The sequence below is a fragment of the Echiichthys vipera genome, assembly GCF_963691815.1.
Source record: "Echiichthys vipera genome assembly, chromosome: X".
NCBI lineage: Eukaryota > Metazoa > Chordata > Actinopteri > Perciformes > Trachinidae > Echiichthys > Echiichthys vipera.
This window is the reverse complement of record NC_139825.1, coordinates 23,096,047-23,240,225: the sequence shown is the minus strand read 5'-3', so window position 1 is coordinate 23,240,225 and position 144,179 is coordinate 23,096,047. Positions and strand designations below refer to the sequence as shown.

At 40.1% G+C, this 144,179-nt stretch overlaps 3 protein-coding genes across 4 annotated transcripts in view; all 3 read right to left on the bottom strand.

Annotated features, from left to right (window-relative positions):
* Positions 1-3,525, bottom strand: part of skib (v-ski avian sarcoma viral oncogene homolog b) — a 32,913-nt gene extending 29,388 nt beyond the window's left edge. Inside the window, exon 1 of the mRNA XM_083938939.1 lies at positions 2,311-3,525. Coding sequence (XP_083795065.1) covers positions 2,311-3,204 — 894 coding nt within the window. The 5' untranslated portion in view covers positions 3,205-3,525. The remainder of the gene's footprint in view (positions 1-2,310) is intronic.
* A 1,388-nt stretch (positions 3,526-4,913) lies between these two features.
* On the bottom strand, positions 4,914-20,279 carry tmem51b (transmembrane protein 51b). 2 transcript variants are annotated; one of them, XM_083938632.1, is made up of 3 exons: positions 20,055-20,279; positions 7,480-7,916; positions 4,914-6,340 (listed from the first exon to the last, which is right to left on the bottom strand). In XM_083938632.1, exons 2-3 carry the CDS (start codon positions 7,899-7,901, stop codon positions 5,887-5,889), a joined length of 876 nt encoding a protein of 291 aa, XP_083794758.1. In that variant the 5' UTR covers positions 7,902-7,916; positions 20,055-20,279; the 3' UTR covers positions 4,914-5,886. The 2 variants fall into 2 exon arrangements, with proteins under 2 accessions (XP_083794758.1, XP_083794759.1); XM_083938633.1 differs by having other exon boundaries at positions 20,105-20,279.
* Positions 20,280-28,375: 8,096 nt separating this feature from the next.
* On the bottom strand, positions 28,376-97,529 carry kaznb (kazrin, periplakin interacting protein b). The gene is made up of 8 exons (XM_083938882.1): positions 96,973-97,529; positions 53,578-53,691; positions 38,348-38,539; positions 35,322-35,458; positions 34,540-34,710; positions 32,159-32,339; positions 31,871-32,004; positions 28,376-30,393 (listed from the first exon to the last, which is right to left on the bottom strand). The coding sequence occupies exons 1-8, from the start codon at positions 97,163-97,165 to the stop codon at positions 30,223-30,225; spliced, it is 1,293 nt and encodes a 430-aa protein (XP_083795008.1). The 5' UTR covers positions 97,166-97,529; the 3' UTR covers positions 28,376-30,222.
* Between the last annotated feature and the right edge of the window lie 46,650 nt (positions 97,530-144,179).

Genomic DNA, 144,179 nt, shown 5'->3' with positions numbered 1-144,179 from the left:
GAACTACAGAGCAGTGTCAGGTTTTATTGGAATCAAGCTGCAGATGACAGTTTGTTATCTGTCCACTGTATATCCCTCCATCCTTTATCAGACAACCATCTGGCCACTGGACTGGACACAAGGGCACATGATTGGATGGTGTGAAAAGGATGGGGGAAGGCTGGGTCAGTGTCTTTGGGGAAAGGTCAGGGGTTACGGCCCTTTGACAACACATGTCAAGGCCTGGCTCACACATACACACACACACACACACACACACACACACACACACACACACACACACACACACACACACACACACACACACACACACACACACACACACACACACACACACACACACACACACACACACACACACTCACTCACTCACTCACACACACACACACACACACACACACACACACACACACACACACACACACACACACACACACACACACACACACACACACTTATGAACGCACAGACCTCTTCTGACTGAGAGTCTGCAGCCTCCTCTCAGCAATCTGCCCTCATCTGCACATAAAGCAACGGGCTAAATGACCAAATGCTGGATCCGATGCAGAACAGACACAATGGTTCACTGGGCCTGTGAATGTTCTCATTTGTCCAGGTCATCGTTATCCCCCAAGCAATTTCAGTCAAAAGCAACTGGACTTTGTTGTTTGGTTCACTGGTCTTATTTCTTCCTCTGATTCGGCTTTTGTGAGGAAGCTGGTTATATTTCACCTTCTATGTTCACAGCCTATCAATTAAAAAATAATCATTCTGAATCACAATGAAATCTCTTGAGCAAACTGCATTTCAAAAGTATTCCACAAAAAAAACATGCTACATCAGCATCAATCTGATCAGACGTTTCCTCCAGCAGTGCTGTATCTGCACCAACCACTCTGTACAGTAGATGAGGTGGGAGTCTAGACAGATGACACAGGCAGAGGAGGTAACCTTCAAGGCTCTCTTATTAATAAAACACTCTGACATCAGAGGGAGGCTGGGGCAGGCCGATAACATTGAGTTTTTGTTTCATAGGTAAGCTGAGCCAAGAGCGGTCTGCGAGCCCCCGTCCGGCCTTTCAGCAGCTTGGCCTGTCAGGCTGATGTATGGGGGAGCGCTGGTGTGCTGCTCCCTTAGGACCAGGCCTGTCTGCTAACTGGGACACGACTGACAGTGAACCACAGCAAACGTGCACTGCCCCCTCCGCCATGATGCTCAGCCCTCGAGTATATCACACACACTGAAAGACTGTCAGTGTAGGACTCACAGTTTTGAGAAAATTTACAACTCACACGTGATACATCAAGACATGCTGACTGCAGTTGGGAAGAAATTAGCCACAGGTGCACAGACATGATATTTCTTGACATCTGTGTCCAATTTGTGGTAAAACATATGAATCAGACTTATAACCTTCCCCTTGTTGTAATTTCTGACATGTTTCTATAAGCCGACAACATTTTCCTGAGCATTTTTCAAAGAGAGCACTGAGGTTTCCCTGTGAGACATCTCCTGACTCCTGCTCAGACTGGAGCAGCACCATGGTGATGCATACAGAGTTGTCCACTCATTAGCAGAGTCCCACACAACAGCTGCTCTGTGACGAAGGAACAGCCACCTCATCTCCTGGCCCTTTGTCCACACGCTAAACATCTCTGACCCACGCAAAGGAGCCTGGACGGAAAAACAGACTCATATCTTATCCTATCCTGACCAGCCACTCTCTCGAACACTCATTTCCATATCCCAAACCTCATTAAACTCTTATCCCCATCCCCACCTCATGGCACCATAATGGGCTTCCCTGCCCCCCTCTTCCCTCTCACACTAATAAAATATATCATCGGGACCCCATTTATCATAATGCAGATGCCCTTGGGTAACCCTGAGGGTGGGGGGTTGGACCTGTGAGTTTTGGAGGATGGGAGGGATGCTGAGGGGCCTCAGCTGATGATCAGAGGCTTCACCATCCACACTTTCAGACATATATATGAGATAACCAAGGTTTATAGGTTGAGATGTGTGCAGGAGAAGAGAGGGCACACAGAAAAGATGTGATGTGACATGTGATTTGCAATATTACCTTGTTGGGGTTGCATAAAAAGACTGGCAACACTTGGAAAACACACGAACAATCAATCATAGAAGACAGTGACAGGGCTGATGAGAAGGAAGCCTTCAGAAAATTAATGATAATAAATGCAGACGCTGTAGTAAAGGCCTGGGGCAGTTGAAATGTGCACAGATGATACAAACAAAACACCTCGAAGACAATATGGTCCATAACAAGATGAAACAGATAATACTTACTCTGCATGATTTACTGGACCGCTTGGCCATCAGATCATATTTTCCTTTTAACTCTTTAAGCAGCTGCTCCAGGAGACTCTTCTCCTCTTTTCCGGTGTAGTCCGGGTCTAAGAGCACATAAGCCCGCCAGTTGGCGGAGTCGAATCCCCAGTGGACTGTCCGGTTCTCGAGTCTCTTGTGACTGTGGACCACAAACTTGTGAGGAGGGAACATGAGTCTGCAATCCATGCACTGGATGCAGGCGGCACTCGGGACGGTGTACAGTTCCGGGACAAACAAGCCTTTACACCGACCGAAACATTCATGATAGACTTTGAAGCTCTTCTCGGTTCGCTCCAACTCCAGGGAGCCTAACTCCTTGTTACAGTGAGGAGGGTAAGTACCGCCGTAGATGAGAGCGTTGCAGAGGCGCTCAGCATCCGTCTGAGTGATCAGCCCGCAGGACGGAGCCGAGAAGGGCAGGATACCCACCACTTTGAGGATCTCCAGCTGGTCCGCCGTACACCTGGAGCAATAGATGTGCAGGTCATCGCACACCGAGTTGATCTGCTGGAGGGAGAAATCTCTCATGACGCTGTTGAGGATTTGCGGCAGACACAGCCGCTTCTCGCCGCCGACCACGAAGCAGGAGATGGGCTCCCGCTCCAGGACCGTCTCACACCTCTCCGTGGAGCGGTCGGACGGGATGAAAAGTGGACCGGACATTACCGGAGGTGTCTGAGCCGGCAGTGTGAGCATCATCTCGACGGATTTTCCTTCCTTACCGAAGAAAGAGTCCTGGTGCCACCGAGCGGAGAATGCCGCCGGTCCGCCGAGAGAGCGCATGGAACTCAGATGAAACTGCTTCAGAGTTTGCTGAAGTCCGGGATGGGGCTGAAAGCTCGTGCCCTCCATGATTTCGCCGGTTGAAAAGAGAGTTCAAAACTCAAAACGAAAGCTGAAATTGACGTATCGGATCGGGCGTCCTCAGCATCCGGCTACACGCTCAATAACGCGCATTTCCATGTCACCGGAGAAGCTCCCAGCTCGTCCATTCAGAAAACTGACGGCTGCTGAATTCACAGGGACTGCTCCTGTAAGCAGACGCAATTAAGGTCAACAACTCGTAGACTCAACGCGTATTACCCACCGTACAATCACCGGGTACCGTGTTTCTATGCGCTCCTGCGGTTTTACGCACTCGAAATATGCCTCGTCTGCTCAGTCTGGCGTACTCTGTCTGTCTCCCCACTCACTCAAAGTGTGAGTCTCTCTCTCTCTCTCTCTCTCTCTCTCTCTCTCTCTCTCTCTCTCTCTCTATCTATCTCTCTCTCTCGCCCTCTCTGTTTGTTTGTGTCTGGTTCAGTCATTGAATCCCAGCCAGGAATGTGACTGACTCCCCGGGCTGGCTCTTCCCTCCGCCAGCTGTTCCTCCCTCTGCTACATGGCAGCTGCACATAAAAAAAATCCATCTGAACCGAGGGGAGGGTGGAGTTTAGGAAAACATAGTTGATGTTGGAAAATATAAAAATACATTAAGTATTTCAGATGTTTAAAAGCCGGGCAGGTCAGCATGTTGTGTTTCTTTAGCAACTTTTGTGAACATGTAAATTTAAAACTAGATGATCTAGAATACGCTGTATGTTTGTATATTTGCTTAAGAAGGTGAACTTGAAACAGCATTAATAGTCAAGTATGTACTCCTGCGTTAAGATACTTTACTTGAGTTTTTCCATTTTATGCTACCTTATATTTCAATTCCACTAATTGTCAGAGGAAATGTACTTTTTACTCGACTACATTTATGCATTAGTTGACATTACTTTACGACTTGACATACGAATCAAATGATCAGTTTATAAAATAAGCTCCAACTCATCAGTGAAATGCTTCTTGTACATGGATGCATAAACACTGATAATCTAATCTAATCGAATCTAATGATGTGTAACAGTATATCAAACACAGAGGATTTCATTAGTCCAGGGGATAGATTGATAGATACTAGAAAGAAGTAAAAGCTTGGCATGTAAAATGCAAAAAAACAGTGTGCTATGATCAGAGACAAGAATACACGCAGTTATATAATATATATAATAATATATATTTTCACAATTGCCATATAACTCTTCAGTTATTATTTTTAACAAAACTCTTGATTGTGATGTAAATCATTGTTGACCTACTGATGGAGAGTATATTTCAATGAACGAATGCATTTAAGGTTTAAATGCGACTCTTGAAAATTTAAATATACATTTCATAAAAATATTACACCGATATTAATCCTATAAAATAACATAATAAGAAGTCAACTAAATTTAACTTATTCTAATTGATTCTTACATTGATAACAAATCCTCTCATGCATTAGCAATTATTGCCCTTTTTTACCATCGGAGGGCGCTAAACATTAACCAATGCGCAGGAAGCTAAATATTGAGCTTGTCAAGATGACACAATAGAAAAGAATAAAGCAAACAGTTTGATTTTATTAACTGAAAGTACAAAGACAATATTTATCTCTTTCAAGATAAACATAGTGTCATCACACTTACAGCAAGAAAAGTCACCCAAAAAAGGAGCAATAACTTTTATTTGTGTGTATGAGTGACACCAGTACGTTTTCACTGATCTATGCATCTAAGGGAGATGATGTTTGAATCATTAACCACACACAACTCATTTTCAGCGTATTTTTGCAAGAAAAATATTAAATCTTGACAGGATCCTAAAGCAAATAGAAAAGCATTTATTCACCATTTATTTATTTTTTTCAAACAGCACACAGCAAAGTTTAAACATCTTTCAAGTCTTATGAAGCACTGCATGTTTAATTGTTAATGTCACATCCCATACACACATATCAAATAGTTATCCAGTGGTTTTACTTATACAGTAGATTATAATTGTCCCCAGTGTTTCCAGTATTTTACAGTTCATACTGGACGTCACACAGATGGCATTTTTTAATTTTCAAGAGCCTGTTAAAGACAATGCATTTGAAAACAATTTACATTCACAAACCCACAGCTGGTACATCATACATTTCTGGCCTCAGTGCATTTTTTTTCAGTTACAAATCACAAAATGGTTGTACATTGTAATGTTTATGATACTTAATACCCCTTAAAATCTCCCAGGTGATCAGTTTCCCTTTTCCCCCTTTTTAATCACAACAATGTTAATTTAATAGTTTAAACTTTTCCACAACTAATCAGCATCAACACAGCAACATTATGAATTTCATGCATGGTGAAAGTTCAGGATATTGTCCATTGCAACACACAACTGGCTATCAAATACAACTGAAAGGCTGCCCCATGTTTGACATAAGTTATGGCAGTTTTGACAGCTGATCCTTTCACACAGACTTAATTAGGCTTCATGACAGTATAAATATGCCGATCACAAGTTTCATTGACAAAGACAATGTTCTCACTTCAGGAATGTGTCTGCACGGCCTCCATCACGCTGCTCGCAGCCACATTTAACCTACTTACTGCCAACCTTGAAAATGTGTTCTCAGAAATGTTATCATTAGTCCATTTAACACAGACATATTTTTATCAGGAGCTGACAATAGAGTAAGAGACACTACCCTAATTCAGGCATCTTACTGTCATACTGCGGTGGCGGAGTGATGGGTTCAATGGTGACTGGATTGTGTGTGGGGTTGCGGATTTGCAGGCGGAAGTCCTTCAGGTGCAGTTTTTCTGACTTGATCCTCCTCACCCGGAGGGGCCGCAGTAAACGGCTGGCCCGGCTGCTGCTGCGAGTGGGCAGGCTGGGGTTTGATGTGAGGCCAGGAGGGTCGGCCTGGATCTCAGCAGCTGGTTCAGCCGGAGCTGGTGTGGGATCATTAAGAGGGGTGACCTCGGTGGGGTTGTCGCTGGGCTCTCTTCCCTCATTTTCCACAGCAGCTATGATGTCTTCGTAGGACGGCAACTGGGAGGTGCTATCTTGAAGGTTGCTCTGGCGGATGGGGTAGTCGCCACTGCCAACGACCTCCTCATAGCTTGGCACATTGAATGTCGGTCGGTCTGCGGCTCTGCAAAAGGATGCAAGAGGTGAGACTGAAAATGCAGTCTAAAACAAAAGATGTGACTGCTTAGATTAATATTAATTTAAAACAACAGCAACAAAACATTATGAAATGATCTGGGCTGTCTCATAAAGCAAAATTATTAATTTAGCTTGACTACTGTATTGAGTAAAATCTGCTCAGTTTAGATCAGTTTTAGGGATTTTCTTATCAAAGGTATCAAAAAATATATGATCCATTAGACACTACATTCCATGAGCTAAAGTGTGAACTATCATGTTGGTTTAATCGTCTTATCTTACAAAGTTACGTGTAGAGCATATATGTGATCATAGCATCTTTCAAATGATCCGGATAGCCGAAGTTTTTGTTTGTATGAAAAGGAAACAATCTCAGTAATCATTTAAAGCAATTCTTACCTTTCTGGTATGTCGCACAGCACTTACTAAAATTTTTAGCACAAACAACTTCGCCTCCCTCCAAAGTCCCACCCTCTTCCCCCTGTCTGACCTCTGACGCTCCCTCCTTCCCTAATTCGCAAGCAGTGACAGTGGTTTGCAACTTGAAGGGACGCTGCTAAGGATGACAGGCAAGAAGCTCAGCAAATCATTTTATTCTTTGCTTTAATGCAGGGTTTTTTTGTTCTATTGGCTTTAAGCATTTTCATTCATTCCCATGTCAGTTTCAATGGGAATGCCCAAGGACCTTTCAAATCCTAAACAAAGTGGTTTAGATGACAAAGATCTAGAAAAAAAAGTGTATTGCCAGTGTGGCTCAAAACGGGATAAAAAGACAATTAATGATAACCACAACGCTGAGGCATGCATTAATGGGATATGACACCATTGAAAGGCGACCAAACCAAAATAGACTATTACAATTACAGATTCCTCAGTGTTTGGAAGTTGTTGGAAACATTTGGAATAATGTAAGTACACATGTAGGTCTAGCCCCTTTTAGACGTCTTAAAGTGGAGCGTTTCATGTTATAAGTAACATGTTAAATATTGAAATGCTTCAAGACATCGAAGCAATGAATTTGTGTAACATATGTTTCAAAGTTTTGAAGTTTGAGTGATACTTATATTTGACAACATCCAAGAAAAATCTGATTATAAAACAAAAGGAAAAAAAGCCGGTACTCACGCTTCCTCCTGCTCTCCTGCCACATGGTTCATGAGGTCACCTCCTGTTGGCGCTGGTTGGTTACTTCTTGCTCTGCGTTGATTCCTCTTGCTCCTCACACCGAGGAAAATGGATAAAAGCAACATGGCTGCCCCAACTCCAACCAGCACCATTGCTACTGTTGAAGACCTTGTGCTGTCTTTGTCGTTTTCATCACCATCGCTGTCAGGCCCTGTGGTGGAGTTGCCTGACGAGGTGGGAGCGCCGCCCGAATCCTCTCCGTCCATTGGTATCACGGTCCACACAATCATGACAATACCCAGGGCGATGAGTCCCACTCCCAAGGCACACAGGGCATAGTGGGCGCCTGAGCCGGTGCCATCTGAACTGGAGGATCTGTTGGGGCGGTTGTTGTCGCCACATAGACCACGACTGGAACACATCGCTGCAAGAAAAAACTGCAACACAGAGGAAAAATACAGTGATAACAGATAAGAGACATAAGCCGTAGAGTGTTTCCATTGTAGCATAATTGTGGAAGTTCAGGCAGGCACAGATGTAGTTTTGCAATCACCATAGAGCTGCAACTAACCATCATTTATTTTATTAATTAATCTGCAGATTATTTTCATGATTAATCGATTAGTTGTTTTAAGCTGTTGATATTAGAACATTTTTGTATTGCGATACTTTAGCTATTTACGATATATGATGCAACTGAAAAAAAAACGAGTTATGGAATTTAGCATAGGTTGAACCGGGACAATAAATGAGACTTAATCCTGTCAGTTTTGATTAGACCATACAAAAGCTTTTTATTTCTAACCAGCAAAAGTTTTCATTGTGACCTAAATGATGAGCAGAGTTAGACCATGCAGACTCTCATTGCGTCCTTTGTGATGACAGTATCACAATTGCTCACATCACAATGCAGAGGTTGATACAATATATTGTTCATGCAGAGCTGTTTTGTCTCTAAATTGTAAGAAAATGGCAAAAAAATCCCCATTGCAGTTTCCTAAACCCAAGGTAACATCTTCAAATGTCTTGTCCAATCAGTCCAAAACCAAAATATACGAGGCGTGTTATAAATACTGTGAGTATCAAAATGCTCACTCCCCGGAGAAATGCACACGGCTTGTATTCATAAACTGCATTTAAACGAGCCATCAGGACTTCTGTACAGTTGTGATGTCACTAAGTGCAGCTACAGTGCCGTTACAGTCATTCCCCGGCTGCAATGAAGCTTCCCAGATGCCAAAGAGCACAGATGACGGAGACCTGGAGTGTTCCAGACAGAGGGTGAATACAGGTATATTCAGACAGAAAGTATGTGATAAAAATAATGTGTTTTTTTAACATTAAAACATATAAACATGTTCTAGTGGAAACCTAAAATACAATTATGAACCTGAAAATGAGCTGATACTGTATCTCCTTTAATCAATTATCAAAATAGTTGAGTGATTTTCTGCCATTTGACTAATTGATTAATCTACTTTATTAATCTTGTTTCAGCTCTAGCAACATGGTTCATATACCATCATTTCCATATTACCACAAAACCCTATCTCTAACACAACATGGTCCATATAATGACTTAATCATTATATCTGTGTATGCTATCAAGTCAAGCTCGAAAAAAGAGTTCATCACCAAGAGCTTTTCAATCTGCACAACATGCAACGCCCTTCCTGCGACACCACTGCCTGTAATTTTACCTCCCCAGCCTCTGTCTGTATTATAGCATTTAGTTTGAAGCATGTGAGTGTTGAATGCGTCTTTCAATGTATGTTCACGTTCATTAAAATGTTGTTCATCCCAGGCTCTGTTGTGGAGTGTTTCATTGCTGCAAGAAACAATACATACCTGTCCTGACTGAATGTATTCACCATGATTTTGATTTTCCCTGTAATTGATCTGGCTGCATCTTTGAATAAATGGCTTCATTCCTGGTTTGTACAAAATTGTTGAGACTTCATTTTTTTTAGCAACAGGAGTGAGAGAGCAGGTTGAGAAAAAAACAGGTTCGAATTAAACAAGTGCAGTGGCAGCTCTGCACGTGTCTGAACACGACAAACTTAGAGACGGTATCATTGAGGGGAATGACTCACACTCAAAGAATGGAGCCACACAAAAAATGTCCATGGTAATGATGATGGTATGATAATATATTACTCACCATTCATTATGAAAATATACAGGAAAACCCAACGAAGCAGATATGAACAGAAGCTAAGTTAGTCCCAGACATACAGGGGGTAGACAAAATAGCATGAAGGCTTGTATAAGTTAATGCAATTCAATACAACAACCCTGCATCACGGCTACTTTTGTGAAGCTTGGACTGTTTTTCTGTTTTCTTCTTTCTGATTTTGTAACTGTACATTTACTTCAAGTGTTTTTGTGTCACATGCACTTTATTGGGTACATAAAATGAGGTGGGGAATTCTTGCAAGAAAACAGTTTTCAGTTGTTTTTTCTTTTTGTCACCCTTTAAAAAAGGGTGACAGTGGAATCCCTCGATAGAGGTTGCATACGTCTATGCGCCCTATTCATTCAACCAGCGAGTCATTTTTCCTTCTTAAATTATTCAATTTGAATACATTTTATAGGTCTGAAGAGTAAACTAGCTAAAATATATCCATAAAAAGGGAAAAATTAGAGAATAGTCTAAAAATACAAATTTGTAACTTTGCTGAAATAGGATTCTAGGGGTCCTACTGAACCACCAGGTTAAGAACCACCACTGCTGTAAAGCAATGCAGATGTTCTCCACTGAGGTGAGTTCTGTGACGAGTGTTAGATCAACTAAAGCCAAGGTCAAGTGTTTGGAAGCATGTTCAAATTATAACATCCTGTAGGAATTCATTCATTATTAAAAGGAGACTGTTGTCGTAAAAAACACAGCATCTGGACCACACCTGGTCAGCAAAAATGTTTAGTTTATAAAGCAGTGTTCATAAAATGCTACATTGGTAATAAAGGTGCTGCTGTGCACCAGATAAATCTTCAAAATCATTTAGACCAGCACATGGTTCACACACTCACTTTACCTATAGCGCGGCAGCATTGATCTACTATATTCATACTGTTTAAACTAAATTCTGGCTCAACCACACACACATTTTCCTCAAACTACTTTGGATTCATTTGCACATACAGCAAACATGTATTTAGCCTGCGAGTTGCAGTGTTTGCAGAGTTGTGTGCACTGAGACATCCTCCTGCATCAGTACCACTGTGATACTGAGCTGTTATGTAGAATAGACACGAAACCACAGGCTGCAATTTAAGCTGTTGGGTCTGATGCAAAACATTGCTTTTTCAAAGTCGCTTCAATTAAAATGTTGACATTTAGACAAAAGATAATTTAAAATGTATTTACGTAACAATATTATCAATTAAATGATGTAGAAATAATGATAATTTCAACATGAAGATTTTAATGTAAAAAGAAAGTGATTACATAATTTTGTTTCTGGGTCCAAATCCACGAAGCCAAGACAAAAGACAATACTTAGATATCAAACATTAATATCAACCCTTTTTAAAATCATTTTTTTATACAATAATGAAAGGCAGTAAAAGCTGTTTAAACTACAATTTCTATGAAATTTGCATATCCAGCCTGAATTGCTGTAGTTCCCATTAGAACATATAAACAACAACATAATATCATACACGCAAAAAAAAGTTATTTATTAAGCACCATTTGTACACAGCTCAAAGGGCCTAACTGACAACAGAGGCATTTATCATACATTTTCTATCACTCTTATCATATTTTGGGATTTAAAGATACACTGTTTAGTATTATCTTTGAAAAAAAATGTATAAACTAATTTAGAAGTAATCCCTTGTGTGGTGATGTCTGTATCTGCCGTCCTCTGCCTGAATTTTCTGTTCTCTTATTAGTGTCATCTGTGCGGGACCTTTCTGGGCAAAGAGGCTCCCACCCCACGTGTGTGTTTAACCCCCAGCCAATAACAGTGTGTGTGTAAGGCAAGAAAAAATGTTTAACAAATGAAAGTGTTGGCTCCACCATATTTATCATAAATGTAGCATAATGCTCAAACGTTACATTTGTAATAAACTTGGTGCTGAAAGCGTGCAGAACTCAACATTTCTGTTTGCTTGACTTTATTTTCCTATGCACCTGTCTATGAAGTGTGAATAAGACAACAGCCTCTGAACACCCACACAGGTGTTTTGTCCTGCCTTAACATGTGGAACAAAGCTAACTGGAGATGTTAATCAATCACTGTATATACACACCCACACTGTCCTGAGAAGAAGTCTAAACAGACAGATCAACTAAGAAGCAGATCAACAAAGTCTTTAAACAACTTAACAATGCCAGCTGAAAATAAAAGACACCTAACGAATATTTGACATCAACTTGACTTTCCAACCCAAGGATTTATGGTGATATACAGTATATCACTGTTTGAAGACTGAATCATTTTTAGGCTGTCCATTTCTGTTACACAATGCAAACAAAGTCAAAGGCAGTTCTACAAAAAAAGTGAAAAAGCTTTCAAACAGCAAACTCATTATTGCAGACTTTTCTGAAACTGGACTTTGTTTTCACAAATTTATACTTAAGGGAACATTTTTTGAAGTGCCATGGATGATACATGACTTGACATTTACATATGGCACAGAGAGTTAGCTGGGAATATGAGTATATTTGTACCTCTCATAGCGATTAAAAGTGTATCATGCCATTGTACTGTAGTGTATATTACTTCAGTAAATGTACCATATTGTAAAAAGTGAGATTACCATGTCTTTTCCATTTCTAAGCAGGTTGAGGTGTTAAATACAATAAATAAATCCTGTGAAAGTATGAAAACACTCAATCCAAAGAGTAAATCAGACATTTATGAACCTGTAATTTAGTATAATATGTCCCTTTGCCAAAAGGGTTAGCACAAAAAAACAAGGCTTTCTTAAAGTTTGCAATTATTCCCAGGTCCAAGTACATGATCTTTGTTGGAAAGTATGTATATTATACCTTAGGAAGACTGTAATTCGACAATTTGTTGGTGAAAATGCAAAGTCTACAATCAATAATCAGTCAAATCCACTGCTTCTACCTACTTTAATCATACATTAAAGTGAGTAAATCAGTTAAAACTTATTGCAGCCATCATTTCTAAGCCACCTGCTGCTGTTTTCTCAGGACAGGATTGACACACATGAACAAATGTCAATTTCATATATGATTTCAATTTTAAAGTCATGTCATCAATGCACTTAAATGCAAATTAATAAGTCCAACCCTTCGAAGAAAGCACACCATACAATTAAGTTTCTGTCCTCTCGTTCTGACAAAGAAGTGATGGGATGGGCCAAATTATGCAAATACAGGGGACCAGTAACAAAGTGCAGACATCTATTTAATGACTCTTTGTCGTTGAAAATGATGGCCCAGACACTTTGTCTGTGTTAGAAACGATGACACTTAGCAATTTGGTTTGCACTGCTGTGTGTAAAACTTCTTGAAAGTACTTCAAATCTAGGCAATATCTTGATATTATTACATTTGATTGTTTTTCGATCGGATTATGTTTATTTTTAAATTATGCTATTTAATTATTGATTTCTTCAAACTAAGTGAAAACTACAAATATGCGCTATTTTTTATTCATGTTGTGACATTAATCTGTACAATATGCTGTGATAAATCATATAGTTTCAGTAGAAATAATTCCACAGTATTTTAGATGCTAAATGTAGCAGCTATAGACAGTAGACGGACAGTTTTTTTTCTCCAAATTGTTTTTATTGATTTTTGCAGACCAGAACACAGAAACAGGTAAAACAAATGTACAATACATCTGCTTCAAGGTGAAAAAAAAGAAAAGAAAACCACAGACAGACAAACAGAAATCCCCAACATGAATCCCGCTATCCCTCCCAACAACCCACGTCAGACACGGTCACAATAACAAAGAACAAGTAAACAAATAACATGTAAAGAAAGTAGATAACGTAAGATAAAGTAAAAAAAAAAGTAAAAAAAAAAGGAAAAGACAGAAAAACACTGAAACTAATAGCAAAAATAATTAACTAATTCAAGATGGAGAAAGACAACAAAAAATAGAAAAAATAAAGGGGGGGGGGTGTCTCTGTCCTTCAAGCACTAGGAAGTGTCCTCAGCATCGTCAGGGATAACAGTGAGACTTTTACCAATAAGAGCCAGCAGTGGGTCCCAGGTTTTGTGGAATGCTTCCAAAGATCCCCTCTGTGAAAACCTCAACCTCTCCAAATGGAGACATTGTAAAATTTCACGTATCCAACTATTATGAGTCGGTGGAGAAACACGTTTCAGAATGTTACGTCTGGCGAGCAGGGTGGTAAAGGCCACGACACGCTGTGTAGTAATGATTTAGATGGAGGGAGTCCCAAAATAGCAGTCAGGGGATTTGGTTCCAAATTTGTGTTAAGAGCCTGTCTGAGGGTTTGAAATATATCGGACCGAAATTCAGCAAGCTTTGCGGGCACGTCCAGAACATGTGTGCTGGGCTGGGGACTGCTTACACCGGTTACAAGCATTACTGTGACTAGGGTATATCCTAGCCGATTTAGCGTTGGTGAAATGGGCTCTATGAAGCACCTTCCACTTTAACAGGCCGTGCCTGGCACAAATCGAAGATGAGTGTGACCAGTTTTAAAATGTCCCTCCACTGGTCATCAGTAATGTCTACCCCCCAAATCCTTTTCACATGATATCAGTCGTTTGTGTCATTGAGAGACAGGAATTGGTCCATCTCAGCTTCAGGGGGGTGGTTCGGAAAAAGTTGGAATTGCTTTTGGATAAAATGTCTATTGGCTATTAGGCAGGCTGTATTTGTTCGACATAAATGCAAAGGACGCAAAAACACCTTCGTCATACAGGTCATTAAGCGTTTTGAGGCCTTTATTTGACCATATGCGGAACGCAGGGTCGTTCAGGGAGGGAGAAACGCATAGATATTCAAAACTGGGGCAAGGACCGAAGCCCTTTGCAAGCTGTACTGCTTCCTGAACTGGATCCAAATTTTAATGGCATTGGCGACAACCGGATTAGGTGAGACCTTGTGGGCAGTTATGGGGAGCTGTTTCTCCGCATCTAGCCCCACTACGACCTCAGGAGTGTCCGATCCATGGGAGAATATGATGTTGAGCAGCCTTCTGGTGTTGAAGAATGGATGTCTCCCTAATATGAAGCCTGTCTGGTCTTGTGAAATTATTGATGACATCACACTTTGGAGGTGGATTGTGAGGACCTTAGCAAAGATCTTAAAGTCTACGTTTAAAAGTGAGACATAAGTAGGATCCCTGTCTTTCTTCAGGAGCAATGAAATAGATGCCTCATACAAGGTCGCTGGCAGTCTGCCTTCAGTAAAGGAGTCATTGAACAATCTCACAAGGATGCGAGCTAATAGCATCAAGTACGCCTCAAAGAACTCAACTGTAAAACCATCAGGACCAGGAGATTTCCTGTTCTGCATAGACTTGATCGCTTCATGCAGCTCCAACAGAGGGATGTGTCTACCAAGCTCCCAAGCGATGTTTATATCAATCTGAGTGTGCGTTAAGCAGTCTAAGGGTTGGGAGCCGCTGCAGTAATTGGGTTGCATTCAGAAGTATATAATGCGGTGTAAAAATCAGAAAAAGACTTGTTGATTATCACTGGGTCAGAAGTGTGTCTACCGTCTGGTAGTTGAATTTTAGAGTTTAGTCTGGAAGCACTAGCTGCACGGGCCTGCTGCGCCAGGAGTCTCCCTGCCTTATCTCCCTGCTCAAAAAAGCTTTGTTTGGGTGGTCGTAGCTGTCTCTCCACTACGCGTGTCATTGAGAGGCTATGTTCCGAAATATAGTAGTAGCCGTTTCTTATATAGAGAGGGGGTAAGTTCCATTGAGTCTTACCAGTTCCTCCGCAATTTCCACCAACCTAGCCATGAGGGTATTTTTCTACATCAGCTCAGATTGAATAGAATGCAGGACTTTAACTGTTAACGAGGCGGTCTAAAAATAATATAAAATATATAAATTACGGTCAGTCCGGGGCTGTTATAGTACAGCGACACAGTCAGCACCAACTCACGGTTATCCAGACAACATGACATGGCTTGTCTGCGGTGAAATCAACAGCTCTCGCACAGGTTGTAAAGCTGCAACATCACCTCTCTGTATTTCTGGCGCTGCTCCACCACCTCCAGAGCCTAGTCCTCGTAGATGGTGATGGGAGACCCTCTGTATTGTAACTGGCCTCTCCTGGAGCAGGCTTCGCGTATGATTTTCTCCTTCACCTGGTACCTGTGCAGCCTAATGACTACTGGCCATGGTCTCTGCCCCTGCTTCGGTTTCTCAGCTAGTGTGCGGTGAGCCCTGTCACACTCTGGCGATGATTCCAGGAAGCCTTCCCCAAAAACCTCCATTAGCAGCTCCGTGAAGAAGACTGTGGGCCGCGGACCTTCAACAGATTCTGGTAATCCAATCACTCTGATGTTATTGCGCTGGCTTCGGGACTCCAGGTCGCTGACTTTAGCCAGCAGCTTAGCGTTGCTCTTTGTTAGCGCAGAACAGGAGGACTCAAGCGTTAGCAGACGCTAGTCCTGTAAATTTGAATTAACCTCGAGGGAGCTTATCTTCTGAGCGTGGTCGGACACTGTGGCGTGGACGTTGTCCAGCTTTGCTTTGAGCGTTGAAATGGAGGCTTTGAACTCGGCAGAGAGGGCTTCATGGCGATGTTCCAAGAGGTTAGTAATGACCGCTATGCTAATCTCACCACCTGCCTCCTCTGCGGGGCTAGCCTTCACCAGCTGGTCTTTTACAGTCTGTCTGGTCGAATGTGTCGGCATAATTCAGTTCCACTTCAAAGATATGCATGTGACTATCTATTCTTCCACAACATGTAAAAACGGGTACCAGCTAGTTGACGCGCAATCAAATGTAACCACTACTATTACCGCCCGAGCTCCGTTGAACATCTATCGCCTATCATGACAGTGCAGTGAATAATACCAGACTATAACACATGAAAAACTCCTGCTACACTATCAATCACAGCACTTTAATATAATTGTTCATGTGTACCATTTGCACAAGTTGTTTATAAGTTGCTTTTACCTTTAAGTCTGACATGACCCTGACAGGAAGTTAAATTTGGTTTCTTACCATCTTGTTGTGTTTGATATTAATTAAAGAAGATTTATTCCAAGAGAAACCAGAGTGCATAAGGTTACATAAGGTACATAAGTTATGTTTCACATGTGTCATAGTACAATATAGATAGGAAAACATTATTCTTAATATTGCAATGTTGATTCTTGCCATGCACAGCCCATTCTGTTCAGGTTTTCCGTCCACACGGCCTCAGCTCAAGAAATATCTGTGTCCACACGAAACCAGTGAAACCGGCTAAAAACGCTGTAATACACATGCCAGGTCTGGACGTAGAGCTGTAACTGCCACAGAAATACAACAACAACAGAGTAGAAGAGACGGGGAGACGCTGTGTATAATACAAACACCAGTGAGTTTCTCCCCAAACCGGCGATTTCCCAAATCCTCATCTATCCTATAGAGGAATCTGTCGACTGTTTCTGGTGTTGTTGGAGACTTTTGTGGAGTTTAGGACCCTGATGCATGAATCACTCTGTAGTTAGTGGCCTCAACAAGCAGAGGGTGCTGCCATAAGCCCCTTACCCGTCCCAAAGCACTCACAGGTGGACTTTTCACACCTTCTTAGCAACTTTATTTATAAAACGCTACTAGGCACCAATTTAGCGACTTATTCAGACCAACAGGGAAAAGGGAGAAATATATGGTCGGCCTAAGTCATTCACATGCACGAGGCTCAGAGTATGGATCTGTGTCTCTCTCCTCTCATGCAGCAACACTGTTGTTGTCATGTGAACCCGCAGAGGTTAGAGGCCGGAGGTGGGGCTATATCTGCATCATTTAATAAAGTACACGGCTTCCCCGTCCAGACGACAACGCCACAGGAAAACGCGTCTTCGTGTGGAACCAATATAGTCTAATATTGCTGTCTCTGGGCAAAAAACTACTGTGACTGTGGTGTCTCTAAACTTTTTCTTTGGCCAAATCACACACATTTTGCTTTTTCTATGTGTACGTCTTTTGATAATTGATAGTTATATATTTTTGTTCTATATTCACTGAGGCTTCCCTGAAACTGTTTGGGCGATATCCTTACTGGAGCCAGCACTGACTTTTTTCAATGGATTAAATGGATCAGTTTGACATGACCGATCCACATGGAGTTTCCTTGTCAAAAAAAAAGTGTAAGTGACTTTCATGACGTCATTTCAGGCCACATAGATTGAGTTTATAGAGCTATCCCTGGCCTCTGGTTACCTTGATGATTTAAATGATTAAATGCGTGTGATTTTAACATGGAGCACTGCTATTGAATCAGATTCAGTAGATTTCCATACCGTAGATGGGTAGAGGGTTCAGTGTGAGGTCAGAAAACCTTTTGATCAGTGCAGATTACAGTACACATGATGGCTTGATCACTGATTATATACATGACTGACTACTGTATATAAAGACATCAACACACCACTAATACTGCTCCAAATAACACCTAACCTCTGCAGTAGCATGATAAGAGTACCTACACATTAACCGAAGCACCAACAATGTAATATGTGAACACAGAGTTTATTAAACGAGTGTTTTGAAAGACTTACCTACTGGCCCCGGTACCTGCTCCATTCAAGTTAATTACCAAATACAATCCAAAGGGAAGGAGCCCATTGATGATTTATTCCAGCTAAACCCGTAAACATTGTTGTTTTTTTGCAGACACGGTAATCCCTGCCTGAGCGTCTCGATCGGCCTCTCAATGTCCAGATTCAAAACAATAAGCCTCTGGTTTATCAGAGCACGGTCAACGTACCACAATGGCAGCCTATGAAAAGTTTCTGGTTTGTAAGCTTTCATTTTTGTTGCGCAGCCGGGAAAGATACAAACACGAACCATTCTGTCTCTCTTCACCTGAAGTTGCAGGATAGTCCTCTTTACCTGTGCATCTTCTGGCAACACACAACCCCTGACCCCTGACCCCTGAGCTGGAATAAATCATCAATGAGGGTTCCTTTTGGATTGTATTTAGTAATCGACTTGAATGGAGCAGCTGGTACTGGCACCAGTAGGTAAGTCTCCTTAAAAAACTCTTTTAATAAACTCCGTGTAAAATACTACATTGTTGGTGCTTTGGTTAATGTGTAGGGACTCTATCATGCTACTGCAGAGGTTTTGGTGTTATCATGAGCAGAATTAGTGGTTAAAAAAGACGTTTTAATGCGTTCAACTCGCTGCGCCGAGCTTATCCGTGTGACTCTCCGGAAAATCTACGTTAATAGTTCATACAAAAAAAAATGTCTCGATGGCTTATTTGATGAACCAATTTGCCTAAAAAGACCCTGGGATGATTTAACACCAGAATTTCCCAAGTACAATTTTTTTTTTTTAAAGATTATTTTTATTTGTCAGTTTTCAAGCTATTTTTCAAACCCACCACCGCTGCCTCGAGGACCTTCAGCCTCTTTACATGGGGCGACTGCTCTAACCACTCAGCCACCGGCCGCCCCTAAAGTACAATTTTGAGGTACTTGTGCTTTACTTAAGTATTTCCATTTTAATCTACGTTATACTTCTACTTTCTACTACATTTCAGAGGAAACTTTGTACTTTTTACTGCACTACATTTATTTGGTAACTTAAGTTACTTTACAGGTTCAGATTAGTAATACAAACTATTGGTAAATAAAATTAGCCCCACCTTTACCAGCTGCAACATTACAGTGATATTTACATTTATCTATCAATTATAATCTTATATTCTAATATTCTTAAAATGGCCATTCTGCATAATGAGTACATTCACTTTTTGTACTTTAAGCACATTTTGATGTTAATACTTTTGTAATTTTACTTAAGTAACATTTTGAATGCAGGACTTGTAACAGAGTATCTCTAAAGTGAGGTATTGCTATTTTTACTTAAGTAAAAGCTCTTCCACCACTGGGTATTACCATCATTACAGAGAAAATATGTTGACAGCATGATATAACGCTGTCGTGGTCTGTGATCCAGTTTTCACACCGACCTTCTGTGTAATGGCTTCTTTTGTTCTTTGCATGAACACACACACAAACCACCTTGAGCTGCTCTGCACGTTACAGACTGGACGGTGTTTATGGGTGTGTCCTGATCAACAGCACATTTCAAACAGACATTTAAAAAAAGTCAGTCTCTCCTGTGATAATCACACACATGATTACTGCTTATGGGTAACATGCTAAACCAGTCAAATATTATTGGAGGATCTCCGTCCTTCAGCAAGTGTGCAGCTTTTATTTGTTTGTAAAGTAAGAAGGGACCTCAGAGGGAGGACCTGTCCTCTCACAGCAGCTAGACACTAGAAACTCAACTTATCCAAACACCGCTCTGATTCAGCACCTCATAAAGATACTTTAAAGCCAAATCAACCCGACTATGAGCTCTGGTGAGTGTGATAGTGGTATTGGTTGTGGTCTAAGGTGGTGAAGGTGATCTGGAAGAGGCCTTACCTTTCCGCCGCTCACTGCCCAAATAACTTCCCTCTTCACCGGTGAGTTACCTGAAGCTCGCAGGTGTTTTCAGGAAGACCACAGGGGAAAATAGGAAGAAGACTTGCAGAAACAACCACCGACGCCACCGATCAACCGAGATACGTGTTTTTAAAATAACAAAAGTGATTTTTAAATAAACAACATTTACCGTTACAGACAACAATGTTTTAAAGAGGAACTTTGTTCAAATTCCAGCCGCAGTGAAACCTCCCTCTCCTGGTTGTAAAGCGCGTCTGCGACCCTGTCTTCCGCGTGGTCCTAGCGCCGGTCCTTGTGATGACACATTCGTGGGACACCCTGAAAAAGATGAGGAGTTACATTGAAGAATAGGATATTTAAACTATTGAAAAAATAGTATACATACACTCCAGTGTATTTATTCTGAATCAGGCTGGATGTAAATGACTGGCTTTGCTATAAGATAGTTCATCCTGAAAAGTGTTATCAAAAGGATTTATGGACTTATCATGGACAATAAAGATGACCTTCTGGTTAAAAATTGTACATAGGCCGACACAAAACGAAATATATGAAAGGTAAACCTGGGTTAAATGTGTTTCATAATGAGCAGGAACCATTACAGAGTGTTTATATGTCTGTCTGTGTACAGATTTTGTCACCTTGATGGCATCACAGCCGTTCAAGATATAGTCATAAAACTTTTCAGGTTTGAGGTTGAGATCATAAAGGAGGCCAAGACCCAAAGATGGGTGTGGTCCATGCAAGGGTGTTGAAGTACTGAATGGCCTGCATTGCCCTACCACTTTACACAAGATGGTCTCTAGTTTGTGTGTGTGTGTGTGTGTGTGTGTGTGTGTGTGTGTGTGTGTGTGTGTGTGTGTGTGTGTGTGTGTGTGTGTGTGTGTGTGTGTGTGTGTGTTTAAAATGATCCTCAATGTGGTTGTGCTAGGTAGTTAAAAGGTACGAATCAAGGACAAAATGCAAACAGGAATTTTGATGCATTATTCAATTCCAAAACGTATTGTAACAAACTCATCAAAAAGCTAATTTTGTGCTTGATCACCTGATTGTATCAGGAGATGTAGGGAGAGTAAATATATAGGTGCTTCTCCATATTTTTCACCGTAAGTCTGAGGAAGGGCAGGTGCCCGAAACGTCACTTCTTAGAATACATTTGTCATGGAGCAGCTTCTGGTGTCCTGACTTTATTTCCCTTTCATGTTTTTGAAATATCATAAACCTGCACACTACATACTTTTGTATATCTGCACCCTTCCAACTTTGTTTTTCAACAGCTGCACAGCAAATTTGATCCTTTTAATGCATTTGTCTTTAACAATAACAGGACTATGCTGTTTATGAGTTGACAGTTTCACCTTTAATGTTGCATCAATCAAAAGCTCTGACAGCTTGGTGAAGATAGACAGTAAACGTCATATTACCACTGGTGTTAAAAGCAAATACTATTTGAGTCCTTCACCTCTGTTTCCATACAGGTTTGAACTGGTCTAATCTTCCCGCTGAAACAACTTTGCCCTTGGCGACTGAAGGCGGCGCCCACAAAGTGGCAGACAAACCTGTTTTCTACTATTTGGATTAACCTCAGGCATTCTGCACACACTGTGGCCCTGTGACATTTTCAGATGTGTGTTTTCATGCACAGGAACAAACTTTATACAGCTGTGTGTTATTAAACATGATGTAACTGTACAAAATATCCCATTACATTCTCTCCATTGAGTTTATAATATAAGTAACAACATTGCCTTTTCTTCAGTGCTTATACAGTATAAACATATGGAGCTTATTTATTTGGATGTGTGCAATTTATCACTTTCAAAACCAAACATTCAACTGTATGTTTTATTTACACACTGTAAAATCTACATGGGATGCATTTTGTTTATACAATTCTCTCAAGATTCACATTCAAATGGAAACCAAATATATTAGGTAACACTAATGAGAAGATCAATTTTGACCTTGAAAAGTACAGAATTCCTGTTAAGAGATCGACTGTGTGCTAAAAAGATAATACAGTGTAGACATTTTAAGTTCCCCCACATGTTCAAATTTCATATATTTTCTAAACTATTATCTAAAACAGAAATAACAAGTGTGATGACAACGATGTAGAGCTGCTGACCTGACACAGTTCAGGTCTCCTCAGAAGATTAACAGTGGATATGTTTCTCTACAGTAATGAGCATAAGTAATATATATATATATATATATATATATATATATATATATATATATATATATATATTTCCCTACATCTCAAGTAAAATTATTCATTAACTGACTTGTTTAACAGTTGAAAGAAAAGAGCAGTAACAACAGTGCTGTGAGACCTATTTCACTTAAGGCATTAAAGTAGAACAACACAGTGTTCATTTCCATTTGTACGTTATTCCTTCTATAAATTCATAATATAAAACTAATTTAGTTGGAAAACAAACAACAACATTGACACCATAACATCATCTCCTTCCTCATTATATTTACAAATGATCTTTGTTTCTGTCCAGAGTATGTATTGTTCTTATACTGGTCCAAATAATGATACATTTGAAGGATTAAATCAAGTGGTTCACCCCTTAAGAGACTTCCACTCAAAAGTCCAGCGATGCTGAGTGCAGGTCACTCCCAGTAGTAAACGATAGCACAATAACAATGTAAACATATAGCAACAACGTCAGCAATCTGGATGGATGAGGCTGGTTCAGACGTTGGTGATTTCAACACCCTTGTAGGTGTGCATCGGGCTGCCTTTGGTCCGGGGAACGGCCTGGACTCGGGCCTCCCTGGGCAGGGAGCTGCAGCTGCCATGGAAGCCCAGACTTCGCTCCACAGAGTGGCTGTTTGCACGTAACCTCAGCGGACTCTGGGGAAAAAAGAAACAAAGTGTGGATTTATTTATTTACTATCATTTGCATTTACAGTTTCCTCAACATAAATATTAAGTATTATATATATTTATATTACAATGTACACCTATTTCACAAAACTTACCCTATTTTACATTCAAATTGTGACATATGCTGCAACAACCAACTATTTGACTGAGAAACTGCGTAATGTATATAATGTTTATGACTTGCGGTGTATGTGTGAGCATGTGTATGACAATACATTTAAATTTTATTGTTATTTTATACCTACTAGTACATTTGAGCTCCACTCAGGCAGTGCATTTGAATTTCATTCAGGAAAATATTTTAGTTTCCACCTCAGTATAAATGTACCAGAGTTAACTAATGAGCTCATTTTCATCTGCAGTCTCTGGGCAGGTTATTACGAATTTTAATTAATAGCCTAATGTTATCAATATAAAGCAACACTTTGAAGAAACACTGTGTTGAACTGCAGAACAACAGAATACAACACAAAACAATACATAAAAAATGTATCAGATATATGTAAAAAATAAAAACAATTGAGAGTAGGGCAGTTCAGAGATGAGGTAGTACGATTACTCATGAATGCAAATTGTGTTTGCTTTAAGCCATCCCTTGAATTTATGTTTAAATGACAGGCAGTTAGCACTCTCTATCTTAATTAAAACAAACAGATTTACAAACAATATCAGCTTTCTGAGCTTTCTCTCATTACTTGACACTTTTGAATGATCACTCTTTGTGTCACGTCCTACTTCAACATCTCTTTACACAAAGAAATAAATTGCAGCAATTTTCTCTCAAAACTGAGAGATGATTGTTATTCAGCTTTAGAGCTGTGTAATTCTATCAAGGTTATTAAATTCTCAACTAGTTTTTGCACGTATGTGTCGTGTGTGAGAAAAGTACAGCACCAGATGTATGTATCTATATATAATTTAATTTGTATCTATTCATATACAAATAGACACTTATCCATATAGTTTATTTGACCAGACAAAGTAAAGAAAAACAAGAAATGTAGGGGGAGAGGCGTACACAACAAAGGTATCCGGCCAGAATCAAACCAGGGACGTTGCATTTATGATACGAGAACACCCACAGAAAGATATACTGTATGCATAAATATATGTAAACAAAACAAATGAACTACTGTAGGTCTGGTGGTGTTGGATAAAATCATGTATAGATAAAGTATGCAACATGTGCTGCTAAATATACTGTATGTCCCAGTGGTTTGATTTGAGTGTGAAATTAAATGATACCTTGCCTGATCTTCTCATCGACAGCCTCTCCTCAGCAAAGCGGTTAACAGCCACAGGAGAAGAGGAGCCCATAACCTCACTGCACTGCTCTGCACTGCTGTGAGAACACGGCATTACAAGACATACTCATTTATGTGCACAATGTTTAAGTTTAATCCTTAAATGATCACATTTGTTTTCACAAGATTTACAAGAACATGGTCGTATTTTAAAAACAAAAAAAATAACTGGAGAGATTATGTGTTTCATTGTGATAGAACAAAATCCCTTTTTGCTTTAAGAGTAGGATAGATCAGTATGAAACAAGAGTTGTCCACCTGTGAGGGACAGCGAGGGATTTCATCTCTTCGTACAGGTGCCGATGCAGCATGTGTTTGTGGCTGGGGATCCCCAGGGCTTTGGCCATGGCGTCTGTGTCAAAGGAAGGGTCAAGAGCCATTACAGCTCCATGGATCCCTTTATCCTGAAGATTGTCTGCAAACTCCTGAAGAGAACAACACATATGCAGACTTCAGACTTTATATGCAGTCCTGCTAAATGCCATATTGGTACAAAAATTAGACTTAAAGGGGACCTATTGTGCTCATTTGTGTTTTAGTTTCTAGAGCTATAAGTACGTCAAAAACGGGGATATTGAAAACTCAGGAGTGTTTTCCCTCTGTGTTCTATCACCAGTGGCGCTGCACCACAACAACAAAGCTTTCATTGGTGACTGCATTTTTAAGGACTCCTAGAAACTAGTAGGTGGTGTCTGGTTGCAATCTGCTCCGTAATACCGTCGTTGACCTCCCACCCACCTTAAGGTCTATGTCTCTGATCCACTTCATTACTCTGTGACACGTCCAAACAATGGGGTCCCAGTGTTGGTACTCACATTTTGCTCGCTGGGCCTGCAGGGCCTGCAAAAATGCAACACACAGATAACTGCAGGAACACTTATGAGGCTGATGAAAACACCGCACAGAGAGAGATCTGGGAAGGAAGAGGACGTTCTGAGATAATGCACCACCAAGGGCTCCTGTGTGCCTCAAGCTATGGTGGATAATAATGGACATCACATGCAATTTTGTGAGTGAAGTTAAGTAAAACTTCAAGGATTGAGGAACAACCATCTGCACCTTTTCATCTATTCTCATGTGAATTTTGATCCATAATCTGACCTCTTTATCAAAACTGAGTATCTGCAAGAGCTGGATTGCCAGGAGCAGACTGGTCTGGTGGAACTGATCGCCGATGTTGAGGAATCTCTCCAGGTCCCTGCGACTCAGAGAGTTCAGCACTCGCCCGTCCACTAGATTAGTCTGGAAGGTCTGCGAGTATTGAGGCAACCCCACATCACTCAGCCAAGATGTTGCAACCCAGTGATGGTCCATCTCGGATGCTTTTGATAGTCTAGAAGATGATTAGACACCACCGATCAGCAGAGGTATAGGTTTTCAGCTCCTTTGCTTAAGTAAAAGTAGCAAAACAGCACTGTGAAAATACACCATTACAAGTAAAAGTATTACTTAGTATTACTAGCAACATATATTTACAGTGTCACAGAGAAGTGCTCATTATGCATTAAATGTCTCCTGTGATTGTTATACTATTATTACATTGTTGGAATATTATTACTGATGCATTTTACTGTTGCAGCTGGTTCATTTAAAGTCCCATATTATGCACATTTTCAGGTTCATACTTTAATTTTCAACAAACAAAACCTGTATTCACCCTCTGCCTAACATGCTCTATCTTAGTCTATTTAAACCCCTGTCAACAAAAGCAGGGGAATGACTGTAACGGCACTGTAGCAGCACTTTCTACCTATATTTAGTACAGTTGTGACATCACAACCGTACAGAAGTCCTGACGGTGCGTTTAAAGACACAGTTTATGAAACTGTGTCAGTTCTCTGTGGATTGAGAGTTTTGGTACTATCTCAGTATTCAAGTAGCACCTCAACCTGCTTTTTTAATCAGAAAAGAGATGAGAACCTCTCTGAAAAAGCTGTCAAATAAATGTAGTGAACAAAAAGTACCCTCTGAATTGTATTGGAGAAGTATAAGGTAGCATGAAATCAAAATATGCAAGTTTTAGTACCTCCAATTTGTACTTGAGTGAATGTACTTAGTCCATTTGTCTGTTGTTGATAATATTAAACTTAGTTTGAAAACATTTTTTTAATCAAACAACAGCTTCTTCAATGTTTTGTAAGCTGCTGCTCACCCTTGGTCCCCTTCAGCTCTCCTGTAATCCTCAATGGCCAGTCTCAGTTTCCTGCGATGAATGGGGTTACTAATACCCAGACCCAGCTCCAAATCCTCATCTGTCAGGCTGAGCAGCACCTAAACAATAGACATACAGTTCTTTATCAACAAGAACCGCATCATACCCCACTCTCAAGTACGAAGCAAACAGCCACCTGTATACCAAAGGTGTACCTTGCCACTTTTGACGTTTTCAGAGCAGGTTCGAACGTACATGGGCATTCCCATGACAACCTCCAGCCACGCCTGGACTGCACCTGCCCTCCACAGTGACATGCATGTGTTTCGAGTGAGCTCTGCCTGCTGGAGGCGGTCCAGCTGCTCCTCTCCATCAGACAGGCTCTGCTGCATGAGGCTGTCAGAGTCTGGATTGGTCAGGAGAAGTTATGGTGTGGCATTCAGGAGGGGTTCAGGGTCAGAGGGATATGGAATTCAAAAAAAGTGACTGATCTGGAGAAAGGTTAACATCAAGGTCAGAATGCCTTTGCATAAAAAATACACTTCCATGTCAGTGTGTAACGATACAGTGCAATGAGTTGGATCCTACATTAAAATATCAGAATCTCTTTTGTGTATTAACAGCAGAAATATGTCTTTCTAGATTCTTCTTCTAGTTGTTTTATTAATATTAACCAGAGCCAGAACTATGTCAGCCAACTGGATGAAAAGCAGCACAGGGCCACTAGATGGAGCCAGAATAATTCATTAGAGCTTCACTTGTACTGTATATGAAAACAGCTAAGGTTTATTTTTAAAAAGTAAATAAAACGACATGAGTGAATCCATTAAACCCGAAATTCAGAAGAAATACAACCCATTTCTTTTTGTCTTGTCTGTGAGTTATAAAACTACAGCCACATGTTTAATAAAGTTGTTAAAGTACTATAATTAAAGCAATTATCTGATGATTATGAGAGGACTTAAGACCATTAGGATAATGTATTAGAGACACAGGGATTATTCATAAAACATCATGCTCCTGCCTATTAAAGGGATAGTTTGGATTTTTAAAGTGGGGTTGTATGAGATACTTATCCATAGTCAGTGTTACCTACAGTAGATGGCAGTTGGCACGCCCCAAGTTTGGAAAAGCAGGCAGAAGTACAGGCATGTAAGCTAAGAAATGTACGGCTGTGGACGGGGCAAAATCAGTTTAAGTGCCGGTGTATTTGGAATATTTTTACAGATTCACCTTGCTGTCAGACAGCTTGTTAAGCTTGTTAATGTGGGCAACTGAAGTCATTATTTATGCTCTCTTCAAAGTCACAAACTCCATTAACAAAAACAGTAATTTTACCTCCCAGAACACAAGAGTTGCTGATACACCGCTGCCTTGGTCAGTTCATTTCTGTCTGCTTCTCCAAATTTGCCAAACGCCATCTACTGTAGGTAACATACTGACTATGAATAGGTACCTCATAAAACCAAAGTTTATAAAAGCCAAACTATCCCTTTAACCGCCCACCTTAACAACAGGAAAACACTGATTCATACTGAACCAACTAATCCAGGATGAACTCTGCGTGTTTACCTAATTCGTCTCCGCATGCTGACAAAAACGTGGCATGCAAAGTCCACCATCTCTTGTTCAAATGTGTTTTCCACACAAAAAAATGACACAAACTTGAACTTTCCGAATGGACCTGAGTTATATGAATAATCCCCAGAGTGCAGAAACAGACAGCTGGTAATCACAGATGAGGAGTTACTCACTGGCAGGAGAGAGTTGCCATTAGAAATGGCAGGAGGAGAGGGAGAGACACGTTAGACTGGGACACAAGAACAAGATTACTCATGGAACAGAAAACTGCCACATAGGATGTATTCAGTTACTAGTTTTATTTTTAAAATAAGATTTCATTTCAATTATAATTCATTTTTGAAAATGCTAAAACCTCCTCAACATCTGGCTGCAACAGCTGCAGCAGATAAATATGTGAAGTTACCTCTTCTTTGTCTTTTTTTCTTGTTAAATAAAATACTTGAATAGATTTAATCCTTTATGGAACAGCTCCTTAATTACAAAGCATTTAACATAGAGTTATTAGAGCCACATTTTCAAGAAATGAGGGGGGGTTCTATATAAAGCAAAAAACAAAAAACAAGCAAAAAAATAAAAGGGGCCGTGCATTCATAATGCAAGGAAAGATAACTCGGTCAAGGGAAACACAGGAGCAACACAGGTTTGTGGAGATTATTAATTTGATTGGCAATGAATGAACATCTAATCAAAGCAACATAGAGGGATCATGCAGGTGTTTAATGCACATTCCTTCGTCTCATATTGGCACGTTAGATAGCTCTCAGTAAGAAATGTGTCAGACATAAACAATGTTACGATGCTAATGCTAACAGTGACAGAATGATACACAGATTTTCTAGAGATGAGTGTTTCACCCTTGGCACTTGCACATGGTTTCGACAGTAGGAGAGAAGTGTTCCTGAATATGTGTCACTGTTAATCTTTTGTTTGTGTTTTCTGATCTGTGAACTTACTTCTTTAAGGAAGATTGACTATAAAAACCCTTGTTGGCCAGTTGTTATTTTTAATAATTAATAATATTATTTCTAGCATACAATGGGTGAGAAAGCCTTGATGAAAAAACCCCTGCTGCCCAAATTGTGATATGTTTAAATTCTATGCGCCAGCATTTGTGAAATGAACACGATGGAAATCCTGTACCAACAAGTGCTGCAGGGATGACATATTTTTGTGGGCCAACACGAAAGTTAGCATCACCTTGTTTCCCGCAACAAAAAAACCAATGTGATTTTTCTATTCTATTTGGGATCATTGCAGAATATTAGCTCTGTGGCAAAGTGAAGTTGATGATACTTGCACAGAAGATAATCTCTACATCATTTTAGAAATGTGAATGCATTAGTCAGTATTAAAAAAGCTAATGTTAGGCTGTAAACAACTTTCGATGCCACCACCACTAGTTTAGTCACATGTTAGCAACCACCTTTTTTAAGATACGTAAAAGCTTTAAAATTCACGAGTGGCATATCTACTGATGTATTTTACGCTGTAGAACAAAATGTGAAAATCTCTTTGTGTTTACTACAGACCTTATTTTAGGCATCTAACCAGAAACCTCTAGACAAGGGAACCAGAAGTGCAAAATTCTGACTAATTTCTGCAGCACCTTATTTAAAACACCTGAATTTAAGTAAACTCCAAGAGATCGTTTCTTTGTAAGCCAACCAGGTAATATCTCCCCTTTCATAATAAGCAATGAGCAGAATGTAAGATTGGGAATTATTAGAAACTTGTAAATCAATGATGCAAAGCATAATAAAAACAACTGTAAAGTAACAAAAGCCAAAAGACATTTACAGTAAAAACACTAGTTTCACAATAACGCCTATTAACATATGAACAGCAGTCCTTCAAGTCTCCAGTTATAAAAAAACGTAAAACATTAAGACATTTTGAAGATAATACAGCATAAACATGTCTACACATAATAATAACCCCATGTATTTATTTATATGCATGTAAACATATATACATATGCATACATGTACATCTATAAATATATATCTAATTTACAAACATACAATTTAAGGGTAATATACTGTACATTTATGGGGATAGCAGTCTCTTTTAGGCTTTTCTTTTAAAATGTACCCCCCTCCCCTCCAGACAAACCCCCACACACCACACTCTTTACACACAGTTAAAGCCAGGTGGATATCCACACAAATTTAACACACACACACACACAGGCTCACACACTCAGCATCACCAGTCGGCATCCTCCTCTATGTAATAATCAGGGGTGGCTGTACCATCAAACAGGCCGGGGTCCAGTGACTTGCGCTGCTTGCCTCGAGCGAACACCCGTGACAGGGATCCCAGAGTCATCTTCTCCTTCTTCTTCTTACGCTTCTGGTCCTCCAGATCCTCCATGGACTAAACGGGGCAGAGGAGACAAGAAGCTTGGCTTTGTGCTCTCATACAGCGGAGTTAAAGCAATGGTTCTTTAAATAGGTACATATGCTTATTCGCTTTCTTACGGAGAGTGAGAAGAGAAGTAAGATGTGAAGATTGATACGCTCATCTTTGTTCAAAAAATATAAAGCCATTGTGAACATCTAAGCTTGGCATTAAGGCTGGAAACCGAAGAAAACATCCAGCCTGGCTCTGTGCTTATGTCACAAAATCCAACTACAGCACCTCCAAAGTATAGGCGAGTTTGAATGGGACAAATTGTGAACAATATTGTTACATTACCTTATTGTCATGTAAAAAAGGAATACTAAATAAAAACTCTAATATGAAATATCAATAAATACTATGTGGTAGTCTCGCTTTGCCAGACTATTGCATGTTTTTTAAGCATAACATTGTTGCAACAGAGCAGATAATTGGCCTATTGGTAGTGAGAGCAACAAGTTAGCACATGAATGAGTGAATATTCAAAGATTTGAATATTAAGGTCCATCTTTACTATCTCCACAGCACTGCATCAGTGATGGACAATGGTCTGGCTGAACGAGTTAACATTCTGGTACAGGGGGGAATAATGCTCTGGTTTGTTTGTATTTCGTTGAACCAATCACAGTCTTAGCCCGGATGCAACAAGACTAACTATGCTGCAATTTGTAACCACAAAAACTCTATACCCATTATAATAAAATTAACACAGACATGCAAAAACCACTCCATCCGTCCTAAAAAAGGAGCCAGACACCAAGACTGAAAGGCACAAAACGACTCAGCTGAGTTGTTTGTAGTTGTTGTCTTGTTTCTCTTTATAGTTGATTAATTTCACTTCATACAGAAGTTCTGGTCTGAAGGGCCCTGGGCCTGTACCTGGTACTGTAGGCTCTGACTCTGGTAACATGGCCATCCCTGGCCACCCACGTGCCCCGCCTGATCTTAAACTCATTGATTTACATGTTATATCTTGTTTATTAAAAGAAAAAACAAAAGAAGAAACAAAACATGTTGTTTACAGGGGCTATGTGACAGACTACTTGGAGTCTCGGCTGATTGCCTGGCAACCTCCCGGTGGCAACAAGACTCAGGGAAAGTTACTGATCCAGTAAAGAATTAGTCCAGCAAATAAACCCCTGCAACACCAAAGCATGTTTTTACTCTTCGGTTTTTGTACCTTTTGGCAGAGCCAAGCTAGCAGTTTCCCTGTTTCCAGTCTCTGACTGTAGCTTTTTTCCGAGCAAGACAGCAAATAAGCGTATTTCCCAAAATGTCAAACTATTGCTTTAAAATGACTCACAGTATATTCAAAACAACATCCCCACCAAGACCACCAAGCAGGCAGGCCGACGCTCAGCAGAAAAGAGGGACAGACACAAACAGGAGAAGACAAAGAGGAGGGAGGTGTGGAGATGTGATTACTTGGTCGAGGGAGCCAGGCAGCTCTTACATTGCAGAGGGAGTGGGTCCGGTGGCGAGGTGAGTTGATGTCGCTGGGCGTGGATGAGCGGTCTCCATCGGCTGCCGAGGCGTCAGAGATGACAGAGGGCTGGCGAGAGTGGCAGGGGCTGATCCTGACCACAGCTAGACATGCCATACACACATATATTCACACACGTTGAAAAATACCCAGTTAGTATGAGAAACCTCCAGGGAACCCTCTGTTAGTATGTTTAGTCTGTAAAAGCAACACCAAGCAGCACAGAGACTGAGCGGCAGAGCAGATGAGAGAGCTTACCCTGTCTGTCCATTGTGTGTCCGTGGTAGAGGGTCTGTTGGCTCTGACGGATGGCGGCAGTGAGCGGCAGGTCGGCCTGCATCACCCACTCCTGACTGCCATTCACCACGGGCTCTGTAGGTATGGCCACTGAGTGGCGCTTCGGTACGTCTTTTGTCAAGGTGGCCAGAGACTGCTTCGCCTGTAAAAACACACAAGAAACACTCACTGAGCATAAACTGGAAGTAAAACACTTACATAGATACACAAACTGATTTTTATCTTAGTAACTGATTTTAAATGAATTACTATGTTTTTGATTTGTTTTTCATTTCTTAATCTGTGCAGCTTCATGTCTGTTATGCACTATGTAAAACACTTGAAATGTGCTATATAAATAAACATCTTGTCTAGAATATGTGTACATCTACACCACAATAGTTGTAATTGGATCTTGATAGCTAAAATTAAACAAGCAGTATTCTATGTTTTCTTACTTTCAACCAATCCCATGAAAAGAGCCTAACTAACAATGAATTGATCTTTATAAGTCCCTTCTGTGTAGCCTGAAGCCTGATATTTCTTATTCCTCTGTACTATAAAGCTCCATTGTTTTGCAAAGACTATTAAAAAACACACGGTTGCTCTGGGCGACATGATCCTTCATTATTTGCACTATAGTTTATTTTTAGTTAATCCCACATTACTGTTGCAGTACATACGCAGTAGTTGCCTTGGAACTTTTGAAATTCCACTCCGTTGTGTTTACTCATTCGTCTAGCATCACGACATGAAACAGCAGCTTCTCGGATGAAAAAGTAATCGACCAATTAGTGCACCGGGGAGGTTGTGGTGGTGGTGGTGGGAGGGGGGTGTGTCTGTGTATGTGTGTGTGTGACTAACACAGCTGTCAAGGGGCACATTCAATCGCTATTGTTTCCTGTTTACTTGAAACACTGTTAAATGGGGTGCAACAGGCTTTAAGGTAAGTTTTCTCCCGTTTGATGGGTGTGTCAGAGGTGTCCCCCAATCAGCAGTGACATGTCTGTAAGCTTGTGGTATTAAAAAGGCAATGCGCTTGCGTACAATAACAGGGTACCAAAGCACCAGTTTAGATAAACATTTTGCTACGTTTTGTCAGTGCTGAACACACTCATGGTGTGTCTACATAGACAGCATGTCTTCACCAAACATTAAAATTTGTATCATCCATTATAGCGAAACTACACCAGCTCTTTATCACTAAAACGAGGGAATAAGCAACGAGTGAGCGAGGGGCTCTGGGTGCTCTGTCGACACACCTTTCATCTGCAAACACTGCACATACTGCAATGACACAATCTTGGTTAAAAATCAGCAACATTTCTGGCAAAACCAGTACTGTATATTGGTATGGCTCCACATCAGTGTATACTTTCAATAACATTAAATTCATGCGGACACAGTGGTCAGATTGGTCACGGAAATTAGTTTGAGTGGAGGAAATGTCAGACTCACGATGGATACGGATTGCAACGAGTTAAGAATTCTGTCTGTTATCAGGCAAACTCACTTGAGCACCAAATGTGTGTTAATCTGCTGAAAATCGTCCCCAACAAATACATCATCTACTGAGTAATGTTTGTTAAAAACTAAAAGCTAACTGTTTACACACTATTTACGTCTTTAGCAAAAATGAATTGGCTTGAGGTTGAGAGCAACAGGAGGGTAGGGAAAGGTGTTGAGAAATAGAGTGACACGTTGTTGGTTTTGGTAATTTCATGGATTTTTTGACGACATCAAAAAAACTGAATAACAGCAGCTCTACCCTTTGAAGTTAGCCAACAGGCAATATTTCAACACAGCACATTCAAAACTGTCCATTTCTGTGCCAGGTTTATACATATTTGATGTTTCCCTCAGGGTTTTATTAGTGGAAACCTCTGATAAGGCATTTCTTAGTGGAAGAAGCAACAGTTGTAAAAAATAAGATTTTAAAAAGAGAAAAGAGAAAGTAGAAGGCTTTTTGTGGCTTGGTTGCGTTACAGTGATGCAGCTCTGATGTACCAACAAATCTGATCTGTCATGCAGCTTGATGTTAGGATCTGTGGGTGGTTGTGACTGAGAGAGGGGAGCGAAATTAACCTCCCAGGCACAGACACAGCAACACAGTTGAAAAAAAAGGCTTGGATGTCTTCTTCTGGAAGCCGGGAGAAAGAATTAATGCTTTGAGAGAGGGAAGGGATGAGGATATAAGGCAGAGCAGCTTACTGCTGTGTCTGAACTGATACGAATAGGATTGCAAACCCCAACCTTGTTTGCAAGTGTGCCATAAACACCAGATAATGATGCTATGGTGACACTATTGTGCTTGAGTTATTACTTCCACAAAGTTGTGACTGTTTGTGTGCACGGTGACTCACCATGGTGAGCTCAGCCTCCAGTTCTTTGACTCTGTTCTCCTTCATGTCCATCTGAGAACGCAGGATGTTGGCCTGTTCTGTGGCTTCTTTGGTCTGCCTCCTCAGGTCCCACTTTTCTCTCTCCAGCATGTCCTTCTCCTTTGCCAGAGCTTTCACTGCATCCTCACTCTCCTGGAGAACATGCACACACAAAGACAAGGTTAATCCTCGCCAAGCTCGCTTTGAACGATCAGTGCTCGACATTTGAGCCATGAAGCGTATCAGAGCTACATTCTGTGTTATAACCCATTTCAAAACTGTATCTTTAAAAAGGGTGGATACACGATTTTCGCAGTGGCACACATCACAGACATCAATGTTCAACATGATCAATAACACTTTACATTAATTCCCCCTATTTATGAGTAGTATACAAACATTTAATAAAAGGTTTATGATACAATATAATGTGTTTGTGGACAAGTAAAAAGACATTAAGGTACATCATTTGTCTACAATTAAACCAATGAAGACACATCTTAGATCATTACAACTGTGTTTTACTATATTTAAATGTAATAATCTGTTTGCACGCCAGTCTCCACTTATGGCAACCATCAAACAAGCTATAGTTGTTGGCAAATACATTATAAACACTGCTTACAACTACTTTATAGTCAGTTATAAAGAATTTTTTAAAACACTGATATATGGCTTATAAAGGTGGACTGTATTAACATTTCTAACCGGCCCACATATACACCAATAAAGTGTATATATTTGCAGTAAGTTAATACTGATACCTTTCGGTGTTGGTCGTAGTTGCGTATGAAGTCTCGCAGCTGGTCTTCCCTGCTCTCCAGTGTTGTGTACAGCTGCTGCATCTGACTCGACAAGTCAGACTTCTCTACTTTTAGACGCTTGCGGTCGGCTTTCATAGCTGCAACACAGACAAACACATTTACACAATGAGCAGCATTTTATCAGCCAATTTTACTAACAACAACAAACTAAACACATACTGTATATGTTAGTGAGATTTGCTGCCTCTTAATCAGAAACAACGCTTTGCAATTGCGGCAGGGAGCCACTAGGTGACACTGTGCCTTCTGTTAATGAGAGGCTGCAACTGATGTTTATTTTTTCTCAGAAAGCTTTATGTAATCTTCCTAAAAGATAAGTGTCACGGTAGCACTTATTCAGTCATGCATTTAACGGTTTCAGCTGGCGCGTGGAGACTCTGTTGGCTCATCTCGGAAAAGACCAATTGGATCTGATTTCTTTCAACTTCATTCTCTTGCAGAGGAAACTCAGCAGCCATGATGCAAAAAATAATAACAATGCTCTGTGGAGAGTTTGTGCTTGATGGAGTAGCGAGAGCGGAACCTGTACTTTTCATAGCTGCACCCGTGTCATTCAGGAGGCATTCCTCCTAACAACATTCATGTTTTACACTCAACATTCAAACCTGTTTTGCAGCAGTTACACAACACACTTTACAAGCTTGCAGTTTACCACCTGCATCCCAGAGCAGGCGAGAGAACCAAGCAAAGCAATAGTGTTAAACTAAACTAAAGCAATTACAATTAATGTAATGTTTTTACTCTCCTCTATAAGATGGGAACTGTTGAACTGCATTATGATGTGATTTGTTGTCAAACAAGAAAAGAAAACAATCCAGTACTACACAATCAGCCTTGCATTCCAGTCGACATCAATATACCACATTAATAATTCAGAGTAAAGCTTCTATCACATGATTGATGGTTGTTAATAAAATGAGGTGAACCTGGAGTCTACTTGGCTGCTCATCAAGGGCAACGCCCATTGATGGAACAATGTTGAAACACATTCACAATTACAGTATCTCTTTTCGTTCCTCTTAAAAAAAAGATTGACATGAAGGATCAAGTTTCTCTGTAAACTGTTGTAATTTGTGTGCACACATTTCATACCTTTGGCACATACAAGACAAAGAGATCAAATTGATTTCCCCTCAGTCTCCATTTTTTATAGGCACAACTTTTCTTTTTTCGTTTGTTTAGATGTCATATGGACTAAACCACAACTGTGTACATCCGTGATGATGAAGTATTTAATTTAATAAAGACTATTGTAAAAAGTGAGATTTCCATGACATGCCATTTTAGATAGTAAAGCAGGTTGAGGTGCTATATAAATAGTGTGAAAGTATCAAAACACTCAGTCCACAGAGAAATGCACACAGCCCGTATTCAGAAATTGACTTTTAACAAGTCGTCAGGTCTTCTGTAGGGATGTGATGTCACAACTGTACTATATACAGGTAAAGAAGTGCTGCAATGACGGAGCAGAGACACCAAGGGTGCAGATGCGGAAGCCCCGTACACTGACCGATGAGAGCAGACTGGGCTTTTTCAGGAGGGAGTCTTAAAGAGACAGGCACTAAAGACAAAGCTTTTCAGACTGAGGGGGAATACAGGTTCAGACAGACAGTTGAGACAGGTGAGAAGAATAATGTGTTCTTTGAACATTAAAGCATGTTCAAGAAACCCAAAATACAAACATAAACCTGAAAATGAGCATAATGTGGGACCCATAATCTATACCCAATGTTAAAACTGGAAGCTATATAGGTCTGGAAGAAGAAAAATAAGGTTTATAATGGATTGTAACATATTTGAAAATGAGCTTTGCTTTGCTTTTTTGTTTGTTTTGAGTTGGCTGTTCACATAGACTCAGAACATCATCTGGGGCATGTGTTTGATTTGCAAAATAGAAATATAGTGTTATGTTTGTTCAAATCTGTTGTTCATGAAAATAGTCAGTCCTGTTTGTTGTACATAAATCAATAAACATATGTTGGTCCAGTTAGAACAACATACTTCAATTGCAAACTTTGTTAGCTTTCGAGCAAACTCATTTGAAGGAAGCAGACTCAGTGGACGTATTTTGATCTAACTGTTTGGCATCCTTGACATCAAGGGTAAGAAATGTACATTGTAACATAACTGTGAGAATGTATAGATTTCAATTCATGAAATGGGAAGTCAAATGGGTCAAATCAAGCAATCTAGTTAAGAGTCGTGGTAAATAACCGCAGACAACAGCTCTGACGTAATTCCTTTGCACATGCGGCCGGACCAGCTATCAAAACAAACAAACAAACAGATTACAAAACACACAGATGGAGAATGACTTCATTCCCTGCTCAAGACGGCATAACTCCATCATGTCTTTACATAGCAAATATTTGTTTGCCTCTATATTAATGTTCTGCATGTTGAGTACAGCCCCTTTAAATTTGAACGTGTCTATAACTTTCATACTTGATGGCCGTTTTATAAACAGAATAGCTGGTATGTAGTAGTGGTATGTTGGCAATCACCCCTTAGCTGTGATATAATCACAACATACCACACCCTGTTGTGAGCTATTGCTTAAATGAAACATTTACTGTAAGTTAGCCAGTTACTCTGAGAAAATCTGGGAGATGAAGAAAAAAAGTATTTCATCAGGATTGTAGCATTTATTTCTTTCTTTTAATATTCAGCAAATCATTTCTTTTGTTTAATTATGTTATTATGTTATGTGTTTTGTGGTTTTGTAAATTAATAAGTGTTAACAGAAGCAGGCTCACTGTCCCTATATATAACTACGAAAAGAAATGCACAGTATATTGTGTGTATTCCACACATAGAAATTATTTTTCTTTGGTGAGTTAAAGTGTCACAACATATTCTGGCTTGATGGAAAATTGAAAGGGCGAAACTTTCAACTAAAAGCTCAGTCAGCTGTTGGAAAGAAGGGACTCTGCTGGATTAGGTGTGACTGTGACGGCTCCTGTGACCTTGTAAGGCCTCCTTGGCACGGTCCAACTCCTGCTCCTTGTCACCCAGCTGCACACGGAGCTCGGTGGCTGAGAGAAGATTGGCAGAGCAGCCTCCCTGGGTCTCCTCCAGGTCCTTGCTCAACATGTCCTTCATTTGCCTCAGCAGGTGGACTTCCTCTTGAAGCTGGGCCACCTCCTCACGCAACAACACTGAGGGAGAGAGAGACAGAGTTTTGGAATTTAGAGTATGCAGAAGAGGAGTGAGGTTAGGGTTAGGGTTAGGGTTAGGGGTTAGGGTTAGGGTTAGGGTTAGAGGTTAGGGTTAGGGTTAGGGTTAGTGAGGAGGAAAATTAAGGGAAAAAGACACAAGAAGGAATAAAATAAAGGGAAAAGGAAAAAAGGAAATTAAGAAAACATTATTAAACACATTCAATTAAAGAAAGAGGGTCTGTATCAGTGGTGGAAGTGCATTCACTCAAGTACTTTACTTAAACACAATTTTGAGATACTTATACTTATTATTATTCTACTTACTATTATATCTGTTATTATAATATTATTATTAATATTTCCATTTTGTGCTTTGTACTTCTACTCCACTACGTATCAGAGGCACATATTGTAAATCTCTGCTACATTCATTTGACAGCTTTAACTTTTTACAGATTTAGATTAATACAAAATATAATTAATATTCAACAGCAACTTTTACATTATTATGTATTATTATAGATTACATTACTTGCCTAAAGTAAAACTAGCTCCACTTTTACCAGGTAAAATATAAATAATATATTATATTATAAACAATATACAGTAATATTTATTATTCTTAAACTGGCCTTTCTGCATTAAGAATACTTTTACTTTTGGTACTTTTGATGTTAATACTCAAGTAAAATTCTAAATGCAGGTCTTTTACTGGTAACAGAGTGTTTCTACAGTGTGCTATTACTACTTTGACTTAAGTAAAAGATCTGAATCCTTCTTCCACCACTAGTGATTATGCAGCACATCATAAAATATGCACTCAAGTCAACACATCAAACCCTCCTCAGGACACACAGCTCCCCCTCAGCAGTTGCCACAGGGGTTTTATAGATTCAGATAAATGCTGAGTGACAGACTCAGGCCTGCGAGGGTATCGGGTAAGTGAGAGACAACAGACCGATAAGACTTAAAATATCAGCGACACACGCTCGAGCCGTGCTCCTCAGTGTGATGTTTTCCATCCGCTGTAAAACATCTCTCAACCCCTCAGGGAGAACAGGCAAACAAACAGGAGCAGGAAACTAAGGAGAGGACACAGTGAACTGAGGAGGCAACTAACAGACAGGAGCTGGTGGACACGTTCGCAAAACAACAGGACAGAAAAGATGAAATGGATTAGAAGAGGTCTTTCAAGGGTTAAATTTGAGTGAGAGAGGGGATAGCCACACCAGCAACAGATCAACTATATGTCATAATAATTTATACTGCACACATAAGGGCAGGTTTGTTACAGAAGAATAGATATTTTCCATTAGAATAAGACAATGACAAGCAGAAGAAGCCACAATATTCCGCTCCTGATACATCTGTAATTCAGCAGCTAAACCCTTTAATAAATCTCAAAACCCTACCATCAAAGAATAAAAGTAGAATAGTGGTTCATAAGAAAATTAACTATTTTGATTGAGTAATTCATCATCTTCTCAAATATGCAGATTATGAAGAGAAGCACATTGATTTAAATAATTTCCCCCTCGGATTATTAAAGTATTTCTAAATCTGATTCTGGTTCTGATCAATTGATTTAAAAAATAGTTGACAGATAAATCAATAATGAAAACAATCATGAGTTGTATCCATAAACAAGACTAATAAACTGACAAGAGGCTACAGCCAAGCTTGCATCGCTTGATGCTGTAATCAATCAACCTTTATTTGTACAACATCTTTCATGCAGTTCAAAGTGCTCAGATGACTGACAAGACAACAAAACATAACAAGTTAAGATCATAAAAACAACAGATAGGATAGATAAAGTATTGTAGCAATTCAACAATTTGAGACCGATTTCTGCAAGACGATAAAAATTATGAAAATTGACGCTGTAATGCTCATTTTAACAACAGTTGGATAAAAAATTTAGCCCAGGATTGTTTTGAGAAATAACTGTCCAGAGGACAGAGCCAGAATTCAACTCAAATATAGCCCTTGTTTTAATGGAGAACCCCTATAAACACCCAGTTATTACATGAGAAACATTTAATTAGAAATGAATTAGAAATTTGACTGAATGATGGAGCTAGATAAAACCTCTGGGGACCAACAAAGTCACCCAAATTATAATTTATCCTATAGCTGTCGAGACACTTCACTCTGAACCACAAATGTCAACCTGCTAGTGGAGTTACAGGAAATGTCAACGGATGACCAACATCAGTAGGTTTCATCCTCAGGGGACTATGAATTATCTGCACAAGATTTCACCGCAATTCATCTAAGAGTTATTGAGTTATTTCAGTCTGGATCAAACAGGTGGAACCGATGAGGACAAACATTTCCAATCTCAGAGGCAGGCTGCTAGCGTGGCAGAAAAATGCATGAGTAAAAAAAGTAGTGTGTGCCCTTAATGTTATGCAGATCCCTACAAGACTCCATTTAAATGCATGTTTTTAAGTGTGCATACAACAAAGTATGTATGTATGTGCGCACATGTGTGCAACTGAGAGAGAAAAAGATGCTCCGCAGGCCTGCAGCTTGACGTTGTGGGGCTGCAGCAGCTCCGATAAGAGAGGAAGGGACACTCCATCAGTCTTTGTCGACTCAGGACTATGGAAACACGCCGGGCAGTTCTGTGCTGCATGTGACAAAAAGAGTTTGTTTCCCTGACAGAGCAATCATTTACGGCCTTCTTGCAGCATAAATCCGCTTATTCATCGGTTTACCTACAGGCGCTCCTATATTTGTCGCAGGGAGCCCAGCTGCTGCTTTTGATGCCACTGGACAGAAGCATTTTTTATGTGCTTTATTGTGTTCAGCTTAATCTGCAACTCTAAACAGGCTGTTTAAATTAACAGCTGCTCTTGCTGTGAAGTGAAGGTTGATCTACTCTTGTCTTTGGCAGGCACTGCAGTTGTGTTAGCAGATAATCTGTTACTTACAGTGATTCTCAAATTAACTAATGACCGACAGATTCTACGACTATTTCACCGTCTTAGTTTAATGTATCTGTCATTTGACTTTGAGTCAATTAAAAACTGTTAGAATTGTGTCTTGAGGAGAATTTACAGTGGATTTAGTGTAATGAACACCGTATTTTTCCCAAATCCAATTTACAATAATTTCCAGCATCGTCCCCTCCCTCAATAATATATACTGACCCATGGGTAAACACAACCACAAGGGTTTTTCTTTCAGCTTTCTTATATCAAATCGGGGGTTAAATTGAAACAAAATTAAACTTCCAGAGATCTTCCAATATTCCTCATATTTGTGGCCATTTTACATTAAAGAATCATGTGGACACACAAACGAAGCGGCTTCACTGTACTCTGACTTGAGTTAAAGCTGCACCTATGGTACCGACAGACACAACCCATCTACCTTTAGATAACATACCTACACGTACACTGTCTCATGCAATCTAAAAAGCTATTAAAATTGACAGGAGTCATATAAACTGTACACTGCAATCTGTGTGCTGTTATCCCTTGTGTGGTTTCTGCAGTGAGCTCCGTCTTGCTAGTAGAGTTGCCCACTCCGCTTCTTCTTTGTATTCAGCAGTGGCCCATTCTATTAACTTCTCATCCAAGCCTGATTAGAGCGTCCATCAAAGACAGTCAGGACCAAGCCCTCCCTCTCAGTCACCCACTTTTTTCCCCAACCACACACACAAACACTCACGCACGCACGCACGCACGCACGCACGCACACACACACACACACACACACACACATGCGCGTGCGCACACACACACACACACACACACACACACACACACACACACACACACACACACACACACACACACACACACACACACACACACACACAGAGCTTGGAAGGGGTGTATAGTGGCTGTTGGCTCATGATTAGCTTTGCTTTCTGCTTGGAGAGAGGAAGTGGGGGCTGTGGATTGACAGTTTAAGACCTGAACTAGTCTCCTATGAAGCGTATTGAGGATTAAAGTGGAGCTATTTATATACATGAATAATCAAAAATGCTTAATGTGTGCTGTTTTGGAGTATTGAGTTTGGTTGAGAAGTTCAATCTAAAGTTATTGCTCTTGTTGTAAAAAAAAATCTATTTTAAAATTAGTTTCACACCAACTATTCTCGTGCTCCAGCAACTGTTTGGCTCTCATCATTAAATCCAATCAGGCAACTTTACAGCAAGTTTCATGAGTAGGTTTGTCTGGTCTGAACCAGAGACTTCCTAGATTAAGTTTAGCATTGTGAGCTTGTTTTGACAATAAAGCTTTCAGGGTCATTACCAGCCGTGACACTGATGTTTGTATTGTTTTCACCTCATTTCCACCATGATTGCTTCACAACAGCTCAAGATACAGTCCAAAGGTTCTACAGGAATGTAGTTGAAGTCAAATGAAGACCCAGTTCAAAGATGGGTGTGGTCCGAGAAAGGGCTCCGGAAGTAGAGAGGTAGTAAGCAGAGAACAAACAAAACTAAAACTATCTGTGTGGTTAGATACCTCTAAAGGGAAGTGAGAATTTTTTTTTTTTTTTTAATTTGGGTGACCCTTTAACCTAATTACAACTTCCTCTAAGACATAATGAAAGGCACTGGTTCAATGGACCATAGTCTATTTGAAAGCAAAACCATGAATAATATGGAATGACTGAGATGGGGGTCAAAACGAAGTGACAGCAGCCAACTGTTCTGCCCTGAGGAGTTATCGTGTGCACGGCTGACACTTTTCTACCTCGGCCTCCCTGACAATTCAAATCTGTATAATTTTAGTTAGCACAGTGGTTCCGCTCAGCTATTTCTGTCCAACACAAAGTCAGCGGCGACGTTGCTGTCTTTCTCTCTCCTCTAATCTCTCAGGTACAGTAACTGATAGTTGCATAACAAAGGTCATACACAATTTTACAACTTTACTGCCGAACAGCTCAGTCATAACTGTCTTCTTAAAGCCATGTGTTTAATAGAAGACTCCTGTGAATGACCAAAGCATATTAACACTGTCTTGCTGGACACTGGAGAAGTCAAGAGCATGAAACACATCTTCAACCCATGTGCTTCATCTTGAAATACCTGCTGAACATCCATGCTGAATTTCCCTTTTAAACCAGGAGCTTTAACTCCTTCCTACACTGTTAAATTCTTAGAATGTTTCATATTTCTCGCAGCAGTACTGACCTTGTAAACAACCATATAACATTTACACACACTGCAGCTGCAGTGTGACGGACAGGTAAAGGTTGGACGGGAGGGCTGCTCGGGCTGGTTTAACAGCTTCACCAAGGAACAAAGCTGTTAGAAAGTCACTGTTCAAGAGGGGGGAAGAAGGAGGGGAATTGGAGCTAATCTATGAAAACAGTAATGGCTTTCTACAGAAAGTGCCTTTTTTGCAGATATTTTCTGCAGGGGGTGCAACTAATATAGCAGGACATCAAAGCAATGTCATTTAATGGCACATTTCTCACACAAATTACATGTAGAAAATAATTAAATCAGGTAGGGACACCAATATCAAAGTTTTCTTTAAACAAAATTACATGACAAATGTTCACTGGGGGTTTAAAAAAACAGCAATACAACAAAAGCTTTTCTGCAACTCCCTGATATGAGCAGAGCAGTTTCAAACAACCATGAGGGTCTTTAAAAAGCTCCATGAAAGCCCTTCAGAGGCTCTTCCTTATTAATACATTTTGCAGAGAAAGAACCATTGAAAACATCACAAACGTGTTTCCCAAGACAGCATCCTGCACAGAGGCTTCCTGTGAAATGGGAACATTACGTAAGTTGTGAGTACCTGCAATGCAGGTAATTGTGTTGACTCAAGCTGTCATCCTGCCTGAGGGGAAGCAAGCCACCGCCATGTCTCTGTAACGACTTGTGAGCTAAATGATACGGTGACCACTTGAACAAAGTAGCTCCTACTTATGTTTACCTCAGTGACACAATAGGTCATATCTTCCTAACTTTCATACCTCAGTGACTCATTTAGAAATGTTTAGATGTTTTAATGTTCAAAAAACACATTATTTTTCTCATACTGTCTGTCCGAATATACCTGTATTCACCATCTGTATGAAACTCTCTAAGCGCCTGTCTCTTTAAGACCCCCTCCTGAAAAAGTCCAGTCTGCTCTGATTGGTCAGAGTTTCCGCTCTCAGCGTCTGCACTGTCATTACAGTAGGAAATCCACAGTAGCGGCACTTTCTACCTGTATATACTAGTATAATTGTGCCATCACAACCCTACAGAAGTCCTGACAGCTCGTCTAAAGACACAGTTTCTGAATACAGGCTGTGTGCATTTCTCTGTGGATTGACCGTTTTGACACTTTCACAGTATTTATACAGCACCTGGACCTGCTTTATGATAAAAAAAGACATGGAAATGGAAATCTTACTTTTTAGAATATGTGACCTTCTACGTATGCAAGCTTTATGTGTCGAGTCCTGCACCGTAAAAAACTGAATTAAAGATAAACACAAACAAATATATACCAACAACTGCAAGAACTGCAACATGTTGATGTTTACTCTCTCCATGCACAAATATAATTTCCTTACTGTTAATTAAAATAATCTTGGTCTAATGAATACAGGCATCAGACCAAGAAAATGCACATCTTCTACATGCATGGTTAATCTATTGCATATTGTGTTCTTTTGCAATTCATCAAATACAGACAAATTGAGTGGATGAGGCAGGGATAACAAGCCAACACACTCCAAAGTCACATGTAAACTGTTTGGAGAGGGAACATCAGCAGGAAAACAGAAGCTTTGGCATCATATATGTAATATTATCTCATTGACTACAAGTTATACTCATTATATTAGTCTGTGCAGTGAAGGGTTTTCCCCTGCTGGATTAATAGATTTTTGTTGGTGTGGGCGTGTATGTGTACAGTATGTGTGTGTTTGTGAGTTTGTTTTGGTCCGCTCACAGCTGTCTATTACTGCAGTGTATTATGAGAGGAGCATATATGTCTGCTGAGCTCTGGCCTCCACTAATTACAGTATAAAGATTAGTTGAGATTGCTCTTGGAGAAGACAGCGGTCTGCTTTAGCTCTTGATTAAACCCATCATGCAGGTAGCTCTATAACCTTGACAGGCAGGAAAAAATAGAGCGTGGATGAACCGTAACAAACACTGTAGCTGTGTATTGACGATAAGTGTGCCATTAACTCATTTTATTACTAATCTAGGTTGCATTAGAGTGCTTCCTGATATGACACTGTCTGTCTCAAGAGAATGAAGCTGCACAGGAGAGACTATGTTTATTATAGTACGGAGAGAAAACACAAATCATCTATTTCAAGGTACAGCACGCCCTGATGTCTCAAACCTTATCTTTTGTTCTGAGCCAAGCTAGTGACACGGCTCTAGGGATGGCAGTGTTGATCTGTCCCTCCACCTCTTTGGTCAAGACTTAAATAGGATTTTCATACATTTTTGTACAGACATTCATGGTGCCCAGAGAAGGAAATCTCACAACTTTGATGATCTTCTGACTTTTCCTCTAGCCATAAGGTTCACAGGTGTAGATTTAGTTGAAATGTCTCACCAACATTTAGATGGATTGTCGTGACATTTGATAAAGATTTGGACGGATAAGTAAAAGGTAAAAGGTAAAAAACAATGCCAGTGTTGCTGTCATGGTTGGTAACAACTCTTGTACAACTAGTCCAAACTTTGTTAATCTGATACATTTTCTCACCAGAAACATCATATGATCCTTGAGCACACTGTTTATAGATATCCAGATAAAAAGGCAAGGCAAAATATTTGTTAAGGATTTATGAAAGAAAAGCATCGAATCAGCTCGAAAGAGAGAGAAAAGAACACTGTGACCGAGAAGCTTCATAAATAAACGCATTAATTCTGTCAGTTGCTACCTGCTGAGTCTCAAATCCCGGGGAGGCCGGGTGGGTGTATGGGTGGGTGGCAGAGGTAGGCTGCAGCGATTAGCGTTGTTTAAAAAAGAAAAAAATTGCCAGGACTTGATTTAGCATCTGCATTGTTAATTTGTGCTAGTCACAGGAGGAACCTGGTGCAGTAATGGAACAGAGATTGTATAGACCTGTGTGGGTTGTATGGTTTCAGATTTGACATACTTATGTTGCAAACAGCACTGACAAGCCTCCATCTTATGTAGCTACCATGAGAGAAAAAACCCCAACAAAAAACAGGAGCAAACACCTTATTCCTCATGCATCAACACTGTATTTTCTGCATTCTGAAAAGCCTTTCATGTAAGGGTCAGGTAAATTTCCTACTCAGGGTATTACACTGCCTCTCTATAATACATACAGGCATAAATAATGCATGGTGCTGGCTCTCAAACCTACCTGACCAGAGCATTCACCACTTAATTCAATGTGGTCTGCAGACAAAACATCCCTCTCCACTTCAGTACATCCATAAAATTCTAATATACAATATATGTTGATCATTTGATAATTTTCCCTCTAAAAGATATTTTAAACGCAAATATGTTTGAAGCGTTATGTGTCCTGCATAATGATTACATTATATGTGTGTGATGTGTCTGTAAACTGCATCTGTACAGGTTTGCAAGTGCGGGTATACAGTATTTATGGGGAATAGCTCCCATTAATTAATTGCACATGGGTTTACATTACAACCGAGGCCAGCGCAAGGATGCCAAGTGCAGATCAGCTGTAATTGATTCACACTTTTATTATGGGCAGATTAGGCACGCTGCCAAGGTTGTGCCACTACAAGTGCACTGATAACTTGAACAAGGCTATTTAGATTTCTAATAACTGCTGTTAAGAGCTGCATTTTGAAAAAAACATACCCTCACTGTCACTTGACACCGCCATTATTCCCTGTGCATGGGTTTGGTTTACATGAAATGATTTAGACAGTGATTAACCTGGCTGACACTGTGGCTCTGAATAGGAAACAGTGACAGTCCTTCCACCCATGTCAGCAAAGCCATGATAATAATGTGATTCTGTATAGTGATTGTTGTATTTAAGATAATTGGATATTCTAGTTTTCAGTTTAATCAATCATGATGATCCTTGTCCCTATTAAGCTCCACCCTCTATTTTCCCCTACTTTTCACACTGCAGTTGTCATGTCTGAGCATGTCTGTTTTGACTTAAATATTGCCTCAGTTCCAGTGTTTCCCCACCATAAGCACTAACTAAGCAACAAACAAACCCTCACACACTTTAATCAACTTACTGTAACCTGCGCCCAGGGTCTGAGTGCGGAGAAGTGTGAGTTGTGAGGACTCCTGGTGAATTAATGGATGATGTACTTTATGAAATGACCTGAACAGATACAACCGTCAACTGACAACTTATGAAATTTAGGTGAAAAGATCTGTCCCCCTGTCATATCTGTCTGGTTTTGGGAGAGTTATGTGCCGGACGAAAGTCTCCGCTTAACACTTTGATTAAACAAATGAGATATAAAGTGTTAATTAGGCCCCTTTCCCACTGGACAAAAAAACACTAACATCCAGTAACAACTGGCTTTTGTCTTAGTGGGAAAGATTAAAAACATGCCACTTGGGTGGACATGCTAGCTTTCGCCTTTTCGATGCTACTGTAGGACACACGTGTGTAACTTGTACCTTAATGAGAGCAAACTCATCTGCTGTCAATGGGAAAGATTTTTAGCAGGTTTTCCTGCTATGAAAAACTGCATATACACACTAATTTTGGTGGGAAAAGGGTATAAGTGGGTGTTAGAGATGCTGATAGACATGTTTTGGTAGAGCCAGGTTCCCCCCTGTTTCCAGTCTTTATGCAAAGCTAATCCAACCAGCTACTTGCTGTATATCTTCATATTTACTTCACAGACAAGAGAGTGTATCAATCTTCTCTGCTAACTCTTGGTGAGAACGCACATACCAGTTAGCATATTTCCCTGAATGTTTAACTCTTCCTTTAATGAATTACAATGTGTTTAATTACCTGTTAAGAAAAATAATAAGCACAATAGTACTGTTTGACCAAATCAAGTCACAATCATGCCTTCATGTTAAGTGTAAATAAATGGCTCAAAATGTTGGGAGCCCCCAAACTCTTGTTGGTTTCACCATGGGACCATCCTGAGCCCTTGTGAACTGGAGGAGCATGTGTCTGTAAGCCCATAAAGGGCAAACACTGAAGTTGGGTCATAGTATCCACAAACCACTGGCTGACCAGAGAAATCAGCAAAGGGGCGGGGTCGATTATGTCAACCGACTTGCATAAGCCACCGAGGACCAAAATGCCACAGGCCTTATTATCCTTGTTAAATGTGTAGTGGGGACTCAACATCTGTCAGAAACAGCAGGATCTGGTCTGTTGAGAACTGGAAATCTACATGATTTGATACATGACCTCTCTAATGTCCCGGGGGCAGAATAATTCCACATGCTGCATGAGGCGCTGTAGCTGATGTTGAGGTGTGTGCATGAAACTTTAAAATCCTTCCATATGAGTGTGGATCATTTAAAATACAGCAATAAATACCTGTTCTGAGCTCATTAACATTCAGTCTAGCAGTTGTCGAGATAAATAAAAAAAACTAATGGTCCTTGATTAGCTCAGGGTATCTACAGCTCACACAGAGACTGAAGAGAAAAGGTTCTAAAAAACAAAAAGACACTCTACATGTGCCACATGTTGTCTCTTGTGGTTGGGGTGAAGGACTTGCAGTGCAGTCAGTCACACTAATTATCTTCTGCAGTTTTGAGTGTCGACCTCAGGGTCCAGAGTACATCAGCTGAAGCAGGAGTCACGCAAAACACAGTGGAAGCAAACTCACCTCTATTCATTCACAAACCACAACACATATGACACATATGACACATATGGCTTATATGAAACACACCTACAAAAAAATCTGTTCATGACATCCAAGCAAAAAGATAAAGATAACTCTAAGAGAGGCCCTGATATTCAATAGACATCAAATAGCTATAGCTTCACTTCACATCCTCATTTAACCGCAATCCATCTTCACAAAATGGATAATATGTCTGGTTTCTCCATTAATCCAAACACAACAGCCAATGTAGTTATAACTGTCCCTCTGTGCTATTTTCTCTCATATTATCTACGCTTTAGTATGTCTTCTGAGCTATTATAATCTGTAATACATCACAGTATCTCACCAAATACCACTCCATTCATGTACAATGATGGTAAAAGATTAACAGATTACCATGTTATCCATTTGAACATGTCATATTTAGGTCAGCATTTAGTTCTTATCTTAAGTAAAACAATAAATACCTTTCAGTTATGGAACAGATTTGAATAAATCAGCACTTATTGGAAATAGCAGTGGTAAAGAGTTGATGTACAAAAATAAATCACGTAAAATAACCTTTAGTGTATGTTGTTGTAAGTGTAAATATATATATACCAAAGCGGAAGAATTACTCTAATTATTCACTCCAGCAATAACAATTATTGAAAAAATATGTAGACGTAAAAGTCCAGAATTCAAAATTACAAAGTAGAGTAATACAGTTTACAGCAATTTCCGGAACAAATGCTTAAAGTTTAAAAAGTAAAAATATTCATCCAGGATATTATTTGTTTTATATATTAGGACATATTGTTGTATTGTTATTATTATTATTATTATTATTATTATTATTATTATTATTATTATTATCAATGCAAACATGTACGTTAAACAGCATTTTAATGCTGCAGCTGGTTGATGAGCTAATTTTGTTCACATTGGGGCCAAAACAATTTGTCAATTAATCGATTAGATCATCAGAAACAACCTAATAGGCAGATGTTTTGATACCGAAAATGTGTGTTTTTGTGCAAAATGGCAAAAGTAAGTTTGTCAAATGTGAATAATATTGTTTATGAAAACGATCAGCATGAGCTCTGGGAATTGTATTATATTTCATAAACTGATCATATGTTAAAATTAGAAAAAAGTACAAGATTTCCCTCTGAATTGTAGTATAGAAAAGGTGTAATGTAGCTTAAAATGTTAAATATAAGTACTCTTAAACTGTACTTGATTACAGTACTTGAATAAATGTACTTTCCACTTCAGCGTATGCATCACACATTTTACTCAAGACTCAAATTCCTCTCATACAATCAATGCTGACAGTTACACACACTGAACTTGAGTTGGCACACGCACTGCAAACTCAAGCCACTTTTATGGCCTGCACTATTCCTCTCGCACACACAGAACAACGTCTTTCCTCCCCCTCTATCTCCTCACTCACCGGCCATCCCCTCCTCCTTCTCGGACCTCATGTCCTCCTCGACACAGGCTCCACTCGGCTCCACTGTCAACTGTGGTGTGAATTCTCATAGCAGGTAAAAAAAAAAAAGGAAAACACACACACACACACATACACACACACACAGGCACACACACACACACACACACACACACGCGTATACGTACAGACCAGTGCACACACCATTCAAACCGATACACACACAATGCAGCACTACCACAGCCGGCCGCTCCCAGCCCTGCCTGCTGAGGCTCCACCCAGACAGGTTACCAGGAAGTCTTCCCCCTGAGAGCCACTCAGCTACGTTCCCTGCTCCTTTTCTTTCCTCTTTATGTGCGTCTCTTTCTCTCCCGCTTTCTATGTACCTGTTTAGTGACACGCCCTGTGGCAGCCGGGACAACTTTCACCCCCCCATTCCCCAAAGGAGATGAGGAGGAGGGGGAGGGGAATAAAAGCTGCACCTCAGGCCTCGGGTAATGTACCAGGTGAGCCGGTGGAGCTCTCACTCCACCTGATGGCTGAGAGCTAGCAGAGGACAACGTGTGCAATTACACTCGGTGACTGAACATACAAACAATACAACCCTCTGTATGAGAGCTACGCACTCCCTCTGAGCCCAGAGTGCCTTTGTAGCCTACATGAGTTTATATTAATCACTTCCTGAATGTGACGGTGTTTTTGCCAGAGGAGGTAGGAATGTCAACTCTGAATAAAATGCTGTGAGTGTAAACTTCAATATAAACACCTCAAAATGGATCATGAAAGCGGTGATGTGATATGAAGTTCATGCTTTGAACCAAACTGCCTTAGCTCTACAGACTTAGACTGGATTATTAATAAGAGCTCTCAAATGTTATTCTTAACTCTCTAGGGATTTTTTCATGGACTTCCCTTCCTGTCTGAGTAAGGACATATGAGAAAACGGCTTGTGTCATGAAAGAGTAAATACAGTTAAGGTGGGTCTAGTTTGCCCGATGGAGCTCTTAAGTCTTGAAACTCTAAGGCAGGAACAGGTGGTTTGAGGAGAATAGATAGGGCTGCAACTGAATTAATTTAGCCTGCAGAGCCCAGCTGGATATAAACTTATAATGGAATTTTTAGTTTATGAGCACTTGAGTGCCTTAACTAGCATACTAAAGCACAAGTGTTGGCATAATTTGCTTGACTGTGTGTGCAAGAGAAAGACGAGTTAAACCTTGTGCATTTCCGGATGGTGAGCCTGCCATTTGTCCTGCCTGTCAAGAGGCTGACGTTCAGTGTTTCAGCTCCGTCCACAGATCAGATGGGCTCTAACCAGATACTTGTCACATGAGGCAAGGGATATGTCAATCACATGCTGACACCTCAAGGATTACTGCCAGGCTCATTTCTCTCTGACTGATCAGAGCTGAGACAAAAGATTGAGAGAATAACTCTGTTATAGCATGTACAATTACCGGCTCATTAGAAGGTAACGCATGTATTGCAAATGGATGTTTTTCTCTGCGGGTCGCATTAGTATTCCAGCTATAATCTCGCATGAAGCCAGAACTTCTGCACATGCTAATTATACACGCTTAAATTAAAATGTGAAGCTGTCTGACTCAAGCTGTTTTTAACTTATCTGGAAAACTACATGAAAAAGGACATCTTGACCAACTGCAGCACACCAAGGTCATGCTGTAGCCTGCCTCTCAGCTGCACTGAATCTTATTCACAGCAGTGCTTTTATCTTGACAGTTCTTCACTCTGAAATGTTTCCACTCCTCAGTGTCCTTATTCTGCAGCTTAACTCCCTGTATCACTATGTCATTCATTTGCTTTGCTCATATTAAAGCCAGAAGAAATCCTTAAAGGCTTTCTTTTTTTCTTCTATCCACTGTATTTCTCCCCCTTCTCTCAGCTGTACATGGTTGACCTGTCAGTCTGCATTATCAGTGCTGGGGAGTGTTGATAGAGAGCCGGGATGGAGTGGCATTAAGATATTAGCTAGCCTTGAGAGAGAAGAGGAGGGAGACTGAAACCAGTGATGGGCACTGCAGGAAGAAGGAGAATGAGCTACTGAGGTCACCACTGCCACTACCCATTGTTGATGGAAATTACTTGAGGCTTGTCTAATAGCCAGCGAGCAGGCTCTGCCAGTTTCAAGGGGATGACAAGAATTACAATTATTATGGGAATTACACTGCAGAGTGAGAGAGTGTGAGAATAATCACAGTCATAACTATAAAAAAAAGAAACAGACAACAATACAGATGCGATCAATAGACTTTATGATCAATACCTTTTGTGGTGTGTATTATTACAGGCTGGTCAGTTTGATTACCCCATCCGAGGGACTGAGAGAGACTATTATCCTGAGCCATACAGGCCTCTTTATAAAACATTATATTTGTGAAACCGATGACAGTGATTGGAGGAAATAATTGGCCTTGCTGTGATGCAATAATCGCACATTACAATACAACTCTGGTGCAATAAACTTCAATAAAGCTTTGTTCCAATTAAAGCGATTTGTTTAAAAAAAAAAGTAAAATGTGCTTCTCTGGCAACAACTCAATCCAGTCTCACAGTCACATGCACTGGGTGACAAAACATGCTATTTAGCTGCAATAAATCAAAGCCTGCGGTGAACTCTGAGTCCCTCGTGGCCAGGTACCAAGAGCTGTTATCTGATTGTTCTCACAGTCTTAGCCTGTTCAGGCCTCTGCTCCAGTGTTAACCTCCCAGTAAAGCTGACAGCTTTGTGTCTTTTAACTGCCAGGATAAATCTACGAGCACACTTCCCGCTGTCACCAAGGCAACACCTTGTATTTTCGAGCAACGCCGTACCTTTGTTTAGCGAGCAGTCTGGGGTGCCGAAGTCCATCAGGCTGGATATCTCTGTCGGGTAGCACATGTCCGTCACTGCCTTCTGTCTGTGGTGGTGGTGGTGCACTGATGGATCTGCAGGGGGGAAGAAATGAACATTAAATGTAAATTCACATCATCATGAGTCAAACGTTGATTCTCTCATCATGTTCACACAGTCAGGTTGTTGAAAAATGTCAGGCTCAGGCTAACACTGTGTGGGCTATAGCAGGCCTGTTAAATCAAATTATATATTCTGACATGATGTCAATTGGGCACACTGAACTTTCAGACACGTTGCTAATAAGAATCTTTCCTACAAATCACTGCAGCTGTGATCGGCATTTCAAAGCAAACATTAAGCAAACACTGTATCAGTTTTGATCCATGCTTGTTTCACTATTTTACAGTGCTTGGCTAACTTTGACTCCTTTTCTCGCTCTTTTTAACACATTTTCCTCATCTCTTCTATGTTCAAATGAAATCCATCCATTTATGTGATTCCACTACTCCACTGATACTTTTTTGAGCTCTTGGCTAATGATACTGATCGACGACTTCAGAGAGCTTCAGGAGACTGAGACTCATCATTTCAACATTTTCTGTCCTCTCACTTAGTCTTTTCTAATTTCTTTACAGAGTTCAAAGAGCAAATGGAGTTGGAAACTTCTGATCTATCAGATTTAAAATCAAGCCCCTGTCTCCCTCTGTCCACTGTTTTTCCTCCACCTCTTTTTCTAAAAGGTTTCAACTCAATGTGTAAAAGTAAGAAATGCTATTAAAAATACAATGACCATTGGAGGCAGCAATATCCTAGCTGTGCCGGGGAATGCTTTTGTAGAGTGAATAGCATTACAGCGGAAATGATATCCTCTTGAAGAGGGCTTTAGATGCTGCTATTGATCTGAAATCTTCAAACTGAAAGATATTCTGCTTATCTTACAAATCCTTCTCACACTATAAATGTTGAATTTCATGCCAGATGAAGGCACTGCATGTACACCGGAGATCAAAATGAATGAACAAATTATAAATACTTTATTTACTTTTCTGTATATTGTATATTTTTTATTTACTGTATATTCATTATTCTGAAATACTGTTATTTTTTATTGTTCAGAACATAATGTTTCCCATCAGACCCAAATAAAATGAACGTTAGCAATATCATGTCATGGTTTGTTTTCTGCAGCAGGAGTTGGGCCTCTTGTACAGCTACATGTCAGTGTGAATGCAAATGTTTATGTGAACCTCCTTCAGCAACATGCAATACCTTCACTACAATTGTTTCCCAATCAGCTGCGATTTTCATGCAAGACAATGCCGCCGGTAACACTGTAAAACAGGTTAAGCAGTTCCTTGAAGCTAAGTATATTGAAACGATGAAATGGTCATCCCAGAGTCCTGATCTAAACCCCATAGAGAATCTCTGGAAAATCCTTAGCAGTAATGACTTAGAAACCCACTACAGTTATTGAACTGTGGAAGAGACTGAAGAAGAATGGACCAAGATCAAACCAGAACAGTGTATGAAAATAGTGATGTCCTGTGGGCGCAGATGTGCTGAAGTCATTCAAGCAAGGGCCTCAAGAATAAATCAAGAAATAATACTTTGTTCTCTAATTTTGATCTCCACTGTATATGTGCAAATGAAACATGTTTTCTGGTTTAACCATATGAACAGCAACATCCATCTACCCTCAGGTGCCTTCTGAGCAGTGCCACCTGCACAGCCATTCTCCCTCAACAATGATCTCAGCTTCACTCCTAATCTGCACATTTTGAAAGTTTCAATCTCACGTCCGTATGGTATTTAACTAGATCACTGACCTTCCCCTCCCCTCTCCCCTCCTCCGTCCTCCTGACCTGTCAATAACTGTTTAGGCGTTGTTCAGCTGACCTTTTCCCTGGTCTTTAATATGGAGATTGGACGGAAAATGCAGGCTAATGCTCTACAACTCTAAGGCTGCTTTACTAGGCACCGAAAAATTACGAGAAAGACAGAGAGAGGCAGACAAATTCACAGACAATCTATTCCAGCACTTAGTTGAAGGTGTTGGCGCTTTCTGCACTTACACATAAAGATGTTAATACATAAATCACGGCTGTTACATAAAATACAAACATAGAGCCCTGTTTGGGAAACCATTGTTTAAAAATGTCATCACTCTTAAATGAGCAGCCTGTCAAATGAGGAAAAATTAACAAAAAACACAATTAGCATGATGTATTTGCTTCATATAACAAACAAACTTCACCATAATTCATCGTACTTCAGTCATCTGAATTTTTTACTGGTTTAAATCACTTCCCATTCCCAAAAGGGTTTTGATTAGTCAGGGGTCATTGCATTTCAAGGGGAAAGCACCCTGTCATTGTGTCTGTGTCAGTGCTGTTAAGTATGTGAATGTGCTCTATAGAGATGTATCCTGAGGAGTGGGCAGTATACCTGCCACCTCTTTCTTCCTGGTTGAAACTCTGCTGTGAGAGGTGAAAGGTTATAAAAAATTATGAGTAAATCTGTGCAGGTCTATCTGTAAACTTACTGACCAAAAACAGTAAATGTAAATTCCTTCATTCTTCCTCCAAGAAGAAAACAATATATCTCATTTACAAAACAGATCTATAATACTGTAACAAAAAACATGCATTTTGGGTTGTTGGCCTGTAAAAGTGTTCTTACCACCTTTTGAAAAAAATCTTTATCACGGACGCCAAGAGAAAAACACAGCCCTTACATCATCACAAGGGAAACACCCACTATTTATTAATGAGAATATGCTGAGTGTGTATGAGTGCAAAAACACCCCCAGGTGTGCTAGGAAGTCAGAAAATCTATCCAAACATCGAACAGAGCTATCACTGAGCTGAGAGATGCATGTATGGGACATGATGGGGCGAGGAGACAAACACTCAGTAGGAGTCAGAGTGTGTATTCAAGCTGCAATAGGAGGCAACTATCACTGGTGTGCAGACAACTCATTATTGCCCACCCTCAGCCGGCCTTTAATTACACTGGCATTCAGTCCGTCATGCAGTCAGCAAACACATTCATTCCTGTATCAGTCATCTCATTGGAAAGGAAGGGAACATCACCATGTTACTGTGGAGTTACAACACCCTGTACGTGTGTATGTGTGTGTGTTTGTGTGTATGTGTGTGTGTGTGTGTGTGTGTGTGTGTGTGTGTGTGCGTGCATGCGTGCGTGCGTGCGTACATGCGTGTGTCAGCTTCGAGGGGTGATTGGCTATCCTTGCAGAAGAAAAGGCCTAGTAATGTTTATTGCTTAAATTCCACATATTCTCGACTACTTAAAGGTTTTTGTTAGGGAGGAGAGCTATAGTGTTGATTTGAGTTGTGGTGCACATTAAACGTATCATGTTATGCACATTGATAGGTTAATACTTGTATTTTTGGATTCTAGTAGAAACTACACCGTTTACATGCTTTGATGGTCAAAAAACACATTCTTTTCCTCATACTGTCTATCTAAATATACCTGGATTCACTCTCAGCCTGTTTTAACACCTAACTCTAAGGACGTAAAAGCTCAGTCTGGCAATATGTGCTCTAAGTGTCGCTGCAACATCATTGCATTTGAAGAATTACTGTAGCAGCACGTTCTACCTAATTAGTTGTGACATCACAAGCATACAGTGCATTTCTCTGGGGATAGAGTGTTTTGATACTTTCACAGTATTTATACAGCACCTCAACCTGCTTTATAATAAAAAAACATATGGAAATCTCACTTTTTACGATATCTGACCTTTAAATAAATCATTTCAGAGCCTCTACAACTGATACTGTGGGATAATCATTTGTTAATTGCTTATTTTATGTAATTAGAATAGAAATAGAAACAGGTAAGTAGAAAGCACAAGAACAAAGAACAAAAGTGGAGGTGAAAAACGCCAGTAACACTAAAAACTAAAAAGAGTTGAGATGATTTATGGGGAAATTATCCTAATCCTAAAGTCCTGAAGAATTTAACTATTTTCTGTGGTACATACTCATTATTCCCCATTGGCATGACAATAACCATATGGTTCAAATTTGTATTATTTCCTCTTTTGCATTTAAATTGGCACGACATAATGTGAGAAGACTTTGAAACCCTATCTAAATGGAATTTCACAGCAGTGGTGACAGTGAATCCATAACAAGGCTTTATGGTGTGGCACCATTTGAGTTTCTAACCTTTGGCACAAGATGGTGCCAGAAAACCTCGCCAGGTTACATAAGACAACGGCATGGTTGAGATATTAAGCAATGAATATTTCACAGGGGAAACAGCTCATCCCTGACCCCCAGCCATCACAGGTCACTTCTGGTATTATCAGGCAGAGACACATGGAGCTCATCCAAATCCCAGTACACAGAATGCTGACAAACTCCCACAGCATGGTGCATGTCCACTGCTACTGTTGGTAGTCCTTGATGAGCTAGATGTGAACTCGGATATCAAAATATCGTTTAAAACCAGAAAACGACAATTGGAAGCCTGCATAAAGACAAACTCACACTACTCAAAGTGATCACTGACATGCACCTTATCTCACTTGCACATTAAAATCCACATAGCACATTGTAATATAGTGTTTTATCTGCGATACTGTACTTTTATTTTATTCTATTTTATTGTTGTTCATATTTTGTATTTTATTTTTTATCTTATTTTTAGTACTTGTGATTGCTCTGTACCGCTGCTACGATGACCTAATTTCCCCTCAGGGATAAATAAAGTTATCTATCTATCTATCTATCTATCTATCTATCTATCTATCTATCTATCTATCTATCTATCTATCTATCTATCTATCTATCTATCTATCAATCTATCTATCTATCTATCTATCTATCTATCTATCCATCTATGTTGTAAACGTCTCAAAGAATTATTTAACAACGGCAGTAAAATACTTTAGAGGAAAGTTTACTTAGTATTCAACACGCTCTTTACACCATAAGTAAAGCGACAGATAGATATCTCCTTTGGGACAGACTGAAAGTGAGATTATGTGCTGTATATCCAAGGTCGAGCTGTCACGTCTCTATTATACAACCCAAACATGCAGCCCAAACACTGCAGAAAAATGTCATCTTACTTCGCCCGGAGCTGAAAACTTACTGTCTATTAATCTGTGTTTATAATCATACACGACACAGTGAATCAATACTCCCAGGGCTCACAGAACATTAGGCTTGAAAGGCTGCTCCAAGACTGCTGTGATCCATAGCCTCTGGATGATGTCTGTGTGCTGCCGTTAAGAGCATAACAGCAGCCTGCCCTGAGGAAACGTGCAAAAAAAAAAATCCTGTTCAGGGACACATCTATTACATCAATGAGGAGAAATTGCTTGAGGAAGACGAGTGTCCAGGGTTACTGGTGTTATGGCTGGTGTTGCTCAGCTCAGCAGTCTGGGTTTTGTTGCATTTCTCTCGCTCTAATGATTTCAGTGTCAAAGGACAGAATTAAGGAAGGATTTTAAAAAGCTAAATAGTTTTCTGAAAGGCACTCATAAACCTCAGGAAGTGCTGTTAAATGTTGTTAAACTGTGATTGCAGAATTTTCATTCCAGGACTGACAGATGGGTGATAAGAAAATATATCCTGTGATGATATAAATGTTTCCATTCTATTTATGAGGGGTTGCTGTCCCTTTACTATCCCAGGACGTATGAGGCCATTGTGGCTAATGTTGCGAATCAATGAGTAGAACGGTTTTATGGCATTTGTGTAATTTTTGAATCAATGTCATGAAGTTAAGTGCTTTGTCACACATCCGATTCATTGGATTAGATTAAAACATTCCATCTGGTTATTTGTATTTTAAATAGTAGTAATAGAAATTTTATCCACAAGTGAAGAACATTATTGGAGTGGTGAGGGGGGATGAACAACATTTACATTTATCGATTTGGCAGATGCATTTGTCCAAAGCGACGTACGGATGAGGTGCAATCCATGTTTCATTGTGTAAAAAATGAAAGGGTAATTAGTGTTTTCTCTTGACCTTAACCTTTCTATGAAAAACTGGAATGCTCTCCCTTTAATATCTTAATAGAACTTCTCATGTACATAATAATAAAACCTGATATGACAGAAAGCAGCGAGGTTTGTCTTCAACCTACCAAAGTTCTCCCACACTACACTGGCTCCCGGTGGCAGCTAAACTCCAATTCAATCCACTGGTACTTGCCTACTGTGCTGTGAATGGCTCAGGCCCATCCAATATCCAGGACAAGGTCAAAGCATAAACCCCAGCCCGTCCACTACGCTCTGCTACTGCCAAATGGCTGGCCACTACCTTACTACAAGAGGGGCCAGCTACCGCTCAACAAAATCCAGTCTGCTATCTTGGCTCCACAATGGTGAAACATTGACTGAAAACCAGACTCACCTGTTCAGACTGCATCTTGGCCTGTGAATCCATAAAATACAATTAAAACATTTCTCTATCTGATTTCTAAAGTGCAGCATTTGAAGCCCTCTTGCTTTTGCTTATTTGTTGAATCCTCTGCATCCGCGGCATTACTGCAATTTTTGGGAAGTATCTTCATGGTTGAGTGCACTTATTGTTAGTCGTTTTGGATAAAAGCGTCAGCTAAATGAATGTAATGACATGGAGACAGAAATGCATTTGGAAAAGTGCAATTACCTTTATGAACTGTGGAGCAGGTGAAAGTGTTCTGTATTCATATCACTATTAGTCACTAGATGTAGACTATTGGGATAAAGCCTGCCATTGGCCGCCTGTTTCAGCCGGTATTCTGCTCCTCCTACGATATCTCCACTATCTATTTTGCATGGGCACCAGTGCTTAGTGTGGCCCAAGATGATTGTGATTGGTTTAAAGAAATACAAACAAGCCCACAATGTTAAATTGAGCAGCCAGACCTCTCCAGCGCTGCCATGGTGCTGTGGAGATGGATTTAATAATGCAAAACAATGTTACTAATAGCTATAATCCTCAGAAAAAACTCTCTATAATCCTCAGAAAAAACCTAAACATCAGAAAAATGACAATGACCACCTCTCCCGCTTTACACTTTTCATACAAAACAATTGATTTTGCATAAAATATCGCAATATACAGTATTTGTATAACGTTTTGATGATAGAGGCCTTTATCCTTATTGTCCTAAATGATCAATGTAATTAAATTGCTAATAAAATTACATCAGTAATACATGGGGTACAAAACTATCCTGAAAGGAGAAATTTGTGAGAAGACACAAAGGCATATCATTCTTGTATTCAATATACACAGTATACAAGTACACAGGGGTGTAATGAGTATCCCTTAAATCATTAATCCAGTATTGCATGCCACACTACTCAAAACAATACCGGCAACCCTGTGATTACACTGAGTTATGTTGTTGTGCTGAAACAGCTGAAGGAGAGAGCACAGTAGATTATTTATAACAATACCAGCATGAAAACAAGGTTATGGGATGATGCCTAACCTTGAAGTCACTATGGGATGGTGTAGTTATGCATCATCCCATATGACTGGTATGATGATCAAAGCTGGCTGTTGAGTAATCACAGTGGGGCTGACCTGCCAATCTGGAATAGTGAGGGACTAGCGCTCAATGATAAGCAATCTGTGTACAACTATTTAAAAAAATCACATCATCCTTCATGCTGGCTACCTTATAGATATAGGACAGATGTAGGACAGTGCATCAAGCATTTGTAATTATCATAATTGTGGCTAAACCAGTGAAAAATGTGGAATCCATTATGGCCTAGATAATAGATGTTTCTGTAACCCTGGAGGATATACTAGTTAATCCAACACAGCCTCTCAAAGAGCACAATGAGCTCAGGGTTCAGCTGGACTGACCTCTGGGACTGGACCTGCCCTCTGCCACAGTGCTGGAGAACAAATTCAAAACAGGCAGCTAGGTTTGTTTTAGTCCTCAGACACAGTCCAACAGAAAGAAAATATGTTAAAGCTAATACAAGACGTTTTTAAAATATATCACTTATAGCAGAGATTAAGTTATTCTTCTGCCATCTTTAAAAATTTCACAAATTCTGCAATATCCTCTCAATTACAGTCTTTGCCTGAAATTGCCAGTATAAACATGTACACAAGTGCACAATATACAAAACTCCCTCTCATGCTCACATGCAAGCTTGTGCCTACACACAAAGACTTAATGGCTCATACAGTTGATATTGTGGGTCACAGCAGATGATGCCCTGCCATGACCCATAGGCTTTGCTGGACCGGGAAAGCTAGATGAGGGCGGATTTAAAGTGAAGATTAAGCAGAAAAATCGACCTGGAAGAAATCCAGCACTGTCACAACTAAAAAAATTCCTCAGGCTCCTTGTGCCAAGGCCTTTCCTGCTTTTGGTAAAAGCTGCAATGATGGCAGCAGTGGACCTGGCGTTGGCTCTTTAATATTGTCCGAGTGTGTGGGGACATGTGAGATGTTTTGCTGACCTCTATCTCCTAATGGGTTGGGGAATTGATTAACACTATTTTCACACGTCAGTCCTGCCACACCCGTCCCAGCTGCCTCTGCAGGAAACATGAGGGACCCTCTTCTCTCTGGACAGCAGGACTGGGACAGAGGACGGACCGGGCATCATCTGCTGAGCTCTAAAAGTCAGTTAGAGGGGGAGACTTGGTTGCATATGGTTGAGAAGCTTTTCCTTGTTAAACTGGCCCTTTTTTTCCCACTCTGGTCTTCACAAGCAAGGGGTGAATTAATAGTCTAATTGAAACAGGGTTCCCTGCGCAGCTTTCAGCAACATGTGGCTAAATCAGGTGACTCTTAGCTTAAAGACAGAGTACTTCCAAGGTAAAAGAAAGGACTGGAGTGCACTGATTAATTTGCAGCCTTTAATTGTGCAGAGAGAAGTTTGAAACTGTTTGATGATAAATTAGTACTTTGTTTTTGAGGTAAAAAAGTGTCTGTGAGGAAAGAGGAATAGCAGAAGGAAAGTCCCTTCTTCAGGGGAAACCTTCAAAACTCATCACTCCGAATAATACAACAGTAACGCAGGTGTCAGCGGTTGCCATGACACACAGAAGGGACAGATTCTCTGCTGGCACTGGCACAGTATAATAGCTACTGTAGTATATGAGACATAGTTTGAAGTGCTGACCAAGAGAGAAGCTGACTAAAGGTGTGAATAATAGAACTAAGACTATGTTGACTGAGTTTAGACAAGCCAGCTACTGATGGAAGGATGACGCAGGAACCCGTACTGTCAGGTCTACCAGCAAACATACTGTCTTCAAACAGAATTGAATATTATTTGCAATGTACAACAACTCAATACAGCATTGTTTAACTCAAACCTAGCAGCTATATTTCTGCTGGAGCAAAAATAAGAGTCAAATAAAATGTTGCATGTTTTATTAATTTATTTAAAATATGCTATTGTGGTTTGACATATCTTGCTCTTGTTATAAATAGTGCTCGCCTGCTAGTGTTGCCACTGCTGTCTGTTTCAGTTGCTAATTGCAAGAGACAAGTAGAGAGAACACAAAACCCATGCTGTGCTCTTGGCACCAAGTATAGTATGAAAAAAAGCCACAAGTGCTCTTGTGCATTCTTGGACCAAACAACAAAGTCTAGAGCTATTAGTCCAAATTTGTTCTTCTGCTGTAATAATCCTCAAACTGGCGAGCACACAATGATTCTGGGAGTCTAAGAGACACATTTATAATGATCACATTTACTACTAAAGAATGATCCTGTTGAATAAGTAATTCATCAAGTAAACCCGTTTTAAAATTAATAAATATAATTAACAAAATGATCATATTTGGTATTAAAACTCTGCAGCTTGTATTATTATACCAGCAGGGGTAATGAATACACAAATGTCTGATTCAGATCATTATACTTGATTTTCTCTAAGGGGAATCATGTCTCTGGCTTTTTTTCACTGATTACCCTCAGTTATGAATAAATAAAATGATATAAAAAATCAGGTAAATACATATATAGCACAAGGGAACTAACCTGACTCCACCGGATGGATTGATTCGCATTAATTCGCATTTGCTCTGCATATCCATCTGGGAACTCTCGGTTGGAGATCTTTTGGGAAGAGGTGGAAATACTGGTTGCCGATTGGATAAATCATCTGTCTATCACCACCTATGTTGGTGAAAGACAGGCCAATCAGATCAACCAATCAGATCAACCAAGCGTTTGATGGACTAACAGAGCGGGGAGGCAAAGTAAACAACATGACTAAAGGATGTTTGCCGTTTGTGTAACGTGAATTTACGGATAAAAGGCACAATTTCAGGTGCCCAGTCCATATTCCAACAGATGGATCCAAAAGAAAAAAGTGTTAGCAAGCAGCTTGCTTGATAGCTGCGCTCATCTCATCCGTGGAGCTGCCATATTTTCTACACTGAACAGTCGCTTCTCTTTGCATCGCACCTCAAAAGCAACGCAGATTGGTTCAGCTGCCTGGAAAACCTTCTCCAAATTTTCTCTGCTGAAAGTTACCAGACTGATCTGCGAGTAAAAAACAATGGAGCTCGCGAGATCAGGATGGTCTGGCAAGGCTACAAGGGAACTACAAAAATAAAGAATTGAATGGAAAAACACACACAACCAACAGAAAACGAAGCAATCTCATCTAATCCACTTATCCCCAACAGCCAAGTGCAATCTCATGTGTCACAGATGAAATGCTGCACAACCCCTGCGGTCAACAACGTGTTATCATTATGTTTAGTACCTTGTGTTCCACCAGCAGGTAAAGGCTGGTATTTAGTTTGACAGAGCTCTCACACCATCAGTGCAAATTTGACATTGTGCTGAGCGATGTCACATATTTCCTACGTTGAGAGTGTCTGTGCTCTTTCAGGCAGCTCTGTGAGCCATAGCTGTTGCCAAAAATAGTTGCCAAAGACCTGACCCTAAATAAACTGACATCAAATGAGATTATGGCCATGACGGGAGGTGAAAGTTACGGTGGCTTCAATTTTAATGTAGAGAACAGTGAAAAAGTTTATTTGTGCATCAATAAAATCTGCAGTTACATAACTCTCTGATCTTTTTGTAAAACCTCTCAAACATGACAGAACGTATCAGAGAGGAGGAGAATACCAGGTTAGGAAAAATACTTTGTGATTATTCACATTCAGATGAACATTAGTGTGTAGCATCCTAGTAAGCAACTATTTTCTGCTTCACTCTGCATAAAACCTCTTGCAAATTATTCACTCTTATGTATGTTTAGAGCAAGCACCAACCTCTGGTGCTGAATAAGGAAGCCAGCGTGGAAGAGCCAAAAACTGCAGTTCATCAGGTGGTGACTAGAGGCTGGCTCCAAAAGGAAGTTAATCCTCCCTAAACATGTTTAAAGTCTGGTACGAAAAAAACAGTTTTGACAACTGTTCAAGACAACTGTACGGGTGACATTTTATATGACTCAACCAATTAAATTATATTAAGGCTTAAAGTTCTGCATAATTAAGGGCATGGCTGCTTTGAGTGACAGGTGGGTGACGTCACAGTTTTTCTAGCTAAGCAACCACACTTCATTTGGCCCGCCTCAACTCCATCAACGCTACATCTCTTTGAACCTTTTTCAATTAGCCTGGAGTTAATGGGTATTCACACCAAAAGCGACGGAGGTGATGAAAGTATCAAGCTGCCATTCAAAGTCAATGTAAATGATGTGATGACACACAATGTTGCTCCCGGCAATGCGAGTCAGGCGATAAGAGCAAAAAAGCATTGCTAACACTGATCGCATTGATTGCACTGATGCCGTCCATCGCGTCATCGCGTTACTTAAAATTTTAACTTTTCAAGCGAAATCACATGACCCTGTGCTGCGACAGCCAATCAGCGTTGAGATTGCGGTAAGCGTCATCAAAGTTCTCTGTGATACATACAGGGGATCACCAAAGCCGCCATTGTTGCATTCCTTGGGGGAAATCAGACTGTTCCTATGAATATAATTGATGGATATAACTATGGACTTTGGATGGCAGCGACATGCTTTTAGGCATCTAGTCTGCCAGAAATCCAAAAGAATAAGAAAGCCGAGGGCTCATTTCTGCTCTTTTAGAAACATTTAGACCCCTGGTTAGCACTAGCATAACTTCCAATTTAGCACAACAGCAGAGTAGGCTGAGCCGGGGGTTAGCTTCAATTAGCTAGCCACTTCGATTGCTACCTGCATTTGAAGCGATGGAGCGATGATCAAACTTTGACAATGTGAGCAAGCGAGACAATGTTAGCAAGCGACACAATACTCGCCTTCCGGGTGAGTTAATCGCCTCCATCACTCCCGGTGTGAATGCAAAGTTAGACGACATCAGGCTCTGCCAAGATGAAGTGGGCTGGAGCCACTATGGTTTAGTTTAGAAGTTCAAACCTCTGCTCCACACATCTGAGTGCCATACTTTGGTCCAAGGAAGGTGGCCTGACAACAGTGTCCTGAATGTGAAAGCTGTGCTTCCTAACAGCCTCTAGACATCCAAAGGCCAACCTCACCGCACTCCTTACATGCTTCTTTAGCTGATAAACATAAAGGTAAGTGATGATAACACACTATCCACAATAATCAATGCAAGGACATTACTTTTGATTACAAACTATGTCAGTGTCATGGAGGCTTTGCAGCTCAGTCTAGCATTACATTATATACATTAATTGGATTTGGTTGGAGAAGGAGGTTTTAGAAACACTGAGATTATCGTAGAAATCCTTCACAGCCTGTGCCATCCATCCCACTGGTCACTACTCATATCACTAAATGTTTATAATGGAATAAGCTTCGATAGAGAAGGGACATATGAGTGTGAGAAATACAAATAGCAAAGTCATTCTGTTATCCTTGGAGGAAGAAGTATATCATACAGAATTTCATCCCTCTGTTGAGTTGATGAATTACCCATTGTGGTGGCGAGTTTTACAGTAATGGAGAAAAATTCAGCAAATGAAAAACGACCCAGTAAGCTATTCACGCCATGACTTCTACTCACAGCTCATGTTACAATAGATGCTAAAGTCTTTAAGGTCATTCCCTTCGCCTTGCAATACCTTACAGTTCTATAAGAACCTGAATCAGCTTTTCGCTCAGCAGAATGCTTCGCTCAGAATGACTAATGCCTCAGCGCGGCCGGCCAATCTCGAGACGGGAGTTGACCGCTTACTCCTCTCTTACCGCATCAGAGAGCAGAAAAGAGTTTCTGTGAAGCAGAGCATCCACATTTAAAATCTAATCATCCTCTCCTCTCTGTCACCGCTTCAGCCTGCATGAGACTGTAATTAGTGGGAGGCCAGTGGAATTGCTCTGTGCCTCTCTGATCTACTCTTGTTCGCTGGCCGTTAAGATGCTGCTATATGGCAGACAGAGGTAGGTCAGAGAAAACTGTGTAACACCTGTAAAGTCCAGTCAACTATTCTGCCCGTGATTGTAACGTAACTCTGTCTACCCTGTTTTAGATTTTTTTCATTTTGTTTTTTATACTTGTAAAAAATTAAAAACAAAACAAGAATAACAGTAAAAAATGAACAGCAAACATCTAACAGACTCTCAATACACAGTGAAAATGATCATAAACAAGGGAGATTATTACTGTTTTCTTAGTGTTCATTTCTAGAATTGGTAATACATTATGTAATGTTATGTATAGGAACATAGGGAAGGTCTATTTTCATTTCAGATTAAAAATTCACTATATCAGCGGCAGTATCAGTAATCTGTGAATTTTTCTGTTTCCCATAATCCCATACTGGTCAGGTCCTACTTCATAGTGGTACGGAGATAATGTTTCTGTTGCCTTAAACCTGAACAATCAGCTAGAAGACATTATAACACCTGGAGGGTGTGCAAAGCCTTTTAATCTGTTGTCATCCTATTATTTACTGTATTTCAGCACCATATGAAGGAGTAGGTTTAACTTTGCTAAAAATACCAATATTAGAAGCCCTGTGTCTTTGGCTTTTTCACAGGTTTTTTTTTCTTTTACTGGTCAGAAGATTGATGTTTTAATATCAAGGAAAATCACAATCTTATCCCACCTTTAAAATGTATGTCCCTGAGTCTGAGCTTTTTAAGAAAGACCAGTAGAAGTACTAATAATATAGTAGGTAATTTCAGATTTCTTCCTCACACATTTCTCAGTAAATACTTTGTAGGACATGTTTGTGTAAATTAGTAACCACATCATCAATGATATGAAATGGCATCTACAAGTAAGGGAACACCAGTTTCATGTAAGCTAATATAATTCATCCAATAGCACTGTGGAAACCTCATTAGGGAGAAAGGGCAGCCTCAAAAAATAAACTTTTACCAGTAGCAATCGGAATATAAGGAGGAAAGAAATTTACAGACAGACAGAAAGATATAAGATAAAAATGTCAAGAAAACTGGAGTAATCTAAGGTGAAACTTTTATGTCCACGTTGAAAGTACTCTTGTCTGACGAAACAAAGTCTCAGTGGAAGACAGCACAACTTTCCCGGCAGCTGTCAGGACAACGGTCTGATGCAAGCTGGTGTCTAGAATTTCTGTTCAAAAACCAGAAAAATCCATTCTTTTGGGGGGAAAAACCTGTACACATTTTAATCATCAACATGTATAATATATGGAGAGTATTGTGTTTAAGAGTCAGTGCAGTGTTTTATCAGTACCCGGATGTCTTTCGCAGTAGTGGGCTCGGTTGTGCTCTTCCCATACTCTCTCTGTTTGTTTTCCTGCACTGCTGCTGCAATGATGATTACTGATAGGAAAGAGGGTTAGTAGGCAGCAGTCCAAAAATCTCCTCCACCTGTCCAGGAAGCTGACCTTTTGTGTGATAGTGTATATCACTGGCTTAGTGCTCCGCTGAGTGATTGAGTCATCTCATTAGCTATAGGAGCTGAAACTGCTGAGAGGGACATGGGCACTTTTTCTCTGTATGTCAGTGTGCACACTCTTTATCCGTATCCCTGCATTTTTCCTATGCCACTGCCAACACTGCAATTGTGCAAGTGCAAGAGTCGACCAGCCAATCTCCTCTCTCACTGCCCTCTCTTCCTGCATCCTCCTTCATCAATCAACCTTTTTAAAAACCCCAAATCCCTCAACTCATCTAGTTCTTTCTCTCTTAGGATTTTTTCCCCCTCATGACTATTAAGGTTCCTCTCCTGCTCCTGTACTGTAACTCTTGCAGTGATAGATGCGCACACTCTCTCTCTCTCTCTTTCTCTCCCTCTTCTGTCCATTACTGTTTTTCTTCCTAGGTCCTCAATTCTTCTCTGCCACCTTCCCCACTGTTGGTTCTGCATCACTGAACACCGTTTGTTCGATCTGCTTGGGCCACTTCCCATGAGAGTAACTGCGGTAATAAGAGCAGAGAAGCTCTGAGATGCGTACTGCCGGTGCCCTTCAGGACAGCCCGTAACAGAGAACCATCAAGTCCCTTAAATATAGCCAAACCGTAAGAGTAGAAAGAAAATTTCAGAACTAGATCGTTATGACATCAAATCATACATTGTTATCAAACCAGAAAAAAAAATATGAAACAACAAGTTTCTGTGTGTCCCTGAGGCAGTGCACTCTCCGGGGACAGAGTTGGAGTGACTTGAGATGGTTCCCTCTTCCTACACAGTGTTTTCTGGTTAATTAACAAACAGGCAGTTCTGTGTCTTGAGGCACCATTTTGTTTTGTATTTGCACAATATTTCTGTAGGTGAGCCTCTCAAGACACTCCCCAGCATCTGGCCAACCTCATACAATAACCATTTTCTCACTTTGAAGAGCGAAACAAAGCTTCTATTTCAACTCCAGAGATTGATTAACTATGAAAGTAACTGTGTCAGATTAGTCTGGGGGTATGCTTACTCTTGTGTGGAGCACAAGATTACTTTAAATTACAGATTATTTCAAAGCATTTCATTTGAGCAAAACTCTCTATAATAGCCAACGTCTATTAGTAAAGTTTTTTGTACTTGACTAGAAAAAGTAAAATTTGAAGTCAGAACTGTTCTTTGCTTTTGTTCTGTAAACAATAATGATGTCAGTTAGATTTGGTTCGGTCAGAGCTGGAATATTAAATCATCCATCATGGCCTTTCTTACCCTCGGGTGTGCATTAACTACAGATTATGAAATATCTTTTTTAATACGAAAAAGTGAAATTATTGATTACCTTATGGATATCTGCAATGTTGTGCTTTTACGATTAACCGTGTATTTAGTGAGTTTAACAGTCTGTTGCATAGCCAGGATTTTATAAATACTGAAGGTTATGAGCCAAAGAAAGGGTTCAATTAGATATTCTCGAAATGTTTTCTCAAGGATTACAGGATTTGTTATCTCCACACCATTATGTGGTGAAAACAAATCCTGTAACCCTGTAACACTAAAGGGTCGTATTCAGTTTATGGGGAAAAAAATACAAAGTTTCTCTATAAAAAATTGCTAATTTTTGCTTGATTAAATAACCTAAGCGAGTAACATTTTATAAAAAGTTGTTTCCCGTTAATCTTCTGCCCATCAATTAACCTGTCTGTGCCCACAACTGGAATTTTGGGGTAGTCTTCTCTGAAGACATTTTCAATATCAGTCAAATCATTTTTCTTCTCATACTACATTTAGTCTTTGGGCACTATGGTTTTTCCCATATACTCCATTACATTTGAGGGAAAAAACAGTAATCCCATGTGCCCAAAGATATAGTATGAGCAGTAAATGTCTGTATCTCTACAAGGACCTTCATGTATTTGGTATCTATGAACTCATGACAAGTTGAATATCAAAGATATACTGTAAACATATATGCACATGTCAGATACTTCCCCAAAAGTGTCCTTACCAGATTTCAAGACTTTAGACCAATCACAACAAATGCTGTTCCATTCTTTCTTATACTAAATATAGTCTTCGAGCTCAAGCGTTTATCAGTTTGAGCCCCAGCATGCATAACCCCAAACTAGGGATGATTGAATCTGTCAGATGCTGTTTTACTGAAGCTCATTTCACAGGTCACACTTTGATATAAACGGTATCCTCGAAACAAACAAAACACTCAAGTTGCATCTCTTCAACTGGCAACTTTATAACAAGCAAGTGGGAGAGACCTCGACATTCATTGTTGATCCTTACCATGCCGTCCTGCCAGGGTTGCTAAGTAACAGTTGTGCTGGCAACCTTTGGCTTAAACTTTAATCCTCTCTCTGAAGAAAATGTTAGACCACATCAGAGAAAGTAGAGCCTCTGAATAATACAGCATACAATTGTGAGGATTGTGTGTGAGGTATTAAAAGTCAAAAGTTGTCATGAATAAGTCCAGTTCATGGATCCTACGGTCACCACGCACAACTCTCATTAAACTACACATGCAGTCTCAAGAGAACACATTTTCAAGCATTTAAAAAAACAACATTTTTATATGACAGGAAATACCACTTTTAAATGCTGGCTGGACTATTATTGTATTTTTGCATCATCCTCTGCATCAGTTGTTTTGAAATATTAATTTTTCTTTTCTCTTCTCTCCTTTTTTACAAGAAATAGTTTCATGATGGCCAAAAGATAACTGTTATATGCTGCTGTACCGAACCTTTTGTCCATCCTGCCTGAAATCAAGATCAAAGAAATATATAAACATTTGTGAAAAACAGCTGAGGTGCTATTTCACACATAATGCCATATATTTCATGTGTGTGTGATTATTGTTTAGGCCTTAAAATATTGACTACATTGAGTACTAGAGAAGATGTGTCACGATGCAGATGCTAACCATCTCAGCTAAACAATTTTCTCTGGGGAAACCTGAGCAGTGTAGCTTTAAAAACAGCACAGTTACAGCTAATAATACAGATTCAAACCATACTCAAACCATAAACCATACATGAGAATGCAAATGTCCGAATCAAACAGAGTTTACCCTCCCAGCTCACTTAGTACAACAACCAACTGATCTCTGAGTGACCCCATGTGTGAATACAGCCGCTTACTCTCCAGAGTTTCTCCAGAGACTCAAAAGGCGTGATGATGACATTTCTATGACGCTGTGGCCAACACCGGAAAAACAAACCTCCAACGGTGAAGAAGAACGGTGATTTACACAAAGACGCCAATGAATATGTCTAAGTGGAGAGATGACCAGACCTTCTGTCAGTTAAGGACCGACACCAAAATCAGCAGATGAGTGTAAGGAATGGCAAGAGACTCGGTTGTTTATGACCAAATTACGAACCAGTTCCATTGGTGTATGTAGTGTACTCCTAGATTTAGCTTGTATAGTCTAGCTGCTCTTGTTTCACAATAGAATAACAATATAAAAGGGGAAGAGACATCATACATACATACAGTATAGAGCTACATCTACAGATCATTTGAAGAAGTCATTTAAAAATGATAAAACTAACCCTGCTTAAGCTCCCCAAGGGAGTCTCTCCAATACCTAGTGGAATTAGTACATACTGCTCTGAAATAACAACGTCAGCGGGTGGCTGGCCTTTCTTAAATTAACCACTCTCCATCTTCATACCTGATCCTGGCCCAGAAATGTCAAAGCAGCTGGCTGCTGGTGGATCAGCAGGACTCGAGTTAAACAGGCTAATTTAGTGCTTAGTAATGTCAGGAAATGGCAAAGAAATAATATTATAACATATTTGGCAAGCTCATTATGGAAGGGCAATAGAGCTGATAGAATAAAATATAATTGATGTGGAAGTTTAGCTAAGTGTTAGACTGCGTTATCGAGAACCTGTCCGAACCACCAAAATAAAAAAACCAAGCCTCAGAAGACCACTCGTTTATTTTGTCGGATTGTTGCACACACTAAGCAGCGGCGCATAATGACTCACACTCATCCACTTCCTGTTTCATGATGTGTCTGTGCACCCCCTGACACAAACTTAATTAATCTGAAACGTATCATCCAATCATGTTCATTCGCCCATGTATACACACACACACACACACACACACACACACACACACACACACACACACACACACACACACACACACACACACACACACACACACACACACACACACACACACACACACACACACACGTACACACACACACACAAGGTTAAACGATAACATGTTGTGTTCATATCCGTGCATATCTCATTACACAACCTACAACCTCATAAATCAAAAGTTACAGCTGCAAGACGCTGGGTAACAGCTGGTGCATGCAGAGCATCGCTGCGTTTCTGAACCTTGTATGAAAAGTAATGCATTGCTGCTGTACCTCCATTCATCTCAGGTCCATGCAGTTCCCATGGTATACAACTGGGACGCAGCTTCTCCTCAGCCCTCAACACAAGGTCCATTTCTGTTCCTCCTTTGCATGTTCCCTTTTAGTCTTAGCCTTCCTGCTCTTGCTGCAGCATCGGTTTACTGCTCTGAGAATCCCAGATGCAGGATTGGGACATAGATTACCATGGGGATGAATCCACACCCTGCCTCATTTCCATCCCCCACCTTACCCTACTTATCAACTACGGTAAAGCTTACCCTGTATGTACCACCCTGCGATAGACTTGCCCACCCCCTGCTGGTTTAAACAACCCCAAAGAACCAACCATCAATCCCAGTATGGCAGATGGGACATCCTGTAAAGGCCAAAGACACTGATTCACTGCTGGCTTACAGTCATTCATAAGCCGGGACCTTCACCCTCCAGCTGTGTAATCAGACAGCTGAAGTACACTGCAATAGAAAGCTCATTCGCAATAATGACAGAGAGACATATGTAAGGCTTGAAACAATCTCTGTGTAATCCTTTTATATCAGCAGTATTAAAGGATCCACTTGGAACATACCGTACAGCAGCAACAATGTCTTCCACTTCCTCTAAAACCAAGCGCACATTTGAACATGAAAATGAGACACTCTTGCAGTCACAGTCTTCATTTTAACAGCCACTTAAGTGTTTCACACCACTATCGGAGACGTCAATATGCTGTCTCCCATGAGAGTGCCAGCACTGTACAAGTGCAGAAATCAGATAAATCGAAATAATGTTTGCTGAAAAACTGTAAACACTGAGAGATATTATATGTCTGTGTGTTGTGTGTTCACAGTACAGGCTTATAGGTTATAATTATGATCATGTTCTGATATTTATATCTTTATTATCATTATTATGGACATGTTTTCTGGAAATGCTCTTAGAACTTAATAAATTACAATTCAACAGTTTTCAACTGCATTCTTTAACACAAAGATCTTTTGATCAGACAATTCAACTCCTTTGAATGCCTTCACCTTTGATCAACAACAGACCTCCACTTCACCTGAAACTTCCAACTCAGTTTATCATCTACACTTCTGCAGACTGGCAGTTTTTCAGCACATTGGCTTCAAGCGGTACTTCTGCAAGAACCACAGTACAAGTTGTTTCAGCAAGAGCCGCAAAACGACGTCTCTTTACGCTCAGTGACAAAAGTCTGTTAGCAGCTGCGGTAATTATAACGGGAGCATAGGAGGAATTCATGTGACGTTGTACAGAGCAATATAATCCACGTAGGGAGGAAGTTGAGGTGGATGGATAGGTCAGCAATAGAGCTGCAAAGATAGTTGTCGATTAAATTAATTACCAAGTATTTTGATAATCAATCAGTTTGAGTTCTAAAAGCAAAAAGTCAAAATTCTCTGATTCTGGCTTCTTAAGTGTGAATATTTTCTGGTTGTTATCCTGACAGCAGTAAAGTGAATATCTTAGAGTTGTGGACAAAACGAGATATTTGAGGACATCATCTTGAGCTTTGGGAGACACAGATCAACATTTTTCACCATTTTCTGACATTTTATAGCTCAAACAACTACCGTAGAAAATAATCTAATCATCACTGAGACTTATTCATTTCAGCCCTATTCAACAATCCATCTGACTTTTACACTGGAGATTGTTGTTCATTTCCCGTTGTCACCTGGGCTTAACAAAGTGATAATTCTTATACAATTAAAAAAAGAAATAGATTAAACGTAGGGTCAGCCTAAGCTCAACGATGTAGTCATGTAAACCCATATAATGATCTTTTTCCAAACCTAACCAAGTGTTTTTTTTGTGTCTTACCCAAACCAAAACAATAGTGTTTGAACATTTTAAGACATATTTCTCAGAAGTGATTTGTCGTGGTTCTGGATGGCACAGACAACTGATAATGTCCTGCTTATGGGGGGCGTTAGATCAGAAAACAATCGGAGTTGGTCATTGTAGAGGGGATGGACAAACAATGTATTTTCAAGATTAATGTGGAGGACTTGTTGCTTCTCCTCCACTCAGCACTCGGCACAAATAGACACTTTTTACACTTTGTTTGTATTTCAAGAGTCACTTCAAATCTAACTATTTTTCAGTATTTCAACAAAGCGAATTGTACATTTTCAGCAGCGAGCAAACATACTGTACATGCTCCTCAGAAAATAAAGCCTTTTCTAGTTAAAAGGCAGAACGAGTAGGATTTATCAGATGCACTTTCTTAACAAAACATTCAAAGTTGGTCCCTCTTCCCTGGTTTAACAAGGTTTACGGTACTCGCCAGAGGATGCAAGTTTTGGAACAAGCTTTGTCTGCTTGCCATTTTGTCACACTTTTTTTTTTTGGCTCCACAACATTTTAGTATCTTCCTCTTTTTTGCGTGCTCCCGATCTGGTCGCTACACTTCTATAGGTGTGTCTATGCAGATACAGACACCACCACACACTTCTAGTGTGTCATAAGTGATGATTGAGAGGAATTATATTGTAGGAGTTATATGGGACGTGGGTTCAAATAAGAAAAATAAATTATATCTGAACATACATGGAACTCGGTTAGGCCTGGTTTCTGAATATAAGCATATTTTCGAAAGAAGCTGATAAGAGATCTAAACAATGAGGCTTTGGGTTGTTTTCAGCAACCCACTCAGTCAACCACGTAGCCCAGGTTTCTGTCAGCTACATGAGGAAAGACAGGAGCCGTGTCTGTAGGAGAGAACCAATTAGTTGTCTCCTCTACAGCTTGTCACCTGACTGTCTGCTCATCCACAGCCTGATGGAAGAGCCTCTCCAGCATGCTCATTCAAACCAATTAAGGTCTGGATGTGTGTATTACCTCACACTCATTACCTGTCTCTCACAGTGTTCTGTTGCTCTTCACATTGCAGCTCATTGGTCTAGTGAAAGTCTGAAAGAAAGAGTTTTACCCTTTCATATCTTGTCTGTTCCATGTCACCTCGTTTTTCTAGTTGCCCTTACTTTCTTTCTTTTTCTCTCTCTCAGTTCGGAAATACAGGAAGTAGCAAAACATATTCTCCCATACGCAAACCACAGCACAGCATTTGTGCCTGTGAATGATTCAAAATCAGTTTGGAAACATGCCACAGTTTACGTTAGTAAGCAAGAGGACAAGGAAAATGAAAGTGGAGCATGTTCGGAAACTCACAAGAATTCAAACTATGGAAATACGCTACAGCACCTAATGAAAACAACACAGAGAAATCTATAAATGCACAGGCACTGACAAAATGCTCACTTCAACATTTCCCCTTTCTGTTTGCAAACAGAACAATAAAACAAAGCACTCAGATGTTGGGTTACAAAGGGCTTAACTGTTGTCATAGGCACAGTTTGTGTGTGTGTGTGTGTGTGTGTGTGCGTGCGTGTGTGTGTGCGTGCGTGCGTGCATACGTGTGTGTGTGTGTGTGTTGCTTAAGCTGTCCAAACAGTTTATCCGTGTGAGATGGATGACATATCTGGAACGATTCAAATTCCCACATTCCCTCTTGCAAAACACGCTACAGACCATGTAACCATAAACCTCTGAGAAATGAGCTGTAATTTGGGAGCACATTTTGACTCAGCACTGAGATGGTTCCCCCTATGACGGTAGAGGTGCTGGGAAAGGCAAAGAAAAGGAGAGATTATTCCACTACAACAGCTTAAGGGAACAGGGGAGTGAGACAAAAAGTGAATGATCATTTCCGTTTCATAATCAGCATTACTGCTAATAGGTCTATGAAGTGAAACCAGCCTCAATAATTACTGCACAGTTCTCCTGCTCTAGGTGCCTGTTCATTTATTCATAAAGGCAGCACAGTGTGAGGACAAACCATTTAAACCCCTACTGGGTCCGTGCTAACTTGTTGAAAGGTCAAAACACGACTAATAAGGAAAAGTTGCATTTATTAAGAGATATTAATGGTCACCTGAGCTCAACAGTGAGTACCATGACCTCTAATTGAGTCCAGATGGAGCAGAAAGGGGGTCTATTCAGCAGCAGAGAGCCTGTAGAGGGCCCCATTGGTCCTGTTGCCAGAGATATTGAAATTTACTTTTTATATGGTTTATTTTTTTAATAAAAAATAATAATTTGATTAATTTATCTCGTTCAACTTATTACTGTAACCATCTACTGTAGCCTTTAGGTGCAAGGCAGTGACATATAACTGCCTATTCACAAGGATGAATTTACACTGTTTAGGTGCATTTATGGCAACTGTGTGAATCTGTCACACCTGGTGAACAGTGGTGGAAAGTAACTATTTACAATTAGTAATTGATTTTGCTACTTTAAACTTCTACTCCACATTTTACTTTTTACTTTGTGGTAATTATTTCACACCTCTTGTTACAGTACCATTCACTCTACAATTTGAGATCTTACATACAAAACATATGATCCAGTTATAGATTGAGATGCACTGGCTAGACTCCAACTCGTGGCCCTTTTGCTGCATGGTGTCCCCTCGCTCTCCCCCTTTCCTGTCAATCATAAGCTGTCCTGTCAAGAAAAGGATAAAATCTAAAGAAAAACACCCCCCAAAGTATATAAAGTTATTTGGATCTGCTTCACCTCAGCCTCATACTTAAAACATTATCCAACAATATTTGACACTGACAGAGACCGTGCATGCATGAGTACATATATTTATATTTCTGTGCTTTTACTTCATAGTGTGATATTGTTACTTTAACTTAAAGGTATTCTTCTGTTTTTTTCAACATGGACCCAATTTTGTGTCCAACCAAGTCTGGCTCAAGGAGAAGTCTTGTTCAGAAATGTTGCAAAAGGTGACTTGTTGCAGGAAGACAACAATTGAAATGAGAGTGAGGTTCCATAAAAAGTTTGTTGTGTTGGAGTACAGAAAGTGTAGATTTTCACTATCAACATGGCTGAATGTTTAGCTGATTTCAACAGCATGAAAGCACAAGATTTCAGAACAAGATTTTTCTAAGAGCGCGAAGTGGTGAGACATAATAACAAACCGACTGGATCAAGTGAAAGTAAAGAAAACGTTTAATTTATCTGTCGGGTCCTATCCGTAATGTTGTCAGACACTAACACTGTAATGACAATCTGAGCCTGTCAGTGGCAAAGAACAAGCACTTTTAGTGGACATATGCTGGCGTTAAGGATTACTAGACCAATTTAATGAAAAAAGAAAAAAAAGAAAACTTGGGTAAATATGCTCCATTTCACTTTAGCTTAATTATCTGAATACTTAGAGAAAGTTTGGTTTTCAGTTCACTTACGCAGTCAATTACATATACACTAGAATATCCGCTGTGGCTATACCACTGCTTTACTAGCATGTTTTTTTTTAAATAACTAAGGCACTTCAGAAAAAAAACTTTATTTTGTGAAAAAAGCAGTGAGCAAAATTAGCGAACAGTAACCATTGTGTCATTTCGACAATTTCTTCTTAGGGCTATATGATTGAAAAATGAATAGGAAGTGTAGAGGCCACAGCTTTGAATAACTTCAGCACATCTGCGACCAAAGGACATCACTAGTTTCTCACACTGCTCTGGTTTGAGCTCGGCCCGTTCTTCTTCAGTCTCTTCCACAGTTCAGTAACTGTAGTGGGTTTCTTAGACATTACTTTGTTGCCGAGGATTTTCCAGAGATTCTCTATGGGGTTTATATCTGTACTCTTAGCTTGCCATTTGCTCTGGCTTTAGTTCATGTCACAGCAAAAAGAAAAAATTAGCATATGAGAAAGATGAAAAAATTGTCTCACACTGTCTGGGTACCCTCTGAAGCTAATTGGCCGTCAGCAGCCTGCAGAAGTAGTCTGACCACCCCCGTGGCTCTTTTCTCTCTTTCTAGAACAGTATTCGTGTTTAACACACCTGTAAATTACTCCCACAGCCCTGCCAGCCTCCCCTTTCTGCCAGTCCTCCCCCTCTTCACTAATAACACCATAATGATGCCACTGTTCGTACAGCGCTGAGGCAGTGTGCTTTATGGACTGACCTCAAAATCAATTCAGCAGCACACAGGGTCTATTAAAGGAGCTAAAACTGAAACTCCTCCTCTCCTCTCTTTAATCATAGCCTCTGATATTTATCCCCTTGCCTCTCCTCACCTCCTCTTTTCTAGTTTTTGCTTCAGGACCTCACCATGGACAGTGAATTTCACACGCCCAGCTCTTCTCATTCAAACCAGTTCGGCACAGCAGCTGCCCTTATGCAGCACTGTGGCACACACTAACCTCATATAGAGCCTTTCTCAAACGACAAACAATAGCCATGAGGGAGTGTTATCAGTTGACCCACAGGTAAACTAAACTCAGTAAAACACAGAGGTATGGTTACTATCCCTCCAGAGCAGATAAATGAGTAATATCATGAAACAAACTTCTTCAGTTTTGTTCTTTTAGTGCCTCTGGTGCATATCATGTGGAAAAGAGGAGGTTTTGCTGCAGGGATGGAACAGAGGCATACTTGGAGGTTTGGGAACACATTCCCGGACAGACAGAGTAGCTGAGTCTTTTGCCATGGTTAATTAGGGGAGTCTGTGGGAAACCCCTGAATCTGAAACCCCCCTCCAAAAAAACCACACCATTTCAAGTAATGGTTGAATGGAATTCATTGTTCGGTGGCCAAAACGGAAGATTCCATCACATTCGTCCAGTCGCCTGAGCCGTCATCCGAACTATGAGAGGGTCAATACCAGAGAATGGCTGCGGTACAGTAGTAATACCAGAGAAGGGAAAAGTAAGAGGATAATAGCGGCTAAAGGGGCAATCCACCAATTTCACATGCTGAAGTACTACATAACATGTAAAAACAACAACAACATGCAGCAACAGTTGTACAGTGAAAAAAACCTTGTTGATCACTCAGGTTATCTTTAATGGAAGGCTTGCGTTAAAAACTGGTGACAGGATTTTGAATGACATAGTGCATGGCTGGATGAATAAAGGGCCCTGGCAAGGAGGCAAAAGGAGCAAAATGAGATGCAGGGTGTTTCTAATATTTTGTCCACTTTATTTGTATCAATAAGAGTAGACTAAATATTAGAACACCTCTCAGAATAACCTAAAACAAACTACAGCCTTTAAAATGTCTATTATAGGTGCATTTCCATTAGCAAATGTGGCTGCTCCGAAACTTTCAGGGCACACCCTCTCAAATGGCTGTTCACTCGCCATGTTTACATGACGAAAAAAAGACCCCAGAGTGATTTACGAGATTCCGGAGGTGACGTATCACTCTGAATCAGTTTTAAATGCTGTCAATCAGCTGATCACTGATACAGCGGCGCGCCATTCTTTCTCCAAGTGAGAAATACAGAATAATTGCAGTTTGATTTAAGGTGGCCCGTATGTTATGTACAAGTAACATGAAAGAAAAGACTCGACCTTAAAAATTCCAGTCGCTGTAAAAGTGTGTGCTGATAGACAGGCTTGCACCTTGCTTGCAGTACGGTGTGTGAAAATGGGAGAATGAGGGAAAATGCAGAAAAGGGCCGCAGGTCAGAATCCGCCCTGGATGCTGCAGCACTCATCAAGTGCAAAGATGTGCGTGCACAGATAATTTTCTACGCTGCATTCTACTGCACCACTAAATAAAAGTGTCTGCTCTACCACTACCACACGTCACATCCTACTGAGAGCTACGTCCAATCAGCAGCTGGGCTTCTCTCAGGGGAGAAAAAGGCCCTGCTCTCCCACAGGGTAAAAAAAATGGTCGGTCAAACGGCCGCTCAAGCGACTCACATGCAAATTAGGCCTGTTTCGGCGAGGGAGACCCACCTCATTTTGGGTATTTGACCCTAATGGAATCACACCTTATGTTGAAATAAACCTTCTCAAAGGAAGGATTATTGCAGTGCTGCTTTATTGATTTTATTTTATTGATACAGCACCCCTCAAGACCCAAACATTAGGTTTACAGGTTTTACAGAATCACCTAAAGGCCCCTTATCGTTTCACAGGGCACTGTACATGGTACACAAGCATTAATAGTGTACTGCGTTTCTCTGCCTAAAGGCCTTATACAATCCATCACCAATCACCCAAATATGGTTACATCCAACATAAATCAAGGTATTGAAGTTTGAGCTTTGTATATCCGCTTTTGTTTTTGTGGATATTGCTGAACAAACTGCCAAAGCTATTGAGCGACAAAAGGACAAGCTACAGTGACATTTCTTCTCTTGATATATATCCGAAGCAAAATGTCCTCTTCCCAACTTGCTAGTGAAATGGCAGATATTAAAGAGTCCCTAAACTTTATGTCAAGGGATATCAGTGAAGTGGTAAAGCAACAGAAAGCACTGGCAGGCCTCATGGGGGAGATTTGGGAGATAAAGGCTATCATCAAACAAGGGGACCGAAGGATTGAGCTCCTGGAACAGAGGGTGGATGATTTGGAGCAGTTTTCCAGAGCAGAAGACCTTGTGATCACTGGGCTGGATACCATGCATAAGACCTATGCCCGGGATGCTAGTCCAACGAGTGACCAACAAGGTCACCTGTGGAGCAACAGGTGATTAAATTCATGGAAAGCAAAGATATTCACCTGGAGAGTCAACACATTGCAGCTCGTCACACTCTTCCAAACAAGGATAAAAAGAAAAAGCCTGCAATTATTGTTGGGTTTGTGAACCAAAAGCACAAGGTGGGAATCTTAAAGGAAGCAAAGAAAGTTAAAGGCACCTGGATTTACCTAAAAGAACACTTATATAAATGTATGTGATTTTCATTTTGCTGAGTCTATCTGAGTGCCAAGGCTCTGGGTTTCTTTAGCATTGTCTTTGACATCTTTGATGGCATGGGTGTTTTCCTAATTCAAAACACACTTTTTAACTACAGGCACATGTTTGGGTGATTTTCAACCAGCAACAGTCATAGAAGGTAAAGTAGGTTTTGGGAGGATTCGACCCAGGGAAAGTGTTATTTCTGTTTTTAGGAATTTTGTATCATTTGTATATGGTCCCCTCGTGATGCTTTTCTTTCATTTTGTTAGACATGACACAGTTTAAAATAAAAGAACACAAGTACTTTTTATAAACATTTAAAGGCAAATTTAAGTTGATTGCCCTTTCAGAGACATGTATTAGTAAAGGGAAGGAGGTAGGTTTGAATATTGAAGAATATGATTTATATTTCAACGGTAAAACAACTACAATTGGAGGCGGAGTAGCTCTATGTTGACAATGATTTAAAATGTAAACCAGTTAAATGTATGACAACGGTGATTGATGGTTTGATGGAAAGTCTTTCAGTTAAAATAGAATTAGAAAAAAGCAGAAACATTGTTGTTGCATGTGCGTACAGGAAGCCGGGTTAGTCTGGAAACCACGATAAGTCATTTAAAATACAATAAAACATTGGCGATTTGTGGAGATTTCAAATATTGATCTTTTAAAAAGTAACTCACATTCACAAACATCAGATTTTTTAGACACAATATATGGTAAAGGGCTCTATCCGGTGACCACAAAGACTAGTAGAATAACTACAACTAGTGCAACTCTGACTGATAATATATTTACTAATTGTATGAAAAATTACACAAATTGAGGCTTGGTAATTAATGACATAAGCGCCCATTTGCCTAACTCTGCATTATTTAACCTTCAATTACCAAACAAGTCAACAGTATTTTCTCAACTATATAAAATAAAATTGAATGATGAGACAGTAGGTGCTTTCAGAGATGATCTCAATAATAAAGACTGGAACAATGTTTTCACGAATGACGTGAACACAGCTTATAAGTCATTTCTAAAATGTTTTTTACATCTCTACAATAAACATTGTCCAGAGACTTAATGTAGATTTAGACATAATTACAACAAAAAACCTTGGATTACAAATGGCTTACATAATGCCTGCAAAAAGAAAAACAAACTTTACAAGACCTTTATCAAAACAAAAACATCAATGGCTGAAAAGCGCTGTAAGGACTACAAAAATAAGTTAACAACTATATTGTGACATGCTAAAAAGGTATACCAGAATTCTGCATGAAAATAAACATAACATCAAGGCCACTTGATGAGTAAGGTAATAGGAAAAAGGACATGAAATTCCAAAAAACTTGGTCATTCATAATTGTAAATTAACATGTGATAAAACATTTAAAGGTGACTGTAATGGAGAAAAAAAAAATCTACAATCAATGTATTTAGCCGATACAGAAACATGCTGTTGTTCACAAACTTAAAAACAAGACATCAAAGGACAGTGATGGTATTGACATGAAAAAAATAAAGATGACTATAGATCGTATACCACTACATTATATTTACAATTCATCATTTATAATGGGAATATTTCCAGAGAGTATGAAAATCGCTTAAGTAATTCCTCTCTTTAAAACTGGAGACAAGCATGACTTCAATAATTATAGGCCAGTATCACTGCTTTCTCAATTTTCAATTTGTAGAAAATAACAAACTACTCAATGAGAACCAGTATGGTTTTTGGTCTAAACGGTCAACAAGTTTGGCTATAAAAAAAATTGTAGAAGAAATCACAACAGCAATGGATAAATAGAAATATAGGATAGGAGAGTTTGTTGATTTTAAAAAAGGTGTTCGACACTATAGATCATTCTATTCTATCTAAATTGTATTCCTATGGAATAAGAGGAGCAGTGTTCAATGGGTATCCAGCTATTTACAAAATAGGCAGAAATACGTATAATTTGAAGGTAACAGGTCAGGATATTTGAATATCAAGTGTGTAATTCCTCAAGGTTCAATTGTTGGACCTAAACTTTTTATTTTGTATATAAATGACGTATGTGAGGTGTCAAAGATGTTACAGTTTGTGTTGTTTGCAGATGACACCAACTTTCTCTGTTCTGGAAATGATCTAAAAGAGTTGGCTGAAAATATTGAAAAACAAATGATAAAACTTAAAAGATGGTTTGATTACAACAAATTATCTTTAAATTTAACAAAAATAAAGTTCAGGATATTTGTCAAATATTTGTGGGGTAACACCTATGAAACTAACATAAAGCCATTAATATTATTTCAGAAAAGAGCAGTCTAAATAATAAAAAAAGCTGCATTTCAAGAGCGTACAAATGCATTAATTACTAAGTCAAGATTGTTGAAAATCAAAAACATCATAGAATTGCAGACGTTATTGGTAATGTTTAAAGCTAGAAACAGAATTCTACCAGAGGACAAACAAAAGTCGTTTATTTTTACATCAGAGAATGCAAATCACAGGAGAAACATCACCTTAAACATCAGTGTGCACGAACAACATTAAAACAAATGTGCTTATTTGAAGATTGTATTTAACAAAACGTATTAAATCATATAAATTTGATGAGTAGCTGGATGTACGCTTTGTATAAACTTTTATACATTTTTAGTATTTAATTTGGTGTGCGAGGGTAGGGGAAATCAAGGGAGATCGTCGCATTTGTATTATGTTGAAAAGGAGCAGACAAATTTAAGAATTGTATTCTTCTTATCTGCTCCTTTCCATTCATGTAAATGTTTAAATGTATTGTAACTGTGCATTGATTTCATCATTGTGTGTACAATGTAGAGTGTGCAGTAAAATTATCGGTGCTCCACTCATGGACATTACCATCTTGTACAAAACCAGGGCCCTGAACAAAGCGAGACTTGTCCAGTCTGACCCGAGCCATCCCTTAGCACCTGAATTTAAACGGCTTCCATCAAGACGCAGATCTAATGTGCCCAGATGCAGGACTGACAGATTTAGAAAATCCTGGGTTCCAGTGGCTGTTGGCCTTCTTAACAATTGATAGTACTGTGTTCACTTTAACTACTTATTTTTATCCAGTTTTTATCCAGTGAGGCACTGTTGCACTTTGTTGATTGATGATCATCAAATTTGAGAATGATCCATCAGTTGAGGAAATGACATACGGTGAATCACTGCAGCGTGGAGGCATACAGATTAATTTGTCTTATTGCGATGCATGAAGACTGAAATAATGTTGATACAAATGATGAGTCAGCAGTAGCCTGGGAATATTAACGCAGCTTTCTATATTCTTGGTTTTCCCTATTAGTCATAATGGGAAGCTGATACTGTAAAGCTGAATGCAGAATAGAATAGAAACTGCTGATTGTTTCATCCTTTTTTTCATTGCAATTTGCATAATTCAGGATCAAATGGCTCATGGCAATTTCATTGAGTAGACTATGCAGATCTGTAGAGTCAATTTAGAATTATAGTTCCTTCAGATGAAATAGATTAGCAGGTTTATTTTTGGTGTGTTTGTTTTAACGGAGGATGCAGATGTATCCTAATTTTAAAAAGTGAACAATGAGTGTAATTAATCCACGGCATATTGGAGATTAATGTGCGGTAGGTAATCAGATCCTCTTATGTGGAAAATTGAGGTGGGAAATATACGCTTTTAAAAAAAGAGAGCAATCTCTCTACTCATTGATCTTACTGCCTGCTAGCTCTGAGCAACTTTAGTGATAAAGATGCTTTTTTGAATTGCCTTCTCTATAACAGGAATGCACAAACATGCTTCTAACAATACAAATAATTTTTGAGAAACCCCGCCCTGTCTTCTGCTTGGTGGAGCACATTTGGTTTGAGGTAAAAATTTTGCCAGACACTTATTGCAAACAATAAACAAATTTACTGGAATGCATACACAGAACCTTCTTTACAGAGCCACAGTGCATTTGTGTGTGTATATGCCTGAGCACACAGGGTACAGTAATTGATAAATATTTGTGTAGAACCTCCGCAGCACGGGAAAACAGAGAGAGAAGCATGCTTTCAACACTAATGCCTTCAGGCTGCGGACCAAAATAAATCAGGGATAGAGCCCACTAACATGCTTGATGTCAACATTTCAGGGGGCCTGGGGAGATGATGCTGATGATGATGATGATGATGATGATGATGATGATGATGATGATTATGATTATGACGACGTGTCAACAGAAACATTAAAATGGAATGTTGTGCTATTTTGTAATAACTGATAATAAGTTTTTACCTAAAAAAAAACGTGATAAAATAAATCACCTAACTTTACACGAAACAAAATAAATAAAAACGATAAAGAAGAGTAGAAATAAGTTTGATTCTGATTTCGGTTTTGGTTGATAATGGATTCCCAACAAGTAGTTTTAATCAAGACAGACGGAACCAGGTAAAGTTTAGTCACGTCCTTTCGGCGCTCTTTGTCAGGAGACTGTAATCTCATCTGTAAAATCCACGTTCTTCCTAATGACAAAATTCAAACTCTGAATGGATTGATTTTACAGTAATTGGAAACAACCTGAGCAGCAGTGCCAGCAGAAAGTAAACAGTGAGGCTTGTTGCAGTGAAAGCCATCTGTGGTTGCAGTGTAGCGAAACATGGACGACCAGTTTTAATTATCGACTCATCGAGTTTGGTTTTTGTTGCAATCTGTAACATTTAAAGAGGCCTTTTTACTTGACAGACCACATATTTAATTATTAAAATAGTTGTGAATTCATTTTTCAACTCCATCTGCATCTAACAAAATTTCCCCCATTTTTACAATTCGTATGATATCTCACTAAATATTACGTTCTATTTAACACCATGAAACGAGACAGTTATGCTTAAGCAACAAAAGGGGTATCTTTAGGTTTAGGCAGCAAAAATACCATTACGTGACCTTTTAAGAGCTGGTTTGGCTTTGTGTGTACACCAACACCGCCGAGACACGAACACCTGCACCCCGGATGAAAGTCCTGGAATTTGGGACCCATCCACCACCCAGACCTGCCTCTCTACGCAGAGTTTTGCAGCCTACGTCACCAGATTTGCTTATTTTCTCCAGAAGTAGCTTCTACAGTAATAAGTATGTTTTTTGTTCTAAAGTTGACCAGTTTGACCCCAACAGCACCTTGTATTCGCCTAAAACCCAAGATTACATTTTTAGATTCCTTCTGTTATCCAACCCACAGTCGAAAACTACAAACGATCTTCAGTTAACTGTCATGGAAGACTAAAAAAACAAACATTTAGAGAAACTAGAAACTACACCTTTTGGGGCATTTTTGACTTACAGTGATACAAGAGGAGATAGCATCAGAGTGCAATGCAAATGATTTGCCATTTATGGATTGCGTGGGTGTTTAAAAGTGCACAGTATTGTCCTGATGCTCATGATGTCTTCAACCCATCAATCTTGCGTGAGGCCTGATTCAGAGTAGTGTTCTGCTTATCCTCCGCTCTGCTGGTATGTCACGCTTTGCGTCCTCTGGATACAGGGGGGTGTTCTGCACTTCCTCAAAACTCATTTTCCTCCATGTCTACTCCATTCTGTTCTGGGAATGGATTTAAACTGCAGCCAAGGCAACAATATGTACCAGCAGCAATAAAAAGTCTCCGCTGCTAAAGCAATGAGGCATTTTAATAGGATGAGCTGAGACTGTTGTGAAGGCAACCAGGCTTCCTCTCCCTCGCTGTCTGTGTCCTCCTCTCTTTCTTAGAGTTGCAATTGTTTGAAGTTTGGACTCAACAGGGTTTTGGATGATTTAAGGTGAAAACAAAGGGTTAGATGTGTAGAGTCGAGGCATGGGGGATACAGGGGAGTTGGGCTTTCAAAGTCTGATCATTATCTGTACCTCCTGTTGCGAAGCGAGCACAACGACACCCAGGCAGAGGCTTTGAAACACACACTTGGGAGAATTAAACTAAACACTCAGCTCATTCTTTGTCTCAGTGGGGACATACAGCAGATCTTTTTCACTCATGAGTCCAGTGTGTGTCGTTAATGGAGACATCCATATATAATCCATCACATGTGAGTCTGCAGTGTCAGGCTTCAGTCAGACACCCAGTACTTTCATCAAACCTCAACATAACTCCCTCCCATTTTTACTGTGTCTTGTACTACCTTAAGTCAAGTTCACGCTGTAGTGTTCCCAACTTGCAGTCTTGCAATCGGGAGTCTTGAGGGCGTTATGATTTTGACACTACATGACTCACCGGCGACAGGGGGTCACACACTACGAAAACAACTCTTTCACCAGGAGGAATCCCTGATGTGTATGTCTTGTCTCCAACCTACGTATTGTCTCAAAAACACACATGAGAAGTGACATGGGACATGCAAAATACCATGCAGGAGATGGGGGGTGCTGGCACATGTGTTCACTTTACTATTTATAGCCCGCTTCCTGTAGGTATGTCAACAAGTTTGGAGCATGTTGCAAATGCAGCACACACAGTAAACTCCCTATTGTTACAGTCAACCCCTTCAACAGGTTTCCCCTCAACCTGTGTATTGCTCTCACATTGGCTGTAGCCCCCCGACTCTTCGAGATATATAGCCTGATAGATTTCTGGAAGGCGTCTGCGAGGCACTGGGCACTCGGCTTGCATCTTTGAACACTTCACACCTATTGCTGGAGTGCCGAGCCAGCACTGATTTGCCTCTTATCTGGGACTTTTGTCTGAAAAATCCCAAAACTGTCAGTGAGCGCAAAATCAAGGCTAAAGTCATTTAGTGGGGATGAGGCATAAGCAACACTCAAGGAAATCTTCTTAAGGAAGCTGCTTATTGCAAGTTTCCAAATCCAGAACCTACAGTCTGATCCTCTCCAGATGCACATGTATCACGATGCAGAAGAAACATCCAGTAGGTCCATAAAACACAACCAGGAAGCAATACTTCACCCAATCCACAACATGAATTCTCTGCTCTGACATATGGTGATGATAAATAAAGATTCCCAGTGAAGATATGCAGAGTTATTATTTCCTACAGCCCATTTCCTTTTCTGAAGAAAAAACAATAGAGTGCTTTGCTGTATGCAAAGTTATGATGAGCAGTCCATATGAAGGAAATGTGGAGAAATGGACTCAAAGAGGGAGCAATAAGGGTGAGGAATATCCTCATTAGCCAATCCCTGCGTCTACTCCCCAGCCAATAAAAGCCAGTCTCATAATGTGCTCTTAACCCGAGCCATGACCTAGACACAGGAAATCCATATTAAACGGCGCCTTCATCAAAAAATCATCTGGGAAACAAAAAACTGTTCTGGGCCGGTGGGAAGGAAACAGTTAAATGAGCACTTTGACTTTCATGAATCTAATTAGCATACGAAGACCTATCAGTCTCACTGATAGGAATAATATCCTTTCAGAGGCACAGTGTCACACCGGCAAGCAATTCGATGCTTAGTGTCATGGTTAAAGTACTCCTCAGTACTTCTCCTGGAATTGCCTTTCACTGACTTGCTCTTGTGAAGTTTCATTCAGATAAAGCTCGCCTGGAAATTTTAAGTGCAGAGGAATGTCTGTTGAGGGATGTACCCTGTCTTAGACTTGGCATCTTTCTTAGAGCTCCCATTTCTGGTTCTGCTCCACTGCCTGTCTGCCTGCTTTTTCCAGGCTCATTCTCCCTCAGCTAGCAGTCAGGGGCCGCGTGGTGATGCCCTGCGGCCATCTGCCACCAAAACCGAAGGAATGGCATCACCAGCTGGCGTCCAGGGCAGCACTTATGTCACCTCTGCTAATAGACCTTAGACATACAGGGGTCAGCTGTCAAAATCTGACCCCAGCGAATGCTGCAACATGAAATCAGCAGCACACCACAGTGCCCTCCTGGTGAACCACAAACTTGGAAAGATTTCAGAGATTAGAACAATACTGGCCAGCTTCCTCTGCCCCTGTATGGACATGAAAGTGGCTATGTGCCGCCCAGATGTCCTTGCTGCTCTCTATGCAACCAAATTCAGGAGTGGAAACTCTTTCAAAAGTCAAAGTCCACAGGGCTTCTCCCACTGACAATCTGTACAGCTCTGTCTGTTCATTACCTGAGTTTGCATTCCATTACAAAGCAAAACAAATAGCCAGAGTCATTATTTATTTAAAGCCATTACCAGCCTCTGTAGAACAAAGGCCGCCAATGTGCCAGTAAGTACTTCTAAGCCCTGTTCAGCTATTAAGTGCAGAAAAACTTAACCAAAACACAGTAAAAGAAATATTTTGAAGTCTGAGCAAGACTAGGCTGAATCCTAGAATATGGCTGGACAATGTACTGCAGGGCTATTCAATTGGTGGCCCCCGGTCCAGATCCAGCCCGCAAGGGAATATTTCCTGGCCCGTTGAGTGGAAGCCTGCGTAAAAAAGTAATTAATCATCGCTGTCTTTTCTCGTATCTATCTCAGCGCTACCATCTCAGCGCGTCAAATACCGGTGCGCTGGGAGACTTGCTCCATGTGCTCCCTGTAGGCGAGTTGCCACAACGCTACAACATGCTCCCGCTGCGCTCTTCTTCATGGGTTTCTGAATCCTCTTGGCAACAGCTAGCTAAGCTCCGCTCAGTTGTTGTTCTCAATCGTTTCAGTCTGCTTAAATCTGTGGTTAAATCCCCGTATATATGATCATATTTTTCCCGCCCCTCATTTTGGATCATTTAACGTTTAACTGACCCAATTTCAAATTAATTGAATAGCCCTGCTGTACTGTAAGGTCAATGTGCTTAATTGTGGCCACATTGTTATAGTAAATTGTCAGTGGAGGTGTCTTTTATGAGACTTCCTGGATATTATACCAAATGTTTATCTGTAGTGGGCAAGTATGTGTTTGTTGTGTACTTAAGGAGCATATAAGATGGTAAAGCTCTTGTTTGAGACAAACAATTGAGGCATGCTTTAATGAGTTACTTTGTTAAAAAGACGAGATCTGGGTTGCACTCCATGATAAATACATCATGCATATGCATTATTAACGCTGCCTGTAGCAAACTGAAAACATTTGATTTAAACATGTCAAAGGATTATTTTAGCACCCTATGTTTACCAGAGGGGACAAGTGAGCTTTACAATCTTTCATTAATTTATTAATATAGTTATTCAATATAATGACCCCATGCTCTGTGTTAATCTACATTTAATCTCAGATGGGCTCCAAAAAAGTAATGCAATAATAAATGGAATTAATTACTCATTTGAAAGTGGCACTATAGTTCAATAGTTTACCATCATTTAAAAGAGTAATGAGGAACTGTTAAATCACTGCCACTGTCTTTTGGAAACATCAATGTTGTCTGAATCTTCTCCAAATGTAAGAGCAAATCCTTCCATCCCCCGGCGCCGGTGTTTTCATCTGATTTCGGAACCCCAGGAGTCCTCGCTATGCCATGATTAGTTATTTTATTGGAGGAAGTCTAGTGAGGAAGAGGAAGAGAGAGGGAGAAATGTCAGGGGAGTGAGGGGCTGCCTCTCTCTCGCTATTGTTTGGACACAGTTCCTCTCACGCTGCATTGACCACAGACAGGGGCGTGGCTGTGGGAGGCCAGGCAGGGAATATAAGGAGGGGAGGGAGTGAGGTATTCGGGTGGTGATAGATTCAGAGGGAAGGTTAAAGCGTATTGCATACTTTCTCTGCATGTGGACGACGAACAGGAAAGCGGGTGGTCCCTGGTGAGCTTTACAGTGAGAGAAAGAGAAAGAGCTGGAGTGGGTGGGATTTTTATCCCAGTAGTTTGGCGCTCTGTTCCCAGCCCTGCTCATGTGCACGATGAAGTAATGAGAGACCCGGGGCCTCTGACAAACTCAGGCCAGATGGGGAAAGGATTCTTCCCTACAATTACTCTGCAGCAGAGAGCATTAAAGCCAGTGCAGCTTCTCCTCTACGAAGAAAAGATAATCACTAGGTCTTTTAGGAGAATACTTAATCAACACTGTTTTTCAGCACATAGCACAGTTTGGAGCATCTCTTTAAAGGTTTCAGATGTTACTGTCTTCCACTATGCCTAATAGCACATATTGAGGGGTTTATATATATATACGATATACAGTGTTTCCCCTACTATTATATTAGGTGGGGCGCACCGCCCTCCCAATGGAATCCCCAGACAACCCGAACGCCGCCCCCTGAAGGTCAAGTTATTTTAATTTTATTTTACATGTAGCGCCTGTTGTGAATTCTTCGCATTTAGAAACTTTTACGTGGAAATTGCTTGTTCTAAAGTCGTGCTGTATTTACGGTTCCTAGTAATGCATGCATCTCGTTACTTTTCCTGCCGTCGATTGAGGTGCAGTCGTCCCTAATGATGCAAGTTATGATGTTACTGTTACAAGATTCATGAAGCACAATAACGTGATTATTGTATGATGTTATGTTGTTTTACTTAAGTGTATGCACTTGGTTTAGTCTGTTCATTGTGCTGCTTTAAGACACAGGTTTCAGTAATTAGTCTGATCCCAAACTAGTTGCACTAAGTGATAAGCTGACTGACTAGCTTCTATAGCTGCTTTGTATTCCTGTAAATGTTCAGGTAACGTGGTTCATTGTGATTTTATAACATTATAAGAGGGGGCATTATTACGTTTTGTGTTTAATACTGATGTAGAGACGATTCAGATTTAAGTTACAGTCCTTAATACTGCTTGTATTTATTATTAGTCTGGGAGTAGAAGACTTCAATCAATTAATGATTTACTAACTGGAACCCTGTAGGGACCACCATCACATCTCACAAACCAGTTTCAGGGGCCATACAGTGCTGGATCACAACAGAAGTAATTTAAGGACGGTACAGGACATTACAATCTCTGCCTCGACGATTTGTTTAATTCCTATCTCGCTAAAGTTAGCTGACCTCATGAGGTCACCTTACCTTATCGATCTTTATAGGTTTTTTTTAGTAAATGTGTCAGTGGAGTTTTGGTCGTTGCTTGTTGTTACGGTAAACAGGAGGGGTAAAAAAAAGGAATAGAAAAGGGAGATACTAGGAGATATGTTTTATTAACGTCACACCAGGTTGACAGGTACGTGACTGGTGGTGCACCGAGTTAATCTCTTATAACTTTCATTTATTTTCCCACAACAGCATGAATGAGTAAAAAGGGTTTTGTGTTTTTTTCAGTGGTGAATAAAATTCTATGCACACGTGTTTAACACAAGCAGTTTTCAAAGACAAATGGATTTATTTAGAAAATTAATTAGAAATACAGTAGATATTATTCAGAAGAACTCACTCTCATCCTGTTTACCGTAACAATAAGCAACAAAGCGTGACTGAAACATTTACTCAAACAAAACTATAAAGACTGATCAGGTAGGTGACGTTATGTTTAACATTGTAATGAAAAACTAAACATAGAGGCATTCACAAGGACAGCTACCATTCTCTTCTGTTATTAACCAATATCTGCCGTCACTATGGCAACCGCAGACTCTTTCAGCTGAAAGTCTCCAGTTAACGGGTCACTTGTTAAACCCAAACACCGTCAGGAGAGAAAACGTTTGTTGGAGCAGTGATGTCTTCTCTTTGCAAAGATTCAGGAGTCTGTGCTGACCTTTCCTCTCCTACGTCACCATGGCATGTTCATCTGCGCAATTTCAAAAAAATTTCAGGGGAGAAACCCGAACCAGGGACTTCTGGGCTACAGCCCCGAATGTTTTCAGTAGCTAGTGACACGCCTGGTGATACGTCAGACTTAACAGCCGGATTAACAAAATAAGAACAAATTGTGCATATCGTATCTTCTTGCGTGAGGCCCACTGTCTTGTTAATAGAGAGACGTTTTGTAAAAATTAAGCAGACTGTACGAAAGCAAAAAGCAAAATGAAGTCAATCCTGATAGGTGTAGAGACAGAAAGTTTCAGTTGATTTAATATCTTGTTCCTCACCATTAGGTTTGTTAGAAGGACAGACTCCAAGGCCAACGGGAACAGCAGGCTGAAGTACCATGTTTATAGCCTTATTGGACATCTGTCAGAGATGTTATCTGAGCTCCACAGGGAAACTGTGAAAATCCTGACATTTTGGCACAGTATAATATATTTACAGGAAGTCAGTTCATGCATATTAAAAAGCCTTGTCTGTGTGAGGGCTTTGATCCTGCAAAGGGCAGAGCCAACAAATGTACTAACAAACAGCCTGGCCTTGAGAGGGATACACACCTAAAGAACATTTAATCTCCCTAAGCCACCGGACGCTGACGCTGGCTCATCCCACACCAAGATGCCTAACCCGACAGATCTCTCAGACGAATCATCTTAAACGTAAAATCTTAAAATAAAAAAATATCCTTAAGCTAAATGGTTCACAGGCTCATCCCTCTTTATGCAGGAGATGTCAGGGCTGTGTTAATGTTTGCATCTCGTTACTTTTCCTGCCGTTGATCGTGGTGCAGTCATCACTGATGATGCAAGTTATGATGTTACTGTTACAAGATTTATGAAGCACAATAACGTGATTATTGTATGATGTTATGTTGTTTTACTTAAGTGTATGCACTTGGTTTAGTCTGTTAATTGTGCTGCTTTAAGACACAGGTTTCAGTAATTAGTCTGATCCCAAACTAGTTGCACTAAGTGATAAGCTGACTGACTAGCTCCTATAGCTGCCTTGTATTCCTGTAAATGTTCAGGTAACGGGGTTCATTGTGATTTTATAACATTATAAGAGGGGGCATTATTACGTTTTGTGTTTAATACTGATGTAGAGACGATTCAGATTTAAGTTACAGTCCTTAATACTGCTAAAATGAAAAAATATCCTTAAGCTAAACGGTTCACAAGCTCGACCCTCTTTATGCAGAAGATGTGAGGGCTGTGTTACTTTGACGAAAATAGTCGATGGAGAACTGTTTGGTTTGATCAGTCAACTGACTGGTCCGGCCTCTGGGAACAGGAAGTATGACATCACTGACATTCAGGAATGTGGGAATGTCAGGCTGCCTGTTAAGACTGCTGGAACAAAACAGAGAAGCAAGCCGGTCGGACACAACAAATAACTCAATGCAGCTGAGTTATCCGACCCTGAAGAACAAACATTAAGTTCATTTTTTCAGGTGTGAGCGTGTGTGTTTTTTTTTTTTTGTTGTTGTTGTTTTGTTTTTTTTGGGGGGGGGGGGGCTGTGCTCTAAACGCTCACTAGGAGTGACGTATCTGCCGTACAGTACCTGTTCAGATGCAGAAGTTACTTCAGCTGTCTCACAGGCCAAGAAAAGCTCCTCAACTTTTTGATGTCTCCCTTTTGACAGAAAGCGCAGACATGTGACTGTGACTGCAAGCTGCCTTGCCTGCATATGTTTAGTGTGGAGGATTAAAAGATATATCCACAAGGAAGATGAATCAGCCCTATTCAACACTTGAATATCTTCCTTGAGAACTTATGAGCACTCTTGAACTGGAGGACATGGGATGACACCAGCCGCAACGCCAAATTGCCCCTTCCCTACATTCTCCCCCTTTACTTTCAGCACCCTCGGACCACAACCATCTTTGAATGCGGCCGTCATTTTGATCTCAACTACACACCTGTAAAGTTTCACTGTATCTTGCAAAGTTGCGATGCTATTGCAGCAACAAATTCCAGACGCAGACGCAATCATCTCTGTGGTGGTTGTAGGTGTCTCCATGAACACATTTTGTCATGACACAAACACAGACTCACAAGGTTAAAACAATACCAGCCTGGTAATTACTAAACCCTTCCGGAGTTTACTTTTTTGTTGATGAGGGCACAGGACAAAAAGCAGCAGCGGCAACAATCTCACACACCACATCCTGATTAACTGCTCCAACTATTCATGTGCTTAAAGGGGTACGAAATCAATTTAGTATTCCACTTCCATAAAGTTGGAGGATAGAATAAAAAAAAAGATTGTCCAAAACCTAAGTACTAAACGCATGCAGGGATCCAAACTCCAACTCTAAAGTCACTGTATCCTACATTTCCTATGATGCAACTTTATAGCAAAATGTATCTCTAAGATCACATCATCATGAACTCTGTATAATCTTCTCAGAAGACCTTATACAGATGATCATCATGTGTGAAATCAGGCTTCCCTTTCATTGTATCTTGAGGAAGAATTAATGCATAAATTCCTGAGAACGTGCACAACAGAGAGTCTGAGGGTGGAAACACATGATTCATATGCCAACGCCTGGCTAAAAACAAGTACATCAGCGCCCTAAAAGCAAATTTCATACAGATCAGCCTTTAGGACGAGCAGCAGATATGAGAAATCACCTGCTGCTGAACTACATATGCCCAACTCAGGGAGCCATTTAATGGAGAGTGACAGCGAGCTGCCTGGTAGGGTATGATCTCACGAACCCCCAAGCTCCTAAACGTATCCAAGTCAAATACTGAACAAGGATGCCTCGAGACACCTGCAAAATGATTTTGTTTTTTTTCTCACGCGATTCCAATAAGCTAAACTTTCTGTACATGCTGGCGATGAAAAGATGAATCTGTTATGTTGTCGATATATTTTCTCTATCCTATAGTCTAAGTTTGTCATGGATAATTAGTTGCTCAATTAAGGGATATGATCAGTGCTATTTCCTCTCGGTTCATACATCAAGTTAATAGAGAAACAAAATCACAGGGACTTCCCCGTCACAGGGCTGTTCCATTTATTTCAAAATAACACTTATCAGTAATGATGCAAGATATCAGCTATATAAAAGTAGCTTAACAGAATCAGCCATAAGACAGTTTAATTAGACACATGCTATCATATTAAGCTATAGGGAACATGAAATAACTATAAAGATAATAATTGCAATCAAGCATCATTAGGTATGCAACAATTAAATATAAAACAATACATTTTCCGTAGTCTTTAGGTTATTACTTACAGAAAAAAAGAAGTGCTGTTAGCCAGCATGTCATTTTATGACATTTTGCCAAAAGTTCAACATTCCCATGAAAACCTCAGTTTTAAGCTCATTCCTCACATCCCTTTCCCGGCAAGTGACTGTGCCATGGTGTCGGCAGCCTTCGTCAGAGATGTTGGCATACAGTTCCTGGGCCTAAAGCTCAGTTTGAGACTCCATGTCAGACTCAGGGAGAGAGCAGAGAGGGAGCCAGAGCTGGAGGGAGTGAAGCTCAGCCCAGCTGCTGCTGCCTGGGAAACCAAACCTGGACCGGCTGTGGCCCTGCTCTCTAACCCCAGTCCCTCCCGTCTAATATCAACACTCAGTCTGTCTCTTTTTTTCAACCTGCCTTTCCTATTGTCATTGTGGTGTGGACTTTGGGGGAAAATAAGTCAGCGGAGATCCGGTGGAATGATATTAGTCTCCCCGCTGCACATTCCCCGAATACTTCCCACTGTTGATTTGACACTCACACATGTTCATGTTCTCACTCTCTCTCACACACAGAGGGAGGCAGGGGATTAGAGTGCACACACATTCACATATATGCGCATGCTTTGACACTCACCCCGGTAGTGGTGGCTGTCATCGTGGTGATTGTGCTGGTGGTGGTTCTCCAAGGCAGGGGGGCTGCTGGCACCCAGCTCTGCCAGTCTGCGGCTGGTGGTGGAGAGCTCAGAGCGGAGGTTGGTCACTTCCTGACTGGCGGACTGGATGGCCCCATCAATTCTCTGTGCCAGCTGTTTGTTGTCTTCCATCATTTTAAGAATTTTCCCCTGAGGACCAAATCCACACAGAGCAGCATGATGTCAAGTGGAGCATTAGAGGGGGTGAAGATTCCTCCTCCTCCTCCTCCACCTGTGCTTCTTCTCCTACAGTTTACTTGGCACATATAAAAAGAAAAGCCAAAATGCCGGTCCCTCTTCTGCTCTCCGCTGAGCAGCGCAAAAATGATGTCTACCTGTTACTCTACAAAGAATAAGGTCTGTTTGGCCAAGCACCACACAGTGAGTGTGTGTGTGTGTGTGTGTGTGTGTGTGTGTGTGTGTGTGTGTGTGTGTGTGTGTGTGTGTGTGTGTGTGTGTGTGTGTGTGTGTGTGTGTGTGTGTGTGTGTGTGTGTGTGTGTGTGTGTGTGTGTGTGTGTGTGTGTGTGTGTGTGTGTGTGTGTGTAAGGCAAAGGAGAGAGAGAATGAGCGCGGGAGAAAGAGGAAGGGAAGAGTGAATGTAAAAGAGAGCAGAGAGAGAGACAAAAAGAGTGAAGAGAAAAAGATATTCAGCTCAGCAGGCGGAGAGGAAAGTGAGTGCTCCCGCAGAGGAGAATGTGCTGTGAGCAGCTGCTCTCAGAGAGGACCCAGCACACACTGAAATGACATGCAGCCTTTTAAATGGATTGTACCATGTGCTGGAGGACCAGGGGAGAGGGGGGACACAGATGGACTGAGCTGCTCTCTAGCAACTCTCTGTCTACAGAGCACGTTGTGTATCACACACCCTATGGAGCCTGTAATGAGTTAGCAATCGGGTCTGTAGTAGGGAAAAAGTACAGATTGTTTCTCTTTACCTCTTGCTCTCTCCATGCCCCTGCACTCAGAGCTTGGCAGTAGTATTGAGCCCTTTGACAAGCACTTGTCAAGCCCGCTATATCTTTTCAGTCCTGCTCCCACTCTCCCTTCCTCCCTCTCACTAACACACCCGCTGTCTTTTTGTCTCTCCCACCCCCTCTTTTTCATGCCATTATATATTCATCTCTTTGTCCTGGGAAAGCTCACCCCCACATCAGTGGAAGGGGAGGGGGGCGGGCTCAAGGCGCCCAAGGGGAAAACATTTCAACACTGAGAGCAAACTTTGCGAAGGGACAGAGGCACAGCCCTCTAATGGGCTAAACACAAAGAGAAGAGGCCCGGAGAATTGCAATCCAGAAAATAGCGGAGTTTTACTTTGATCAAAACAGTTGGAAGGGGGCGGCCGGTGGAACAGTGGTTAGAGCAGTCGCCCCATGTAAAGAGGCTGAAGGTCCTCAATGCAGCGGCCGTGGGTGCGACACTGACCTGTTGCCCTTTGCTGTATGTCTCCCCCTCTCTCTCACCCCATTTCCTGTCTGTTCTATGTAATAAAGGCTTGAAAAACTGCCTAAAAAAAACAGTTGGAAGAATTTTATTTAAGCGTATCCTTGGGCCCAGGGGGTCATATTAACACAAACCCAGATGAGCCATCACAACTTTAAATCTGCATCTGCCATTTTATTTCCCAAGTAAGAAAAAACACATCCGGTCTCTTGCATGAAAGTGATGCAGATGAGTAATACATCACTCAGATGCTGTCATCCAAGGCTTGGGCGATAACGGCTCATTGGTATTCACACAATGGCCGGGAGAGACAAACAAAGATTGGACTGCAAGCGTGCAAGACTGACGGCCGAACGAGACACACGGCTTGTTGGTTACACTGCTCGTTTGTTCACTGCTTTATGATGAAGACGCACAGTAATGGTGTTAGAGATCAGATGATGTCTACAACTATGGCTGGGCAATAAATCTTTATGATCATTCATCGTCTTTCAATGGAATCGTATCGTGATGAAATCATATATTGAGATACATAATTACGTCATCTAAATTGATAATAACAGGAACATCTAAGTGATTGTCAGAAAATCTCATATGAAATATTTAAAGTTTATATTTTGAAGTATTTTTAATTTGTCACGTATAACATTCAATCAGAAGTAAACAAAAATAGTCTTTACCATGTGGTTATTTCATATAGACTATTTATTTATTAATTTAGCAGAGAACATGCTTTATTGTGATATATATCGTTATTAAAATATTAAATGACCTATATCACAATAAAAGATTTTGGCCATATCATCCAGCCCTATCTTTGTGACTGTCAGACGGAGGCCCATTAGTTTGGAGAACATTTCAACTGGCCTGTCTCAACTTATCAGCTCCTGTACTCTCTACAGTACATTTTGTATTTGGTTTGTGTGATGCAGTGTTTGCAGTGAGACATATGTTGATTTCTCAATTGGATTTCCAGAATTACAGAACTTTTAGTCTAAACTGTCAGAATGATAATAACAGTATGCCTAGTATGCACTATGTCATTATATTTCCTAAAGTTTCACCGTGATAAAAGTAATGCTGAAACTATGTTTAATATAATTGTAAAATATCTAGAAAATCCATCAACAATTTAAAGAATTTGTTCTCTGGAGCACTGTGATTGCATTTTGATGATGATTGCATTTTATAAAAAAAAGTTCACAGCAAGCTAACGTGATCACAATGACAATGCTAAGATCTTAGATATATTATATATATTACAAACTGAGGCTGATGGGAATGTCATCAAAGCACTTGACAAATAAAAATGTTGACCTGATGATGGTGCTTGCTGATAAGTCAGAAACAATAGTTATTGAGATATTTCCCGATGACAATGGCACAAGGATATATACATTAAACATGACGTTAAAATCACCGAAGACAATACATTCAAGACCCTTTGATCTGGGATTAAGCTCCAAGAATAAGCTCTTAAGTGAGTTGAGGATTGTGCACAAAAGAGTACTTCAGTCTAACTTTATTAAAATGTGTATCCAATTTGCCTTAGTAAGTTTTTCAAGGGATTGACCTATGGACTACAAATTTTCTTTTTCAGGAGCAGTTTTGACTTTAGTGGCGAAACACTTGTATTAATACCTTAAATTACTGTATAAAATGTCATGGCAATCCATCCAATAGTTATTATTCAGATATTTCAGTCTGTTTGTTTCTCCTGTGTTCTCTGTGTGTTCTCTTTGTGCCATATCATATAATCTTTCTGTATTGTCTATCAAGATCTCTGCTGTTCAACTCAAAACCAATGATGCACAAACAGGACAACTATTAGTTTCTAGAGAAGACCTACATCAGAATTGGCACGTTTGACTGCATCACATGACAGCAGATCATTACCGTCGTCTAGACAGTCACATCGCTGGCCCTGATGAGTGTGCTGGGCCCTGATTTGTAGCTGAGGAGCAAAGGACAAATGTAGCACAATCTGTAGGGGAGAAAGGGAGGGAGGATCGTCTCTACTTCTTGCGTTAGACAGAAGGGCCCCGTTATGCATACCCAACTGGTTTTGTTAAACAATGTGACCGCTAAGTCTTCCTTCATATGAAACCCCAACCACAATCTGCTGTGAGCTATGTGAGGGCTTTCATACGCTCAACTGTGGAATGCGAGGAAATGAATGATTTTGGGGTCAAGGGTCAGGACATGTCCCAGATAGACACCAATAAACAGATGAATACTTTGAGGATGCATAATTGTGGCGTGTCCAAAACACACAAAGTCCTCTTCACAACTGGACTGAAAGCACACAGCCGTGACAGAGATCTCAGATTAGTGTAGGGACCTGGTTAACTCCCTTAAATAATCAGTGCTCCCATCAGTGCTTGTTCTTCTGAACTTGGCCGAGTGTTTGTGTTTTTAGTTTGCTCACTTGTTTGATGCCATTAATGGGGAAGTTTAATTAAGTGTGCAGAGTGTGTGCAGTTAAAAAGAGGTATTGATAAACAGTCACCGTAACTGTCTGCCTTGGTTAATTGAATATCGACTAATCCTCTGCACACTGGAATTGTCCATTTTTTCCCAATAGCAAAGTGATATAATGCCCTACTCAACTATTTATACAGGTCTTATCAGGGGCCTGGGGAAAATATCCACTTCACTCTACTAGACTCACTAATGTCCATCAAATGCTATGAGTAAAGAAAGTTGAAGTGTCTGTCAGGGTGTACGAGTATGGGATAATATTATGTGTGAATGGTTAAATGAGCTGGGGAAGGTGTACAATTGCAAACTAGAAGAAAAATATTCTAGGTGTGTTACGTCATCCGAATGGTGTGTTTACTACTCCGTACTTACAGTATATGCACCCTCGAGCTGTGAGGAAATCCGCAACCACGTTTCATAGAATAATTTCCATCTGGATGATGATGTGAGAGCAAGGAGATCCATCAGAGGAACACTTGACTATCAGACCTCTGAAATGTGTTGGTCAACAGCTCTTCCCACATCGCTGCCAGTTGGTGCGTACAGTGCAGGGTTAAAGCTTTCCCACTCACTTTTAAAAGAAAGAGTGAATTGTTGCAATGAATAAATGAGGCCAGTGTTTTCAGATGAACTGAAGGAAACTCCCATGAGTGAGTACGTAATGCTGTTTTTTTTTATATATATATATATATATATATATATATATATATATATAGGGGTGGCCAGTAGTGCCATTGAGAGCCTTGGGATGGCACAACACAACCAAAAGCCATAACTGTATTTCAGGATTTCAAAAATCTGTAGACACAACATTAACTATTTCTATCTTATAAAGTTAATATGGTGGATATGTTATCAAACAATCGCAATAAGATCTTTAGTTGCTCGTACAGTAAATACTTTTAATCAACCTCCTTGTTACGATAAGGGCAGGTCTGGGATTTAAATATTTGGGGTTTATTTGTTTATATGAGAAAGAAATAACAGGGCTCTTTGCTGGTGCTTAACTGGTGCTGATAATTGCAATCATTTCTCCTTTAGGAATGAGGCCCTTTCAACAGACAAGAAGTATCTCTGGATGGCTTTATTAAAGCACAAAATTATGTCTGTGTATATATTTCAAATATATACTTTAGAAAACATGCCTCAGCCTCCATATACAGTAGAGCTGCTCTGAATCTCAGCAGTTCTGAATTTCTCTGTATGTCAAAATTGTTCAGTCTGCTAGGGACTGAAACAAAACAGCAGGTTTCAGGACATTTTATTCTGGAAATAAAAGCTGCCTCTGTACACAGTGCACTGTCTGCGAATTTCAAAGTGTACAAGATTTTAGATTCTTTACTTGTAGGCAGGTTAATTGGCACCACATTTGGCTCTCATTTTTGTTTGTTCGCCAGCAGTGAAGTGTTAGTTTGTGAGAGTAAAAAAAAGACAAAAAAAAGACAAAAGTGCTGCATCAAAAGAATGAGAGAAAGAGTTTGTGTGTGTTCTTAATAAAAAGAAAGTTCCACATTAAAACAAGTGTTTTCTCTGTCACTGCCTTTTGCTTTCTTTTGCCACCATTGGGGACAAACAAGACACAAAATTGGCCTTTGATAGTCAGATCCAAAATGGCATCACTTTCCCATAGCAACAAGGCAGCACTGATACTATTGTGCTAACATGGCGGTTTATTCTTTTGATTAAGAACAAGTGCTGATGTCACGTAAAAAATATCATCAAGCATGCATTACTTGACAGTGAGTGAACAGAAAAAAATATAGAAAACTGAGTTCCTTTACTTCCAGTTGGCTGCCTTGAGTGTTCAAACAGAATGCAGATTTATCAAATGCAAATGTCACAAAAAATCAAAATGGGTATTTATGTGCAAGTGACAGGGAGAGAAAGCCTTTTACCCCGAGTGGTAACACATAGGGACAGAGGGGCATTGATGGAGTAAACAGTGAACGACAGGGAGCGGAAACTCAACTCTTTCTCTTTATGTGTGTGTCTCATTCTTTCTCTGTCGCCTTCTATCTCTTTTCAACTCTCTCAATCCACTAGCTTTCTAGTTAGTTAGGAGTTTATTGTCCATAATGTGAAAATTTGATGATGAGTCTTTGGTTTCACCACACACCATAAATTAAAGCAACTCCCCTAAGCTCTACTGAGCATCTGTTAACCCACTATTTTAGTTTTACTCCTCACAACTTGCTGTTTTGGTTCACTATCACTGCTCCCACAAGGGTCGTTTTGGGGCCAAAACAGGCAGCTGTTTTCTGTGAAAAAGCTCTGATAAACTCACCGTAATACCCAAACATCTGGCGTTTGTCTTCAGTGGGGAAAGGTTACAATCACCATTCATTACCAGGATAAATGAATACGGCTATCGTCGCTAGCTCCGATCGTCAGTGATGATAACATGACACCCGGCAACAAATTCTGGTTTTGACGGTTTTCGGTTTTAGACATTATTCTAAGTTAGTCTGCACCAAGTTTGAAAGAGAGATTGAATAAGTAAAAGATATTTAAAAAAGGAGCATTCATTGTAACATTGTCACTGTCCTCTACGCTGCTTACTTTCGTTTGTTAACCCTATTTCCGATGCATGTGTGCTTTCGAATATGATGCCAGAGAAATATAAACAGAAAGGCATATTTGTCTACTGGCAACGTGAAAGGAGTTTATTGTATATTTTTAGTGTTTTCCCATGTTCAAAAAAACTGCATATATATGCTAATTTGGGTAGAGGGTACAGGCTCACTGCCCTACACCAAACAGCAGACAAACAACATTGGCGACCAGCGGGTGAACACAGTGAAACAGTCTGCAGCTAAAATGACAAACATTTCCTTCAGGAGTTGGTAGAGACCTTAACAGAGTTAAAAAAGAGAGTGAGTATTGGCCAGAAGCATGACTCAAAATGAATGCTAATGTTGTTGTGTGTTGTTACCAACCATTAAGTTGACAATAACAAATTTATAAAGTGATGTTGACTGCAGTATAAAATTTGCTGTGCACATTTTTGGTGGCTCTTACTTGTCGATAACACCCCCCGGAAGGTAAAGCTCAGGCTGTAAAAGATCACTTGTGATCTGAATAGCTTTGGTCTTTGAAAAACAAGATACGTGATTGTAAGTACTCCTTGTCATCCTTTTAAGCCGAGCTTTCAAATGTACCCGTCTACAGTCCAGTCAGCTTCTGACATCATATATGCACTGGGGTTGTTAATTACTGAGTGCTCACTTAGCAGGGTGCCAACAACAGGTTGCTGAACAGTAGAAAGTAGCAGCTCCACTCCCCATCTGCGACTTGAACTCTGGCAGAAGGCTAAACTCTCTTCCCTTTTGCTTACCTATGGGATAAGACCTGGAGAGAGGCACCTATTATCTGTTGTCAAACTCATCACGTCTGTCACCCAAAGTCTTCCCCAGGTTCCACTCCAACACCTTGCAGCCATGTCCTTCTCCCATCTCTGATAGTCTAGTAATAATAAACAGTTTGACAGTCTCTCCACTTCAAGATAACAGTAGACAGGGTTGTGGATGAAACGCTGTGCCAGAGGCCTTGATGAGGATCAAGATAGTGGCTTGTCTGCAGGACTCTGGTGGATTTGATGGGAGGGAGGAGTGTTTAGCTATGATGAACTTCAAAACCTGAGAAATGGGAAAGCATGTGAAGTTATAGAGAAGAAAGCTGCAGAAAATGGCCTTCCTCCGCTCTTCGACATGCCTTCTCTCCACCAAGACCCATTTTGCTTGTTGCTGCATTTCCCCTCGATCTCACTTCTGCTCCCTGTTGGCTGTTTTCTGTCATTGCCTCTTCACCCAGTGGTCCCCATAATGTATTGCCCACATGTAAACATGCAGACATGCAGTCATCTTTAATGACATGCAGATTATGTTGAGATAACAAACGGAGCCTGCACCGTTACAAAAAGGTGCATGTTTTGCACGTTGTGTTACAACGCTCAACTACGTTGCTGCTATCTAATTGAGTTCCTCACCCCCGTCATCGTTCTCTGCTTTCTTCTGCAGGAGGCACAATTACACGGTGATGCTGAGAGAATGAGAGATGTGCCTATAGCTCGCGGGGGAAATGGGAAAGATTGCTGACAGTGTTATGATCATAAACATAATTAAAGTGTCATTTGAATGAATCCAAGTAACATGGAATCATTGGGAGTAGCTAGTGGCAGCAGCTTTATCACAAATCCCAGGGTGGGTGGGTGGGGGGGGATACAGCTACAACTATTGACCAGCTGTTCAATAGAGCAAAGGAGCTGTCTCTGGGTGATGCTACAACAGGATATCTCTTAAGATAAAACATTTTCTACAACACACGGAGAACCTCGTTCATTGCCAAACCGTCCTCCATCCATCTCTCTCTTTCTTTTCACAGAGCAGCAGAGTGATTTTCAGGGGGCAACTGCAGTGGAAATCACCCTGGCAGGGCTCTCCCTGTTGATTTATGATATACATTTGGTTATTTATCAGCTAATCATGGCAGGCTACTAAGAGCAGGTTGGAGTACACCTCCCGAGACAACTGTACATGCCTCGGATGAAGAGATGAAGGGGTAGGGCTGCTGTCTGGCTTATTCTGTGAATAACAAAGCCGCTTGTTTACAAGTCTAAATAATTAATCTCTAACTAATGGAAGAAAGGAAGATCAGTTAAAAGAATAGTTTGACATTTTGGGAAATACACTTATTTGCTTTCTCTCCTGTCTGAGTGTTAAAAATGAAGCTACAGCCAGGAGTACGGTAGATTAGTTTAGTATAAAGACTGGAAACTGGGGGGAATAGATTAGTCGGCTCGGTCCAAAGGCAATAAAATAAAGCTCTTAAATAATATAGTTTGTTCACATTAACCACACAGAAAATGAGAGTGGTATCAGATCAAAGTGTATTTACCTTTTGTGTTAAAAGGTACATATTAAGCTCATTCTCAGGTGCATGCTTGTATTTTGTGTTTCCATTAGAACATTTTTACATGCCTGAACATATACCGGTCCCTCTGTCTGAAATGCTCTGTTTTAGCGCCTTTCTCTTTAAGCCCACCTCCTGAAAAAGCTGCTCTGATACAGATCTTTCTCTGCACAGATAACCAGGGAATGTCTGTTACGACACTTTCTATCTATATATTGTATAGTTTTATGTTTTAAGTTTCTGAATAATAGTAATAATAATAATAAGAAGAATTCCTTTATTAGTCCCTTAACGGGGAAATTCGATTTTTTCACTCTATTATTGTTATTCAGGTTACACACACACACAGGTCCGAAATACACACACATGAACAGACAGGACCTATATACATGCAATTAATGGAGAGATGTTAGAGCGAGGGGGCTGCCAGTGACCAGCGCCCCGAGCAGTTGGGGGGTCGGTGCCTTGCTCAACAACACCTTGGCAGAGCCCAGGAGATGAACTGGCACCTCTCCAGCCACCAGTCCACGCTCCATTCATGGTCCACACAGTGACTCGAACCGGCGACCCTCCGGTTCCCAGCCAAGTCACCTATGGACTATGCTACTGCCGCCCACGGGCCGTGTTCATTTCTCTGTGGATTAAACAGCACCTTGACTTGCTTTATAATTTTTTAAAAAGCCTGGAAATCTCCCTTTTTACATCACGGGACATTTAAGTGACAAACAGCTAGTTAACAGCATACAGTAACAGATGCCATAGAGTCCATACACACTGCTGAAAACATTTTAGCTGTGAAACAAACCAAATTGGGAATTTCTGCACCAAAGAAGACCACTCCCAGGATTAATATAGCACTGCAGGCAAGTAACTGACAGACAGGTTTAGGGGATGGGGTAGGTGGGGGGCTGTACAGTACAGAGGACAGATTAATCCATATCTGACGGAGAACTGTTTAGGTACAGTGTATTGATAAGGAGCTTATCCCCATGTCAGTGTGTGTAAAGGCACATCTGCAGAGCCTATACTGACTGAGAGACTCATCTTGCAATCATGTGTTCTCTAGAGGACAGTTCCAATGAATAGTAACACTAGAGACAATAATCACTCCATCACTGTTTTATCAGTGTCTTCATGGAGCTACTTTGTATGCGCGCCAATATACTATACACTTTTTCCAATTTCTTCTCGTCCAAGTGACATCCTTTGTTTGTTTCTTATCAAAAATGCCTATTGCAAGAAGTACTACGAAGAAACTATCAAAAAGAAATAATATGAATGTCTGACTACTATCTCAGTAATGTCCGTAATTTAAGCACCACATGTTTACACATGACAAATACAATCAAAATATTTTTTAAATTGCTATCAAAATAATTATTTCATTGTTATAGATAAAATAACAGCCCTGTTACACCAAGATAATTCAAATTTGTTCCTAGAAGTCGCTACAAACAGGGATTTACTTCTTTTATTTGCTAAAGCTAAAACTACAAGATATGAAACTTGTTGGAACAAGTTGAAAAATGAGCAACAAAGGAAGCGCAGAGGGAAAGATAAATAAGGCTGAGAAATGGAAGGGCACAGAGTTAGACAGTGTGAGAGAGAGGAAGTTGGAGCCAAACATGTGAAGACGTGAAGCCATTTATTATATTTCAACATTTATCTCTGCGAGAGAGAGCGGGGTTATCAGGAGGACTAAATTGAAAGACATTCAAGCGTGCAGTAGGAGTCAGTAGAAGGAACACTTAAGACCAGACCGGTGCAAACTCTCTCAGCTCAGCATACTGTTCTGCATGAAGAGCCTTTCATGCACGTATTTGCACCACACACACACACACACACACACACACACACACACACACACACCTGTACTCACATACATATGCACATGCAGAGATAGCTCAAACATTAAAATGCAAAAGCAATTAAACACAAGCCACAACAGTGCAGAAGAAGTGCCAACCTGACAGCAGGACTTTGATTATTTTAATTAGAGCAATATGGCTGACTCATCCATGAATATAATTGAAGGAAAAGGAGGTTCGTTTTCCTGCCTGGAAACCTGTTTTAGACTGCGACTACAGTTAGAGGCTACTTTACATATGCTTTAGTGCAAAAGGGCAAAGCACTTATGCAAATCTGTTTGGATAGGCAGACTGTGCTGATGAGATACTTTTGTAATTTATCTTTTATTGAATGGCTCCAACTGGTTCTAATTGTAAATGTATGTGATTTAAATGTGTTTAATAAGCTGGCTCCTGCAGAAGCTGGGAGTTGCATTAATCTGCATGCTAAATTAGTTTGTCTGAATCCAAAACTTGTCTGGCTCAGGGAGTTGAGCTCTTGTAAGGGATTATAACTGGGCATTAATACTAAGATCCATGGAAAGCAAAACAATGAAATGTTTCTTTCTGTTTCTAAAACATTTTCATGTGGGCAAACTAATTACCATAATATTATTTTACGGTCATGCTAAAAAGATGAATATGCTCAAGAGTATGGACCCAAGCAGTTTCCTTGCAGACATGTCCCTGTACGTTTATTGACCTTGGTGTGAAGTGTTTGAGCATCTAAGAAGATTGTGTTTGAGTGTTTTATAGGGGCATGTTTGTTTAAATATGTCTGCCATTCTAATGTCATTTATATTTCAAACAATGTGATGGAACATGCATTAAAGTATGCTACACCTGAAAATGTCACCTATCAAATGTAACAGTTACTGAGTTGTTGTTGTTTCTGCTAAATTGCTTTGCTATAGATGTTCTGTAAGTAATGCCTGGATTATGTTTTTTTTGTTACAGCACAGACTGTTGGGAGGTAGTCAGCATGGATGGTGGGTGTACAAAGTGTCTCCTCATTATGCTGATAACCAGACTACATTCATGCTGGCAGCTCTGTGAGGCTGTCCTGAACAGAGCTGCACTGAGTTAAAGAGCTAAATGTCAGCATGCTAACGCTCATAATGACAACGCTACAATGTTGCACGATGAACCGATTAGTTGGTCATCAGAAAAGAAATCTGCAACTATTGTGATACTAGTCATTTATAGGCAAAAGTTAAATGGAAAAAATAATCACCAGATTAATAGATATTGTTGGTTACAGCCCTAAAACTTACAACGTCACAAGCTAAAAAAATATTGTTTATACATTACACTCCATGACAAATTGATATATATCCACCTCTTATATAAACCTTAAATATCTATACCATAAAATGGGTATTTACAAGTCTACTCACATGCACTAACTTCACTGTTATTATCCAAGATTTTAATGTTTGACACGGTTTCTAAAACTAAAATAAATTAGGCTTATATGTTATCTTTTTCTTCACACCTTCCATATACGCTAAATGACAGTATTTGTGTAAAAACAAAATCCTAAAAACTGAGCAAAACTCGGAGGAGTGGCTTGTCACTAAAATAAGAAAAGCTGGTCCGCCTTAAGCGTCAGTCCACTTTAAGTTAGTTAAGTGAAGTTGACACTAACTTCGGGGCTAACCCTCCGCACTTTAATCAGCAGGTGGTAAACAAGACACAGGAACATAGCTTAGGGACTTGAGTAGTTGTAGCATTTATTCACCGACAAATAGCCTAAACTTTAAAGGAGTTTGTTACTTGTGTAACACATTTTAGTTTAAAAACTCCAAAAATAGGCTACTTTAATCCCATATACTTAGACCTAGCGGGGAGTCAATAAAGGCCCGACAGACTGCCAATCTTGCAATACACTGGTGGAAACCCACAGCATCTCAGTTATAACAGAAAAAGGAGTGTCTGTGTTTGACGGAATTGAAAATCATACCTTGGGGATTTCTAAATACCCAGGCATACCGTGATATCTTGATACCACTCAAGCCTAATAGGGATTTTAGACATTTAGAGCAACAGCTCTCAAAATGTTCCACTGGAGGTCCTTTTTCAGAGCAGCTATACTCTAAATCAAACATGGTGCTATCTTGCATAGTAAACGAGCAGAACTGGTTTCAGCCTGACCAGCTAGAAACCTGCTGAGCCTCATTTAGCAGACACTATGGAAAAGTTGTTGGAAACATGAGAATAAATGTTGTAATAAAAATGTAAATGCCCAGACTGAAAAATGACTCCAATGAATCCAAGAATATCTTCTGATGACCTTCACAGTACACTGAGTAGCATCCTGTGAGCTCAAAATGCATAGATCCTTATGTCATTTGTGACATTTTCATTTATCTTTAAATGATAAAACTAGGTGAATTTAGACCACAAATGTGACTCTGTGGGTGATATACAAAGCATAACAGAAATGTTGAGTCTCACCTTGCCTTCAAACAATAATAATTATAGCTCTTTTCAAAAGCACCTGTCTGGCAGTTTAAGTCAGGGTTGCAATAGGATAAGTATCACATTAAAATATCTTCTGTGGAGTTCATTAAAACACCATCTGCTCAACAAAAAAAAAATCATAAAGTTTCATGACAGAGCAGAATTTTTCTCCAGGGAATTGTAAAAAAAAAAAAATGAAGATCCAGTAATCTGGCAACAGCAATACATTATTATGCATGCAGATCCCTGGAAACTTGTTCTCACTGAAGCAGCCAAACTGCAATAAGTGGAGCATCCAGGCAGAGCAAAGTGCTGCAACCAGCCGGCACACACTAACAAATTCATACATGAAGAACTATAGGAGAGCATTTGAGGATTGAGAGTAGGAGTCGAGGAGAGCAATCGTAATCATGAATACTAACCAGGCTGGCAGGAACAGAGTAGCACATTAAGAACATCATTCATTACACAAGAAGACGTACACAGCACAATCAAACCGACTGCTGCCATTTTTAATAATAGGCTTATAGAAACATACTCAAATTAGATATTTCCATTATGAGCATTTGTGTTTGACATTTCTGATCCCATTTCCTGCATTTACACTGCCATGCTTCCTCTGTAAATCTTTCCGTTGTAATATTTGTGGCCTCTTTATGCATTTAGCTTGTTCCCAGAAGTGATAAGATGAAGCAGAGGAGTGTTAATATGTGAGCAATATGGTAAATTGAGTGGGGACCATGTGGCTTAGGGACGAGTGAAGCATGTTATATATACAGTGTCATGCATCCAGAGCACAAAGTAAACACATTTAAACTAACTAAATGTGAGAGATCAAATGTGAATCCCCACAGATTTAAGCATTGAAGTCTACATTTATACTTTAAGCTGTCACTGTAGGTGCCGTGAGCACTGAAATCATATTGGATTATGTGAAGGATTTACCTGCTGACTGTTGCAGCACTGAATTCATTGTACCTGAAGAAACTTCCACTCACTATCACGTTTACTGTGTGATAAGGAGTAATAACAATTGCTACAACAAGAATATACAGTGGATGCAGCTCATTTGTCCTGCACTGGGAAGGAGAACACAAATCAACATTTTTTGAGTATTTGCTGGGATCAAATGTCATTTTCCTTGTTAGGCAATCTGCCTCACTCTCGTCTCGTTACCAAAAAAATCATACTAAACTAAAATAATTATTATATTTGCACATAAGCCATGCTGTAGCAGGGTATATGCAGGAATCCTGAAGTTGATTTTAATACTTTAACACCTTTTTAAGGTTGTTATCATTCACTGTTCATACATATAGCACTGTTTAGAAATGTTGTATTTTTCTGTTTAATAAGGACACCAAGTACAAATATGTCTTTCTTTGACAGTTTGTGAGTTTATTTTGCCTGTTTATTACCGTAGCCAACTCGCCACTCAAACACATCTCCCAGCTGCCACCACTGGCGTACAAACATCTGGCATGTCAGCAAACGCCTGTTGTTGGGCTGCCAGCGGGCGGTTGGTTGGAAAATTTTAACATATCACCCAACCCTAGTTAATATATGAAGTTCAAGCTGACTACAAGAGCTGGAAGACAGCTAACATTAGTTCCTGAGATATGTCAAAACTGAGTATGTTGTTATGCCAATCGGTTTTTTTTAGTGGTTTATTAGCAAACTGCTTCTTGCAGATTGTGACGTTAATGAGAATGCAGCTATTAGAAGTTAAGATATGAAGTCGAAGTAGACTCTGAGACAGCAGGCTGACAGCGAAGTTTAACATTATTAGTTGTCTCCCAGCCAAGCTCCTATAATGTTAACTCTCAATGCAGTTAAGAAACAAGAACAAGCTAATTAACACTAGCATAACATCAAGCATTTTGAATCAGTGGATGCCTTTTTTTATTTTACGCTACAATAGTATTTCCCATCCTTCTTTTCATTCACAGCCTGTCGCTCCCACTTATGATCCCTTTCTCAATTTCTAAAAGCTTGAGGTGAAGATAACTGAAAGGAAACTCTGGCAGACAGGAAGACACTTAAGGAAATAAAAGACACACCATAGGCCTTTTTCACAGCAGACATTTTGACACGTCACAGAAGGAAAAGCGCAGTAAATAATAAAATGAATGATGGCTGTGTTCCCTTTGGCTGCTTCTATTTCTTGATATTGTGCATGCTGGCTCAGTGTCACTGTCACTGGAACACTTGAATAGAGTGGAGACGATAATGTTATTAGTTATCTGTGATTTTCCCACTGTCAAAATGACTGCTATGAAAAAGGCCTACAGAAGCTGACTCAGGAATATAGACTATGCTGAAAGCGTTTAAGTGTACAGTCCAAAAAATAATAATTAAAAAAATAAAACATTTAGTCTTTTTGTGTTTTAGCAGTTTGACCTAATCACCACCTGGTGGTGTACTCTTCACAGGGCAGCAGAGCACTGACTCACTGTGGCTGGGCCCATGAGACAGATGTAATGATGGGTAAAGGGACTAATCCTGAACACCAGTGCTGAGGTCTGGTGTTCTGTAACACCCTGCACCTCCTGAGCCTGATTTACATGGTGGGATTACGACCAGATAGCCTCTCTGTTTAATTGCATTACTCCAGATTACAAGATTGTGTGGCAGGAGACCACGATCACATGATTACTATCAGAGGGAGAAGGCTTTGTGATCCATGATGTGATTTCATGTATAGTGTCTGGGTACACATGTTGTTTTTACTGTATTTGTGCTGTTTTGTGAAAAAAAAAAAAGAAAAAAAAAAGTTAATGTGGCAAACTGTCTCTTATTCAGTCTTATTCAAATCCTGTATTATCAAAATTTGAATGCACAAGTCAGGTTCCAGCTGAGAATCATGTACAAACTGTGCTGGTCAAAAAAGAGCCTCTTCGCTTAAAATTATTTCTTCTATTTGTTATATTTGTATGTTATTGCTTGATGATACCACTTCAGAGCCCCTTTCCCAAATGTATTTTTCTGATATACTGTAAAATGAATAAAATACAACTCTACATTATATCAAAGGGATAATTAGAGGAAGGGAGATTAAGCTATTCATTTAGAAAATCATGTACTGAGAGCTACACCTTTATAAGCCATTAAATACAGAATTACGACATTAAATCGGATTAATCCCATGACCTTAATTTGAATACAGAGTGGTTTGACATTTTTACATTCTTCCTACATTCATTTTGTTTTTCAAATTTCTGTTTTTAATTTTTCAAAAGAAAAAGAATGTGAATCCACTGAATTCAGAGAGCTGCAAACTATGCTACTTGTATGACGTGCATTAAATTAAGAATGAAAGTTTGAAGCATTTCACAGCAGTAATAGAGAAAGTTTTTTTAAAGAAACTAGTAGAGCTCCAAAACAGTGACATTATCACTGGCCAACTGAAGGTGCAGCGGTCATGCAAAAAAAGTGGTGTTAGTTAAAAAAAAAAAAGGTGTGCAAAGCAGCTCTGGGCCAGATGCCCGCCTGGCCCGACTCCTCAGGGTGATTGCTTCTGGCAGAGAAGAGATAGAAGGCAGAGTCCTTTATATATCCTGCACCACCCCACAAGCTGCGGAGGCAGGGCGCATTTAAATCTCTTCTAAGGTCAACAGCTCAATGGCTTTGATAACAAGTATCCCCTCTTTGATTCCACACTCTTCTCATCTCTGCACAAATTCCGCCTTTGATGAGGAGCTGAGCAAGAAGGTTTTAGAGTAAACAAGACGAAGTGGACAACAGCGAATAACTGGGTTCAGGAGACTGGGCTGACAGTTTTGAGATAAGGAAACAAAACGAAAGGGCACACCATTGTAGCTCCATGTCACATTAATGTCCTTACTCATGTCTGCTGTGTACACAGAAGCGGATATTTTCTCATGAATTATTCAGGTTTCAGTCCTGTGAAGGCGACTCCAGCAGCAGCACCACAAGGAAGCTCACCTTAGGCTGAATGCCAAAGAATCTACAAATAGTTCACTTCTCTTTTCTCAGATTTAGTCAAAAACAGAATAAACTAGAAGGTGGATTCAAGTATCTACTGTGAAAATCTCTCCAGGAACTTTAAGCTTTCTGTGGTCGGGAGAGAATGTCACAGGAGGACGCAAAGCCGCCTCTGCACCGACCCTCTCAGTCGTGCGTAAGCAAGGCAATCCTAGACACTTATCCACATCAGCCAGACACAAACAACACCACGATGACGAAAAGGGCTGCAAAGAGCAAAAACACAGCATCACTCAAGACGAGATTGACGGGAGGAGAGACCTTTTTATATCACCCAAACTCCCTCTGAAATTGAGGTGAACACCTTTGATCAGCAGAGAGATGCGTGTAGTGATCCGGATCAACTTTGGGACAGTGCTCAGGGTTTCCATAGAAACATGTGCAACCCGAACATGCCAGACTTTAACATCCTGAAGTGCATCAACAGATGGTTTCTAGAAAGGCTAAAGGATGACTAAGTCTCACAATCTGGCATGCATCATCCCATCTGATGGAGGCCATATTGTCATGTTAAAAATATCCACAGTGAAAGTTTGAGGCCTCCTTTATTAACAAAAATAGCAAGTGTTTGATTAGGTGATAGATTGCTGTGTGTGTATTAAAATTGTGACTGGAAACAACAAAGAAATGAATTTGTCTGCCTCATGGTATTTGCAAAACAATCTCATCCGTCATGACATATCAGGAAATATAAGTCTGCAGACATTTCATCCCTGCACTCATGTTTGCCTCATCATCAGCTGTGACAGACATGTTTTAAAATCTTCTCTGCAGTCAGCTCCAATACGGTTGTTTTAATGCGACTCATTAATCTTTTTTGTTCCCCCGGCTATGGTTCTTCTGAGTGGGTAGAAATAGGGAAACTGGTGACAGACTAGCAGCTGAAACTGCAGTTGTTGAAAAAAAAAAAAAAGAGCAACCACAGCTCTTTGAAGTCCAGCTCACTTCGGCTCACTCTGTAAAACAAGGGACGTGACATTGAAATAGATGCAAAAGATTAGGGTTGGACCGATTTTCCATACAATAGGGTAAAAAAATTCTGAAAAAGAGGCATGAGATGAAAGCTGTGGTGTAAAAGTGCCCCAAGATACTTACAGAACAAAGACAGCCACACAAAAGAGAGGATCTCATAAATGATAACCTACTGCAGGCACCGAGACTCAGAATGGCTGAACACAAAAAACAAGAAATCATGGATCGATTTCAGGATGGGGCTACATTTCTTTCAGCAATCTCTGCACCACCTTTGTCCTCCGTTTCCCTGACTATAGGACTTTCTCTCCCTCTTTTTTTCTTTCTCTGTCTCTCTGTGTGAAATACTTAATTTGCTCATTGTGTACCATATATGAACAGTTCCATTTTCTCACTAACAACTGCGGAACAACTCAAATCATACTGGATCATTAATCTAGTCTCTATGTATTTAACTCTAGGCTGAGGCTCTTTTAATTGTTCTGATCACCTAATGAATTAAGGTAGATCTGCCAAATCTGTAATTGAAATGATCAAACACAATCAGCTATATGATTTCTGGCTCATATGGTCCATTTTTTAAATTAAATTTCTCCCCAAAGGTTGCTGCGCTTTGTTTGAACCCATTGACTTACTGTAGGGAGAACGCCCCTTTGAGACTGAAGCTGCAGAGTAGAACAAAGCGGGCTGTTGAAACGCACATTACAATGCAGAGTATGAAGTGTGCTGTATAAATTATAAATGCTCATATAAATAAACAAGTTAATTTTTTACTTAAACTGTGGAAATGGAATTTTCCAATAAATGATTATAAAGACATCTACTTTCATTAATGGATTACTGAACGGGGTTACAGGGCACATGCCCAGGGGCCAAGAGTGTCAGGGGCCCCCAATGGGCTTCACCTGCAAAATCTTAATCAAAGAGACACATACTGAATGCAAAAAGACACAAATTAACTACAAAATGGGGCAAAACAACAACAAAAGGGCACAAAAGAAAGACAGTGGTGACTTTTGCATATCTGTGCCCTGGGGCCTGTTGGCTCATAATCCAGAGTGTTTACAGCCAAGCTAGTGAGGCTGTAGTTAGACCGTAGATTTTATAAAAAATGGACGTAGCCTCTGCGTCAGGGTCCATTCTCTCAACACGATCCAATCGTACTCGCCTATGGGTGTCGCCATCTTGTCAGACTTTGACTCAGCCTAATTTCCTCTTACCAAAAAAGGACAGATACGAGATACGTCCTTCTGGCTGATGTATACTTCAGAAGAGAAGTGAGGGTCAGCAGCTAGCTGTCACTCAGGAGGCCACGCCCCTAATTATTCATACACTTTAACCTCCAATAAAATATAAACTAGTTTAATTATGATCTGGAAACAGCCTATTTAACATTAGTGTCAATGAGAAATTGCTCTATTATAAAACCTGTCCCTCATTGGATCAACCAGGAAATCCCTGTGGTTCGTGATAGACACAGTGAGGCTTTGAACTAAATAATAACATCAGCATGCTAAAACTCTCAAAATGACAATATTAACATGCTGATGTGAAGCAGGTTTAATGTAAATTATTACTGTTTACATTATGAATTTTAAACCACAATGGTTTTATATTTGTAAACTTTCCCAGAGCTGAGAAAAGTGTGAAAAAGCCAAGCGAGTAGGGCCAGAGACAGAAACACTAATAAGCATATTCAGTGGGCCACACAATGTAGAAGCAACCCAGGCTTAAGCACTCTGCAAGAGAATTTCATTAAGGGTGCCATTCTGGAATCCAGTATCCAGTTTTATAGTACATCCCTGAGGGGTCACCGAAGTTTGGGAACATCAATTTCTACATCAAATGTTAGAACCATCCATGGTAAATGACCTTCAGGTGGTGTTGAGATGAAAACTCAGGGATCACAAAAGCTATTATTTATCCTCTGAGTACAGTGGATATCAACACCAAATTTAATGTCAAGCCATCCAGTATTTGTTGAAATGTTTTGCCAAAAAAAACAGATTCCTCTTCAAACCCATCAGAGTGTATCAGGTCAGAGCAAAAAAAAAAGATATTTAGAGAATTATGGCCATCATCAGGCCACTATTGAAGTCCCTCTGACTCCTCGACCAAAGTAGCTAATGCAGTGCAACGTTCCACTACATCAATTCACAGCTTCCACCCCCTATGAAATGCATTTGATTAGTCACCCCACCACAGCAACAGGGACATAAATAATTCATCTGTGCAAATGACAAATGAGGCAATCAATTCTGGGACAGCATTCAAAGAGAAACTATTCAAATCCCCTCTAAATTAATTTTCTGCTTTTTAGTTGCCGTGGACTTGAAATTTTAATGCTGAATTCATCAGATGGTGTTCTTAACCCTGACTTCAACAAACCGGACCATTTGATGTCAGAAAATGTTTTCAAAAAAGATGCACAATACAATACGCAAAACATCAAGGTTACTTGACTGAGAGCAAGCATAGGAGAGTTCAGCAGTGAAAGTCTCATCACACCACTGGCAACACTAAATACTCGACATCAGAGCCTGAGCTGCACAGACAAACTTAAAACACACTTAAAAAAAGAGAGGAGAGAAGGAGAGCCGCAGTAATTTCCTATTCTATCTGACAACAGAAAGACTACTCTCCATAAATGCAAAACTCGCAGGAGGAGCCCAGCTTCTCTATGTGGTTTGAGATCACACTTGACTTTGACTTTTAAGATTTGGGGAACAAAGAAATCTAGTGCATAATCGGGCCACAATTATTTTGTCTGTCTGCTGTAGCCTGAGTGATGATGTGGAGCCTGAAAGCTCAATCCTGCTACTCAGATAAGGCGAATAAGGAGACTATAGTGTTGTAGTATTGAAACTCATTCCAGTATGAAATACGGTTATTGAATATGAATCCTTTCAAACCTTTTTGTGTCTAATTTTAGAATTGATTTAAAATGTTACTTTTGATTTTTAAGGCCCTGCATGGTATAGCACCAAGCTACCTAGCAGTACTTCTAAATCATTACTTTAAAAACTACATAGAACTATGTTAAAAAAAAATAATTGAGTAACAATCTGTTTTAAAAATGATTCAAATAAATACCATTATTATATTATTATACCACCTCATTGTACCAGAGGCAATGTGACACACCAGAGCAATCTTGTGCATTTCACATTCAAATCAGTCAATCAAATCAATGTGTATTCATGATCCTTTTAGTTGAAACGGTCCAGTGGAATTTAAGTAAAATTTAGTAAAATTTCAGTAAAATTTCAGTAAAATTTAATATAGACTACGCTGCATAACCAACTGCATTGTCGCTTAAAAACCCTGGTGGAGGTGACTGAGCAATCGAGGTGGTTGTTTTTACTTTGATTTACCCATTTAATTTCTGCACTTTTAAGACTTTAACTACAGCCAAATGTTGTAGAGCTTAAGGAAACATCAATAACTAGCTACATCTGATATGACCTGCTCTAATCCCAACCAGTTATCTCTGTAACACCTAACAATAATGCCTTAACGAGAACCAATGAGGTATGATACAATAAATGGAAAGCAAAGTTTGCAAAGGAGGAAAATGAAACATATTTAAAAAAAAGTATTCAACTCAGACCGGATCCAAAATTAAACAACTATCAGAACCCAGAGACTTTCAGTTGGGGACAGAGAATCCCTCATTTGGGTTTGGCTGTAGCCTCAGAGTAAACAAACATATCGCCATAGCAGCTGTCAGTCACATGTCAGCATCCCCTACTGATCTGTTTCATCCTCTGACAGGTCAGAACAACAAGCTCCCAGCTGACAGAGGCCTCCATTTTGCACTCCTTCGAAGAAAAAAACTTGAAACCACGTAAAGATTGTGGAGGTACCGTCTGACACAAACAAGGCCAACAGGCAGAGAAATCTGTCACGCTGACATGTCTGAGCGCTTCACTTAACATTGAACTATCTTAAAACTTTTTTTCATAGTACAACTTCTTGGGGAGATAATCGGCACTCCATCCAGCGGCTAAGGTTCCCACTAATCCATCACCTCCCAATGCTACATTCCTGACTAACAGAAAAAAAACTGACTGCGGGCTAACAATCTTTCACTCCAGCTTGCATACAACTGAGCTGAGGTGAAAGCTTTGGCCTTTTGCTGAATTACCTTCTCTTTAATCAATGACACCACGTCGAAGAAAATATCTCCAGGAGAATGGCGAGGGGACTCTGTATCCATCATGCACGTCCGCGATGATGCAAATGGATGACCAAAATGCATCACTGTGTCAAGATTCATCTGACATTCATCAAAATGTAGAAAGAATATAAATAAAAGGACAAATGGAAGCAACAGTATGAGGATGAATTATCACCTCATTGAAAGCAGAGGAGGGAGAGTGGAATATTTTATTACAACGTGCTGAAAAACACATTATTTACCTTTGAAGGAATACTGTTGTAACGCGTTACAAGCATGGATGGATTACTGAACAGGCCTGCCTGGTCTAGTGGCCATAAAGTCAGGGGACATGACTCATAAAATGTTGCAGAAATAAAACACAAAATGATTACAAAGAGATGTCAAATGACCACAAATATACAAAAAATGACCAGAAATGACTACAAAGTGATAAAAAAAAGACTATATCGGGAAAAGGGATGCAAAAGGACCAGGAAGAGATGCTAAATGTCGAAAATAGAAAATAGACACGAAATTACCACATAAACACAACAAAATGATGACAAAGACATCCAAAATAAAAAATGCAAAATGACCACAGAGAGAAACAAAACGATGACATAGAAACATAAAATGTCTAAAAATAGATGCAAAACAATCACAGACATACAAAAATAGACGTAAAAAATGACCACAGAGAGAAACAAAATGACCACATAGAAAACCTTCTAAAAGTAAGTGCGAAATGATCACAGCAAGACCCTAAATTACTACAAAATGACTAAAAGTAGACTCTTTGAATTTGGGTGCCTGGTCCCTACGTAGACACAGTGGGGGGCCTCTTACATGTCTTTTGGCAGTAATTAGATCTGTAACTTATTATTTTTTAATATAAAGTAACTAAATTACTGTTACAGAAAGGCTCGTTACTTTGTTATTATCTCCCTCATTCACCAAGCAATGGGATTCAGTCGAGTGTGTGTGTGTGTGTGTGTGTGTGTGTGTGTGTGTGTGTGTGTGTGTGTGTGTGTGTGTGTGTGTGTGTGTGTGTGTGTGTGTGTGTGTGTGTGTGTGTGTGTGTGTGTGTGTGTGTGTGTGTGTGTGTTTCTGTCAGTGTCTGCAGCTCTCTCATTATTCCGGAGCCATCAGTGTCTGGGCTGAGCTCATTACTGTAAGTAATTGCAATAAACCGCTGCGAGTACAGTAAAAAGCTGAAACTTTATCAATACACCTGTTCAACAGGCATAAATCTGAAGAAAGGCGATATTTCAGTATGCTCTTTCTGCAGTCTCTCATTTAACACTGTGTTTTATAGGCTACTTTACACTTATCTGTAAATAAAACATTTGTTAGAAGCTGAAACAAAAGCCTGGTTTACCACATCTCTTAAAATTGGGCAGATTATTAGCTGCTATCAGCCCCTCAGCCCTCTTTCAGCAGTTTCTGCACACGGCTATTTATAAGCATCTCAATGATGTCATCAGTCCTTCAGATCATCGCAGAGCTGTATGTACATCTAGAGGCTCTGGTTGATACTAGCCAACAGTACCTGAACCACCTCTGCAGAGAGAGGGCATGGGACAATAGGAAGGACTGATTCTGACTGATGTCTGTGGTTTTTCACTCTTTATCAATTTAATTTTGATGTCAGGAATATGATTTATTTTCTTCAAATTGTTTCCAGTGAGATATTATTGAGTTTGTAACGTGACTTTGCTGTTGTAAACTTTACGGTTGCTACTCTCATCAAAAACATTAAGTTATAGTTAGCCTAAAATATACATACATTTGAAAGTAATGTAATTTGAATCCTGTTCTGAATTCATTTATTTATTTTAAAGCTGCAGTCGACAACGTTTTTTGATCATATTCACTGAAACTGACACTATGGTCCGATAGAACAGCATAATGGGAGGGAGCTGAGTAGTTTGGTGGTAGTGGGGGAGGGGTGTGAGAGTTGTAAACATTTTAAATTTCAAGTCAACTCGATCTGCCAGGCTTCCCGACTGCAGCTTTAATTATATACTGTATATTTTTCATACGTGAAATTCTGCAGTCTACGTTGTCGTTGGTAGGTTTACATCCAGGGCCATAGCCAATATGTTAGAATGTTAGAAATAACACTCCACCCCACTAGCTTTGTTCTCAAAAGCCTTACAAAAAAGTCAAGATGGAAAATTCAATCTGACTGTTGGCCAAAGGTTGACATAGTGACCGAAAAGTAACTGACAACAACCCTAAACAAGTCACTTCCTATTGAGCCTCACTAGAACACATGGGGGCAGAAGGTTTTGCTTTTGTAAACCTCCTTGGAAAAGAAATTTTATCGTAATCACAGGGTCAAGCGTGTCAGTGACATCTGACCTTGAGAAGGCAGAAGCTGTACCTGAGCATCCACGAGCAGATGTCTCATCAGAGTCATGGATTTTCTCAAGGTGTCCCTCTCTCCTGGCATGAAGGCCTCATCCTCGTGAGCCAGGCTACAAGGTCTGGTCACCATGAACTGCGCGATCTGGTCGTTCAGGCTGTTGAGAGACTGGACCGCTGCAAAAGAAGCAAAGGAGAAAACATGGTAAGACAGAAACACCGCAGCAGATCTTCAATTTTCTCTACTACCATGCTAGCTTCAAAGTGTGATTCCTCTCTCTCTAGTGGGATTTTCTGGATCAGACTTGTGTGATCTGAGACACTTTCTTCATCCACGGCCACAGTTGAGCAGCCTCCATTGTTCTTCTCTTACGAATAATCCCTCTTTTGGACAAGTGGGGATCATTAGGCTAAATCCATTACCAGGACAAAGAGACTCACACTCAACCCATTATATAATCAATTTCATGGAGAGCGTCCCAGTAATAATGTGTATTCTGTTGAGTTTGTTTAGTCAGAGGCTAGAGCAACACAATGTGAAGTTCAGAAATGTCTTTGTTTTGAGCTTGCCCACAGTTTGTTCAGAGGTTTCTCTTTGTCAAAGCTTGTAGTTGTTAATTTGCTGAAGTCTGATGATCTAACTGATGCAAGTCTCAAATCAAGCCAGCAGGGTCAGAGAAGAGCATTTTGTCAAAGCAGCCCAGCAGACATGGAGACACACTGTATATAGTAATTCACATACAAAACATGAACATCACAGCTCATGCTGCAGCTTACAGTTATTGACGATATGTATTATTCATTAGATTGTTTTTTTTCACTGAAAAAAACAAGCAGCGGCCCGCTACAGTAAACATAGAAGACAGACACAGACACAGTTATCTTAAGTTCTACATGAGATCAAAAATTGCAAGTTTGTGATCAATTGATGACAAAGATATTTAAGTTCCCATACTATTCACATTCAACTGGTGGCAATGTATCAATGATTGAGTCAAACTGTGAGATACTTATAAGTGCGAAAAGTTTCCAAAGATACAAAATATAGCAGGTCAAATTTTGGAGAGATGTTGATAAAATGATGCACAAGACATCTAAATATTTCCATTTGATTGAACGGTGCTGTCATGACTAGGTTTGAATATTTTACTCAGTGTCAACGTCACATAACTACAAAGACCTCGAGCAAGCAGATACTGTATATTATATATTCGATACTGCTAGTCAGACAGTGTGGACTATAACTATTTTTCCAACTTTAAAACTCCTGAAGGGGAAGCAAAAGGGGAGAGTTGTTTGCTAGGGGGTTTAATTGTTTATGATGATTTAAAAGAGAGAAAAGCAGCAAATTCTCATATTTAAAGGTCAAAAGTCACTGAATGTTTGGCATGTTTGCGTAATAAATGACAAAGTTATCAAAATCATATCATTAGTCACCATGGGGACAGCATTTTTGAAGGAGGTAAGGATGCTTGCTCCAAGTCAAGCATCACTTTCTATCTCTCTCTCTCTCTCTCTCTCTCTCACACACCCATACACACACCCATACACACACACACACACACACACAAATACACACACACACACACACACACACACACACACACACACACACACACCTAAGAAGCTAAGAGGTCAATTTGGGGCGAGAGTGACAGAGCGACTGAAGCAAAGTGTGACTCACTGACGACAGTCAAGGTCGGCTTTTCAGCAGAATGATCAAAGATTCATGGCCACACCTTCCAGCACTTCTCTTGAGCTGCAGGAGTACGCAGAAAGAAGCATGTTTACGAGCACACAACGGCTCCACAGGCGGCACGGCATTCATCAAATCCAGGTGGGTGGAGGGGGGAAATAAAATGTTTATGACAGAGGTCCACGATTGGATTCTAATTCCACATACAACATTTACAAGGTGTACCTCTCTGCCCCAAAGATGAACAAATGCATAGTGAAATCGCAGGCTGCTGAAAATGACATGCTGTCAAACTCCGAGAACAGACACACCTTCTTCTCCTCTCTACTCCACTTTCAATTTTTATTCAATGTGTTCTGTCGCATGCTGTGATACATGATGGAGAAGGCAGGTGGCTCTCTATAAAAGCAATGTTACTATGACTACCCTAAATATGTCAAAGCAACATATCACAGACAAAATGCCATAGCTCCTGGCCCAATCCGTAAAGAAAGATGTGACAGAAACACCATGTGATGCTCAATTTGTTGAACCATTTGAAATAATTGATTGCTTCTCACTCGTGAAATTACAACAAGTGCTGAAACTCTAGGCTGCTGACATGGCTGATCAACGTTCGACAGCGTTTCAGCCATGAAGGTACATCTGCACATCTCCCACACCACCTGCGTGATTAATATTCTTCTGGTGGGAGCAAACCAGATGAGGCAGCAGCCTACTCTGCTGAGAATATGTAAGTGAAGAAACGTCAAACACTGTTTTCAGATCCCTGATCAGATACAACAGCAAGCGTTAAGTATTCAAAATGGCTGAGTGAAGCTGACCCTTTGTGACCTGGAACATTTTAATAATAGAGAGAAGACTTCAGGAGAGAAATCTTGATGAGAGAAAATCATAGATTATTGAGAAAACTAAACTAAACTATCCTTAGCCCCACATGCATTGTGATTTTTTGTCAATATAAAAAAGTATAAAGTTGACAGCAACCCAAAATAAAAATAAAAGACACAGCCGCCTATAGAAGTTTGTAAATCTTAAGTGGAAACCACTCAAAATATTATCATAGAATCATGTAAGAAATCAAACTATAATACATTATATTTACATTTTATTATCATTCAACTTTTTTCATTAAAAGCTTGTGAGTCACTGAACTTAACTGTATTTATATAGCATAACAACATGCAGCCCAAAATGCTTTTAAATTTAAACAAACAGAAAATAATATACAGTAATATAAGATAATAACAATAATAATAATTATTATTATTATTGAAGTATGGAAATTTATAAATAAGATCCTGTGTGAAAACTTCAAATCACCACTTTGACCTTCTCAGCTTGTCTCTACATAACATATAAATGAAGTTGTGTTACTATAAATAAAGAAACGCTCAGTGTATTCACAGATGAATAGATGGAGATTAATGTGTAATTGTATAAAATGTCTCCATCACCGAGTCCTTAATGTATTTACCACAACATTAACATACCCAAAATCAGGTTTATATTTCTTCACATATGTACATTGACGTAAAATGAACAATCATTTAAATCAGAGGGGTATTGTGAGTTTTTGTGATATACCCTCCCACACACAGGTGGCCCTGTGCTGCTGTAACTATGAGACGTGGACAGCTCATTACAATCTCTGTAGCCGCCCACAGGAGCAAAACAACATCAACAATGAACTCTAATGAGGCATGTTGGGGTTGTGTCAGACTGCACAGTCCTTTTCAAAAGGAGAATAAAGCGTGCATATGAAAAAAGGAAAAGCAGCTCACCCATAAAATGCAATCCCACATCTGGGAAAAAACATCAGTTGAAGTTTCTGGATAAGATCGTTGTTAATTTAAAGACAAGGGAGTTTTTATTTTTTTTGATGCATATGTGGTGGAATACAGTAAAATATATTCAAATGAATTCAGTCAGCTGTCCCACCAGGAAGTGCAATGACATTTTTTTTTAAATGACTTGTGCCACTGCTCGCTTTGGGGACCGCCTGTTACAGCCACACAGTCACAGTAGCCAACCAGCCTCAGCCAAGTCAATTTGAGGAAGCTCTACGAACTTCACAATTGGAGACCAAAAAGCCCGGAGTTGTATGAAAGGATGGGGAATATGAGACACAGAGAAAGAAAGAGAGAGAGAGAGAGAGAGAGAGAGAGAGAGAGAGAGAGAGAGAGAGAGAGAGAGAGAGAGAGAGAGAGAGAGAGAGAGAGAGAGAGAGAGAGAGAGGACAGCTACATTATTACACCAATGCCAGATAAATACAACGCAATCTTGAGGGACAAAAGCCTGTATCGAACCTAAACCAGGGGTATAACACCACACCAAATGTTATTTTTTTGGATTCTGGAAACATGACACTGTAAAGCTAACCGCAAGTTTGTTCAATGCAGGGATTTGGACAGATCAATTATAGCTTAGCAAAGTTTGCCTTGCATAGAAATAACTAAATCCATGACAGCATCAACACAAACCTGTAATTTTGCTGTTTGCCTCATTGTTCTGCATCACTATCTCCAGCAGGGTCCAATTCACCCTGCTGATAGTCTGCGTATTGCAATTCCCCAGAGACATTGTATTCCCCAAACGAAGAGTCTACTGTACATTGCAAGCATGTTACAGCATGTTCCACAAATCGTTTTTTATCTTCAAGGCACACACACAGCAAATACATCACATTTCACTCCAATGTCACGCTTCAACACTTCAAAACGCATTTGATCCTGTCCCTCTGGCTAGTGTCCACTAATTACTGATGCAGCACAGATGGAAGCTTTTGTGTGTGCAGCGCTTTGTATGCCTTTATGGCCAAAGCTGGGAATATGTGAACATGCTGTGCATAATTGTGACACTAGATTTAGAGAGATTGACCTCTGTGGAAAACAGACTATATGGGTTCTGGGTTTCTTTGTGGCGTTGTGGCGTTACCCAGAACTGAAGCTCTGCAAATCAGAGTATACCCAAAACAATCAGGCAGGCAGGAGCTGAGGCAGACTGTCAGCGTCTCTTCTCTGTCCAAGAGCGAGAGGTTCCGTTGAGTTCCCGTTTCATTCTCATTGCCACAGTTCCTGCACGACACAAAAGACGTGTTTTGGCCTGTTTAGATCCTATCAGATCTGTATCGTACCTGATCTGATGAAATTTGCATCCACAAAACTCAATTCAGTAAGTTCCAGAGAGGAATGTCAAACATGCCTATTGTGCTTTACCCTGCATGTAGGCAAGCAGAATCCAGATGTATGTCCAATAAGCTTCTGATTATGATAATATGTCCATCAAGAGTATTATCATCAATGTGGTTAAGTCAGCTGCTAAGTCAATTGGTCACTTGTCTCTAGTATAATTTACAGTTATCCTGAATACAGTTATAGTAATCAGAAAGTCAAAAGTTAAAGTGGAATATCTTATAACAAGACTAAGAGTCGACAGCCATGATAGCAGCTTTGTGAGGCCCTTCTTCATAGTGCATTGTAAACATGCTTACAATGACAATGCTAACATGCGTATGTCCAGCCATTGTAATGGTTAGGCTACTATGTTGACAACCATTTTTCTTTCTTTTTAAGAAGTTTAGCATGCTAACATTACACACAAACACAACACTAAACACAATGTACAGCTAAACTTGATGGGAATGTCATTAGCTTTGCAGGTATTTTCATTATTTGTATATTGCATCAGGCTCAAAGACAGTTCACAGATGGGCAACTGCAGAGGATCACTTACATTTACATCTCACCATTACTAAGATCAAAACTCTAAGTACTTTAGATATATAACAGCAGTAGGTTCTCCTGTGGATAGTAAATCAAATTTAATTTTTAATAATTGATTCAAACTTAAAACCAACCAGTATTTATATATATTTTTTAACTATTTGTAACACAGTTTCAAGGCATGAAGTAATAATAGTATTTGGAAGAATGTGTGGACTTTTTAGGTCTGGGATACAGCAGCTAATCAAATGACCTCCTTTATCTTCAAAGACGTTATATACAGTATATATTTCCTGTCATCTATTCTGTTGATTTTAACAAGTGAAAGCTGTTAAAGGTAAGAAAATAAAGACCTTGAGGGCAGCCTGAAGGAAAACATCTTCACAATGAGGCCTGCAGGGCAACAACCGTTCTCTCCCTGCAAAATCTCAACATCACCGTTTCACCAGGAAAGAGCCAGTCAAACTTAAAAATAGAACAAGAAAGAAGATGGTTAAACCTTCTTGACATTTTTCATACATTCAAAACTGTTTCAAGGAATCAAGGAATTTAATCAACCTTCCTGTTTATTCCGAGCCTACAATGAAAGAGCATGCTTAACTCCAAGACAGACCTACATGTGATGTTAAAATAATTCACGGGAACATCACTGACTATTTAACCACAACAGGACAGGTCTGTAGCCTAAGATTGCTGACAGTGGCTGATTTGCAATTAACAAAAACAGATGACAGATGACTAGTCTCCTCTATAAAAATGTAAAGGTGTATTATTTGACCCTAAGTATAGTGACACCTGAAATTACACCAGTATGTGATTAAAAACTTCATTAATCTGCTATAACTGCCATCATTCTTCTCTGAATAAAACGTCTCACAAGATTTTCTAACCACACTGCAGGGATTTTACTCCTATTCAGCCAAGAGCAGCCATGAGGTTGGACTAAATTTCCCATAATGCAAATCAACCGCATATTTCATTAGACCCTCACTGCCTGGCAAACACGCACAACTCTCAAACCCCTCAACACCAGTTTGTAATGAACTCTCCGAGTCAAAACTGAGATGATAAACCAAACCATGAAAAGATAGCCTCCGTCCAAAAAGTATGTAAGCATGCCTTACAGTTAAGATCAGCACAAACTGCTCAAATGAATTTCAATGTTATGTTATGACGTAATTTGTGATTTGCATATCTGAAAGTATCAGCTAGAGGCTAACAGATCAAACCCTTCTCTCAACCTCGAAGATCAATCAAATCACTCTCAAGTTTATCACATTATCTTGTCTACAATGTACAGTTTAAGTTTCCCTTTGAAACTTTGAAACACAGAGCTGATGTAAAGCCCTTTATGACCAATTGGGATAAAAGAGAGCCGCATCGCCCTCTGTTAACCAACTCTGCATTAGAGCACAGAGCTCCAGTGTGGAGGCAGAAACTGCAGGAGGGATTTCACTTTGCCCACAGCAACATTGCCACCACCTGGTAGCTTTGATACATGCTGCAACTGTATGAAATGAAATACCTCTATTTACCTGTCTCACTAACTTTGGCCTGAACATTGCCAATGTTTCATTCATACAAACCTTTCATCTAAACCTTTCAACAACTCCACAATACACTTGGAACAATGAAAATGCAATCATCTCCACAGAATAACAGGATTTATCACAACAAACAGACATTCTGATCTCTTGAAAACCTGTGTGATGTATAATTAAAATATGGTTCTTAACAGTCCAGAGAAGTCCAGAATTTAAGCGCCCCCGATTTTGCACAACTTTGATCAGTGTGCCACCTAGTGAGATGTACAAGAGATCAGCATAGAGCAATCAAGGTTTCTCTTTCTTACTTCAAGTCAAAGACTTTAGAAAAACAAATCTCAGGAGTAGCGTTGAACCATCGGCTGAACATAAAAGCCTCCGTTGGCCCTTTGATAATCTGCCTGAGGCCTCCTCTTCAACACCTAATGAAACCACTCAGAGAGGATTGTGTCTCTCGCTGAAATTCCTCCACTTAAGGAGCAGCTCTCCTTTATATCTGATGTAATGGTGTGCGCAATGGCCGAAATGACATGTAACTGTCCGATTTTACAAATAGGTCAGGAGTCAGGAGACGGACTGTTTGAATGAATGAACATAAATTGAATCTGGGGGTTAAAAGTGAATGTTAGTGTTCGTGATAAGTCCTTTATAACAGCTTCATTCCATTACAGAGCAGCATCAGGTAAATGCTGCGCAGAAAGGAGATGAAATCCTTTAACAGCCGTATAGATGTGAGAGGAAGAAAATCCTTCTTACATAATCCTTTTTTGTTGTTCGGTGCACTCTAGGACTCAATGGTGTACCAACTTTACTGCAAACTGCCTCATCTACTCCTACATTAGTTAGTAACTTTAAAGTTTCCCAAATTCACTTTGATAAAAGCTGCCGTAAACATGTCGCATTGAGCTGTGGGTAATTTGTGTAGGTGGAGAAATATAGCATTAATGACAGCGACAGTGACAGGGAAAGACAAAAGCTGTTCTTTCAAGACTATTGTTGAAGAGATACATTCTCTTATACAATAATTGTCAGTCTGAACCACCAGCAGTATTTTTTGTAGCTATCTGCTGGTCTGTTGTAGCTGTGCTGCAAATAACTGAGTGTCGCAACGTCTACATTTAGCTGGTTATCCACAGGAATGTGGAATATATAACACAATCTGGACCCAGGAAAGCAAAGGTGCATCACAATAGTTGTTTTCAGCAGCAACCCCAAAGCATGAGAATGATCTTAAGGAGAAACTTTGAAGATGCAACTGACAGACAGCAGAGAAGAAATCTCTCTGAATCAGCTGAGATAAGGAGGGGAAATAAGGATCCTCTCATCTTTTCACAGAGTTGGGGTAAATACTGCTTGTTAGAGCAGACCTGTGCGAGCTCAAACATGACATTCCAAAATCTAGAGGCTGCACGCTGGAGTGCCTTTCGAGAGCCCAGGCTATAAGCGGCACTGGTGACAAGACTGCAGCCAATTAGGACTGTTTGTGAGCGAGTGTCTTTCAGGGTGTATGAAAGTGGGTCAGAGCTGCAATGGATCTTTGTAGCAGAGCACATCGGCAGGTAGCACACAACTCAAACTTCAAATGAGACGGATGGTTATTAAATAGCTGAACTTGAAATTCACTCTAATATGGGGTGACTGCTCTGAATCCATTATCATTATTAGCCACTTTGATGCTCAAAATTCAATTTCAGAGCAGGTTTCTAAGAAAAGATGAGGCAATCTGAGTTCAGGCTACAGGTATTACCACTATCATTCATTAACACATTTTTGTGCAGGTAAACAACTCTGAGAGTTCAAAGGCATCAACTCAACATATTAGCAAGTTAGACATTTCTGTGGGGAGAAAACTGTTGCCGCCATATTTCTTGGCATTTCCCACTTTACGCTCACATCAAACGCTCTAAAACTGTGCTGGAGAGGAGAGAGCTGAGCGCCGTTTAGTGATGCGGAGCGAGCATGTCTCTCCAAGTACACATCTGTGGAGGACAGCTCAGACCAAGATGACATCAGAGTTTTGATGCAAAATTGTCTTGACATAATTGCTGGTTGGATGCATTTGTGAAGGGAGACAGAGCCTTTGCCTTTAATATATAGTCTGTTTTTAAGGTCTCTGATCACAGCTCAACTCACACACGGGAGGGGTGACAAAATAACATGAAAAATCATAAATGAATGAAAAAAGGACTTTAGAGGTCCGTTTTTTGGGGGAGAGTGGGTTCTCCATCTCTTTTTTTTTATTAGAAAGCAGATTGAGGCGCTAAATAAATACTGTGAATGTTTCAAAATTATCAATCCACAAAAAAATGCACACAGCCTGTATTTAGAAGCTGCCTTTAAAAGAGCTGTCAGGACTTCTGTATAGTTGTGATGTCACAATTTTATTTCTTGGATTAACTGATTAGTTGTTTGGACATGTCTGTAAAATGGTTAGAAAAATGTCGCTCAGTGTTTCCCAAAGCCCAAGATGTCATCCTTAAATGTCCACCACTTAAAGATATTCAGTTTACTGTCACAGAGGATAAAAAAACTAAAAAATATTGATACTTAAGAAGATGGAATCAGAGAACTGTAACTTTTTTTTCTTAAAAAATTACTCAAAATGATTGATCGATTATCAGAATAGTTGGCAATTAATTTAACTGTTCACAACTAATTTATTATTTGATTAGTGCAGCTACAGTGCCATTACAGTCATTCCCTGGCTGCAATGATGGTGCAGAGATGCAGAGAGTGTAGACCAATCAGAGCAGACTGGGCTTTTTTGGGAGGGGGGGCTTAAACAGACAGGTGCTAAAATGAAGCATTTCAGACAGAGGTTGAATACAGTACAGTACATCAGACACAGTATGAGACAAGCAATGTGCTTCGTGAATATTAAAGCATGTCATCATGTTCTAGTAGAAAATCAAAATACAAGTATGAACCTGAAAATGAGGATAATAGAGGTCATTATACTTTGCACAAACTAAATTCATAAATGCAGTTTCTTGTTTTATTGTCTTGTTTCATATTGCTGTACGTTGTCCTTGAGGTGGAGCTGAGTCAGCTCAATTGTAGACTGAAATGACAGATTTTAAAGTTTGATGCCAGTGAGCTGACTGGCTCACAGAGGTTGAGAAATGAAGTGAAAAGTTCAGCTGATCTGGAATAGGAAAGGAAAAAACATAATTAATTGTAGGAGTAATGAACTTGTGCTGAGCTTATTTTTTTTGGACTGACGCCCATGCTATTTGGGAACAGATGAACCTTGGCTAGTTGTCTAATGTAGGTTCTAAAAAATCCTCACTTATCAAGATGCTTATTGCCAGGTCTAATAAACATTAACTTTTCATGAAATGTTTGCCTTATTTTTTCCACCCCATAATGTAAAGCCTTGCTCATCTGTTGGTATTTAGGATTATTTTTAGTGTGGCCACCTTTTTAGCATAATAATTAAAAACTAAAGTCAAATTAGCCAGTTCGGAGGCTTTACTATACTTCATATTCCCGGTAATGAGGGAGGCATCTGTTTTTGCACTTAAGTGTATGCTTAAGTTGGTATGTGGAAGATATATTTATTCGGCGAGGATTCAGGTGGCTAAAAGAGCAAAGGTGAAGACTGTGGAGCAGTGCTGCTGTGCCTAACAGGTGCTGCAATGCAGTAAGAAGTTATAATGAGAATGGTCTGTCATTCACACTAGAGATTCTGAATGCTTCCTGCAGGTATGCAGCACACACTGCTGCAGACTTGATAATTCACCAGAGACATCTATAAGAGCACTAAGTGTTTGATATTGGACCTCTGTGAGAAGTTTGCTCCAGTGAGTTTGGTGTCTGTAACAAATCCTCAAAGGAAACTAGCAGCTAATGTAATGATGATGACAAACCAGTGTCTCTATTACCTGCATTAAGACCTATTACCTGGGGGCAAAGCAGGCATTGAGACTGATAACACCGTGTTGGGTTGTTGGTTGGTTCACACACACACACACACACACACACACACACACACACACGGACATAAACTAACTGCTCACATTCTCAATTCACATTGTTGTTTTTTTCCATTCCTACAGAACGATGGAATATCTTTTGTGTGTTTCACAATTAGTCTTTTCTTGTGAAGGGGTTGGGTTGGGTTGATATATTGCCTTTGGGATCTCACAAATTGAATTAAATTCAACTCCTCTCTGACGTGCACACTGTACACATCTTAAGAAACTCTTGGCGTTAAGTATATGCCTCCCTTTGGTATAAATTGGTAGCACGTACAGTCAAGCTTCTCAACTTGCAAGCTCATCTGATTTATAGTGCGTAGGTTCAAACGTAGCTGTGCTCATTAGCTTTTACACTGTCAAGACATCACTGAACTTTATGCACTTTAGCAAAACATGGGCTGCTCTTTCTTAGCTATAATTTAGATGTTTAATTTAAAGAAATAACCTTTAAGAACCACATATAAGCAGTTTATATGTTTCTTTTTTTAATGGAAACAAATGGTGCCATTTAAACTAAAAATGAATGCTTCCATTGTTGTATATATTTTTCTGGTCGGACAGGCAGTCAGTACCAACTGAAAGTCCTGTTCTCTCATTGTAACATTGACGTGCACACAGTGTGCACTGTCACTCCCATCCATGCACATCGTGCCCTGCATGTTAAGGAGATGCACCCGAGAGAATGGGCTATATTTCATCACCACAGGAGCACCCGCACTAACTACTGATGCAAATTTATACAGACTCCAAGCATGGCAGATTCTCCTTAGGATTGCTTTCTGCATCATGGTGCTGTAGTGCCAGTGAAGGATGGAAGTTGGATGTCTGATGGAATAGGATAGTATTTACAGTCATGCAGACCCGCATAACAAAGCTTTGAGGTTTTTCAGCTCAAGTACCTTATGTTAGCTGCAATAAGGTGACAGTTTCGCAGATTCTTTTATGAATGTAAATTTTCTGTAAGTTTTCAATTTGTGTTATCTTGACCAAGCCTCCCTCTCATCCTTTTTTCTCTGTCTCCATCTGCTCCGTGGTGTAATGGAGAAGATGAATCCCTTCCCTGTTTTGGGAAACATATCAGCGTTTGTCTGCAGGGGTCTGAAGACTGTGGGGTTTATGCCGGACAGACAGGGGAAAGAGGCCAGCAGTACTGGGCATGGGAGGCAGATATGCAGAGTCAGCCGACACTCAGGCAGAGGGTTCAATGACAAAGTAAACACGGCACACTAGAAGCTGCTCTCAAGGTGTATAAATTCATTAAAGGTATTTTGAGTTTCCACTAGAGCATGTTTACATGCTGTAATGTTCAAAAAACACATAATTTGTCTCAGAATGTATGTCTGAATATACCTGTATTCACCCTCTGTCTGTAATGCCCTGTTTTAGCGCCTGTCTCTCCCTCTGGAAAAAGCCCAGTCTGCTCTGATTGGTTACGTTTCCAGGTCTTCTGAATCTATCCTCACTGCATCTCAACACCATCATTGCAGTCGGGGAATGAGGTGGTAATGCACTTTTTACCTTATAGTAGTATAGTTGTGACATCACAACCATGCAGCAGTCCTGAGGGCTTGTTTAAAGGCAGTTTCTGAATACAGGCCGTGGGCATTTCTCTGTGGATTGAGCGTTTTGATGCTTTCACAGTATTTATACAGCCCCTCAACCTGCTTTATAATAAAAAAGAAATACATGAAAATCTCCCTTTTTACAGTATGGGACATTTTTGTACATCATTCTTAGGAGCAGCTTGAGTGTGATTTCTTTCCTGCATCTGGTTAAGATATGTATTTTTTTTACACCAATAGGGAAGTTGAATATTCCCTCAAACTTTTTACAATTACAACAATTACACAAACTCCACAGATACACACTTATAAGCATACAGGCACCAAGATCAGGATTAGTCCCCCTCTCCCGCCGTTGTTCATACCTTTAACACTCCCTGCAGCTCAGTAGTGTACACAACAGATCGAGCACTGACAAATTTAGCTGCTTTAAAGTGGAGGAGATGAGTGAGTATTAAATCCATGAGATGTGTTCGCTAAGAGCGCACGGTATTCAGCTTATGTGTTGCCACTTAAAATTGCAATAACCTCACTTTTCTGTGTGTCAGAGAGAGATTGAGAAAGAAAGAGAGGGAGATAAGAGAAAGATGAGGCATAGCATACTACAATCCTGTAAAACAATGCAGCAACGAATGGTATGCCTCAGAAACGGCAAAACACTTGATCTTCAATAAATCCAGGAGACACAATAAAACACTTGGTGGTGTGCTGCAGAAACAAATGACTTTCTGTGGAACAGAGAGGGATGCAGCTGCCATCAGGTCAAAAGTAGTTGTGCCCCCGTGGAATATAAAACATAAATAAATACAGTATGGTGAGATTGTAAGTTTACTCTTCTTCATCTTGGAAGCAGTTGTTTACAAAAAATGAAAGGAGGATAAAGCTCCAGCACAACTACTAAATGGACCTTGTATTAAACGGTGTGAATCACCAGTTTCATCACAATAAGCTATTATATCGATTCTTTTGGTATGATAAGATATTTTCTGATATCACCAAGTCTGCAACGATATTATTTTGATTCAATACACAGTCAGTTCATATCAACTCACAAAAAGCAACTCAAATATGATTTTATTACTGAGCTTTATACTTTAATAAGAAAAATAAATACAAAGTGGACATTTGAAAATAAAGACAACGGCATGTATCTATTTTTTTAACTTCAGCATCAATGATACTGGATCATTGCTGATAGAATCAATAAATACATCCAGATCGATGTATCGTCATGCCACTAGTGCGATTGCCTTCATCTTCGGCTTCTGTTTTGTGAAACCAGAAACAGCCAGTATTCGCTGTCATGGTGCACAGACAGAGATGAATGCCAGCCTACATGTTATTAAGAGTGCACTATTATTTCCAACTATGCATTTGTATAATTAAAGAAAGAAAAATAATAAATTGTCATTTGTTTTTCCTAATGTCTAAAGAATCTTTATTGGATGGCAATGTTGATCCGTCAGTTTGGTCCAGACTGAATTCAACAACTTTGACTGTCATGAAATTTGGTACATACATAATACATATCAAACTAATATCATTCTCATCAGCCTCAGCTTTACTTTGTGTTTAGAGATAATGATCAAATGTTAACATACTAACTGATTCAATTAAAATAGATCAACATTATACCCCATAAACATGGGCTGATGTTAGCATTTTACTCAAGAAAAACTGGATCTAAGTACAGCCCCACAGAGCTGCTAGCATGTCTGTAGAACAATAGCTTCTTGACCTCTCTTGTTTCTTTTTTGTTATCTTTTTTTATGCTGCGTGTATGAGTGCAAAATAATAAAACAGGATCAAGAAGTCTAACACGTGCGCCATGAAATCGCACCATCCCTGATTCTGTCACACCAAGAGACTGGCTTCTACTGACTGAACAGAGAAGTGAAATACTTATAAAAATGCAAAACCTTTAATGTTAACTGTAATGTTAAAGTACAGTGTTGTATTTATTTATTATTTTATACTTTTTTAACAAGTTATATCTACACAAATTCCATTGTTTGAGGTAGTTTTTTTAAAAACTGAATTAAAAAAGAAAATGCTGGTCCTTTTGTCAATTTAATTGTGTTTAGGATTTTCACTATATTCAACAAGCCTTTCATTCTTCAGGTTCTATAAAGAGTAAGTATGATCTTTAAATGTACTTTGGCAGTAGACAATGCATTGAGATGAAAACAAAGAACTGTGGTTTAATTCAAATAATAATTTGAGTCAGCAACTTTCATCTATATCTATACTTTTACTCAAGTAATGGAGTTGTGTACTTTGTCCACCACTGTCAGAAAGGAAGGATGTGATAACAGACTAGTCTGGGGAGTTACCTCCTTCTTCACTATGTTGGATTTTTCGTACAATAAAACCCACGGTCAGAGTCTGTTAGGGGCTCCATCATGCAGCACAAGTTGCATCATTGCACTCTTGCCAAGTACCTGTCTTGTCATGCTGTGATTAACTGCTCAGGAGTTCATGAAGCTCAACGTCTCCTCGATACGGTATCCAAAGTCAGTGAGGAGACTGTCAGTCAAGGAGAAGATGTTGATCTCCTGTCAAAGAGCAGGTCGATTCTGAGAGAAAACACTGAACTGATGCATTCAGTGAACTCCCTATCAGTTCATTGATCATCCTGAGGGAAAGTGTGCTAATGAAGATACATGTGAGCAGCTGCCATGAAGAACTAAAAGAGCTTATGCGGCCAAATGCATGTAATTATAACTTAGGGTAATAAAGAGTAGCACACAGCTATACGTTACACACAGCTCATATGTTTGTTTCACTGACACATAGTTTACCTTTAACCAAAAACAGATATTTAAAGCAGCTTATGCAGAATTACTCACTCTCCCGAGGCTGTCGCTGTGAGTCAGGATATACTCACTGCTGGGGTCCGTCAATCTCAGCTACTGAGGTTCTTAAATTCAATATGGGGATTGGAAGAGGGAGGCAGATCTAAATTAGGCCTGTATCTACTCTGATGGAGTGATTCTTGGTGCTGCTGGGGACACCCAGGGACTCGGATCAATAATGTAAGTAAGCATATAGAAACCACTGTGATGGACATATTGGGCCATTGCATCAGTGGTCACAGATATTATTTGCATGTTTGATATATCTGATTGGGCTTAGTAAGGAAAGTTTATTTTATCTGGCAAAATTTCTGTTAGCTTTTATAGGATAAGATTCAGTACACACCTACACTGTAAATGACTCAATTAAAGAAGCACTTTAAGAGCCCCTCTCTCTCTGAATTATATTACTATTAGGTTTGATGGCCAGCAGCCCGGGAGTCTAATAGGTACGAGAACGTTGGCCACAAGCCAGCACATTGACCTCCATGAGGAGAGACTCGAGGATGGCTCTACATCAGAGGGAGAATGAACATATTTAGAGTTATATGCCTCTGTGGACCTCCTGAACTACACTGCGGACAACCTTACACTGTCCCTATCCTCACATCACTTTGGTTCAGTGGAGCAGAAAGGTGACTGAAACCGCTGCACCGTCAGGGCACGGTCATCTGGGCAAGAAGAAGCAGCACCTGATGCAGGGATATGTACAAACATAAGGCTTTATTTTTTTCTTGTAGCTGTTAACCTCTCGAATTTTTTGTTGGTTTAAATTGTAACTCTGGGCAAAAATATATTTTTTTTGCATGAAAAATACGCCATAAGCCATTGAGACAGTTTTTTTGATCACCTATTAACAGAGAAATCATTGACAGTCGCTAGCAGGCAGACATGGCTAACACTGAGTGCCATCCAAAATGGCTTTTTTTTTTTAACCACTAATGTTGCTCAAAATAGCACCAAACCTCTACAGTAGCATGAGTCCCTACACATAAAACGAGGCACCAACAACGTAGTTAGTTTATTAAAAAAGACTGTTCTGCAATGCTACAAGCCTTAGCAGCCGGCTACATCCGTTTTGAGAGGCAGTCCATACAAGTGGATTACCGAACCACGGGGTCCATTTAGACCAGAGTTACAAGATGCAGGACAAAATGTTGGTAAAACTAAAAGCAAAGCAGTGAATAATGAATGTTGTTCTCAGAAACATTGAAAAAATTATAGTTGTAGCAAAGATGTACAAATGAACAAAGAAAAAAAGAGCTGTTTGGACAAGAGAACACTTTGCTTTAGTTCTGATTACATATGTTGTACATGTAAGTATTAGTCTAAGCACTTATATTGCTCTGCACTGAGGTAGGAGGACGTTTTATCTCTGAACGGCTGCAAATTATGGAACAGATTCATATTTGCAAGATGCTGCTGTGTTTCTCTACTAAACAGCTCTCATCATAACTTCACTTCTTCACTTTGTCACAAAGATTGCTTTGTTTCTGTAAAAGAATGCCAGTCATTTGGAATAAACCCCAATTTCAGATCAGTACATCAAAACACAACAGCAGCCTAACTGGGAGTGTGATTTGCATATCTGTTAGATTTGCTCCTCTCACTTGTGCATCCATTCTGACTACTAGCACAATCATTGTGGGCCACTCAAACAGAATTTGCATGAGATAGATAGTGTATACACATCCTGTCACACATTTGTGATAAAAAAAAAAACAGACGCAGTGGGTTGAATTAACAAATACTGCATTTTTAGAAATTAATTGTGTGTTGACATGTGTTTAGAGGAAAGGGAGAATCTGGGAGGCTGTGCAGCACTTCACTGAAATGTAATATTGTTTATTTTTAAGTTTAACTTCATCAGTAAATAGCATACACCAGTGGTACCAGACCCGGGGGTTGCTAGATAAAACTGAAAAGGTCGCGAGAGGATTAATAAGCACAGTTTTTATCGTGAAAATTGAATAATTTTTGGTGGATGTAGCTGCTGGTGCTGTTAAACTGTACCTCATTATAGAGTACAGAAAGGTGTTTCTGTTAATTAGTTACCCTAGGACAAAATAATACAAAGGCTTGTCTGTATAATACAATACAGTTCAGAAGCACGCCAAACTGCAGCCTTCAGAATGAGACAGTTGAATCATCCCCCCTCTCACGCAGTTCAAACAAAAACAGAAAAAAAAACCTTCATGAAAGGAGGTTTTACTGCAGGACTGTCTCATAAGTTTAAGCTAGGTGTACTGGCAATATAGTGTTTATTGTGTTTTAAATTTCTAATTTCTCTTTAGGTTGTTCATAACATAATTATTCCCCTATATTATTTTATACATTTTCAGATTTCTAAAAAAGTTCACATTTTTATTTTGAAGACTAGAACGGCTCAGCTCTCTCATCAGCCGTGATGCGATGAGATACGAATCTTCAGCACTGCCACACCCTCGTCTTGTTTTCCCTCCCTTTTTTACAGCGATGCCCTCCAGATAAACTGACTAAGTCACACATACTGGGAAAAAGGCAGACAAGCAGATTTATCAGGCCAGTATATGTGAAATGTTCTGCATACAGTACGTTTAAGTCCTTACAGCATGCATTATATATGATTTACTTTTAAAGTGTTTGTGTACGTATGAAATCCTGAGCGGATCACCCTCTATGCTCACCAAAAACACATCAAACCAGACATAAGGCAGATCAGCAGCACTCCAAAACCACTCAGTTAGTAAAAATGTTTCCAGCGTTCTGCCTGTATGCAGCAGAATTTTCATCACCGACTTGCAAACCTTTAACAGTAATATGCTCTTATCAACCCAGTATTAAGCCCACTGACACATTCAAACAAAGTGCATTATTTATGAAAGGGTTGCTCTTGTGTAAAGAGGGTGTGAAAAACATCAGAAAAGACAACAACAATCCACTAAGCGGGATTTTATCTCCTCAAAAACCTCCTCGTATTAACCAGGCTAAATAAAACCCAACAGATGAAATCCTGCAACACCGCTTATTAAGAAACACGTGTAAAGGAGCATGACTTTGCCAGCTCAGAAAAATGACTGACGTGTTTCCATTATTAGCTGCACAAAGTGCTGTCATAGCTGGCTAGTGTTAATGACACTCGCTTTGAAACTTCACTCAGACACTTCTCCCACACTCTCTCCAGGTGGTAATGAAGGGAAACACAGGAATTTAAAACTGATGTGGCAAAGTCAATGCACAGGATGCAACTCTAAAGGCAGTTTTATTCTGATGTCTGCCCTGGGCCCTGCTCATTATCCATCATAACGCTGCACGAAGAATCACTTTGCATTTACGGCCATACGGAGGCATCAAAGGCACTGACTAAGTTCTCACAGCACGACTCCAGGAGGAGAGATACCAGGCCAGATGAGGGAGGATGAAGCGGACACTTTCATTCTGGAAGCAAGTCAATCTCCACTCTTTTTTCCTCCCTAGGGAAATATGTATTCTGACCATGTGCATTAAGTAATAAGATATCACTTGAAGTATTCTTCATTTACAGCACTCCAAGGTTGTGTTCAAGGCTCCTGCATCCCTGAAAATCTTGATAGATTCGGTTTTCAATAATTCAGCTATCAGTCTGAGCTCTGAGAGCATCTCTGAGAGAGAGCCTAAGACTATCAGACTCACCCTCACTCTGTTGACAAAACTATAACTAATCCACAGCCTATTTCTGAATTACAGTATCTTTCTGTATATGTCCTCATAAAGTTCCCCCATTGTCAACATGCAACCCCAAACACAGCTGAGCCACAGCCCCAAGTATAAGCTAAAAATTGTCTGAAGAAGACATGCTTTTGTAGCTTCCTCCTTAAACAGTAAACTCAAACAGTACACAAGTTAATGAATCCAACCTGCTCCTCAGAGCAGGTTTTCCCTAAAAAACCCTCTATGCTTTAGTACAGCAGTAGCCCAGAAATATTTACGCTACAATATTGTCATCTTTTTGCATCTTAAAAAGAGATCTGTTGCACCTCTGAGCATCAACTAAATTAAGATGACATTAAGATTGAGGATCAGGAAGAAATGTTGAGGATGGAGATCAGTTACGCTGGCATGCCGGACATGCTAATGATTTGTCAGAAGACAGGGGATATGAATGTGGCTACTCACTGGCTTGCATGAGCTGGCCCTGGCGTCCAAACACCTGGGAGAAGGTGGCATGGCTGCAGGTGATGGTGTCCTCCATGGCTGTCCCACCGGCACACGCTGAGGAGACATACAGAGGGGGAGGGGGTGGATTGGGGGGTTGAGGGAAGGTCAGCAACACTGCGTCACATCAAGACTATAAAAAAAAGAGAGGGAAAGAAGAGGGAGAAGATGGGAAGGGGGCTTGCCTTCAGTTGTAGAAGCTGGTGTGTGATCTCTGGTGATGACTGCTCTCCTCTGGATCCGTCCTGCTGCAACTGCTGCTGCTAAGAGCGAAACACAGACCCTCTCTGCTCACACCAATGTGAGCAGATTTGCTCGCTGCACAGATAATGGGGGGGGGGTGTGCCTGCCTGCCTGCTTGTCAGCATGTGAGTGTGTATGCGCGAGAGAAAGTTCTCTGAATGTGTGCCTGTGAGAGCATTTTGGTGTGCATGTGTGAGGGAGAGGAATACAGGGTGGTAGAGCAGGTAGCAGAGCTGTAGTCACGGTTGCTCTGGAAGCACTCTGATCTTTTGCTTCGTCTGTACAGGCTGACAGTCCTCTGCGGCTCCAGACAGGCTGGGTTGAAGGGAAGACCAAAGAAGAGGGGAGGCGAGGTGTGCGCGTGGTGTCTACATCAGGTAAAAGTCAATTCTCCTTCCTCCCCTCTTACTCTCAGGGTAAGCAGACAGCAGCGTCTGTCCTCTGGGCACAGGACGGGACTGCTGTGCTCCGATCGGTGTAACTATGCCCCCTTTTCTCTCCTCCCTCTCCCTCCTCCCCTCTCCAAAGCCCTCATTTGCTGTGCCTCAGCAGTAACATCTCTCTCTCTCTCCCTCTCTCTCTCTCTCTCTCTCTCTCTCTCTCTCTCTCTCTCTCTCTCTCTCTCTCTCACTCTCTCTCTCTTTCTCTCTCTCTCTCTCTCTCCTGTTCTCCCTCACATCTCTTACTCTCTCCACCCCAACCCATGCAAATCCCCCCTCGATCCATCTTAAAGCTCGGGCTGCTGCTGGGAAACAGATTCTAGCAACCTTGAGTGCTTCATCTTCCCCCAGTGCTGAGGGGAAAAGGAGGATGTGAAAGTGGAGAGTTGAATATAAAAAGTGAAAAGTAGGGCTGTACAGCTGGTGGTTTTGAGAGGCTTCATCTTGAAAAAGAATTGTAGAAAACTGCTGAGTATAGGGTAAAAATAAGCTCATACTCTACTGAAAAATAACTCTTATAAACTCCTTCTTGCCTCACTATGTAGTACAACAGCCACTGCATCAGATCAAATGAGCACATGTTACAAGATCTTAAAATACTCTATCAGGCCTTGGAGGCTCAGGTAGCTAAATCGTACCCATTGTGCAGCTGTTGGCATGGAGACCTTTAACACAGTCAAGACTCTTCCAGCATATTATCCAACTGAAGCGTTCCCTGCACTGTCCACAGCGTGTAAACCTGCAGCCAATTTCCTCCCCAGCAACAAAAAAAACTTTGCCAGGAAGCCCATTGTCATGGAGCCATCTCTCACACCACTGCTCTGCAAGGCGAGTACACCAGGGACCTGACTGCAGCACTCACATCCTCGCATCACATCCTCCTGTTTTTAAAGGAAATGGCAGGACACTCAGTGCGCCCCAGTGGGAGCTGGGAGGAAGGCTTTGGGTAGTGGGCTGACTTAAGCAGGTGATTTTGCAGGTGAAAACATTTGGCAAGACGTGAAAACCTTAAACCCCACACATGAAAAGCATGAAAGCAACTGTGACATTATTGCGTTAGCTTAAGAGCAGGTTAAAGGTGATTCAATCAAAGTTGGGAGCAGTAACAAACAGCATGTGGTTGCATAGACACGGTTAAAAATGTGCAGAATGCTAAGGTCAAACCAAACGTAGGCATCTTACAAATGAGGAAAAGACTAGAGACACAACTTCACTTTCAAGTCTGAGAGACTAATGCCCAGCAGAATAAATCCCGTCTGTATTCATCAGCTTTAATGCCATTCTCTTTGAACAAGAAGTAGAGGCAGAGCAAGGCTTTTTTTGAGGCTGTATATTGTCATGTATGAGCAGCTGTCTTTGTCTCCTGTCACTACCAGGCTACCTTTCTGTGGAAGACAAATATCGTTAAAAAGGATTTCCAGATATATTCGACTCAATTTTCTGTTCTAAGAAAAGGAAAACACTAGCTCACGTTTTGTAGCTAGAACAATACTGTTTACACTTCAGCTGGAACAAGTAGTGGATTAATCGATAGGCTGAGAGACAGAAAATGAATTGGGAACAGTTCTGATACAGTTAATCTCTATTTACATTTTCAGGCAAAAATGCATCAAAAAATGCTGGATCAAGCTCCTCTAATCTTGTTTTAACGTTATATTATTATATTGTATTATAGTCATACCAAACATGTAAAATTGAAGACATCTGGAATTTGTGATTTGCATAAATTGATTAGTCTAGCAAAAACAATAGCAGATTAACAGATAAAATACATAAAAACAATATTGCACCAAGACAAAATATCCTGTGTGATAATCGTCTCAGTGTGATCAAATTACATACAAATGAATAAAGTTAACACAATAGGTTACCTGCTTACCATCAGCATGTTAGCAGGCTGGTGTTAGCATTAAGCTCCAAAAACAACTGTGCCTTAGTCTGGGTAAGCCAGCTGGGGTTTTAATGCTTTATTTACCTTAAAGAGTCCCTCTGAAAACATTATCTTAGCTTTTCATCTTCTTGGAGTGAAGCAGTGGGGCAGTTGCAATGGTTTCAGGTGTTCAGCGACATGATTCCTCAATAAAGTTGGTGGTCGTGTCAAATGTGCTAACCAATAGAAGAGAGCAGCATATGAGGCCACGCCCCCATTCCGGTGAAAACAAGCTGGCGGTAAATAAAACCCCGCCATATTACTATTTTACGTTAGGGCCTGGAAACTTCCTACAATTAAAACGTTAGTCACGCAGACAGATATATTAAGTTGATGATCGTTATATGGAAAAATA

Coding starts and splice junctions, on each gene's coding strand:
- kaznb (XM_083938882.1), bottom strand. CDS start 97,165: ATGATGGAAGACAACAAACAGCTGGCACAGAGAATTGATGGGGCCATC. Junction 53,692..96,972: donor TGACAGCCACCACTACCGGG/GTGAGTGTCAAA, acceptor TCCCCCCTGCAG/ATCCATCAGTGCACCACCAC. Junction 32,340..34,539: donor TGGAGGCTGAGCTCACCATG/GTGAGTCACCGT, acceptor GTGTTTTTACAG/GCGAAGCAGTCTCTGGCCAC.
- tmem51b (XM_083938632.1), bottom strand. CDS start 7,901: ATGTGTTCCAGTCGTGGTCTATGTGGCGACAACAACCGCCCCAACAGA. Junction 6,341..7,479: donor GCAGGAGAGCAGGAGGAAGC/GTGAGTACCGGC, acceptor ATCCTTTTGCAG/AGCCGCAGACCGACCGACAT.